The 120,370-nt window shown below is 55.8% G+C and overlaps 7 protein-coding genes and 4 long non-coding RNA genes across 29 annotated transcripts; 5 read left to right on the top strand and 6 right to left on the bottom strand.

Moving 5' to 3' along the window:
* Window positions 1-270: 270 nt before the first annotated feature.
* On the bottom strand, window positions 271-5,457 carry LOC106985919 (uncharacterized). The gene is made up of 3 exons (XR_008297231.1): window positions 4,432-5,457; window positions 1,335-1,423; window positions 271-374 (listed from the first exon to the last, which is right to left on the bottom strand). It is a non-coding gene; the product is annotated as an uncharacterized LOC106985919 (long non-coding RNA).
* PKN1 (protein kinase N1) lies at window positions 5,248-28,759 on the top strand. Of its 3 annotated transcripts, none has more exons than XM_027050378.2 (22): window positions 5,248-5,459; window positions 9,787-10,090; window positions 12,015-12,166; window positions 13,293-13,419; window positions 16,698-16,843; window positions 17,106-17,319; window positions 18,106-18,300; window positions 20,119-20,228; window positions 20,324-20,467; window positions 22,281-22,356; window positions 22,441-22,582; window positions 22,673-22,766; window positions 24,637-24,716; window positions 24,793-24,868; window positions 24,951-25,042; window positions 26,441-26,617; window positions 26,828-26,890; window positions 27,011-27,087; window positions 27,310-27,452; window positions 27,805-27,912; window positions 27,991-28,071; window positions 28,473-28,759. In XM_027050378.2, exons 1-22 carry the CDS (start codon window positions 5,439-5,441, stop codon window positions 28,674-28,676), a joined length of 2,826 nt encoding a protein of 941 aa, XP_026906179.1. In that variant the 5' UTR covers window positions 5,248-5,438; the 3' UTR covers window positions 28,677-28,759. The 3 variants fall into 3 exon arrangements, with proteins under 3 accessions (XP_026906179.1, XP_053075721.1, XP_026906178.1); XM_053219746.1 differs by lacking the exon at window positions 5,248-5,459 and adding an exon at window positions 5,509-5,639; XM_027050377.2 differs by lacking the exon at window positions 5,248-5,459 and adding an exon at window positions 8,044-8,800.
* Window positions 28,760-29,375: 616 nt separating this feature from the next.
* PTGER1 (prostaglandin E receptor 1) lies at window positions 29,376-33,797 on the bottom strand. 3 transcript variants are annotated; one of them, XM_027050380.2, is made up of 3 exons: window positions 32,175-33,797; window positions 30,306-31,267; window positions 29,376-29,743 (listed from the first exon to the last, which is right to left on the bottom strand). In XM_027050380.2, the coding sequence occupies exons 2-3, from the start codon at window positions 31,245-31,247 to the stop codon at window positions 29,477-29,479; spliced, it is 1,209 nt and encodes a 402-aa protein (XP_026906181.2). In that variant the 5' UTR covers window positions 31,248-31,267; window positions 32,175-33,797; the 3' UTR covers window positions 29,376-29,476. The 3 variants fall into 3 exon arrangements, with proteins under 3 accessions (XP_026906181.2, XP_053075726.1, XP_026906180.2); XM_053219751.1 differs by having other exon boundaries at window positions 32,431-32,564; XM_027050379.2 differs by lacking the exon at window positions 32,175-33,797 and having other exon boundaries at window positions 30,306-32,087.
* A 751-nt stretch (window positions 33,798-34,548) lies between these two features.
* GIPC1 (GIPC PDZ domain containing family member 1) lies at window positions 34,549-45,971 on the bottom strand. 5 transcript variants are annotated; one of them, XM_027050381.2, is made up of 9 exons: window positions 44,549-44,705; window positions 42,298-42,421; window positions 40,473-40,560; window positions 37,979-38,300; window positions 37,034-37,219; window positions 36,754-36,934; window positions 35,871-35,983; window positions 35,477-35,558; window positions 34,549-35,346 (listed from the first exon to the last, which is right to left on the bottom strand). In XM_027050381.2, exons 4-9 carry the CDS (start codon window positions 38,264-38,266, stop codon window positions 35,195-35,197), a joined length of 1,002 nt encoding a protein of 333 aa, XP_026906182.1. In that variant the 5' UTR covers window positions 38,267-38,300; window positions 40,473-40,560; window positions 42,298-42,421; window positions 44,549-44,705; the 3' UTR covers window positions 34,549-35,194. The 5 variants fall into 5 exon arrangements, with proteins under 5 accessions (XP_026906182.1, XP_026906183.1, XP_026906184.1 ...); XM_027050382.2 differs by having other exon boundaries at window positions 42,298-42,388; window positions 44,549-44,680; XM_027050383.2 differs by lacking the exons at window positions 42,298-42,421; window positions 44,549-44,705 and adding an exon at window positions 45,703-45,971.
* LOC106985911 (uncharacterized) lies at window positions 44,904-50,457 on the top strand. Its single transcript, XR_001432012.3, has 3 exons — window positions 44,904-45,041; window positions 45,632-45,810; window positions 48,973-50,457. It is a non-coding gene; the product is annotated as an uncharacterized LOC106985911 (long non-coding RNA).
* A 6,428-nt stretch (window positions 50,458-56,885) lies between these two features.
* Window positions 56,886-60,611, bottom strand: DNAJB1 (DnaJ heat shock protein family (Hsp40) member B1). Of its 3 annotated transcripts, none has more exons than XM_027050354.2 (3): window positions 60,298-60,611; window positions 58,534-59,114; window positions 56,886-58,298 (listed from the first exon to the last, which is right to left on the bottom strand). In XM_027050354.2, the coding sequence occupies exons 1-3, from the start codon at window positions 60,506-60,508 to the stop codon at window positions 58,068-58,070; spliced, it is 1,023 nt and encodes a 340-aa protein (XP_026906155.1). In that variant the 5' UTR covers window positions 60,509-60,611; the 3' UTR covers window positions 56,886-58,067. The 3 variants fall into 3 exon arrangements, with proteins under 3 accessions (XP_026906155.1, XP_026906157.1, XP_026906156.1); XM_027050356.2 differs by lacking the exon at window positions 60,298-60,611 and adding an exon at window positions 60,097-60,281; XM_027050355.2 differs by lacking the exon at window positions 60,298-60,611 and adding an exon at window positions 59,814-59,967.
* Window positions 60,441-66,731, top strand: LOC113596583 (uncharacterized). The gene is made up of 2 exons (XR_003417374.2): window positions 60,441-61,410; window positions 64,927-66,731. It is a non-coding gene; the product is annotated as an uncharacterized LOC113596583 (long non-coding RNA).
* A 682-nt stretch (window positions 66,732-67,413) lies between these two features.
* On the top strand, window positions 67,414-91,785 carry TECR (trans-2,3-enoyl-CoA reductase). Of its 2 annotated transcripts, none has more exons than XM_027050353.2 (13): window positions 67,414-67,563; window positions 88,744-88,794; window positions 89,422-89,473; window positions 89,808-89,852; window positions 89,948-90,051; window positions 90,129-90,244; window positions 90,334-90,439; window positions 90,551-90,623; window positions 90,703-90,746; window positions 90,820-90,877; window positions 90,968-91,056; window positions 91,399-91,444; window positions 91,535-91,785. In XM_027050353.2, exons 1-13 carry the CDS (start codon window positions 67,549-67,551, stop codon window positions 91,660-91,662), a joined length of 927 nt encoding a protein of 308 aa, XP_026906154.1. In that variant the 5' UTR covers window positions 67,414-67,548; the 3' UTR covers window positions 91,663-91,785. The 2 variants fall into 2 exon arrangements, with proteins under 2 accessions (XP_026906154.1, XP_026906149.1); XM_027050348.1 differs by lacking the exon at window positions 67,414-67,563 and adding an exon at window positions 88,069-88,347.
* On the bottom strand, window positions 71,628-87,991 carry LOC106985897 (uncharacterized). Of its 5 annotated transcripts, none has more exons than XR_008297230.1 (3): window positions 84,938-87,991; window positions 79,504-79,645; window positions 71,628-72,459 (listed from the first exon to the last, which is right to left on the bottom strand). It is a non-coding gene; the product is annotated as an uncharacterized LOC106985897 (long non-coding RNA). The 5 variants fall into 5 exon arrangements; XR_008297228.1 differs by lacking the exon at window positions 71,628-72,459 and adding an exon at window positions 77,832-78,159 and having other exon boundaries at window positions 78,571-79,645; XR_003417372.2 differs by lacking the exon at window positions 71,628-72,459 and having other exon boundaries at window positions 77,832-79,645; window positions 84,938-85,371; window positions 86,272-87,991.
* Window positions 91,786-91,869: 84 nt separating the features above from the next.
* NDUFB7 (NADH:ubiquinone oxidoreductase subunit B7) lies at window positions 91,870-96,247 on the bottom strand. The gene is made up of 3 exons (XM_027050359.2): window positions 96,057-96,247; window positions 92,494-92,662; window positions 91,870-92,065 (listed from the first exon to the last, which is right to left on the bottom strand). Exons 1-3 carry the CDS (start codon window positions 96,166-96,168, stop codon window positions 91,933-91,935), a joined length of 414 nt encoding a protein of 137 aa, XP_026906160.1. The 5' UTR covers window positions 96,169-96,247; the 3' UTR covers window positions 91,870-91,932.
* A 10,078-nt stretch (window positions 96,248-106,325) lies between these two features.
* On the top strand, window positions 106,326-117,156 carry CLEC17A (C-type lectin domain containing 17A). Of its 4 annotated transcripts, none has more exons than XM_027050302.2 (12): window positions 106,326-106,463; window positions 106,610-106,687; window positions 108,019-108,051; window positions 108,153-108,203; window positions 108,287-108,328; window positions 108,488-108,529; window positions 109,323-109,463; window positions 109,549-109,611; window positions 111,429-111,524; window positions 111,736-111,887; window positions 113,299-113,408; window positions 116,124-117,156. In XM_027050302.2, the coding sequence occupies exons 1-12, from the start codon at window positions 106,418-106,420 to the stop codon at window positions 116,254-116,256; spliced, it is 987 nt and encodes a 328-aa protein (XP_026906103.1). In that variant the 5' UTR covers window positions 106,326-106,417; the 3' UTR covers window positions 116,257-117,156. The 4 variants fall into 4 exon arrangements, with proteins under 4 accessions (XP_026906103.1, XP_026906102.1, XP_053075729.1 ...); XM_027050301.2 differs by having other exon boundaries at window positions 108,488-108,550; XM_053219754.1 differs by having other exon boundaries at window positions 108,488-108,550; window positions 113,299-113,412; window positions 115,239-117,156.
* The last annotated feature ends 3,214 nt before the right edge of the window (window positions 117,157-120,370 follow it).

The following is a 120,370-nucleotide window of genomic DNA, read 5'->3' as shown; positions in this document are numbered from 1 at the left end:
AGGATCTGTGTACTTCACCATATGTAAGTTGTGCCTCCATCAAAATAATTAACAATGAAAAATGAAAAGACATAGGGGCACCTGGGTGGCTCAGTTGGTTAAGCATCTGACTCTTGATTTCAGCTCAGGTCATGATCCCACGGGTTTGTGGGTTCCAGCCCCACATGGGGTTCCTCACGCTGATAGTGCGGAGCCTGCTTGGAATTCTCTCTCTCCCTCTCTCTGCCTCTCCTGCGCATGTGCTCTCTCTCAAAATAAATAAACTTAATTAAAAAATTTTTTTAAATAAAAAGACATACCTCATAGTTAAAATGGAGGTCACGTGTGTTCACCTTCCCACGTTCACTCCCCTCCCCCGCTACAGAAACAACAACCTAAAAAAAAAAAAAAAAAAAAAAAAGATACTGAACAATTACCGACCCCTTGCTCTGTGCTTTACAAGAATTAACTTGGGGCACCAGGGTGGCTCTGTCAGTTAAGCGCCTGACTTCCTTCCGCTCAGGTCACGGATCTCGCCGTTCAGTTTGTGAGTTTCAGCCCCATGTTGGGCTCTGCGCTGACAGCTGCAGAGCCTGCTTGGGATTCTCTGTCTCCCTCTCTCTCTGCCCCTCCCCTAATCGCTGTCTCTGGAAAATAAGCGAACACTAAAAAAACAAAAGAATGGACTCATTTAAGCTTCCCAGTAACCCTATGAGGCTGCGTGGATTATCATCCCCTTTTACAGACGAAGAAACTGAAGCACAGGGCAGTGAAGTCACTTGCTCAGAATTTTACTGTTGGTCTGGGGCACTGCCAGGATTTGAGCCCAGGTAGCCTCACTCACTTGAGCCAGGATGCCTGGCACACCACAGGACACTAGCCCCTATGTTTGTTATAAACTTGATACATAGTTTCACTTTCTGTTCTTCAGTAATGGATATAAGCAATATCAAATTGTATCATTTTTTTTCTGCTTGTTTTTTTTTTTTTTTAATTCCCCCTCCAACCCAATGGTTTTTTGAGTTTAGCCTTGTTGATACGTTTCTTCTTTCTGGTGCCAGATGAATCTACTCCCCTCTCTTTTTCTGGCCCCTGCTGGAGGAGACTTGGTTTGCAAAGAGCCTTATCTTTTGAGAAACGATCCTTAGTCCCTCCCCTGCTAAGAATCCGTCAGTGGCTCCCACAATCCTCAGGGTCAAGCTTGAACTCCAGAGACGTGCTGGAACCCCTCCATCCCCACCATCTGCAGCATCTGGAGACTGCCCCCCACTTCAGGTTCGTCAGCACGAAAAACTCCAGCCATACCCCATCATGCTCTGTTTGTTCAACCATCTGTTCACCCAGCAGCTACTTACTGAGCCCTTTCCACACGCTAGACACTGTTGTAGGAGCCAGGGACTCAGCAGAGGACAAGACAGACAATGATCCTTGGGGAGCTGACATCCTGGTTGAGACAGACAAGTAAAAAAAAAATAGAATTGTATTTACTAAAATTTGCAAGGAAGAAAAATTGAGCTGTTTGAGGATAAGAATTTGGTAGAGATGGGGTGGGGCCTGTTTTAGGCAGAGATGCAATCAGGGAGGATTTCTCTAAGAAGGCAACATTTGAGGGGCGCGTGGGTGGCTCGGTCGGTTGAGCATCCGACTTCGGCTCAGGTCATGATCTCACGGTCCGTGAGTTCGAGCCCCGCGTTGGGCTCTGTGCTGACCGCTCAGAGTCTGGAGCCTGTTTCGGATTCTGTGTCTCCCTCTCTCTCTGCTCCTCCCCTGTTCATGCTCTGTCTCTCTCTGTCTCAAAAATAAATAAATGTTAAAAAAATTAAAAAAAAAAAAGAAGGCAACATTTGAGCGAAAATGGAAATGAAGTGAAGAAGAGAGAATGCGGAGAAGGGAAAGCATTGCAGGCAGAGAAGACAACAAGTACAAAGGCCCTGAGGTTGGAATAGGCAGGTTTTTTTTTTTTTGAGGAGCGGTGAGGAGGCCATATGGCCAGAGGGGCAAGAGCGAGGGGAGCAGAGTGGGAGATCGGGGGAGAAGTCAGGACATGCCAGGTTCTCCCTCGCCCACCTCTAGGGCTTTGTCCCTGCTGTTCCTTCAATCAGACACCCTTTTCCTCTTTATCTACTTTGCAGTTTCCTAATTGGTCCCTCAATGTCAGCCCTTCTGCCTCTTCCACAGTAGTCCTGGGATACCTTTCTCCTGACACCCGACACCCTGTCCACTCACTCATTCGGCAAAGACTCACTGAGAATAGGCCAACTGCTGGGCAATTTCAGAGGAGTGACAGTTAAATAAAATAGGGCTGTATTTTATAATAAATACAACAGGGCTTGGAAAGGTCTCTCAAGGAGGTGGCATTTCAACAGAGACCTAAATGATCAGAAGAGGCCCGTCTTGGGGAGATATGATGAAAGGGCACTCCAGACACTGGCTAGTGCAAAGGCCCTGCAGTTGGAAGTAAAGTGAGAATATCTGAGGAACAGAGGGAAAGCCAGCGTTGTTGGATGGGGATGAGGGGAGCGGAGGAGGTACCTCTGGACAAGTGAGCAGAGGCCATACAAGACTGCCTTGTAGACCAGGTGAGGGGCGGATGTGTTTCCTAAGGCCTCCAAAGAACCAGGAACAGGTTGTCCAGCAGGCAGAGGTGGGGAATGGGGTGTGATTTAGGGTTCCTGAGGCCCCAGAGAAGACTGGAGAGGGGCCAAGAGCAGCTGCGGGGACGTGCCAGTATAGTTATCATATTCGATTGAGATTGCACAGTAAGTCCCTCGGTCTCCTTGTTTCAAGCCTGCATGTGACTCTGTTTACAGTGCCACCAAAGTCCCCAGCGGGCATCGATAAATACTCACTGAATAAATGAATGCTGGGAGTTTGGAGTGAGAATTTGGCAGGGTTCCCCAGCTCTATCCAGGGAGGGAGTCTGGGACCTGGCAGGCAGCAGAAAGCCCATCCCTGGACACAGTAGCCCAGTCCCTGGGCCAGCCTGGAGCCTAGCTTTGCCACATCCTCTCCATGTGTGAAATAGTTGGGCTGAAGAATTAGAAGAAGACAGGGCAAAGTCTACAGACATCCCAGCTCCAGAGCTGGGGACTTTCCTGACACCCCACACTGTGTCCACTCACTCTTTCCACAAAGATGGAGTGCACCTAGGCCAAATGCTGGGCAATTTCAGAGAGGAGTGACAGTTTAAATAAAGAAAACAGGGCCATGTTTATATATGGCAGGGCATGGAAAGGTCTCTCAGAGGAGGTGACATTTAAATGGACACCTAAATGATCAGAAAAGCCTTGGGGAGATGTGTGCCTCAGTTTCCTCATCTGTAAATTGGGAACAAAAGAACTACCTCAAAGCATTCTTTTTTTTTTTTTTAATTTTTTTTTCAACGTTTATTTATTTTTGGGACAGAGAGAGACAGAGCATGAACAGGCGAGGGGCAGAAAGAGAGGGAGACACAGAATCGGAAACCGGCTCCAGGCTCTGAGCCATCAGCCCAGAGCCCTACGCGGGGCTCGAACTCACGGACCGCTAGATCGTGACCTGGCTGAAGTCGGATGCTTAACCGACTGCGCCACCCAGGCGCCCCCAAAGCATTCTTTTAAAAAAAATTTTTTTTAAACAATATTTATTTGGGAGAGAGAGAAAGAAAGAGAGAGAGTGGGGGAGGGGCAGAGAGAGAGGGAGACACAGAATCCAAAGCAGGCTCCAGGATCCGAGCTGTCAGCACAGAGCCTGACATGGGGCTCAAATTCACAAACAGGGAGATCGTGACCTGAGCCGAATTGGGATGCTTAACCAAATGAGCCACCCAGGCGCCCCTCAAAACGCTCTTTAATTCAATTGACAAATGAACGAGGGACAGCCAGGAGGCTGGTATGGATGAACTAGTGCGCAAGGGGAAGAGATACAGGGAGAGAGAAAAGGGAAGGTGAAGGAGGTGAATCGTGTAGGGCCTGTGGTCTTTGGGTAGGACTTAGGCTTCTACTATAAAGACAGTGGGAGCCATGGAGGGATCTAGGCAGAGGAGGGAGGTGACCACACTCAGGTGTTCACAGGCGTTCTTAGACTGTTGTTTAGGCTGTGATGGGGAAAATAGACTAGGAGGTAAAGGGTGAAACTGGGAGACCTGAGAGGAGGCTACCGCACTGGTCCAGATGAGCAATGAGACCGGACCAGGTAGGTGGGGGCTGAGGAAGGGGTGAGAAGTGGGCGGATTCTGGATCGGTGTCATTCTCCTCCTCTTCCTTCTTTTTCTTTCTCCGTTAAAACACCCCAAATTAAAAAAAAAAAAAAAAAAAGAGGAAAGAAAACATCTCTCCCTGGTCTCTAGGTAACCAAAGTATCCTCAGCCCTCGGAGTTTTGGCTGATCCCCGGAGGGCGCTAATGTTCAGGCTCAGTCGCCAGGGAGCGCTCCCCGCCCTGAGCCCCAAGGGACCAAGGTTTGGCTCACTCACCGGGTTTCCAAGGGAGTGCGGGGTCGGCCTCGAGCCAAGCTGCACGCTCTAGAGACTCCAGAGACCCTGGAGAAGCTCCGAAGAGACCTCCACTCTCCTCCGCTTGGGCACGGGCCTGCTGCATTTATGGAACGCCACCTGCATGCAACAGCTCTGAAGAAGAGTACGGTCTACATTTTACAGCGGGGAAGACTGAGGCTCAGCAGCCACAGAATCCTTCGGGCCCACAGCGAGTCAGTTGTAACAACGGCAATAACATTAAGCATGACAGCCGCTAACGTTTATTAAGCGCTTACTGTGTTCTCAACACTTGGCACGCACGGTCTCAATTTCATCAACACCGAGGGGTGGGTAGGGTAAATCCCACTTCACAGATGAGGCGCTCTTTGGACGTGGGGCTCCCCCAAGGCATGAGATGCTGGGATTTGAACCCAAATCTGTCCAGAGATTGTCTCCAGGCAAAGGATGGTCCTTCCCAGGAGCCCCGAGCTTGCGAACGAGGGGGGAGATGGATTGTTTTTGTGTTTAGAGGGGTCCCGGGAGGCTCAAAGGCCTCTGCCAACCCCCGCCTTAACGTGGCTCAGTCTTTTCTTCGGGTTCCCGCGCGCTCAGATGGGGGACACCTGGGCAGGGTGAGGATGCAGAAAGAGGCAAGGGCGGGGGGAGCAGACGGGGTGAATTCGGCCGGGAACGGGGACCGCCCTGCAGCCGAGACCCCGCAGCCCCGGGGGCCGCCGGGAGCCGCGCCCCCTCGGCCCCGCCCCCTCCCCGGGCGCCGACCTCGGCCGTCACGTGACCCGGCCCGGCGGCCGCTGGGGCCGGAGGGCGCGGCGCGCGGACGCGGCGGCCTGGCCAGGCAGGGCCCGAGCGGAGCAGGCCGGAGCGGGCCGCGCGCTGGCGGGGGCTCGCGCCGCGCCCGCCCCTTCCCCGCCCCGCGCGGGGCGCACGCGCGCTCCTCCTGTTGCCCCTCCCTCCGCGCGGGGACCCCTGGCGGGCGGCGCGAGGACATGGCCAGCGACGCCGTGCAGGTAGGCGCACCTGCGTCCGCAGCCGCCGGGCGGCCGGCCAGCGCCGGGGACCCCCCGCCCGCGCGTTGCCGGGGCTCCCCGGGGCCCGGGAGGCCAAGGTGGGGGCCTCCCGAGGGCCCGGCGCCCCCTCCCTGGGACGACACCGTGGAACCAGCACGGTCCCCCTTTCGGCAGGTGAAGGTACGCACCGAGGGGAGCGGGGAGGTCCGGAAGGCCCCCGCCGCACCCCTAAGCTCCTCCCCTCCCTGAGCATTAGAAGGGGCGCGGCGGAGGCTCTCGTTCGAACGTCTGTGGCTGGCTGTGCGTCCCGGTGCCTGTCGCCCCCGTCACTCAACTAGGCACTCCCTTCCCCCCCCCCCCCCCCCCCAGCATTCAGTTCCCGGCAGGTGCGGCTCCACCTGGGGCAGGTGCCTGGCGCAGTGGCCCGGAGGGGAGGAGGCCGTTCGGTCGGTGCCCCTCCCCCAGCACAACAAAGCTCTGGCGGCCCCCCGCCTCCAGACGGAGCTTTATGATGGTCCCGACGCCACCCAGATTGGCACCTGTTGGCGGAAGTGCCCGAGTCACCTCATTAGATTGAGGAATGGGGGATCCACATGGCCACCCTCAAGACTGCCGGGTGGAACCTTATTCCCGGCTGGGGATTCTCTTGTACCTAGAACCCAACCCGGGCATGGGTGGCAGGGCTGGGTCACCCTTCCCGCACATGCAAACACACACAGATTGGCACCGACCTGCCACCCAGCCAGGTTCTCCATGTGCCACCTTGTGAATATCACAGCCTTGGACTCACCTTCCACATCTGTGACAGGCAAGGCCAGGGTGACTTCTGACTTTGGTTCAGAATCTGAGGCACATCCTCTGCCTCTGGCACCCTCATTAGCCTCAAAATCCCTCTTTTGTCCTGTGGTTGCTGTGTAACTGGGTTTTCGTCTCCTTCTGCACCTGCCCCCATCCCCTCTGTGTCTCCCCCATGATCCCCTGTCCCCCACCCCAGTCCTGCTGATGGCCTGTCAGCCTTGCCGCGGAGCTGGGCGTATCTGGTGTTGCCGATCACATAAGGTCAGACCTTGGGGCCGGGGTGGGCCGGGGTTTCTGCCTCTACCCGCAGCCCTGGGAGGGCTGTGTAGGAACCCCCTGGCGCATGCATGCACTTGGCATGTAGCAAACACGACCTGAGAGGAGGCTGTGAGTCCTGGAATGAGGCTGGGCCTGTGCTGTGGTCCCCCCTGCCATCTCTTGCCCAGTTTCTTACCCCCTCCTGGTCATCCCTTTCTTGTGCCTGCTTGGGCCTGCCACCCTGTCACTCTGTCTGTCCCGACGTGTGCCTGTCTGTCCTGTGTCCGGCAAACGGATGTCCTGTCCAGATTCCGGAAACGCCCAAAGCATTGAAATCTCCGGATGTGAGGGTCTAGGTCCCTGGCTGCTCTGGGAAGGCGGGGCAGGGAGGGAGGATTCTGGGAAGTGGACCCTCTGGACCTGGGTGTCCTGTGCCTTGGTGGGAGGCGGGGGAGCAGGGCTTCTCCAAGGCTGGGCCAGGCTTCTGATTCATGGGTTTGCCTTGCTGGCCCACAGGTGACCTCTGCCCTCTGGGTAGGAGTGAGTCACTCAAGGGAAGAGAACCCAGGAGGCTGGACCTCCCTCCTTCCCTCCCTGCTCTGCGTACTCTCAGGCCTCAGCTTCTGTTCCTCTGTGCCTGGGCTTTCCCCATTTGAGCTGGCCTGGATCTTCGCAGTACCCTGCTCTGCCTGCTAGGGATGGGATGGGGCTGGGTGGTGGGCAGGGACTGGTAGCCAGCCGGTAGTATTAGGTGAACTTGGGTTTAAATTCCAGCGCTGTCACTTTCTCACTGTATGTCCTGGATCCACTGCCTTTGCCTCTCTGAGCTGTGGTTTTGCCACCAGAAACAATGGGCCTAAAAGGGCATTCATTGTCCAAAGGGAGAGGTGTAGATGAGCCTGTGCTCTGCAGGTGGGGCTGCTGGGAAAGCCTTACTGGGGAACATGGTCAGCAGCCCAGGGTGTGAGTCTGTGTCCTTTAACACAGGGTTTCTCAGTCTCAGCACTATTGACGTTTGGCGCTGAATCATTCTTTGAGGTGGGGGCTGCCCTGTGCAGGGAAGGATGTGGAGCAGGCTCCCTGGTCTCAACCCAGTAGATGCCAGGAGCACACCCTCCCCACCCCCAGCTGGGACAACCCAGAATGTTTCTGGATGTCGCCGAACGCCCCTGGAGATGTGTGTGGGGATAACCCCCCGCCCCCCCATCTGCTGCTGTCATCTCTCTGAGCCTCAGTTTCCTCAGGATTAATGTGAGGGATGGGTAGGCTGGCGAGAGTGATACTCTTGGCATGCATAAACCCTCCCTGGGGGCAGCTGCCCTCCAGGTTGGCTGGGATCCAAGGAAGACTTTGCTCATCTGTGAAATGGGTTCTCCCAGTGGGGGTTCTCACGTATTGCGAGGCCTGCCACTTAGCTGGTGATCAGATTCTGGGCACTCCTGTTTTAAATCCCAGCCCTTACTCCTGCTGGCTGTGGGACCTTGGGGACAAGTTATGTCACCACTCCAGGCCTCAGTTTCCTTGTCTTGAAAATGGGGTGATAATAGCACCCCACTCGTGGACTCACATTAGTTGACCTAGGTGGAGCTTGTAATAACTGCTCTTATTATTAAGTCATACTTGGCCTTCAGTGGGCTGCCGGTTTGTGGGTACCATCACCCCAGAGCTCCAGCACTGGCTTCTCATGATGTGGGTTTCAAGGAGGTGGCATGGCCGGGCCCTAGCTGTGGTCACAGCAATTGGTGACCAAATTGACGGGAAGCCGGAAGTCGGGACAGCCTGCATCTGCAGGAAGGGGGCTGGCCCGTAGAAGCACTCGTATATCGGGCATGTGCACATCAGCGTCTGTGGGGTAGGCACAGGGGTGTGCACACACTTGCCTGCCTGTGTTCCGTGTACACTCCTGTAGGTACATGAGAGGGTGTATACACCCCAGTCGGCCCCTGGAGCCTGTATACACCCAAGGGAGCCTGGTCTCCATGTCTACACTAATGGGCATGTGAGGTGCATGCACACCTTTGCAAGTCCTAGGACAAAGAGCGAGGGCCCTCCCTGGTTGTCTCCTGAGAAGCAGGCTTAGTCCTAGGGGAGGCGATGAGGAAAAGGTCCTCTACATGCCCCAGAGCCCCGGAGCTGGCCCCACGCAGGGGATGCTGGGAGCTGGCAGGAAAGAGGAAGTGGCGGTCAGGAGGCCCTAGCAGGGCTGAGGTTCAGGAAGAGGGCGGGGCCCTCAGCCCGGACCCAGGATGGCGCAGGCCAGTCCCCCTTTGGACCAGGAGCTGGAGGTGGGGGCTGGGGTTGGGGTGGGGGGCAAAGAGGACCCCAGTGACACCGGCCAGAGGCCCTGCCCTTGGGACCTCTTGATTTTGGACCAAGAGGAGGAGACGGGTCCCTGGCCTGGGAGTTTTGTTTTGAAGATGAAAATATGTGGGGCTTTTTGAGGCTCCTAGGCCAGAATAGAGGAGGAAGGAGCCGGGGCGCTGCTCTTTGGGGTCCAGGTGTAGAGGACGAGAGGAAGGGAGACAGGGCTTGTCCCAGGACCTCCCAGTTTGAGGACACAGCAGGGGAAAGATGGGGTTTGTCCCCAGGATGTCGTTTGGAAGGAGGGAAGAGGAGGCTTGCCCTTGGCACTTCCCAGTTTGAGGGCATCGCAGAGAGGAAAAGGGGCCTGCTCTCCAGATCTCAAGGCCATTGTTTTGGGGGGGGGGGGAGCAGCAGCAGAGGCCTGCCCTTGATACTTGTTTGAGGAGCAGCAGAGGGAAGATGGGGCCTGCCCTGGGGACCTAGTTTTAGGGACAGCAGAGGGGAGTTGGGGTCTACCCTTGGAACCTCCTAGTTTAGGGGGGCAGCAGAAGGGAGAAGGGGTCTGCCCTCCGGACCTTGTTTTGTGGGGGGGCAGTGGGAGGTAGGGCCTGAACCTGGGGACCTTCGAATTTGGGGGGGAACACACTGGTGGGGTAATGGGGCCTGTGCTCCCGAATCCCGGTGCATAAGGAATAGATGAAAGGAGGTAAGACTGTACTTACTTATGGGGTCCCCTAGTCGGAGGGGACAGAGAAGGAAGAAGGCCCTGCCCTTGGGACCTCACAGTTTGGGGAAATCGGGAAGCGGGGACAGGGCCTTGTCTCACCTCCCAGTTTGGGGGCTCAGAGTATGCGGAGCAGGCCGGGTCTCGGAAGTCCCAGGCCCAGCTGGCCAAGTGCGGCGTGCACAGTGGGGTGGGGTCCCCCCCTCCCCCCTCCCCCCACTGACCACACTCCGTCTCCTGCAGAGCGAGCCGCGCAGCTGGTCCCTGCTGGAGCAGCTGGGCCTGGCAGGTGCGGACCTGGCGGCCCCGGGGGTGCAGCAGCAGCTGGAGCTGGAGCGGGAGCGGCTGCGGAAAGAGATCCGCAAGGAGCTCAAGCTGAAGGAGGGCGCCGAGAACCTGCGGCGGGCCACCACCGACCTGGGCCGCAGCCTGGGCCCCGTGGAGCTGCTGCTGCGCGGCTCCTCGCGCCGCCTGGACCTGCTGCACCAGCAGCTGCAGGAGCTGCACGCCCACGTGGTGCTGCCCGACCCTGCGGCCGCCGCGCGAGGTGAGCTGGGGGCTTCTCCGGAGGGGGCGGGCTTGCAGGGGGTGGGGGGGGGGCTCCGCTGCCAGGGGCCCGCCCCGGGTCTCCCAGAGCCAGGCTGGCCCGGTGTGCACGGAGTCCCCGGGAGACGCACCGGCGCGTGACAGCCTCCGGCCTTGGCCTCGGATCCCAACGAACACCCAAACCGGCCCCCAGGGCAGGGTCCTGCGCAGGCACACCGCCACCCGACCTACACGGGGTCACGTGAATATCTGAAGACTCACACAGTTGTACCAACATCCGGACAACACCCAGAGATGCTTTAAAAATTTTCTTTAGTTTTTGTTTCTTTAAAAAATTCTCGGGGCTCCTGGGTGGCTCAGTCAGTTAGGCTTCTGACTTGGGCTCAGGTCACGATCTCACAGTTTGTGAGTCGGAGCCCCGCGGTCGCATGGGGCTCTGTGCGGACAGCTGGGAGCCTGGAGCCGCTTGGATCCTGTGTCTCCCTCTGTCTTTCTGTCCCTCCCCTGCTCGCACTCTCTCTCTCTCTCTCAAAAATAAACATAAAAAAAATAACAAAATAAAAATTTTTTATTTGTGGTCAAAAAACACAACATAAAATGTATCGTTTTTTAAAAAAGCGTTATTTGTTTTGAGAGAGAAACAGAGCATGCAAGTGGGGGAGGGGCTGAGAGAGAGAGGCAGGGAGAGGATCCCAAGCAGGTTCAGCACAGACAGTGCAGATCCCAACACGGGGCTCGAACCCATGAGCCGTGAGAGCATGACCTGAGCTGAAATCTGGAGTCAGACGCTTCACCGATTGAGCCACCCAGATGCCCCTAAAAGTTATCATTTTTAAGCATACAGTAGATTCACATTGTCGTGCAAGGCATTACAGAACTTTTTATCTTGCAGCCAAAGACTCCTTCCACATCACATCAGTAGCCAGAGAGTCTCACACACAGTCAACACCAGCACCCAGATGACACTCAAGGACCCAGGCACTATCGTGTGAACACCCAGAAACTTCCATACCTCCACCCAAAGAAGCACACACACAGTCACAGCCACACACAGACAGTATCTAGAGCCTCTTGCACGTGGTTACACCAACCCCCAGAGATTGACACACACAGCTGTCCAACCCTTACAGACGTACATTGTCCCATCCACAGCTGGAGACATACACGCACAGTCAGACCAGGCCCGCAGACTCCCCCCACACCCGTACCCCGCCTCGGCCTGTCAGCAGCTGGGGACCGACGTTGTCATGGCAGTGCTTGGAGATAGCTCATCTAACACCCGGCGTCTCCTACGGTCGCATCTGCACCGAAATTCCCCCACCCCCACTCCCAAGTTACACCACCCTCCGGGACTCACACAGAGCCATGCCGGCATCTAGGGACACACCGGTCTGACTGTACCCACAGGCAGAGAGAGCCAGTGCAGGCACACCGGCTGGAGATCTGAACGCACCGTTGGGCCAACAGTTAGAAACGTGTGCATTGGGTCACCCCTGCACCCAGACCTCACGCCTGGCGTTTCGCCTAGGTATGGGAGCACGTGAGGAGACGCATACTCAGTCATGCCAACACCCTGTGGGCACAGACATAACCACACCTGAGCCCACAGGCTCTCACACAGCTGCGTGAGGAGTGGGGGGCTTCTGTATATAGTTACACCAACACCAAGGACTTATGTACACGTGGACATTTGCCCACGCTCGTTCACACCGGTCTCGTCCCAGTGCCGAGGGGGTTTCCCTGGGCGGGCTGGAGTGGAGGGGCCTTCTGGGCCCTGGCCCCCTTTTCCTCTTTCCCCTGGCCTTGGGGGCAGAACCCAGGCTGGGCAAAGGGTGGATCCTCTCAGCTGGGCAAAGCCTCTTAGGCAGATGGAGGTGAGGGCCGTTGTGACTTTGTCCTCCCCCCCCCCCCCCCCAACCTCTTAGATGCCCCTCAGTCTCCTGGTGCAGGTAGCCAGGCCTGCTCGGCCACCAACCTGAGCCGAGTGGCCGGCCTGGAGAAGCAGCTGGCCATCGAGCTGAAGGTGAAGCAGGGGGCAGAAAACATGATCCAGACATACAGCAACGGCAGCACCAAGGTAGGGGCAGCATGCATGCTCACACCCCACGTGCGTGTGCACAACCCCCATGTGCGTGCACACCGGTGAGCAGATCCCAGGCTGGGGGGTGGGAACCGCCATGCCACCTACGTCTATCTGCCCCATGGGAGGCTGGGACCCTCTGGGTTGGGGACAGAGGGACTGATGGGGGACTTGGAGGCTGGACTGCGGTGTGAGCAGCTTGTAGGGGGCATCTGAGAAACAGGATGACCGTCTCAGATGTCAGACACATGGCAGAGGCTGTGCCCCACGCTCAGTCACGCCAGAGACTCGAGGGATGTCCACATCTGGTGGTGTCACTGCTGGTGGCATCTCTGAAACGTACACACATGGTCGGGTCAATACTAACACCTGAAGACACACAGAGTCATGTCGACACTTGGGCACACGTTGGCACTGCCATAACATCTAGAGACGCAGCCGTAATGACACTTGGAGACCCGTGGAGGATGCCCACCACAGCCACCTCTAGACGTAGAGACCTACGCCATCACATAATCCCCAAGGACACACGCACAGGCCAACAGGGCGCCTTGGACACACGGACCCACAGACCATTACATTCACACCCAGAGACTGGAGGTGTCACACAGATTGGAGGTGTCACACCCAGTCCTGGTGTCCCTGGAGTCCCCTTACTGCAGCCTGTCAAACACACCCACCCAGCGACCCTTGGACTCACCCATGTGGCTGCAGTCAGGGCTACGCCCGCCTCAGGGAACACTCACCCACGTGTCTGCCGTGGTGACAGCTGACTCTAATACGGTGCCTCCTGACGCCAGGTGCGGCCCTGAGCCCCGCACACAGATGGGCTCCTTCAGTCCTCAGCCCCGTGGTGGTCGCTACTCCCCTCCCTGCAGGGGAGGAAACAGGCCCGGGGAGGCTGAGTGGCTTGCCAGCAGTTACGTGTGTTAGGGGGGCAGAGCCAGGATTCAGACGCCACGGGCCACATCTCCCCTCTCCTCCTGGGAATGCGTGGATGCGTGTGCTGTCCACACATCACCTCTGTGACACAGTCACCACGGCCCGCACGGGGTGCGCTGAGGGCCCGTGGGCAGACCCCCGCTTGCCCAGCCTTCCCCTTACAGCCCATCCCCACCTCCAGGACCGGAAGCTGCTGCTGACGGCCCAGCAGATGCTGCAGGACAGCAAGACCAAGATCGACATCATCCGAATGCAGCTTCGACGGGCGGGCCAGCTGGAGAGCCAGGCAGCCCCCGACGATGCCCAAGGTGAGCCCCTCGCCCCGAGGCACACTAGCCCGCGTCCCACCTTGCAAGAGCTCAGCTCCCGGCCCCGTCAGGGGACCCTTTCTGAGGCAGGGAGGTGGCTGTGGTCACTCACGGTATGACCGGAACCCATTCCTGACCGTCTCTGGGCCGGTTTCCCATTGTGTCCTATGTAGGGTCTGCCCTAGACCAGGTATTAGCAGACTACAGCCCGAGGACTAAATCTGCCACTGCCGTCTTATTTTTGTAAATAAAGTTTTACTGACACACAGCCATGTGCATTCGTTTACTATCTCGTGAGGCTGCTTTCGCTCCGCAGGAGCAGAGCTGAGCGGTGGCAACAGAGGCTGTGTGCTCCGCAGAGCTGAAAAGACGGACTCTCTGGCCCTTCGTGAAAAGAAATGGCGGACCCCCGGACTAGGTGGCCGCCTCGTCACGTTGGCCCCCACTGTGTAGCACTGGGGGTGTCCACAGCGTGTGTCTGTGTCCGCGAATGGGTCTGTGTGTGGATGCCCGGGGGTGACTTGAGCTGACTGCCAACCTGAATTTGTGGCAGGGTCTTGATGTGTGCAGGGTGGTAGCTGGGTCTGCGCCACTGATGTGTGTCAGTATTAATGTGACATTGTGGGGACCGGGGGCCGTGTGTGTGTCCTGGGAGCCATGACAGTTTGTGTGTCCCCCGTGTAACAGTGTTAGCTGTTAGTGGGGATTATTGTGTTCGGGCCACTGGGACAGAATGCCGTAGACTAGGTGCCTCACAAACAACAGAGATCTGTTGCTCACAGTCCTGGAGGCCCAGAAGTCCAGGATCAAGGTGTCTCGTGAGAGCCCTCTTCTGGGTTCACAGACAGCTCCCTTCCTGCTGTGTGTGTCCTTCCGTGGTGGAGGGGTGGAGGAGCTCTCTGAGGACCTCTCTTAAGAGGCCACTGCTCCCATTCACGAGGGCTCCGTCCTCATGACCTAATCACTTGCCAAAGGCGCCACCTCCTAACACATAATACCATCACATTACGGGTTAGGTTTCTTTCTTTTCTTTTCTTTTCTCTTTTCTTTTCTTTTCTTTTCTTTTCTTTTCTTTTCTTTTCTTTTCTTTTCTTTCTTTTTTCTTTCTTTCTTTCTTTCTTTCTTTCTTTCTTTCTTTCTTTCTTTTCTTTCTTTCTTTTCTTTCCTTCCTTCCTTCCTTCCTTCCTTGTTTCTTTCTTTCTTTCTTTTCTTTCTTTTTCCTTTCTTTCTTTCTTTCTTTCTTTCTTTCTTTCTTTCTTTCTTTCTCTCTCTCTCTCTCTCTCTTTCTCTCTTTCTTTCTTTCTCTCTTTCTTTCTCCTCTCTCTCCCTTTCCCTTTTTATTCCTTCCTTCCTTCCTTTCATTTTTATGAAAGACAGAGGCAGCTTGAGTGGGGAAGGAACAGAGAGAGAGGGAGAAAGAGAATCCCAAGCAGGCTCCGCACCGCCAGCACAGAGCCTGATGTGAGGCTTGAACCCTCACATGAAACCTTACATGAAACTGTAAGATGACGACCTGAGTCAAAACCAGGAGTTGGTTGCTCAATCAACTGAGCCGCCCAGGCACCCGGGGTAGGGTTTCAATATATGAATTTCAGGGGAACAGAAACATCCAGTCCATAGCAATGGGAATAGATAACTCAGATGACAGAGTGTGGGTGTCGTGTGTGTGTCTTTGAGGTAGGGGAGGTGTTAGTGTGATTGCTCATCTGTACTGGGAATACCTACATGGGCTCTTGGTGACAGTGAATGATGGTATGGTCATGTCCCTGTGCCTCTGGGTGGTATCGTAGCCTCGGGTAATGGTACGATCTTGTCCCTGTAAGTGTAAAAGCCCTGGCGACTATCTGGACATTGTGTGACAGCAGGCCTGGGGGCAAGAGTGCGGCTGTGTTTGTCAGACAGTGTGCCTGTGACTGCTATGTCTGTGTGGTTGGTGTCTAAGTGAGTGCCTGTGAGTGATAGCATGACTCTCTCTGAGTGCCAGGGTCTGAGTCTGGGTCAATATACAAGATAGTGGGACTGTCCTTGGAACCTACACCCATGGAGAGTTTGGTCTTGTGCCTCTGGTGACAGCGTGTCCTTATTGTGCCTGTCCCTTTGCCATTGGGTAACTGTGACCGTCCTTTATTGGGCCATGGCTGTGTCCCTACGACTTCATACTGGGTGTGATACCCAATCTGTTTCCCTGCAACATTTGTGCCTGTGGGTATTGGTGATGCTGTCCTGCCTGTGTGACAGTGTGATGGCATTTCTTTGCCGTCCCTGTGCCTTACCCATGTGGCAGTGTGATTATGGTTCTCCCTGGGCTGGAGTTAGGGGGCCCCAGGGGTTTTGCCACAGTGTAAATGTGTCCCATGAGGATGTTTGTGTCTTGTGATCATGTCTCTCTGCCCTGTGACAATATCCCTGTGTGGTGGTGTGGCTGAATCTTTGTGAGAGTGTGTTCTCTGCCTGTGGGTGACCGTGTGCCTACGCTGGTGACAAAGCAATAATGCCACTGTTCCCCTGTGAGTGACAGTGTGGCGATGTCTGTGTGACAGTGCCCTTGCTCTCCCAACTGCATTGTATTTCACCATGTGGATGGTCACATTCATTTACCCAGACTCCTACTGGAAGAAACGGGGTTATTTCCAATCTTTTGCTCTTAGAAAGAAGGCTTCAGTGAGTAACGATGTACGTATGTCAAGTGCAGAGGTGTTTCTATGGGATAAAGTTCCTGAACTGGGTTTGCTGGATCAAAGGGCCATTACATTTGCAATTTTGATAGGTGTGGGCAAACTGGCGCCCTTGGAAGGCAGTTAGTAAAAGTTACTTTTTTTTTTTTTTTTTAAGTGTCCCTGGGCCTGTGTGATTATCTCCTTCTGGCTATCTTTTTTTTTTTTTTCCTTCTGGCTATCTAAATGGCCACAGTGTCCCTGTGACCGTCCCTGGGATGCAAGGGGACCCTGCCAACACGTCTGTCCTTTAAGCCTTTGTTGATCGTGTCCCTGTGTACATGACTGTTCCTGTATGACAGCCTAACTCTGTCCCTGGGATGGTGCCTGTGGGTGACCATGTTTGGATGAAAGAGTGATTGCATTTGGGTGGAAGTCTGACTGCCTGCAGGTGACAGTGCGACTGTGGCACTGTCACCCCTTGCTTGGGAAAAACCTGACGCATCTTGGTGGTGGTGTGTCTGTGGCCAGTGCCCGTTCCTGCGGACACCTGCGCATCCAGGGCTGGGGTAGTCAGACCTGGGTCCTAGGCTGGCCTCACCACCCGGCGTCCCATGCCCACAGGGAGTGCAGACCTGGGGTCCGTGGAGCTGCGCATTGAGGAGCTGAGGCACCACTTCCGAGTGGAGCACGCGGTGGCCGAGGGTGCCAAGAACGTGCTGCGCCTGCTCAGCGCCGCCAAGGCCCCGGACCGCAAGGCGGTCTGCGAGGTGAGGGGCGGGACTTTGGCGGGGGCGGGGCCCCAGCGAAGGGGCGGGAATTGACCCGTAGGGCCTCCTGAGGTGAGGCTTCAGCGAGGGGCGGGACCTTGGCCAGGGGTGGGGCCTCAGCCGGGGGTGGGGCCTCGTTTTCCCGGAGCCCAGGGATAGGACCCAGGTGGTTTGAAGGCTAGGGCCAGGTAAGACTTAGCCAGGCTTGGGGAGGCGCATGCCAGGCCCCACCCCTAGCCCCACTCTGTCCCTCCCATTACAGGCCCAGGAGAAGCTGACCGAGTCCAACCAGAAGCTGGGGCTGCTGCGGGAGGCTCTCGAGCGGCGCCTCGGGGAGTTGCCCGCGGACCATCCGAAGGGGCGTCTGCTGCGCGAGGAGCTTGCTGTGGCCTCGTCGGCAGCCTTCAGTGCCCGCCTGGCGGGGCCCTTCCCTCCCACGCACTACAACACCCTGTGCAAGCCCGCGCCACTCACAGGTGGGTCCAGACCTCCCCCACCCAGACCCCGCCACCGCGGCTCTGTATCCTCGACTTCTCCCCAAGCCCTGAGAACCTCAACCTAGATCTCCGCTTTCCCCACGCCTGTACCCCATCCTACTTCATTCTCCATGCATCCCAGCTCTGTAGTCCGGGTCCCCACTTCCCTAGGCCCCACAGCTCTATGCAGTCGACTTCCGGGCCCAGCTTGTCCTCTGATTCTGGACTCTTGCCCCCATGCCCACCATGTCCCCATCAGTACCCCTTCTTACCCGGCCCTGTTTTTCCCTCCAGCCATAGCCCCCCAGTCCAAGTCCCGCAACCCCTCATTCTCAGAACCCTCAGCCCTGAGTCTGCCCCCACCCTGCAAGGCCAGCTAGCTCCTTCCTCCCTAGACCCCTCAGCGGTTACTTCCCCCTTAGATCAGCCCTACCCTAGACCCCTGACCCCTTCTGGGACCTCTGGTCAGCTCCCTGAGTCCTACCCTCAACGCCCTAGTCCAATCTGGCTCCCATTGCCTCATCGGCCCGTGCCCTAAACCCGTCTTCTGTCGATAACCCCCAGCATCCAGAGCCCCTCCCCAGCCTGGCCTACCCCAGCCTCAGCCCTGCCCCTTCTCCCATATTTCTCACTTGTGGGCATCCCTGCATCAGACCCCCTGCCCCACCCCCCCACCCCGGTTGTCCCTCACCGACTTCCACCTGTGTGCTGGCCACTTCTGGATATGCCCACTTCGCCTTTGGCCTGTGCCAGATATGGGCACCTCCTGAGCCTACCCTCCCTCAGGGACCCTGGAGGTGCGTGTGGTAGGCTGCAGGGACCTTCCAGAGACCGTACCCTGGAGCTCCTCACCCTCGGTGGGGGTGCCTGGCACCCCCGACAGCCGCACCACCTTCCTGAGCCGCCCAGCCCGGGGCCTTTACAGCCGAAGCGGAAGCCTCAGTGGCCGGGGCAGCCTCAAAGTGGAAGCCGAGAACACCAGTGAGTGGGCACTGAGCCTTGGAGGGATGAGATGGGGCGGGGATCCTGGGATGTCACATGCTTGTAACACTTTATTTATTTATTTTGAGAAAGAGACAGAGCATGAGCAGGGGAGGGGCAGAGAGAGAGGGAGACACAGAATCCGAAGCAGGCTCCAGGCTCTGAGCTGTCAGCACAGAGCCCGACGCGGGGCTCGACCCCATGAGCTGTGAGATCATGACCTGAGCCAAAGTCAGACTCTCAACCGACTGAGCCACCCAGGCGCCCCTAGAACTAGTACGTTACCTTCATTAGGGTAGATATTGTTTTAAGAAAAAAAAAGAAAATACAAGTGCTGGGGAGGATGTGGAGAAACTGGAACCCTCGCTCACTACCGTTGGGACTGTAGAGTGCTGCAGGCTCCGTGGAAAGCAGGATAGCAGGTCCTCAAAAAATTAAACATGGCATTACCAGCAACCCCTCTTCTGAGTACACACCTCAAGGAGTTGATCTGTGGACGCTCATGTCCACGGCGGCATTATTCCCGACAGCCAAGTTGTAGAAGCGACACAGGTGTCCGCTGACGGATGATCGGATTAGCAGAATGCGCTGTGTATGTGCCGCGGGGTGGTATTCCACCCCCAAAAGGCAGCCTCAATACTGACACGGGCTACAGCATCGGCGAACCTGAGGGCGTTAAGCTAAGTGAAACAAGCCCGTCACAAAAAGACACGTTCTGTACGATTCCACTTCTCTGAGGTGTCGAGACTAGTCCAGGTCACGGAAATGAAAGAAGGGTGGTTGCCAGTGGCTGGGCGGGAGGGGAGAGCAGAGAATTATTGTTTCACGGGGACAGAGTTTCAGTGGAGGGAGACGAAAAACGTTCTGGAGATGGATGGGGGTGGTAGTCGCACAACAGTGTGAACGGAACACTTCAAAGTGATTACAGCAGTAAATTTTATGTTACGTGAATTTTACCCCAGTTAAAAAAAAAAAGGCATCCAAGAAAGTAGGTACAAAAGAAGAAGAATAATGGAGCAAACACCCATGATACCACCACCCAGGTCAAGTCAAGCAATAGAACTCTCTGGAAACCCCCCTTCCCTCTCCCCTCCCATTCTAGCCCCTTCCTCTGTCCAGAGGTAGCTACTCTCCTGACGTGTGGTTATCATTTCCCTGCTTTTCTTTGTAGTTTTAGCACCTATATACACATCTCAAAACAACATAGTTTAACCTTGCCTGGTGTTTGAACTTTACATACACAGAATCATACAGAACGTATTCCATGGTAATGGCTTCTTCCACTTAACATTGTTTGGGAGACTTAGCCATATCATAGCATGAAGCTATAGTTTATTCATTCATTTTAACTCCTGTTTAATAGCCTGTTGTCTTAGACTGAGCCGTAACAAACTGCTGGGGCTTTTTAAAGTAAAAAATAGTAAGAGTTGAATATCAGCTAATAAGACTATACTATAGTTTATATGTTAATTCTCCTCTTGATAGATATTTCTAGTCTGGGGCCAATGTAAGCGTTACATATGTGCATTTCCCAATGTAAACTGCATGCATTTTTTTAGGATGAATTCTCAGGAGTATATTGCTGGAAGTTGCATATAGAGTAAAAGCGAATTTGGGTCCCTACCTCACACCATACACAGACATCAACTGGAAGTATATTAAACACCTTAACGTGAAAGGCAGAACCATAAAGCTTTGTCACGATAGCACGGTGAACATGATGGGGGGAGGAGAGATTTCTTTACTAGGATAGGAGATATGATCCCCCCTACACACACCCCAAACATTTTCTGATACCCTCCCCACCCCTCATTCCAGGCGAGGTTAGCACTGTGCTCAAGCTGGATAACACAGTGGTGGGGCAGACCTCCTGGAAGCCGTGTGGCCCCAACGCCTGGGACCAGAGCTTCACCCTGGAGCTGGAAAGGGTGAGCTAGGTGGGGGGGATGGCAGGGCCTGGAGGAGGAGGGTTCTGGACCTCAGGCACCCCAAGTGATGGCTCAATTCCTCTCCCTCAATTGAGGCCCGGGAACTGGAGTTGGCTGTGTTCTGGCGGGACCAACGGGGCCTGTGTGCCCTCAAATTCCTGAAGTTGGAGGATTTCTTGGACAACGAGAGGCATGAAGTGCAGCTGGACATGGAACCCCAGGGCTGCCTGGTGGCCGAGGTACAGCCCGACCCCTGAGCACGAGAAACTACTTTCCCACATGCTCCCATTGTCCAGAAGGGAAGAGATGTTTGGGATTCATCTCTGAACCTTGATAGAAAAATGTATGTAATTAGTGACATCAGTGACACAACGTAAGCTGGGGTTGGTTTTGTTCTGAGGGGAAAGGATTGACCAAAAAAAAAAAAAAAATTGCAAAATTTTGCCAAGCCCGAAAAGAAAAGAAAAACCTGGTGATGTGTCAAGGAGATTGCTATCAGAGCCACAGCAGACTAGAGAGAAAGCCCTTCTGCAGTGCTGTTAGGGTTAGGGTCTCAGTCGGGGTACCCCACCCTTGGTGCTGTGGCCAAGTGCGCCCCAGTGGGCCGGATCCTTCTCGGTTTGCGCGGTCGGGTGTTGAGCAGCACCCCTGGTTTGCACCCACAGGAAGCCAGCACCCACCCCCACCCCCAGTTGTGACAATCAAAGATGTCTCCAGACATTGCCAGTGTCCCCTGGGTGAGGGCCCGCGGTCTAATAAATGACATTCCTAGCTGACCCCTTGTGGTGTGAGCCACACCCTGTCCTAAGTGCTTTGCCGGTTTTAACTTGTTAATCCTCACGAAGACCCACTTCAACCCAGTTCAGAAGCTATCCTCCTTAGTCACATCTGAGCGGGGAGAAAACAGAGGCACCGAGTAGGAAAGCCCCTGGCCCTCTCATCAGCCAAAAACTTCCTCAAAAGTGCTTTAAGTTTGCCCCTGACACATATACATGTGCCCTGTGTGTGTGGGAATCCGTGCCTCGGTGTGGGAATTCTGACATGATCTCATAATCGAGGACCGCTGGCGGAAAAGAGCAGGGACCAGGGCTGACTCGAGCGGCAGGGCAGTGAAATTGTTCTTCCGTTAGGGAGACCGGCCAAAACCCAGCGGGTGGCTGGGTGGGTAGCGGGGGTGCGAATTCTGAAGCAGTCCTGCTCGCCCTCGAGGTCTACTTATAGCGTTCTGTTTTGTTTCTCTGCCTCCCCAAAAGCACCAGCCGATAGAACTTTCTACAGTTCTGTGGTCTATGAGCCTACAATAGTCGCATTGTGTGGTAGATGGAAATGCTGTATCCAAGCCCCGTCCAACACAGCAGCCGCCAGCCACGTGAAGCGTGGCTAGCCGGACCAGGGAACCCAAGTTTTAATGTTCCTTTAAATTTTTCCTGAATTTAAATAGCCCTTCATGGCTAGTGGTGACCATATCGGACACGCATAAGGTCACACGGTTCTGTGACTTTTAGCGCCTTACTAGAAGATGCAACCAGAGTTGGGAGAATGGTGCCAGACCGGCGGCTCCCCCACATGGGTGGCACCGGCATCCCCTGGAGAGCTTGTTGACACACGGACTGCTGGGCCCCTCCCCCGTATTTCTGATTCAGTGGGTCCAGGTGGGGGGCCCAAGAATCTGCATTTCCGGCAGATTCCCCAGGTGATGCTGCTGGTCCGGGACCACACTTGGGGAATCAGGACACTCGAGGACGTAGGACCTTGCTGGAGCTGAGTGTGCATCTTGTTGGGTCAGACCCCCCCTCTGCACCCCTGGAGGAGGGTTTGGTTGCCTGCTTCTTGGCTTTCCAAGATGGGGTTTCAGGAGGTAGCCCTGCCAGGCCATGCATTGTTTTTTTAGCCCCTTAGTACCTTATAACTTCTTAATACTCTGTGTTTGGATGTGGGGCCGCAGTGATCAGAACCCCCAAAACATATGGGTGTGCACACCTCCTCTCCTAAGGGCTTCCCCCTGTGCCTAGAGGTGGGGGCAGGTTCTCACCCACTGGCCCCTCTCCCCAGGTTACCTTCCACAACCCTGTCATTGAGAGGATACCCCGGCTCCGAAGGCAGAAGAAAATTTTCTCCAAGCAACAAGGTGAGGAGGGGGTGAGCAAGGCAGAGGAGAGGCCAGGGGTCCCGGGAGTATCATGAAGGGTGATGCCTGCCCCCATCCCTCCAGGGAAAACATTTCAGCGCGCTAGGCAGATGAACATCGATGTTGCCACCTGGGTGCGGCTGCTTCGAAGGCTCATTCCCAATGCCACGGCCACGGGTACCTTCAGCCCTGGGGCCTCTCCGGGACCTGAGGCCCGGTCCACAGGGTAAGGAGGGAGGTCCCTAGGGTCTAGGCTGTCCCTGGTTGCTTGGCAGGGTGCTGGGTCCCAGACAAACCCTCCTCCTGTGTTCTACAGCGATATATCTGTGGAGAAGCTGAACCTTGGGGCTGACTTGGATAGTTTGCCCCAGAAGAGTCCTCTGGGCCCTCCTTCCAGCCCGTCGAGCCTGGTGAGTGTCCCACTCATTTCCCCCTGGGCCTGGCTTAGGCAGCTTCAAAGATTCCTCCTCCGGGCCTCTTTCCCAGCTCAAGGCCCAGAGACCACCGGGAACTTCCCTGGGTCGCACATCTCTTCTAGAAGCAGGGTCCCACTCTCTATTCCTGAATAAAAACATGAGCTCAGGAGCCAGGCCACCTGGGTCCTTGTCCCTGCTCTGCTATTTATCAGCTGTGTGACCCACAGCAAGTTGCTTCGCCTTGCTGTGCTCTGTGCACTGGCCTGTAAACCAAGCACGTTTAAGACTCAAGTCAAGGACAGAAGTCAAGATAGTGGTTTTCTCTGGTTGCGGGGGGGAGGCGGTTATTGATAGGAGGGAGATACAAGGGAGCCCGTCAGGGTCATGGCGATGTTGTGGGTCTTAATCTCGGGCAGAGATCAGCACAGTTTTTCCATAAAGGGCCATTGCAGAAAGCAGCCACACATGATACATCCATACGCCAGCGGGCGTGGCTGGATCCTGGCACAACCTCGCTGATGGACACTGAAGCTTGAATGTCATATCACTTCCACAGATCACAAAATGTCACTGTCCTTTTGATTCTCCACCCCCCCCCCCACTTTAAAAACGTCAAAGCTATTCTTAGCTCACAGATGGTGCAAAACATGATTTACCCACCCCCGGTCTGGGTGCCACGCACCCAGGTGGACACGTGTGTGTAAGAGCTGGCTCCCTTGAGTGCATTTTACACGTTGCCTAAAAAAAAAGAAGAATAACATATGCTTCTGGATTATATTTATAATAATAATATAATGACAGGCACCATGAGATGAGTTTGGCAAAACAAAATCCAAAAGTTTCATACCACCAAATGCTGGGCAGGAGGCGGGGGAACAGGCAGTCCGTGGGAGGCTCGCAAATTGTTGCACCTCAGAAGGGCATAGCCGGCTGAGCTAAAAATGGGACATCGTCTCGACCCAGGAGTTCCAATCCTGGACGTGCACACATGTGCGCATCCCGGAAGTTCACTGCGGCAGCTTTGTGTGGGCAGAAGTGAAAACGTCAGAGTCCGTTTGTAGGAGCCAGTGCTAAATAAATGACAGGTTGGAATAGTACGTGGCTGTGACATATGCGCAGTGGCGTAGGATAGCTTCTAAGACAGGTTGTCCGGTAGGAACGTCCGGATTAGGATATTGTCAGTCGTGGGAGCCAGGAAAATGGAGCCTCTACCATCAACGTTTGCTTGTAGAAAATCTATCTAGAAAGGCACTCAGGAAATCCTTCATGGTGGCTGGTTCCGGGGAGGGGGGCTGGGGCACGAGAGGCCGGTGTTTCCCACCACACACCTATCCGTGCTGATTGGATTTTTACAGCCGTGTCTGCAGTGGAGGATGATGAACCGGTAGTAACATGTTCCCATTTGCAGTATTGATCTTGACTCTTTCCAAAGTTCCATGCACACGTGGGGTAAAGAATTAAGTGGCTCCCAGGGCACATACCCATCAAGGCAACAAGTAGGCAAAATGATAAAATGTATTTACGGCATGAAAAAAAGCAGCGAAAGGGGACGGGGAGTATGTGTGTCTCGGGGAGGGAGGTTCTGTGAGTTGTCTGATAGGCTGACCAGCTGACCATCTGCGAAGGTGACATCCCGATAAATGCCCGGAGGCAAGGGAGGAGCTGTGCAGATGCTGGTGGGGAAGAGAGGACTCCCCACCCTGGTTGGAAGGAATAGTCTGGGCAAAGGACTTGAGCTGGTGTGTGCACAGGACAGTGTGGCAGGAGGGGAGTGAGCATGGGGGCGAGCGGGAGGAGAGGCGACATCAGGCGACTAGAGTGCAGTTATATTATGGGGTGCCTCTGACCCCCGTCTCTGCTGCAGAGCTCCCCGACCCAGGAAACTGCCACCGCTCCCGAGCTGCCTTCGGAGACCCAGGAGACCCCAGGCCCCGCCCTGTGCAGGTGACACCCCTCCCCCGCTCCCCACCTGCCACCCCTGCCTGCCGTCCTTGTCCCCACCGTTGTCTTCTCTCCACAGCCCTCTGAGGAAGTCACCCCTGACCCTCGAGGATTTCAAATTCCTGGCAGTGCTGGGCCGGGGTCACTTTGGGAAGGTGAGGCAGGGGGCAAGGAGTTGAGGGAACTGGGGGTTCCCGGGCTGGCCACGAAGGTCCTCGCTGTCCACCGTGGTTCCAGGTGCTGCTCTCTGAGTTCCGGCCCAGCGGGGAGCTGTTCGCCATCAAGGCTTTGAAGAAAGGCGACATTGTGGCCCGAGATGAGGTGGAAAGGTGGGGAACCAGCTGGGGCCCTCCGAGAACCTTGGTCTCTTCTTCTGGGAAGTGGGAGACAGAGCAGTCCCCTCTTTGGAGCTGCTGTGACAGTGATTTATAACAGCCACTTATTACTAAGCCAGCACTTAAGATGTTAACAACTCTTAGAAAGTGCCCACTGTGCGCTTTATGTCCAGTAACTCATGACAGTCCTATGCGGTAAATATTACTGTTCCCCTTCTGCCGATAACAGAGAGGTCGAGCAAGTTGCCCAAGGTCACAAAGCCAGTAAGCAGCAGGTCAGGGATTCAAATCTAGGGACTCGGACTTTTAAGCCCGCACTCCTTTTTTTTTTTTTTTTTTTTAAATGTTTGTTTCTTTATTTTGAGAGAGATTGGGAGAGAAAGAGGGGAATTCCAAGCAGGCTCCACACTCAGTGTGAAGGCCCAATGCGAGGCTCGATCTCACGACCATGAGATCATGACCTGAGCAGAAATCAAGAGTCAGATGCTTAACTGACTGAGTCACCCAAGCACCCTTGAAGGCTGTACTCTTCATGGCACCATTACACTGCGCCTGCTTTGGGGTTAGGGCCCTGGGTCCAAATCCCACCTCTGCCACCAATTTGCTTAGAGGCCTGGGAGAAGTCACTTTGCTCTTCTGATCCCCAGCCTCCCCATGTATAAAAGGGGGGTAATGATGCCTTTCTTGCAGGGTTGTCAGGTAGATTAAGTGAGGGGATGCATCTAGAGCATTCTACACAGTATCTGCTCCCCCTGTAAAAATGCCCAAGAGAGACCCTGATTGTCCCTAATCTTCCTGACATTTTTTTTTTTGTTAATCAGGAACCCAACTCAGACAGCCTTAAGCAAAAGAGGAATTTATTGCTCTGGATCAGAAAAGTGTAGGGGTGCGTTGCCTTCAGGCATGGCTGTATCCAGTTGCTCAGATGACGTCTCGCTGTCCTCTTTCCTCTTTGTGGGCTTTGCTTGCAGTCATTTCACTGGGGGCAGAGAGAGCCCCCTACCACAGCAATTTAAGGTTCATCTACCAGTTTTAGCCCTTCTTCCTTAATAATTCCAGCAGAAATCCTGAGGTTGAGCCCCACTAGCTTGGCTCGACCATTCCTGAACCAATTCCTGGCCAGGAAAATGGGGTGCTCCAATTAGCCCACCCTGGCTGTTCCCTAAAGGGATGTCTGGCAGGGTGGGGGGGGGGCGCTGTTACTAGGATGATAGATGGATTCTGGGTGCTTGTTTGGCCGCTGAGGTTCAGAAATATTAAGCAACTTGCCTCAGGTTGCACAGCCATTCGAGGCCCCCAGCAAATAGGTGATGGCTGAGGACTCCGGGGAGTGTGGGGCTTGGGGGTGGGGGACTGCTGTGGTCTCTGACCCCTGCCTGCAACCCTGCCTAGCCTGATGTGCGAGAAGCGGATCTTGGCGGCGGTGACCAGAGCAGCACATCCCTTCCTGGTGAACCTGTTCGGCTGTTTCCAGACGCCAGAGCACGTGTGCTTCGTGATGGAGTACTCAGCCGGCGGGGATCTGATGCTGCACATCCACAGTGACGTGTTCTCTGAGCCCCGCGCTGTGTGAGCCCCCCGCCCCCACCCCACGCCCCGCCCCCGGAGAGGCTGTGGCGGCCCTCTTCCTACCCTCCACCCTTTGGCCCCTGCCTTCTTCCCCCAACCTCCTGGAGTTCTGGGAAGCTGGGGGGCTTTGGGGGACGTGAGAGCCGGGTTTCTGTGGCCTGCCTTCCTTGCCGGGAGGCCTGGCCCCGTCACAGGATCTTCTCTCTGCAGCTTTTATTCGGCCTGTGTGGTGCTGGGGCTGCAGTTCCTGCATGAACACAAGATCGTCTACAGGTGTGTGCCCGTGTGTGCGTGTGCTCCTGTACACACGCTCTGCCCACGGGGGGCCCTCAGGCTTCAGGCAGGGCCCAGACCCCCACTCATCCCTCTTTACGTCCCCCCAACCCATCACAGGGACCTGAAGTTGGACAATTTGCTCCTGGACACCGAGGGCTATGTCAAGATCGCAGACTTTGGCCTCTGCAAGGAGGGTGAGGGGCGGGGCTGGGATTTGAAGGGCTGGCCTTTGGGGATTAGACAGAGTGGGGAGGGAGTGGAGTCCCCAACCCCACCTGGGCCACCCCCAACCCTAACGCTGGGGTGGGGCTGACTGGCTAGGCCACCCCATGCTGGGCCGGGCTGGGCTACCGCTGGGATCCCCACCTGTAGCTGGGACCCCCACCTGAAACCTCATGTGGCCCTACTGCCCCCAGGGATGGGCTATGGGGACCGGACCAGCACATTTTGTGGGACCCCGGAGTTCCTGGCACCTGAGGTGCTGACAGACACATCTTACACGAGGGCTGTGGACTGGTGGGGGCTGGGTGTGCTGCTCTACGAGATGCTGGTTGGAGAGGTGAGGCCCCAGGCTGCTCCCACCCTGCCTGACTCTGGGATCACACTGGGAACTGCTTATGCCTGGGGGAGGGGGGGGAGGAGGGGGGATGGGGAAGAGGGAGGAGCGGGGGGGGGGGGAGGGGGGAGCGGGGGAGGGCCGGTGGGGAATCATACTGTGCCTCCATGTGCTGTGTGATGGGGGCAGGTGGCTTTGCCTCCCTAGCCTCAATTTCTGCGTCTCTAAAATGGGGTACTTACCTTCCCACATCAGTCAGCCCCCAGAAGTAGCTGGGAGTAGACGGCTCAGGTGGGGCTGGGAGGGGAGTGGCCAGAGGAGGGGCCTAATTCACCCTGGCTCTCCCTGTCCCCAGTCCCCGTTCCCAGGGGACGACGAGGAAGAGGTATTTGACAGCATAGTCAATGATGAGGTTCGCTACCCACGCTTCCTGTCGGCCGAAGCCATTGGCATCATGCGCAGGGTGAGGAGCCCCCGACTTGGGCCTGGGGAGGGGCTCTGGGGCCGGGACGGGGAGGACTGACACCTCTCCTCTCCCCAGCTGCTGCGGAGGAATCCAGAGCGGAGGTTGGGGTCCAGCGAGAGGGACGCAGAGGATGTGAAAAAGCAGCCCTTCTTTCGGGTAAGGTCCCCCCAAGTGCCTGGCCAACCCTCCCCCCACCAGAGACCTGGTCAACCTGGTCACCCCGTCCCCCAGGGCCTGGTCATTTCTCCCGTACCAAGACCTAGTCACTTCACCTCCAACATTGTCACCTCCGTCCCCCCCCCCCCCCACTCCCACTGACCCTCCTACACGCACATCTGCGTGAACCCAGGCTTCCTCTCCCCCACCCTTGGGCTCCCCATGCTCACACTGTGACCCTTATTGGGCTGCCAGTAAGGATCACATTTTATCCCTCTATCTTATGACTCCTTATGTCAATCCCCCAGATGCAGGGCTGGTCAGGGCACAGGGGCTGGTCGCTCGGGCAGTCTGCTCGCCAGCCTCTCCTGCTGACTTCTGTCTCTCCTCCGCCCCTGCAGACACTGGGCTGGGACACTCTGCTGGCCCGGCGCTTGCCACCTCCCTTCGTGCCCACGCTGTCAGGCCGCACGGATGTCAGCAACTTCGATGAGGAATTCACAGGGGAGGCCCCCACGCTGAGCCCGCCCCGCGACGCGCGGCCCCTCACGGCCACTGAGCAGGCAGCCTTCCGGGACTTCGACTTCGTGGCCGGGGGCTGCTAGCCCTCTCCCCTGCCCCTGCCCCTGCCCTGACCAAGCTCTTAGTAGTTTTTAAAAAGGCCTTTGGGGTTTGCCCCACCCACGCATCCTCTGGCTCCTAATGTGTGCAGTAATGTTGGCATGGGGCGGGGGTGGGGGAGAGGGGTGTGCTTGGAAGCGGGGAGAGTTGTGGGGGGCAGATCCGATGGGTGGCCAGTGGCATAAAGAGTGACGGGGAGATGCCCTGAGTTTGCATGGGGCTCGCTTGATGAGGGTTAAGGGAAGGTGGGGACTCTGGGCTATTATAGTGGAGATCGCGCGTTGGCCGGGATGGGACAGACATGGCTCGGAGCTGTGTTTAGGGACTTTGGAGGCCCTGATGGGGCGTGGATTGGGGGTAGGGCCTTGAGGATGTGTTGGGGGAGCTCAGGGTCACAATGAGAGAATTGTTGCTGGGGTCAGTCCAGGCGGTGGCAGGACCAAAAGCGCCCCTGGCGGCTCTGGGTCGGCCAGCCGCTCTGCTCCAGACGGGAGCCCGGGCCCTCGGGCTGCGGCCGTGGCTTTCTGCGCATGCTCCGGCAGCTCTAACACCGCGTCTGGCGTGTCTGCGCCTCTGCCTGGCAAGTCCCAGAACTGCACACCCCGAAGGTTCATGCGGCGCCTCTGTCACCCCCGCGCGGTCACAGGGGCGCTGCAGCCCCGACCGGACACATGCCCTGCGCATGTCCGCAACATGGCTTTATTCCCCCGAGGGCTCAGCGCTGCGGACCCACCTGGGCCCGGCCCGGGATGGTCTGACTCAGCCGCTGGGGCTGTTGGCGCGCCTAGAGGTGGCTGAGGCTACTGTGCCTGGAGCTGCGCAGCGAGCTGGCCTCCCAGGCGCTCTTGGTTAGGCCCAGCCTCGCAGGGCTGCCCTTGGCGCCGGCCCTCGGGGGCAGGAGGCGAAGCAGTTGGCGCAGCACGGCCTGGCGCAGCAGGATGTACACCCAGGGGTCCAGGATCTGGTTCCACGAAGCGAGGCGCACAGCCAAAAACAGCGGCCGCTGCAGGGAGCCGGAGCCCCAGCCCCCGACAGCCAGCACCACTAACACCTGCGGGAGAAGCCGGTGTGAGCAGTGGGGTAGGTGTGAGAGAAGGGGGCTGGCCAAGGGTGGGGCTGGGATGGATGAAGCGTGGCTGGAAAGTAAGGGGGCTGTGAAGAGGAGCAGAGGCTCACCGGGAGGGTAAATGGGAGTCCTGGTGGGAAGGAGCTCCGGAAGGAGGGAGAAGGTGTGGCAGAAGCAAAGGCCTTCAGCGAGTGGCGGCTCGAGCAAAAAAAGGAGAGAAGTCCCAGGTATCCCGAAAGACAGGGGACCGAAGGGGGAGAGACACGGGGCGGCGTGGTGACGGAAGGGGGCTGGGGAGGAGGCTCGAGTGGGTAGGGTGAACTGCAAAGACCCCAGGCAGGAGAAAGACCAGGGGACTGGGTGGAGGGGTGGGAGATGAGAGGGAGGGACCGGAGGGCGGGCTGCGTGACACGTGGAGCCTCGAGGGGGTGGGACCGCGGTTGGAGGACGCAGAGAGAACCCAGGGATCCTAGGATGGAAAAGGGTGGGAGGCATGGGGGGGGGGGGCAGGAAGGAGCCCGGCCGGAGGGGCGTGTGCGCCCCTCACCAGCAGCGGGCTCCAGCAGATGCACGACACCGCCATGATGCCCACGAGCTGGCCCACCATCTCCACATCGTGAGCGCGGGCTCTGCGCGCTGAGCCGCGGCCCGGGGAGCCGCCGGCGGCCGAAGCTACGGACGAGGCGGACGAGGCGGAGGCCGAGCGGGGCGCGCGCGCCCCCCAGCGACGGCGGCTGTCGGGGCCACTCGCCGGAGGACGCCGTCGAGAGCGGCGGCGCCAGCGGGCGCGCAGCAAGGCCAGGCCGCTGAGCGTGTTGCACACGAGCGCCGCGAGCAGAGCGGCCAGACCGAGGCCGGCGAAGAGGCCGGGGAGCAGCGCCTGGCGCCAGCCGCCCGCCGGGCCCAGGCCGATGAAGCACCACGTGCCCGGGTACTGCAGCTCGTAGCGGCCCACTCGCGCCAGCGGCAGCAGCGCCACCGCCAAAGCCACGGCGGCCAGCGCGGCCAGCGCCAGGCGCGCGCGGGCCGCCGAGACGCGCGCCGCGTGCAGTAGCGGCCGCGTGACGCCCACGCAGCGCTCCACGGCCATGCCGCAGCCCAGCAGCAGCGGGCACAGGCCGAAGAACACCATGCAGCCGCCCAGGAAGTGGCAGGCGCCGCCGGCCGGCGAGCGGCCCGCCGCGTACAGGCGCAGCACCAGGGCTCCGGGGATGACGTGGCCCGCCAGGTCGGTGGCCAGAAGGCTGGCGACGAACAGCAGGAAGGTGGCAGCCGAGCGGCGGCGCCGCAGGCGGCCCGCGGCCTGCGCCAGCAGCGCCAGCGCCAGCACGTTGGACACGGCGCCCAGCGTCATGGAGAAGATGGGCAGCGCCGGCGAGGCGCCCGCCCGCCCGGCCGGCGGCCCGGCCGACGCGTTGGGGGCCCCGGGCTCCGCACACATGGTCGCCTCGCCTGCCAGGCTCAGGTTGAGGGGCCCGCAGAGACTCATGTCAGGTGCCGGGGGTGGGGCTGGGGAGAGGAGAGGAGGGCACGGTGAGGCCGGCCAGGAGCGCGCAACGGCCATCGTCAAGCTGAGCCTAGCGGGTGGCTCCACCTCAGATCGTCGGGACCCATTTGAGGCCACTGGCATTTTCCCGTCCACCCGCTGCCCGTGGCAACTCCAGGTGACCACGACTGCCCCATTCCCGACCCTTTCTCCTCCTCTGCCCCATCAGCCCGTCTCTTGCTCCCCGCCTGCTCTGTCCACCCCGGTTCCTCCGGCTCCAGCCTTCCTCCGGGTCCGAGTCCCCACCTCCGGGCCTCACAGATCCACCGCTGGCACCCACCTCCCGTTTTTACACCACAGCCAATTCCCGGCCTCTGGCTCGGTCCGATGCCCACTGACCCATTTCTGACCCCAGGGCCCACCTGCCCTCACTGCCCTTTCCTGACGATCACCAGGTCACCTTTGGTCCAGTCCCACGTTTGATGCTCACAGCCCCACCTCTGCCGCCAGGTGCACATCTCTCCCCACCGCGTTGTCCTTTTCCCCAAGGCCACATCTCTGTCCCTACAGTCCCTGTCCCCCACACTGCAACCTCAGAGACCTGTTACTGGGTCACCCTGGCCCTACCCCTGACCACAGCCACCCAGATGCCCCACGGTGCCATTCCTGCCAGCTCCACGTCCCTGCCCCAAAGGCCTCAAGGCGGACCCAGCACCAGCCATCTCTGGATGCCCTGGTGGTGAGGGCTGAGAGGGCAGAACTGCCTGCTGGCCAGGTGGGAAGGGTGGATGGACAGATGGTAAGACGGACAGGGACAGACCGACGGGGCTGAGAGTCAAGAACATGGGACAGAGAGACTGAGGTAGCCACGGCCCCATCCTTCCAAGCCCCCCTCCCCCACCAGGGACACTCTTGCCCCCCTTTTCTTACCCACTCAGCTTGGGGCTCCAGGCCCCCATAGCCTGCTGCCGGCCGCACGCGCCGCCCCAGAGGTCTGCGCACCAGAGCTCTCCAGCAAGCAGGCAGGAAGGCAGGCCGCTCCCTCTCCCTCCCTCCTAGGGCGGCTCCTCAGCTCCTGGCCTCCTCCCGCTGCCCTCTCCGGCCTCCAGGGGCCTCTCCGACCACCCCATCTCCCCAGCTCAGCCGTTCCATCTCGTGCCCGCAGGGAGCCTGGGGTGACAGTGACCTCTCTCTCTGCTCCTGGCAACGGGCAGCGGCCACTCAGAACCCCAGCTGCCCCACCAGGAAGGGGGCTCCCGGGGAGCTGGCCTGGTCCCCCATGACTCCCTCCCCCTGGCAGGGCGGGAATAGCCCTCTCCACCCTCCCCCACCCCCCGCCCCCAGGCGCGGGCCTTTTGCCTGCCTCATTAATAAAGTGGATAAAATCTAAACACTGGAAAATGTGAGCATCGCCCAGGGCGGGCTGGGGCGGCTGCAGGGGGTGCCACTGCCTCCGTGGAGACGGCCAGGTTGTGGGGGCTAGCACTGTTGGGAGGCAGCAACACCCTCCTGTCCTGCCAAAGCCTTCATGGATGCTGGGGCGGTGGGGGTGGGGGTGGGGGTGGGGGTGGGGGTGGCGGGCAATGCCTCGGGCAGACCAGCTTGGATCAGGCCCAGCCTGGCCTGGAGACCCGCCCACTATTTACACAGGGGCTTAAAGCCCAAGCCAGGGCCAGCGGGCGAGTCATGGGAGGGGGAGTGGGGGAGGCTGAAGGCGGGCTGGGGAACCAAGACGCCTGGTGACCAGGGGACCATCTCCTGGGACTCACAAGTCCCAAGCCACCTGTGGACACATGACGGCGACCTCCCCTCCTGCCCTGAGAAGCAGGGGACACACACACACACACACACACACACACACACACAGTCTCCCATCCTAAAACAACACAATCATACCCCTTAACACCCTGAGATCAGATACTGTCAACTCTGTCCCCAGCACAGCAGCAGCCACGTTCCTCAAAGCCTTGGGGTCACCTGTCGTCCTACCCGTGAACTCACTGAGACAGTGTCACCCCCAGAGATGCCCCGACAGTCACTGGCTCAGACTTCTCCCAACGCGCTGAAACGCAGGCCCCTTAGCGCTGCGGGACCCAGTCTCAGCACTGAGACAGCCACAGTCTGTATCACCCGGAGACACCCCCTCACAGTCTGAGACGGGCCCACAGGTACACTGCACGCACCCAAGACACAATGGGTTGCACCTCCTGGACATCCTGGGATCTAGCTGGTCAACACCTACCCCGCAAACAGAAAAGCGCAGGGACACCCTCGCTCGCGGCCTCGGCCACGTCGAGACGCGCCTCCTCGGCCGCCCTCCACACAGAGGTGCCGCCAGTTACACCCACAGACACCCGGGAACACGGAGACAGTCACGTTCTTCCCTCAGCAGAGTCACAGACGGCCAACTCCCCGAGAAACACAGTCGTACTCTCGAAACACGGAGGCGCGACCCGAGCTGTTTACCAGCACGGACACAGGGGGCACCCGTGGGTGTTGGGACCCCAACATCAGCCGTCTCCGTCCTACCCCAAGAACACAACTGCGGGCCGCGTGCACACCCCAGGCCCCTCACCCTCTTGTTGGAAATAGGGATGGAAGAGGGGAGCGGGCTGAGCTCACACATTCCTGTCGGGACCTCTGGCCTGGCCCCCCTTGCTTCAATTCCTGCCCTTCCCTCCAGGTCTGGCCAGGGTCCCACCCCCCTTCCTTGATCCCCACTCAAATCCTTGAGGATGAAGTGGGTTGTCAAAACAAGCACGCGGGGTTTATGTCCAGTGCAAAACATGGTGCACCGTGGATGCCAGCGGACCCCACACGTCCAGAGCGGGCAGGAGTGGGGGCTCCGTCATGACTGCTCCCCTCGGTCTTGGGGGGCAGGGCTCCTGCCCACAGCATTTGCCCTGGCAGGCCTCCATCTTGGGCCCGCCATCTTTCTTTTCCCAAGCCAGGCTTCCACACCCCTCTGGGCCCTGGTGCTCCCCACGGCCCCGGGCTGGGACGGGCTGTAGCCCACAGTCTTGCGCCCACGGCTCGCCTCAGGCTTGAGGTGGCGGGAGCTTCGTTCAAGAGGGAGCAAGACTTGAACCCCAGTAGGCCGAGAAGCTCCGGCCTTTGACAGGAAGCCTGGTGGCCCACGGCCAGAAACCTCGTCAGGCAGAACGGGTGTGGGGGGCGGGGGGAGGGTGGCCCAGGCAGGCTCCTAATTCAATTTGGAACCTGAAGGGGATGGATTTCAGCTGCTACATTCTTTCCCAGCCTTGGCTCTCCCCCTTCTCCCACCCCGAAGCCGCCACACAGGTCCAACGGCAGATAGATTCTTTATGTTCAAGACAGCAAATTCAGATACAAAAGCCCACCGCCATCCTCCCTCCTGTCCCTTCCGTCCGGGGCTGGGCTGAGGGAGACACAGGGGGCAGGGGAGGGAGGGAGGGTGGGGGGTTCACAGCAGACTAGTATTTCAAATGCAGAGGTAACAGACTCCACAGCGAGGGGGTTCCTCTGGGGGGGGGGGCGCGGAGGGGGAGGGCATTGTTGCATTTGCTGAGGGGGGATGCCCCCCTTCTGCATTCCCTGCAGCAGGAAACTAGGGAGGTCACGACCCCCAAAACAGGCCCCAGGGAGACAGAGGGACCAGTTTGGCAGCTGATGCGGAAAGTGTTGCGGGCGGGGGTGGACGCCCAATCTGGCTGGTCCCTCCCCGCGCCCGGCCCGGCTGAGGTAGGTGGGGAACAGGGCAAGGGGGGACCGGGGACCCCACCCAGGGCGGGAGCTGGGGAGGGGTGGTACCGATTGGAGTGGGGCAGGGGCCTGGCCCCACCTCCACTCTGCATCATCCTCGGGCTGCTGAGCCAGGTCCAAGCCGGATGCTGGGGTCCAGGCCACGGTGTCCCTCCCATAGGGGGCTCCCACCAAGCGGAGCCAGGTCACTGAGAGGTCTGGAGGGAGGCCTAGAAGCGGCCGACCTTGGCATCCCCAATGGCACCCCAGACGTCAAAGACAAACTCATCAGGGAAGGCAAAGTCACCAAGCCGTTCGTCCAGGGCCTCCGCCAGCTCATCCGGGTTCCTCTTGTCCTTTCCGAGCTCCACCATGGTGGCCGCTGGACAAGGGTAGGGGGCGGAATGGAAGCACAGATGGCAGAGGTACCCAGGAGACACCCAGCCCCGCAGGACCTAGAAGCCCCTCCCCCAAACTCGCACCCATCCCCAGATCCAGGTGTCCCCACTCACCCAACTCCGTGTCCCGGATGCCCATGTAACTCTCCAGAAGGTCATCTACCTTCTCAATGGCCTTCTCCTCAAAGGCTGAGGGCTGGGGGGTGGGTAGGACAGTGACACCACAGGGATGTGAATACGTTTGCCATCGCACTTACTGAGTGCCGCGCGATCTTTTCACCACTTCCCGTGTATTAAGCCACAGCTCATCCTCACCACAACCCTGGGTGTTATCGTCCCATTTTACACACAAGGAAACTGAGGCCCACTTGCCCAGCAAAAGTCCCAGAGCTGGGATGTGGCAGAGGTAGATGATACATCTAGTGCTCCGAGGTCCTCAGCTAACAAAGGATGCGGCCACCTATGGGTGCGCGGGGAAGGAGGGAGCGGGCTGGGCTAGAGCACTCACCACATCCTCTACTGTGGCGGGGCCGCGGGATCTGAGCCGGAGGGTCCCTCGGCCAGTGCCCAGCTGGGGGCCAGAGCCAGGGCGGCCACCCCCTGAGCGTACGCTGATCATGTCTGTGGGAGGCAGCCGAGGGGTGAGTGAGGGTTGGGGAAGCCCAATTCCAGCATGCCCTGGGCAGGACCCCAGGCATCCTGGCCTCAGTTACCCTCTTCTACCTTCTTGAAGCTTCTGCAGGCTCTGGGGAGATGGGGCCTGAGGTGACCCCAGGAGGGCAGGACTCCCGACTCAGGCTTGGCATGGACTGGGGAGGGACAGCCAGGGGCTGAGAATGGAAAAGGCTGGAGGGGAGATACAAGGGGGCCCTGTTCCCAGGGCAAGAGGGACAGGAAGGGGGTGGGGCCTGGGTCTTGAGCTGCTCTCCCCAAGGCCAAGGAGATATAGCTGCTGGGCCAAGGACCAGCCCTGTCTGCCGGGGGGGGGGGGGGGGGGGGAAGCATTTGAGAGTCCCCCACCCCCAACCTCGGGGGCCTCAGGCCCATTCCAGAGAGTTAGTGAAGCCAGACGGAAAAGAGGGGGTACTGGCACAGGGCAGCCAACCCTGGCCTCTCCAGGCTGGGGGGGCTCGCCAGGGTTGGGGGCGCTTGGCTGGGCTAATGGTTCCGGGAAGCTGGGTGCGGGGGCAACTTCCTCCTTGCTCTGGCCCTCCGGGGCTGGGCAGAGAGCCAGCACCCCTCCCCAGGGCAGGGCGGGTCTACCCCTCCATTCCGCCGCAGCGCAGCAGCTGGCTGGGTTTGGGCGCCACCTGCTGGTGGCTCCCTGCCACTGTAGCCTGAACCCAAGAGAATAGGGCGACGACAGGGGTTCCGGGGGGCAGCCCCCTCACCAAAAGCTTTGCGGGGTTCTGTGAGCTTCAGCGTGAAGGTGCGGCCTCGGGGTAACTCCTTGAGCAGACGGGCCACCTCGTAGTGGCGGCAGCCCAGCAGGCTCTGCCCGTTGATGGCCTCAATCATGTCCCCCACGCTGATGAGCTGGATGTGGTCGATCACGCTTCCCTCCTTAATGCGCTGTGGGGAAAGGAGCCGTGAGTCCCCTTGGCTCGGCCCTTGGGTCCTACGGCCAATCTTTACCCTTAGGACCCGGGTCTCCCCATCCACCCCAGGCACCTTGATGAAGGCATAGCCGGCCCCGTTGTCGGTAATGGTGAGTCCCAGCGCCTCCTCGGACTTGAACACCTCTACCTCCTTGCGCTGCCCCTTGATGTGGGCGAAGATGAAGTCCTCCAGCCCGATCTGGCCCCCCAAGAGTTTGTCCATGTCCACTTTGTGGGTGTTGAGGGTACAGAACATCACCTGCATGGGGGGGAGACACTCAACCCTCACCTTCATCCCTCGCCCTTTGCTAACCATAACCCGGGGGGGATAAAGGGAGCTGGGAAAGGGCTGGGGGTCCCCACCCCGGGGCCTGACCACCCCCAGACTGGCCTCCACTGGGATGCAGCTCTTCTAGAGCCGGGATTTCTGTCCTAGCAAAAACGCTCTGCTGGTTCCAGGGCACAGAGCCTGGCACACAGTGGGTGCTCAGTAAAGGGCGTGTGGAATGAATGAAGGGGCACAGAATACCCGCCACCTCTACTGAGACCCCTGCATCTACTTCCTGCTCAGTCCCACTGCGGGCCTTCTTGTCCCCCTGCCTTCAGCCCCCCAAGTCCTTGGGGTCAGGCCTCCCAATGCATCCCAGAGAAACGAACCTCACATCTGACCGCCAGACCCCATAATCAACCGGGGCACAAGCCTCCCGATGCATCATGGGAAGGTAGCATCCAGCCCTGGCCATCCATCTCCGCAGTCCACTGGGGCACAGGCCTCCCAATGCTTAATGGGAACTCAGCACCCAGCCCTACTCTCCAGTTCCCCACAGTTTGCTGGGGTGCAGGCACCCTAATGACTGATGGGAACTCAGCACCCAGTGTGACCCCACCAGTTCCTCCGGTAGGGAGCTGGTGTCGGCGTATGCACCTTCAGCAACTGAGCCGCAGCTCATGGACAGGACGCACGCCCAGGCCTCAGCCCGCCGTCAGGGACCCTGGTGCCCGGCTCCCCGGTGGGTACCTCGGCAGCCGGCAGCCGGAAGGCCTCGGCGATCTTGCCATACAGCTCCTTGACGTTGGTGAAACCCTCGATGCGGCCAGTGGGACTGCCGTGGGCCAGCTGGGTGTGGAACACGAGGCGGGGCCGCAGGGCCGGGGGAGGGGGGGGCAACCCCATTTGGGGCCCCCCCGCCCCACCCCCACCCAGGGGCCCCGGCTCCCCCACGCCCAGCCCCCCACGGCCTGGCTCGGCCTCCTCATTCTCCACCAGAGGCGGCGCCTTTTTCCGCCGCCCCAGTCCCAGCGGCATGAGCGGTGAGAAGCAGGGGGCACACTCACGAGATCTGCAGGGCGGGAAAGCAGGCTCAGGGCCTGGGCGGTGGCCTCGGGTCGCCTCTCCCCCACTAGGAGCACACTGCTGACCCGATGAACAGACTGGCCTCGGTTCAAAACCCACTCCCAGCGTTTATGTACTGGTATAGAAGTAACCACAGCAGCTAACACCTACTACGACCCCGTGCAAAGTGCTCTGTGACCTTACTTAATCCTCACACGACGTCGTGATATGGGGACAATATTTTGCTACGAATACGCCCACTTAACGAGAAAGTGGAGGCTCAAAGTGGTTACGTTTCTCTTCATTCTTCTAGGTATTTATTCATTACTATTTTTTTAAAGTAGGTTTCACGCCGAGTGCGGAGCCCAACATGGGGCTTGAGCCCACGACCCTGAGATCAAGACCTGAGCTGAAATCAAGAGGCAGATGCTTCACTGACTGAGCCGCCCAGGTGCCTCCAGTTTCTCCTTCTTTTTCTACTGGTTGCAGTCACTGGTGCTGTGCACAAAAAGTTTCTGACTCTCCCTTCAAAGCACACAGCCAGGTGACATTTACTGACCTCCCTGTGACTGGGCAGGCATATGACTAGTTCTGGCCAATGAGCTGTGACAGGAGGGGACACATGGCATTTCGGGGCTGAAGCATTTCAGTACTAGATCAAGAGCCTCCGGGGGGTCTGCATCTCCCAGGCAGGGTGACCTGACACATTTGTCCAGGTGGCAGCGCCATCAGCCTGGCCCCGAGTGACAACGGACTACGACTAGTGGAACCCCCTACTGAGCTGCAATGGAGACGTAGCAGGACTAAAAAAATAAACCTTTGTGGAATTCAGCCACTAAGATTTTGGAGGTTGTCGGTTACTGTAGCAAAACTTGTCCTGATACACTTTCTTTCTTTCTCCTACTGCTATTCTCTCAGTTTCTCTCTCCCACCCTCCTTTCAAATAAGTATCTTTCGCATACTTACTATATGCCACGCACCATTTTAGATACTGCCTTCAATAAGATGACCAAGGTCCCTGACTAAGGGCACTGTATGCAGTTCCACAGGTTGTTCACTGTGCAAAAGCACCCGACCAAGGTGGCGAGTGGGACTGAAACTCAGCCTCTGCTCTGGCTCGTCGAGCTACATGCCAAGCTGATGTGTTTGCTGGGAGGAAGGCCTGCCTCTTTCTAACTCTCTCCTGGGTGCCATATACGCCAGCTGGGGTTCTGTTCACGCTTTTCCGAAGCATACAGTCCAGAGGAAATGCGCAGCGAGCAAGCCAATGTGTAAAAGCCTAGTATAATTTCTAAGGGTGCAATGAAGACAATAAAACAAGACAAGTGCTTCTACTGACAAAATCAAGGAGGGCCTCTCTGAGCAGGTGAAGCTGAACTTGAGACTTGAATGACAGGAAGAAGCCTCCATATAATGACGTGAGGCAAGACAGCTCCAGGCAGAGGGAACCACCAGTGCAAAGGCCCTGAGATGGGGACACGCTTGGCATGTGTTTGAGGGACAGCAAGTGGACCTGCACGGTTGGAGCAGAGTGGTGAGGGGGACAGCAGGAGGAGGTGAGGGCAGGGAGGGATAGGGCAGAGCGGGCAGGGCCCTGAGGGCCCAGGCAGGACTTAGGCTTTCGCTCTGAGCGAGGGGGCAGCCGCGGGAGGGCTCTGAGCAGACTCGCGGACTCTGCGCACAGAGCAGCAAGGGGCCAGTGTAACTGGAACAGAGAGAGCGATGCGTGAAGGGGGGGGCGTCAAAGAAGTGCTGGGCGTAGGAGGGGTCGACCGTGCCGGCTTCCCAGAATGGGAAGGAGGTCAGGTTTCATTTTCAAGCCACGCACCCTAAGCCACAGAAGCCGGCAGCACTCTCGGGTCTGTCTGCCCCCCACGTGCAAAGTGGTTCCCTAGGCCACTCGCTCTCCCTGGGCCTCGGATGCCTGTTCTGCAGACGGGGACACTCACCTGGCCAGGCTGTGCTGAGGATCACATCATGCCAAACGATATTCTTCTGTGTAAAGGGGACTTCCCGCTCCCTCCCTTCAACTCTCCTCTTCCAGGGAGCCCTCCCGGATTCCGCCAAGCCCAGTGCGCTGCACTCACACTCACGCATCCGTTCATTCGCTCCCGCATTCATTCGTCTGCTCTCCACCACCTCCTCTAGGGGCACCTGGTCCAGCCCCATCATCTCTCACCTACACTAGTGCGGTTGCCTCCTCCGAGTCTCCCGGCTTCTGCCCTCACCCTCCACGGTCTCCGGTCAACACGGCAGCCAGAATGATCCTGTAAAACACAAGTCCCGTCTCACCTCTGTCCTCTGCTTCGACCCCTCCCGGGGCTCCCACCTCATTCACAGTAAAAGTCACCGTCCTCCCCTCCACCCACACGCCCCAAAAGACCTGCCCCCATCGCCTCCCTGCCCCCACCTTCTCCCGCTCTCCCCCTTGCTCGGTCCTCCCAGGCACACGGGCCCGGTCCCTGCCCCTCTAACACACCAGGTACAATCGAGTGTCCGAGCTTTTGCACTTGACTGTGCCCTGTGGCATCCACACAGAGACTGTCACACCTCTTTCAGGTGGGATGTAGATTTCATCCACTGTTCTCGTTCACTGTTTTGGGAAAGGGCAAGGCATTCTGTCTGCCTTGCTCATCCCTATATTCTTAGCACAGAAAACAGTGCCCGGGGGTGTAGCAGGTGCTCAGTACGCATTTGTCGAATGAATGAAGGGATGGATGAAGGAATGATCCTAATAGTCATTAGCCCACCAGTCCCCCGTGCCTGGCTCTGTAGTCCCTGCCCTCGAGGGGGTACTGTCTCCCCAGCAAACACGCAAGCCCCACCTCTGTGATCCTCAGCCCTCACTTCCCAGCATGGTGCTGGGTGCAGGGGAGGTGCTCCATCCGGCCACACAGACACGGAGCGTGTCTCCCTCACCTTTCATCGCAGTTTCGTTTTTACTCCCTTCATCATCAGTGATGCCGAACAACTGTTAACACGTTCATGAACTGGTTGGATTTGTCCTCTTGCAAACTGCCTGTTTAAGTCTTTGCCCGCTTTTAAAAATTGCATTCAGTTTGTTTTTTATCATAATGCCTATCTTTTTTCTTCTTGATTTGCGGGCACTCCTTAGACATTTCAAGTGACCGGTCTTTTTTTTTTTTCTTTAATGTTTTTTTTAATGTTTTTATTTATTTTTGAGAGACAGAGAGTGACAGAGCACAAGCGGGGCAGGGGCAGAGAGAGAGGGAGACACGGAATCTGAAGCAGGCTCCAGGCTCCGAGCTGTCAGCGCCGAGCCCGATGTGGGGCTCGAACTCATGAACCGTGAGATCACGACCTGAGCCGAAGTCGGACGCTTAACTGACCGAGCCACCCAGGAGCCCAAGAGACCAGCCTTTCATCGGTTATCCGTCTCTCTATCTCCAGCACCCATCGCAGAAGGCGCTCACAGAACATTTGACAAAAAAGAAAATTCTGAATGAACCAAAACTTTTGCCTCGGGGTATGAAGGTATTTCATCACACTCAATGATGCTTAAACAAACAAAACCACCACGAATCCTCATCATCCCCTCCCCTGGTTCTCCTTCTGCTGCTTCTCATACATTTTAGCAGGAGGCTGAGAACATGCGTCTGGAACCTGGCTTTTCCACTTACTAGCTGTGTGACCCTGGGCAAGTGTCTTAACTTCTCTGAGCTCCAAGGAAATCGCGCATGTGGGCGCACAATAAGGGTTCCATAAAGGGTGATTTTTCCTACTGGTTCCATCTGTCCCACCATCTTTCAGTCAGTTGCTAAGATTCAAACTTCCCCCTTTTCCCAGGGCCCCCACATCCAGATCACCAGTTCCCAGCCTCCTCACTCTGCCTACGTTTGCTGCCCTACGTTCAGGCTAGTTTCCATGGCCTTACCTGTGAGGAGGGAATAGTGGTGGTGAAGAAAGTGAGTGATTAATGAAGTTGCCTTCCAGGCTACAAGAGGCAGGATGGCCTGGGTTCAGATCCCACCCCTGCCACTTACCAGCTGTGTGGCCGTGGGCAAGTCACTTCATGTGATGGGGCCTCAGTTTTCTCATCCGAAAAAATGGGCAGAATTCCTGTTTCTCAAGGTGCTTATGGGAGTCCAAAGAGATCACGCATACAACCTGATTAGCATTAACAAGCATTTTGCCTCACATTCAATTTAAGGAAACTGTTACTATGATTGTCATTATGATTACTGCCTCCTCCCCTGCCCTGCCCGGGAACATCCCAGTCCTCTCTGCCTGCCTGCCGAGGCCTATGCTAAGCCACCTCCTCCAGGCAGCCTCCCTGGCTTGCCCCAGCCTGTAGGAACCGCCCCTGTGGTCCAGACAGCTCAGGCCCATGAACTTAATTACACGTTGCCCTGGCAGAACTCTTGTCTTCCAATCTTAGGCTGCTATTTAACTTCGTGTCTCTATTTTAAAATGTAAACCAGATCGCGTCACTACCCGGCTTCCAATTTTACAACAGGTTCCCACCTCACAGGGGAAAAGCTCTGAGCTCCTTAATATGAGCCACAGACCCCTGCGGAACTGCCACTGTGGCCTTATCCCGTGCCCCGGCCACACTATTCCAAGCTCGGTCTAGCCTCAGAGCCTTTGCCCTGGCCGTGCCCCCTGCCCGATCTTCCCATGGCTGCCTACTTTTTGTCATTCAGACCCTGTCTCTGAAGTCACCTCCTCCAAGAGCCCCCCCCCCACCCCCGCCTTGCCCAACAGATTCTACCAAGCCACCCCCTCATATTTTATTCATAGCACGGAGCACTTCTCTTGTCCGCAGGGATCTTTATTTCCTTGTTAACTTGGTTGTGTCCACGAGAATGACAGCTCCCACAGAGCTGGGAGTTTTGTTCCCTATTGTGTTCTCTGTCCCAACAACAGTGCCTGGCACATGGTAGGTGCTCAGTAAGTGTAGAATGAATGGCTGTGCCTTATGCCCTCATCCCGCCTACTCTGAGCCCTCCTATCCTCGGACCATGCCTGCCATGCAGTTGCTAACGGCCACCCCCTCCCTACGTTCCCGGTCTCCCCTCAAACCTGAACATAGGGATGGAGGAAAAGAGCGTCAGCTTGGGCGCCAAGCACATTGGCTGGAATCCCAGCATTCCCACCCTCTCTTCCCTGGGAAGGGCCTGAAACTTAGCAACACCACAACCACGCAGGAGTGCAGTGGGGGCAGCAGGAAGCAGGGGAGGGGGTTCCTGGGGGCTGACATAAAGTGGGGGAGGGGGGACACCCCACCCAGCCTCCCCTTGCCAGCAGGATATTGCTTCGGAGAGGAGGAGGGAGGGGGAGGCCTCTGATTCAGTCTTGAAAAACCGGCTCCCGGGTGTTTCCGGGAGAACGCCTACTGCCCAGGGCCTCAGCCCAGGCTTCCCAGAGGGGCCCAGGGGGCAAAGGACCCCAACATCCAGGTCCCCTATGTCCCCCACAGACGTCACTCTCTTCTTTGGACCTTGGTATTCGGACCTTGCCTTTCCAGCTCAGCGGGGGCAAAGTAGGGCTGATGTCTGGTGACCTCTTCGGGGGAACGCAAAACCCGGCAGGTGTGGCCAGATGTGTATGCTTGGGGGCTGGGGATAGCAGCAAGCAGAGAGGCCACGGAGCCATGTGGTCTAGTGGCTGAGACTCCAGATCTGGACTCTGCAGCACGGGTTCGAGTTCCAGATCTGCCACTTACTAGCTAGCTGTGTCACCCTGGGCAAGTCACTCTACCTCCTGGGTCTGTTGCTTCACCTCTAAAAGAAGTAAGCGTACCTTCCATGAGGTGTTTAGACCCAGTGATACGCATGGTAAATGCCTGACATGGAAGCGTTCAGCAAGTGCCAGCCGGGGTGATTTTCTTCATTATGATTGTCGGGACCTCGGTCCTCCCCAGGTTCCTCTAGGCCCTGGAGGATGGGGACGAGGCCACCTCCAGGGAGATGCCCAGGCAGGGCTCAGAAATACCGACCCCGCGGCTGTCCCTGCCGGGAGGGGGGTTGTCCAGAGGAGCGCAGGGGGCAGGGTGGCCTGTTGGCCCCGTTTGAGCGGCGGGAAGCGTCTGACCCTGCCCCCAGCGGAAAGACAGGCGCCCCTCTGGGAAGGGGCCTCGGGCATCCTGGCGCCCAACCTAGACTTCCAGCCATGTCCCTGAGGCCGGCCCCGCCCCGCTCGATCCGCCGGATCCCCGCGCCTCTGCGGCCCCGCAGGCCCGCGCTGGGGTCCCCGGAGCGGCCGCGCCGCGCCCCTCCCGCGGGGGGCACTCACCTGCGCCGCCGCCGCCACCCTGCGCGCGCCCCGCTCGGCCCTCCGCAAACTCCGGGCCGGGCCTCTCCCGCAGCCGCGGCCAGGGGGGCGGGGCCGGCGCCCGCGCCCCGCCAATCAGAAGCGGCCGTCCGACGCTCGTGGCCAATCCGCGCCGTGCCGCCCCGCCCCGGGTGGTTTCGACGGAAACATTCCAAAGGGATCCCTCCGCCTCGCCCGGCTCTTCCCGACCCACTCCCCCCGCGCCGCGGCGCAGTGGACCTTCCCACCCCGCCTAAGCCACGGCAGGCCGTACCACCGTAGGGCGCGGAGGGGGGACCTGAGGCTGGGCCCCTGCCAGTCGCGGGGAAGGAAGGAGACGAGCAGCCAATGGGAAGCTGGGGCCCCTGGACCACGTGCTGGTGGCTGAGAGTCGGTCTGGGGTGTCCTGGGTGGTAAGGGGCGGGAGGGACTGGGGGCTGGTCATCAGGTGGCCGAGGCTGAGTTTCGCCAAGAGGTAAACTCCCCACGTCCGGAAAAGCTGACCCTTTAGGAGACCCGGGAGGGGGCCCAGGGCAGCCCCCGATCCCCTCCTCCTCCCGGTCTGCCCCCGACCCGGCCCGGCCATCCTCGGAGCGGATAAAAGGGAGGCATTCATTCCAGGCCGGCGAGCGGGCGGAGGATCGAGATGAATAGGGAGGGTCCCGAGTGTCCCTGCTTCCTGGGATGGACAATGGACAAGGGCATTCATTCATTCATTCATTCACTCGTCAGATATTTAATGTGCTGCTGCTCCGTGCCAGGCTCTGGCCTACAGACACACCAACGGGGAAGCTGAGTGTGCTTCTGGTAGACGTAACAGCGCGTGCAGAAGGCCTGGAGGCCGGACAGAGAGATACAGCACATTTCAGGACAGTGCCGTATCCTAGGAGCTGGCAAAACCGGGGGAAATGGTGTAATGGAAGGGAAGACAAGGGAGAGATAGACTGTCTGCTTGCTGGTTAGGCTAGCGGATGTTTACTGAGCACGTAATAGGTGCTAGACTATAAGGGGTACCCAACCAGCCCAAGCCATTTCTCTTTCATGAGGCTGTCTCCTCCATCTCAGTGCTCCCCACCCACGCCCGGGTCCTGAGACTGGCACAGAGCAGGGTGACAGCACACATGTGTGAATCTCACCGTGGCCAGGTTTGGCTTGTAACCGAGAGTTCTCAGGCAGGAGGAGGTCCAAGAAACACAGACACGAACGCACCTCATGCAGACCAGGACGCTGAGTTCCCAGGACAGGTGAGATTTCCTTGTTCTACTTCAAAGCCGGGGCCGCTGGGGCAGTTGGGGCTGGGCCAGGGGCTTGCTGTGTGTTCTGGGAATTGTAGTTCTTGGAGGCCCCTAACGGCTGCGACTCTGCTCAAGCTTCATTAAATAACTGGGTCTCTGCAGTCCCCAGGGTGAGTTGTTGCACATCCCAGCCCCGCCAGGGCCTACCAAGGGGAGAAGTGGAAGAGGAGAGTGGGGCCTGGGCTTAGCCGCTGACGGCTTCGAGCGAGACCGGCCCCACCCAGCTGGCAAACACTGCCACTGCCGTGGCAACAGGCACAGCTATTGTCCTTCCCTTCCTGTTCTGCTGACCTCTGCCATCCCCACTGAGTGATCGGTTGCTGTGGCTGGGCCAGTGTCCTCTGTGGGACTGCACCCACTGCCCTGCTTGTGCCTGGCATCTGAGCTGCCTCCCACACACCTGAAGAGGACAGTATGTGGGGCCACGGGGACAGCAGAGTCCTGAGCAGAATCCACCTGGATCCACCTGTTGACTGATGAGGCGCCCAGGGAGGGGTGTGGGGGTTGTCCAAGGGCGCAGAGGTGGCCACCTCTTTACCCAGTGTTACAGCTCAAGAGGCTGGGGGGCCCAGCTGCTGAGGAGCTTAGACCTGAGCGCTACCTCTGCCCCTTTGGGGGGAGGAAAAAGTCTGGAGTGCCAGCTAAAATGTGCCGAAGGAAAGATTGAGTGAGAAAATCCCCATTTTGCAGCCAGTAGAGGAATAATTAATTCAGGCTAGGCTCCTCAGTGGGGGAGTAGATATTCACACAGTCTCAAAGGACCAGCCCACAAATTACTTGTTAATTACAGTGGGAAAAAGATACCTCAGAAAATTCACCATGGAGAAAGTTGGCAGTCACCACTTTAACCAAATGATCAAAATTAACATCATCAGGGATGGGACAGGCTGACCTCACATGCATCTTGCTGTGATGTACTGAGAAGGACACCTGCAAAGTACTTGGTCCTGTCCAAAGTCCTTAACCTGAGTCTAATCGTAAGGACACAACCAGATACTTTCCGATTAAGGGGCATTCTGCCGACAAACAAACAAACAAACAAACAAAAAAACCCCAAACCAAAAAACAAAAACCAAAAGTGCCTGGACTCTTCAAACAGATCTATGTCATGAAAGGGAAAATCAATCTATTCATCCAATGAATGAAGGAGTGAATGAATGAAATGCCGGGAAACTGTTCTAGACTGAAGGAAACAAAGAGATGACAGCCAAAATCAATGTATAATCCTTGATTGGATCCTTGATAAAAATTTCAAAAAGAAAAGGATGAAACAGCTACGAAAGATATTCTGGGGATAATCGAGCATATTTGAATGTGGGTGGATCTTAGATAATATCATATCCAGGTTAAGTTTCCTCAGTGTGGGCATTGCACCGTGGTTGGATAAGAGAATGTTCTTATTTGTGGGAGAAACACACTGAATTCTTTAGTGGTATATTTGTGATGGTTGCGACTGCCAAATAGCTCAGAAGAAAACCATATGTGTATATATATTATATACAACATCATAATATGGTATACATTAGTATTAACATAGAGGAGGGGAGGAGAGAGAGCGTGAGCAAATGTGGCAAAATAGTAACAATTGTCGCTGAAGCCAGGAGAGTAAGTAAGCATATAGGTATTATTTTACTGTTCTTGTGAGTTTTCTTTTTTTTTTTCCATACATTTTTTTATTCTCTATTTTTTTTTTAATTTTTTTTTTTAACATTTATTTATTTTTGAGACAGAGAGAGACAGAGCATGAACAGGGGAAGGGCAGAGAGAGAGGGAGACACAGAATCTGAAACAGGCTCCAGGCTCTGAGCTGTCAGCACAGAGCCTGACGCGGGGCTCGAACTCACAGCCCTCACGGACCGCGAGATCGTGACCTGAGCCGAAGTCGGACACTTAATCGACCAAGCCACCCAGGCGCCCCTATTCTCTATTTTTGAGAGAGAGAGACGGTGAGACAGAGCGCAAGTGGGGAAGGAACAGAGAGAGAGGGAGGCACAGAATTCGAAGCAAGATCCAGGCTCTGAGCTGTCAGCACAGAACTTGATGTAGGGCTCAAAGTCATGAACCGCGAGATCATGACCTGAGCCGAAGTCGGACGCTTAACCAAATGAGCCACCCAGGCGCCTAAGTTTTCTGTTTTTTTTTTAATGTTTGTTTTTGAGAGACAGAGAGAGAGAGAGAGAGAGAGAGAGAGAGAGCGCAAGTGGAGAGGGGCGGAGAGAGAGGGAGACACAGAATCTGAAGCAGGCTCCAGGCTCTCAGCTGTCAGCATAGAGCCCCACGTGGGGCTCAAACTCACGGACCATGAGATCATGACCTGAGCAAAGTCGGGCGTTTAACCTACTGAGCCACCCAGGCGCCCCAAGTTTTCTTTTTTTTAATGTTTATTTATTTTTGAGAGAGAGAGTGAGTGGGGGAGGGGCAGAGAGAGAGAAAGAGAGAGAGGATCCGAAGCAGACTCCAGGCTCTGAGCTGTCAGCACAGAGCCTGATGCAGGGCTTGAACTCGAGAGCCACGAGATCATGACCCAAGCCAAAATCGGTCCCTCAACCGACTGAGCCATCCAGGGGCCCCTCTTTTATTTTTTTTAAGTTTATTTATTTATTTTGAGAGAGAGCAAAAGAGCGAGCAGGAGCAGGGGAGGGGCAGAAAGAAAGAAAGGGAGAGAGAGAGAGGATCCCAAGCAGGCTCCGCACTGTCAGCGCAGAACCTGACTCGGGGCTTGAACTCACGAACCTCGAGATCGTGACCTGAGCTGAAACCAAACATCAGATGCTAACCAACTGAGTCACCCAGGTGCCCCTTCTTGTGAGTTTTCTATACCTTTGGAAATTTCAAAATAAACATTAGGGAAAAATACCCCCCAATTCCCTCCCATCTCTGGTGCAACACTGCCATGGGCTTATGTGTACCTTTCTGTTTGTATGTTTCCTTGAAAATGTGCCTTGTTTTATGTGAGTATTCTATTACATTTGGCTTCTTACTTTCCTTTTCCAGTTAGCACTGTATTGCTTGCTTGCTTGTTTGCTTGTCTTGCAGTAGGACTTCAGTATCCATCTGTGTTGTCCATCTCTTGCGTCTGTTTTCTTCTGATTTCTACTTGATGTTCCACAGATGCATCCCTCACGTCTTACGACTCTGTCCCCTGGGGATGGACATCAGGCAGCCTCCAGCTCCCAGCCACTGCAGCCTTGGACATGTCCCTTCAGAGACCTGTGTGGAAATCTCCCTAGGAGAGAGACCTGGTTGCAGAGATGCTGGATCACAGGGCACAGTCCGTTGCTGTGTGGCGTCCTGGACTAGCTGCCCCCAGCCACACCTTCTGTCAGTGCAGAGGGTCCCATGTACCCACATCTCCACCAGCTGTTAGCTTTATCCAGCTTCTGATTTTTACCACTCTGACTCGATGTCAAGTGACGTCACCATTGCTATCTTTCACATTTCTCTGATTTCAGGTCACTTTGAGCATCTCCTCATTTGCTTGATCGCCTTCAGTTTCTCCTCTTTTGTAAATTGCCTGTTCATATTCTTTGCCCTGTTTGCACTTGGGTTGCTGTCTTTTACTCGTTGATTTGCATGTGCTCCTCATAGAATCGAGCTGTGCCCTGTCCCATCCGATCTGTCCTACACGAAATCTCTGCTCTCCACATGTAGGTATGAGCACTTGAAATACGGCAAATACAAATTGCGATGTGCCATAAGTGTAAAATACACACCAGATTTCGGAAACTTAGTACAAAGAAAAGATGTAAAAAGATGTAAAAAATGTAAAATATCTCATTAACTCATTTTTATTCTGTCTACGTTATAATAATAATAATAATGTGGATGTATTGGGCTGCATAAAATGTACTACTCAAATTACTTTCACCTATTTGTTTCTTACTATTTAAAATTTTTTTAATGTTTATTTATTTTTGAGAGAGAGAGAGAGACAGCAGGAGCCTGGGAGGGGCATAGATAGGGAGACACAGAATCCGAAGCAGGCTCCAGGCTTGGAGCTGTCAGCACGGAGCCCGACACGGGGCTTGAGCTCACAAACTGTGAGATTGTGACTGGAGCCGAAGTCGCATGCTTCACCTACTGAGCCACCCAGGTGCTCCTGAGCCGTGTAACTCTCTTAACAGCCCTGTGAGGTAGGTGCAGTATGAGGCATTGCGAGCATATTCTCCCATTCTGCCATGTGATGATTCGTGTCACCATTATATCTTTCTTGGAAGAAAATTCTCAGCTGCAATACAACAGGACTTACCCGCTTGTGGTTTCCACCCATGATGTTTCATTAAAGGGGCTCTTCTCTTAAGTCACAAAGTCATTCTTCTGTATTTTCTTCTATTCGTTCTATGGTTTTGCTTTGCTTTTGCTTCTATTCGTTCTGTCTTTTATTCCATCTCTCGTCCACCTCAGGTTGTGGGGTAGGATACAGTCTTTTTTCTCCATCACCTCTACTGGTCGCCGGCTGTGTGGCTCCGGGCAAGCCCCTTCGCCCTGTGTGCCTCAGTCTCCTCCTCTCTAAAATGGGAATAATAATAGGACCCACCTCCTAAAGCTGTTATGATTACGTCAGAATAAAATGAGCTCTTCTGTGTCAAGTGCCTACAGTCGTGTTGGGCAGATAGTAAATGCTCAATGAACACCAGCTGCTATTACTAAACGGTGTTGTGGTCACAGAGATGACCTCAGTATGTCATGATAGAAACATGATAGAAATAGACACCTTTATTAAGCTCTTACTATGTGCCAGGGTCTGTGCTGCCTGCTTTTCATGAATAATCCCACTGGATATCACCCCTATTCTACAGAGGAGGAGGCTGAGGCTCAGAGAGGGGCAGCCACTAGCTCAAAGTTGAACAGTGACTCATAGGTGTGGTGTTTTCAACCCCAAGATACCCCTCTGGGTGGGTGGGGCCTGCTCTGAGCCATGGGGGACAGGGAGGACCAAGGAGGGACAATGCCCTGGCCACAGTGATCTTGGGAGTTTGATGGCCTGTGCTTGGGGTCCCCCTATCAGCCTGGCAGGAGTGGTCTCAGCGGGACGGGCCTGGAGGGGAAGCAAAGGAGGTGGCCCTTCCCAGGCTGGGTCCTCTGGCCCCAGGTCTCTCAGACTCTGCTCCAGCAGCTGCCTTTTGCTGCTGGATTCTAGGATGTCATGATAAAACCCTGAAGCAGCACTGTTTTCTGGAGGGCCAATGGGCAGCTCTCTTTTTGAAATGCATCGCTGGTGATTTCCCACCACCGCCTTGGCCCCTTGCCTCGTCCAGCCCCCCAAGCAGCTGACTTGTGGCATCTCTCCCAGCTCCGTCCTCTCTCCATTCCCGGACCTACAACCCCAACAGCGGCCAGAGGGCGCCTGAGAGCTCGTAAGTCAGGTCCTGTCCCCTCCTCTGCTGAAGGCCCCCCCCCCCCGCAAAAGGCCATCTGCCCACAAAACACCCTTTGCTGAAGTAGCCCATCTGGAGTCAGGCCCAGTCATACTGATGTCCACCAATACCTTCCCAAGGAAAGCTGGGCCCCCACTGAGACAAAACACCCAGGGCCTCAGCCGGGACTTCCAGCAAAGGCAAACCAGGCCCTGTCCCTCCTGACTCAGACTCTTTCAACAGGCTTCTCTTCTGCCTCAGGCTTGTAGGCCTGCCTCAGCAGGGCTCTGGCACCTGGCCTGTCTCACCCAGGCCAGGCCCCGCCCTACCCTGTCCTACCCTCTCTGTTCCAGGCACCTGAGGGCCTCACTCCTCAGCCCAGCCTTTGTCAGCTCACACCCCTTGCGTGCCTAAGAGACTCAAGGGGTGGGGGCTTCGGCTCCCATGGCCCATCCTCGAGCTCTGACAGACTCCTGTCCCCTGGCCTGTTCCCCCAGGGCCAGGCCTCTTCCCTCCAAGCCCTACGGTCATGGGCAGTGCCTTGCCCAGTGTAGTGGGCTGAATGGTGGCCTCCCATTCCGTGTCTCTGAAACTGTCAAATGTGACCCAATTTGGAATAAGGAAGGGTCTTTGCAGAGGTAATTAAGTTAAGGATCTTGAGATGAGATCACCCTGGATTAGGGCGGGCCCCTGAATCCAACAAGCGTCCTTATAAGAGACAGAAGAGAGGACCCAGAGACAGGCAGGGGGAGGAGGGCCCTGGGAGGGGGAGGCAGGGACTGGGACAGAGAGGCACAGGACGGATTCTTCCTCACAGCCTCCAGAAGGAACCAACCTTGCTCACACCTTGGTTTCGGACTTTTGGCCTCCTGTCCTGTGGAAGAATGAATTACCGTTGTTTCAAGCCACATAGCCTGTGGCACCTTGTTACGGCAGCCCCAGGAACCTAAAACTTCTGACTTGGTAAGGGTTCGGGAACGAACCCTCCCCCCCCACCTCCCGCCGCTGGGTCTCTGAGTCTCCTAGGGCTTAGTGTTGACCTGCCACTTAGGAACTGTGCCTAATGACTAAGCCATGAATCACGAAGTGGGAAAAGGACCCCAGGAAAGAGGGGCTTTTCCTGGAGCCCAAGAGAACAGCCATTTCTACCAGGTGGGAGCTGGGGCAAGTGGGGCACGGGGGGGACCCTTCCCAGGGCCGGGTTGTCTTTCCTCTGCACACGCCCTAACATCAGTGGTCACAGGATAGATGTGGCCAGTCCTCTTGTCTGAATCAGTTTGTCACTCAATTACTCATTTGACAAACGCTCAGAGGGCAGTTTCTGGGCCAGGCACTGTTGTGAGCACCGGCGATGGAAAGATTGTTAGGGCATGGTTTGTGACCTCCAGGAAACTAGGGTTGGCGGGGGGCGGGGGTGGGTGGTGGCAGGGGCTTGAGGCTCTTTCCTGAGGTTGTCTCTCCTCCCTTCATGAGGGAAGATGTCTGACCGAATAATCGTAGTTTGAGAACTCAGAAATCAGACGCCCCACCTCCACCCCTCCTCGGGCAAGTGTGGGATCAGCAGACCAGGGGAGCATGCTCAGGTCGGTGCGAGAGAGCATGATGAGCACATGTACTTTAAGAACTAGATTGTCATAGAAAACACAGATACTTATTGTTTGCGCTGTGCTCTTTTCAGACAAAAGGTTGGTGCGTTGAAGTTTCAAGAGTCTGATGATCTGTCTCAGGGACTCGAAGTTATACAATCAAATGACACGCCCCACCCTCCACCCAAACAGAGGAAAATTAAGACAAAGCAAAAACCAAAATGCTTGCAAGTTCCTACCTCACTCAGGAAACGCTGAAGTCCTCCCAGTGGCCCCAGGTCCTGCACCACTGCCTTGTCACCCCCTGCCCTCGCTTCCTCCCACTCACCCCTCACTTACTCTGCTTCAGCCTCACTGGGCTCCTGGCTGCCCCTTAAATATCTCAGACACACCCCTGCCTCAGGGCCTTTGCACAGGCTGCTCCCTCTGCCTGGAACACCTTTCCCTCCATATCCACCTGAAGAAGTGACCTCCTTCAAGTCTTTGCTCAAATATCACCTTCTCGAGGAGGCGTTCGCTGTTTTAAAATAAAATACCCCAAGGGGCACCTGGGTGGCTCAGTCGGTTGAGCGTCCGACTTCGGCTCAGGTCACGATCTCACAGCTCGTGAGTTCAAGCCCCACGTCTGGCTCTGTACTGACCGCTTGGAGCCTGGAGCCTGCTTCGGATTCTGTGCCTCCCTCTCTCTGCCCCTAACCCACTTGCACTCTGTCTGTGTCTCTCTCAAAAATAAACATTAAAAAAAAGTTTTAAAAATACCCCAAACTCTCTACCCCATGTTTCATATTTTCATCACTCTCCCCATTATCTAGTACATTAGTTGTTTTATTTATTTATCCTTATTCCCCCCACCCCCACGCCTCCCACTCAACTGTTAGCTCTGCCAAAGGCAGGAAGTTTTGCCGGGTTTGTTCACTGCTGTGTCCCCAGCAGTAAGCACAGGGGCTGGGTCCACAGTAGGTGGTCAATAAATGTTGATGGAATGAACAATACTTACGACGTGTCAGGTGCTATGCTGTGTACCTCAATAATTAATAACTAATAAGAATAATATTTAAGGCGTGGGACATGGGGCGCCTGGCTGGTTCAGTCAGTAGAACATGGGACTCGATCTCTGGGTCGTGAGTTCAAGCCCAATGTTGGGTGTAGAGCCTCCATAAAAAAAAGAAAAGAAGGAAAGAAAGAAAGAAAGAAAGAAGCCAAGTTCATAATTTCATGTGCTCTTCTTCCCTGCTGCATTAACTTACCCACTTTTCACTTGGAACGCTATGAAGTCTGTGCCTCGTTTGTGTCGTTTTTTTTAAAGGAGGCCACTGAGACTCCGAGCAGTAAAGTCATGTGCCCAGGGATACACAACAGCAGAGTGACAGAGTTGGGACTCAAGGGGCGAGGGGGCTGCTCCGCTCTGGAGCCTGGTGCTCTGCATCTTTCGAGTGAGCTGGTTGTCACATTGAGATTGCAATGGGAGTGATCCTGCTTCAGGTACAGCTTCCTCAGGGTGCGCTGAATGTCTCAGGGGATCCCCTGGCAAGTGGGTTCCTGGAGCTCAGCTGAGAGCACTCACCCCCAAAGGCTTTTGGGGTTTCCAGCTGTGGAATAAGAAACCTTCACATAATAACTGGCACACACTGCTTATTCTTTTTATTTTTAATATTTATTTTTTGAGAGAGCAGGGGAGGGGCAGAGAGAGGAGGATGGAGGATCCGAAGCAAGCTCCTCACTGACAGCAGCGAGCAAGCCCGATGTGGGGCTTGAACTCACGAATCGCGAGAGCATGACCTAAGCCAAAGTCTGACGCTCAAACGACTGAGCCACCCAGGCGTCCCTCATATGGTGCTTCTTCTATGCTGGGTCCTGGTGTGTGTGTGTGTGTGTGTGTGTGTGTGTGGGTGGGTGTATTATCTCCATATCCAGAAAACCCTTACGATCCTAGAAGAGATACTGTTATTATGCCTGTTTTACAGTTGAAGAAATGGAGGCACAGAGAGGCTGAGTCACCTGACCAAGGTCACACAGCTAGCAAGTGGTTGTCCTGGACTCGAATCTGGAAGCAAGAACAATGGCTAGGGGAGAGGTAGGGGCCACCGAACACCGGGCTGGATCTTCACATCCAGCTAGGTAGTCCTGGCAGGATAAAGGCACACTCTAACAGGAATGAGGAAGCTCGCTATTTCCACCACACGTGAGGGGGAAAGTGCAGAGTGCACAGTATATACCCTTTGTGTAAAAGGAAAAATTGATTTGTGCAGCGACTCAGGGAAGGTACCTGAGAAACTGGGGACATTCGTTGGGGGTGGACTCGAATAGCAGGGTGGAGGGGAGGATTTTCATTCTGTCCCCTCCAGAGTCTAGTACTGTGATTGATTACCTGGGCAAAAACAGACTGACATCTTAGAAATTATGCTTAAACAGCCTCTGGAGAGAATGCGCACACAAAAATCGTTTTTCTTTTTCTAAAGGGAAAGCTCTCGTGATGCCGTGGCCAGTCCGTACAGGGACAGCAGCTGAGGGAACTGCAGGCCTGGAGGAGGGAGGGGACTCCGCTTCTGTCCACAGGCCAAACGTGCATCTTGGGTTTTGCACCGTTTAAGTGATGTTAAAACATGACTGCTGGGCCGGTGTCTTAAGTTAAGACGCAGCGCCACACGGACTGACACGGAAGTTCTGGAATGTGCTCAGAGTCCGCGTGGGAAAGAAGAAATCCCCTAAAGGGAAGCCGAGGAAGCGAGGGAGGAGTCTCTTGGGAGATACACCAAACCTCGGGACACACACACACACACACACACACACACACACACAGAGGCATGCGCCAGGCCCCCCATGGCAAAACAACGCAGTGTCAGAGGGGCTGGTTTTCTGTCCACCTGGGTCCTTTTTGTCCTTTTCACCACGAACACGTTCCTAAAGAATCCCACTGCCCCACCCACTGTGCTGGGTAGGTGATTTCTAGAAGTTCCCAGAACTGTGTGCACTTTGTTTTGTGTGCTTTTGTGTCGGTAACTTTGACAGGAAGGTTGCAGGGACCTACCACCTAATGGTGACAGGGGCACAGGGATGGCACTCTGGGGGAGGGGTGGCCTACGACCCAAGGCCAGGGCCAATTCCGCAGGAAGGGTCATCTTGGTGCCTGAGGTAGCTCAGTAAACATCTGTGACAAGCTCCCTTATGGCTCTGACACTCAGGGTCGCCTCCCAACTGGGACGGCGTCCTCTGGGCTCACTGAGAGCTCCGTGTTAGGTTTGGGGGGCAAGCCCTCTGATCTGTGCTGTCCAGCACTTGCCACTAGCTGTGTGTGGCTGCTGCCGAGCCCTGGAAATGTGACTGGAACAACGGAGAGGCTGAATGTATTTTGTTGAATCTTAAAGCAGTCCCATTTAAAGACGACCTAAAACATTCCCATTGCTTGCAGAAACCTCTCTTGGACAGCCCGGCCCCCATTCGCTCCCAGTGGTCACCTTTCAGTCGGAAGGGAAAGCCACTCCTTGATTGATTTTAAACGCTGTTTTTAAGACCTCTCATAGCGAAGTAGCAATACCACTGTTTTAAGCCTCTGTAATTACTTACTGTGTAATAAAACCAGTTTTCTTAAAAAAAAAAAAAGTTACAAAGCAAAAGCAACTTCAGCGGCCTGCGAATGAAGCCAGGGTAGGAAATGTGTCTTCTCCAGGAGGAGCTCAGCCCTGGGCTGGAATTCGGGTCTGGTTTGGCCAGGGCCTGCCTGCCACTCTGCCTGTTCCAGCAAGAAAGGAGTGCACGGGGATCACAGGGCAGGCCCTACAGTACACCACCCCTTGGCCCCAGCAACCAGGCCCTGCCTGGAACATGGGAACGTGAACTGCTTAACTCCAGCCCCAACCTTCACAAAACAGAGCTTCAAATCCATTGGGCTCTCTGGATGCCTGGATCGTGTCCATGTAGGTGGTGTGGACGGACGTTCTCTGCTCCCCACGTAGCCCTGGGAGACTTCTCTCCCTCTCGCAGGGGACTCCTGCCTCCCACCTGACTGCATCTGAGGGACGCCCAGCCACCGCCCCAGCCCCAGCCAGCAAAGCCCTCAAACAGAGTCGCAGGACTGCCCCCCTGAGGTTTAGCATAGGTCTTTAATGCTGTCGTGCTGCACATTGACAAGTCACACGCTTTGGTCTCGTGCTGGCAGTGGCAGCTTACAATGAGTCCCAATGTCTGAGCACCAGACTGGCCTGCAGGGAACAGACACTTTGTTCCCTCCCTGCCCCCCTCCCCGACTCCCAAGGTTCCTTTGGAGTTCCATCATGGCCCGATACAGAAAGCAGCAGTTGCCGGGGGCCGGTTTCCTGTGAGTGCACACCAACGTTACACGGAATTATAAAAACATATTTACAAACGTTCCACAGTGCTCCTGTAATCAGAAGCAAAGACCCTTTTATCAAAAGGGATTATAGCCAGGGCTGTGCAAAATCAAAAGGATCAGATCCTTTTGAAAGAGTCCAGAGTCCGTTAAACACAAAATTACCCGGGTCGCCGGTAAGTCCCAGGTGTGCCTAAAGATTGCCTTACAGAAGAAAGAGTATGACCCCTAAGTGAGTGCACTTGGCCTCGGAGTCAGGGGTCGAGAAGGCCCCCAGCTCTGTCCAGGGCCCTAGGCCCTCCAGGGAGAAGCGTCTGTGCAGCTCATTCACACGAGGCCGGCGCCCTTGGTCCTGCTGGAACGAGAGGTATTGCTTGTGGGTGCCGGCCAGGCAGTTTTGCAAAAACAGTCTAGGTCAGTTCTCAATTTGAGATGGCAAAAGAGAAAATAGGATTCTTCAGAGGAACACACAAGACGTGGGAGACAAATACAGAATAAAACACGAACTGATCACACAACAAAAACTGAGGAGCGAACAGGGCCTGGGAACCGAGACGGCAGGCTGATACCAACTAATGGCCACACAAGCAAAGGGCTACAGACGGATCAAGCCCAGCTGTGGGGTCTGCCTCTCACCCACAGGCAGGGCCTGGAGGAGGGCGTGGGCCCATCCGAGGAGGGCTGCAGGACCCAGTGGGACAGACTGGAAGGCCTTTTCCTGCGGTCCCCACCACCTGCCGCCCTATCGCTCGAAAAACCACTTAAGTCTAGTGCACGACTTTGAAAGATTGTAATATATTCTCTGGAAAACATTCAGCAGTACGAAAGCCCTCCCTGGGCCCTCCCGCCCTCTCATGGGTCCACAACTGGTGGAACAGTCTGGAAATCCTTGAGCTCTGGAAAGGTCCCCGGTCAGTCCTTGGGAAACCCTGGTGACTATATCGGAAGAACCTGCTCCAGTACGGTTCTTGATGTCTGGGGGATCCTTTCAGGGAAGATCACTTCAAACTCAATAATGAGGTCCCCGCGTTTCTCGGGCGTTTTGGGGAGGGGGAGGCCTTCTCCAGGAACTTTTCGCCTCATGCCAGGCCTGATGACATCTTTGAACACGACGGGTATGGTCCTGCCGTCCAGAGTGGGTACGTTCACCGTGCAGCCACACAGAGCCTTGGGAGAGCAAAGAGAGAACGTTAGATGGAAGGCAGCTTAGGGCGCTCGACTCCTGCCCGGACGCTGTTTGATGTAGGATAAGCGCCACCAGGTCCCTATTGCCAAAACCAGGTCCCTGGATCGGTCTTGCCCTGTCCCCTGAGTGCTCAGAAGTATCTGTCATGAAGGCGAACGCTTCAAAAACCAACCACCTCCCCCCCCGCCCCCCATACCACCCTACTTAGCATCCTACCTCCCGAAGGCTGATCCTGGCTGGATAAATGACGTCAGAGCCATCTCTCTTAAAGATATTGTGTGGCTTGTCCTTTAAAACAAAGACAATGTCAGCTGGAATGTTGTTGGAGGTCTGGTCGCCTTCCTTGGGGAAGGTGATTTTGGTCCCTTCTTTCCAGCCCCGCTTTACTTCGATGGTCAAGATCTTGTCCTCGTTGCGAATGCTCTTTCCATCGGGGTTCAGCCGCTTATGGGAGATTTTCATCTTCTTGGTACAGCCGCTATAGATCTCTTCAAGCGAGACCCTGAGGTCGTGTGTGACGGGGGGATCTTGCTTCTTTCGGGTGGGCTCTTGGGCAGGACGGGAGCGGACAAAGTTCAGGTTGGTGAAGCCACCCATGCCCATGGGTAAGCCAGAGAACGGGTCGTCAATGTCCATGCCTTCCTCCCCATTCCGCTGCCCAAAAAAGTTGTCAAAGGGATTGCGGCCACCGAAGAACTCAGCGAACATGGCATGAGGGTCTCCGTGGAACGTGTAGCTGAAAGAGGTACCGTTAGCACCACCGCTGCTCCCGCCACTGGGGCCACCACCCTTTAGGCCTGAAAGGCAAAGTCAGAAGAAATCAGATGGTTGGCGGGGAGCCTCTCCCCCTCTAAGACCTTTCGCTAAGGGAAAAAAGCTTGGGAGCCATGGGGGGGGGGGCGCGGAAAAGTCTTTTAGCCTCCCTTCTCTGTCACAGAAGATCAAGGAAGAACCCTAAGCTTTCACCGCCCCTCCTCCAGGTACTTCAGGGTTCCAGGACAGTGGCAAGGGGCCCAAGCGCCCTCTCTGAGGGCCACCCAACTCCTGCCACTTCTTGACTGCCTATGCTCCCTGCGTGGAGGTGAAAACTTACAAAGAACCCACTAAGAGATCAGACGAAAAAGACATGATCCAGGGTCCACCTTCAGTAAGCGCTTCCTCTTAAAAATACTTTAGAGCTGGTCAAGTGTGAAGTGCAGAAGTGAAAGCAAAACAATAAACACAGCTTTTCAAAATCTCACACCCTGACACCAATTGTCACCATCCTTACATAAGAAGCCACTTCATTTCTTAAGACCCAGCGCAGAAACTAGTCTGAGTCATCAACGGGCAACTGGACAACAAGAAAGCTTCCTCCTCCTGCCCGAAGAGGCCTACGCCGAGGAAGGAGGCCGGGCAGAGGCGGGCCCCGCCGCTCCCCGCACCTGGACTGCTCCGGCGCCCGCTGCCATCTACGTGCCTGGCACCAGGTTAGGTAAGCACTTTACAGGGATTACCTCACTCCGCCCTCACAGGGGCCCCGGAGCGAGGTCGGCGCTAATCGGCGCGCTCGTCGCAGGCTCGCGGCTCGCAGGTCGCGCCCGGCGCGCAGCCAGAGGCCCCGCCCTGCGCCCCTGGACGCCAGCGCCTGCCACCTCGGCCCAGGTGAGCCCCGGACCCCCGGGGCCCTAGCGCCACCGGCCCGGCTAAGGCTGTCCTCCTTGCCGCCCGCACCCGCACCCCCGGGGCCGCTCGGGGACGTGGGCGGAGGCGCCTAGGGAGGGGCAGCCCCAGACTTGCTAGAAGCTTCTGGGCAAGCACAGCGGCCAGGACTCCTCCTCCCATCGGGCGGCCGCCAATCCGAGGGCGGAGGCCCGCGTGGCCGGAGGGCGGGGGCTGCTCGCCCACCAGGACCCAGGCGTCCCCCGGGGACGCCGCAGCCTGGCCACCGAGCCTCGGTTTCCCCTTCAGTCAAACGGCGGGGGGCGCGCACGCACGCACCTTCTTCCCCGTAGCGGTCGAAGATCTCGCGCTTGCGCGGGTCGCTGAGCACGTCGTAGGCCTCGGCGATCTCCTTGAACTTCTCCTCCGCGCCGGGCTCCTTGTTCTTGTCTGGGTGGTAGCGCAGCGCCTGGCGGCGGTAAGCCCGCTTGATTTCCTCGTCCGAAGCGCCGCGGGCCAGGCCCAGCGTCTGATAATAGTCCTTGCCCATAGCCCTCGCCTGCGGCCCGCCGCCCAGCTATCGCCGTACCCCGGCTTCGCCGCAGCCCCGTCCCGGACTCTATATACCCGTCCGGCGGAAGCTTCCAGAGCCCGCCAGCCCCCTCCAGAACCTTCCGCCCCGCCCCCTGCGCCGCTCCGACCAATCGCCGCCGCCCAGTCCGCGACGCGCGACATCCGGGGCGGGGCCACGCTGCCAACGGCCGCCCGCCCACGGCCACGCCCCTTCCCGCTACACCCCCGGCAACGCATCCCGGCGGCGGCGCGCGCACCGAGCGAAGGAGGCCCCGCCCACTCTCTGCGGGGAGCCAATCGCGACCTTCTTTGACTGCCTTTGCTGACCCGGCCTGCGGCGAGTCCCGTCCGAAGCCTGGGTCAATAGGTTACGACACTGCCCTCCGGCAAGGGGCAGGGCTGGAGGCGGCCACGCCCATCAGAGCTGCCCCGCCCTGCCCCAGGTGACAGTAGAGCTGGTCGCGCACATCTCACCGGGCTCCGGGGGTGGGTTCCCCTCCGGGTGATTCTGAGCAAGCTGACTAATCTTTCCTTGCCGCAGGTTTCCCCCGCTACGCCGACTTATCTGACAGGGGAATAAAAACACCCACCGTTCTCTTGGCTGTGGGGAGAATGCAATTAGGAGCCCCAGGACTGTCCCTGTCCTCACTATAAAGCAGGGTGAGGCTCCAGGACCAAAGCTCACTTCTCCGGAGTAATCTTCCCTCCGGGGGAAAAAGGCTCCTCCTCGTGCCTTTCGCTTTACCTGCCATTGAAATCTGAAGTTATCTCGTTCTTTGACTTTTCGTGTTCAATTCACCTCCCTCCCGGCCTGCAGTTGTCAGTGCTGGGTCTCCAGTGCCTGGAACAGTATCTGGTGCCCGGTCACAGTGGACGCTCGTAAGTATTCCTGCCTGTTTCTAATGCATCTGCTTCATTTTTCTCCCCACTACATTTATGATTTGGGGGGACATGGACGTGTCGTACACCCCACAGGGCCTCTGTTTCCTCCTCTGTGGGCAACATGATCCCCTTTGGCTCTGACAGTCTGGGGTGCCTGTGGTCAAAGACAGGGCTGATGGCGAAAGGAGGCTCAGAAAGGGGTACCACCTGAGAAGGCCGTAGGGAAAAAGCGGTCGGCAGTGATGGTGGCTGAGGCGGAATGTTCCTGGAAGAACTGCTTGGGAGGTCAGGGTGGTGTGCAGCTGGCTCTGGAGCCAGACAGCAGGTTTCATTTCCAGTTCTAGTATTTCCTGGCTGCACCATCTTGGGCTGGTTACTGAGCCATGTGGGGCCTCAGTTTCCTCATCTGCACAATGGGGGCAGCAGTTAGTTGTACCTGCCTCACAGGGCTTTGAAACTGACATGAGTTGGGGCACCTGGGTGGCTCAGTGGGCTGAGTATCTGACTTCAGCTCAGGTCACGATCTCACAGTTCGTGAGTTCGAGTCCTGCGTTGGGCTCTGTGCTGACAGCTCAGAGCCTGGAGCCTGCTTCGGATTCTGTGTCTCCCTCTCTCTCTGCCCCTCCCCTGCTTGCTCTCTGTCTCTCTGTCTCTCTCTCAAAAAGAAATAAACATGAAAAAAAAAAAAAGAAATTGACATGAGTCAACATTTGTAAAGTGCCCAGGACAGACCCGGCACAGAGGAAGCACTATCAAAGGGGTGACTAACTGTCTTGTTGAATGATGGGCTGCTGAGCCATCCCCTTCCTGGAAGCGTCACAGCAAAAAGCTTCTAGAGACTGCCACCCCTGTGCAAGCTGAAACTCCTGAGAAGGAAGACCATGGCTTTCCGCTGCTTTCCAGCTGGGGGATTCCAGCCATCCTTGGCCACTCACTGACCCCACCAAGGGTAACTGTGTTAGTAAGGACTGGATTAGTACACACACTGGTCAACCCAGGAGGATGGATCTGGGCTGGGCACCCGTGAGTATACACAGCAGGGTCCTGAACCATCATAGGGGGGAAATAATTCAATTTTTCAAAAAGTTACATAAATAGCTGGAGAGTCATCATCAGGAAGGAAAATCCAGCGCTTGTGGGTTTCATGCTTACATGCTAGTATTTTATAGTATGAATTTAATTTATTAAAACAAAAATTTTTAACATTTATTTATTTTCGAGAGAGACAGAGACAGAATGCGAGTGGGTTAGGGGCAGAGGGGGAGGGAGACACAGAATCGAAAGCAGGCTCCAGGCTCTGAGTTGTCAACACAGAGCCCAACGCGGGGCTTAAACTCACCAGCTGTGAGATCATGACCTGAGCCGAAGTCGGACGCTGAACCCACTGAGCCACCCAGGCGCCCCTAGTATGAATTTAGAGTTACAAATATGGCAGCCTCCAAAGGTCTTTACATGACTTTGGGTGTCTTTGTATTTGGGGGCAAACTTAGGGCTGGAGACTCCCTCTTCCTTGTGTGAGTCTGGGTCATGTTCAGGAATTTTTGTTTAACGCCAATATATGCAAAATAACCCCAACACCTCTCCTTAGGATTTTTTGACCTGGACACTCATTGGACACTTCAAAATGTTACCGGGACAGTAGCCTCTGCAGAAACCTCAGCCGATCTTGAGCTCTCAACTCTGAGAAGATGGGGTGGTTAATTTTATGCATCAGTTTAGTTGGGCTATAGTACCCAGATGCTCAATTAAACAGTAATGTAAGTGTTGATGTGGTTAACATTTATAGTCAGTTGATTTAAGTATAGGAGATGACCCTGGATAATGTGGGTGGGCCTTGTCCCATCAGTTGAAAGGCTTTAAAAGCAAATAATACTTAGGTTTCCCTGAGGAAGAAGCATCAGCTCCTGGCCAAGAGTTTCTAGCCTGCTGGTCAGCCCTACAGATTTCAGACTTGCCTAGGTAGTGCCCACAATCGTGTAAACCAATGCCTTGAAATACATGTCTTATATATATATTTCTTTTTTTTTGAAAAATTTCTTTAAATGTTTATTTTTGAGAGAGAGAGAGAGAGAGCGAGCACAAAGAGGGGAGGGGCAGAGAGCAAGGGAGACACAGAATCTGAAGCAGGCTCCAGGCTCTGAGCTGTCAGCCCAGAGCCTGATGTGGGGCTGGAACTTGACCTGAGCCAATATGATGTCAGATGCTTAACTGACTGAGCCCCCCAGGCATCCCGAAATACATCTCTTAACACACACACACACACACATATATATATATCCTGGTTCTGTTTCTTTGGGAGAACCCTTGCTGATATAGGAACAAAGCAGGTGAGCCTGGAGTCAGTCAGCCTCAGCTGAAATCTTGGACCCACCATTTACTTATTTACTGACTGTGTGATCTTGTACAACTTGCTTGATCATTATAGGTGTGTTTCCTATAAAATGGAGGTAAGAGTGAGATCTTACCTCCCAGGGTTGCTATAAGGATGAAATTGAGAGGGGCCAGGCAATAAACATTATAACGGCTATACTATTGACATGGCTTTACTATGTGCCAAGCCAGCTCCAAATGCTCCATAACTCATTTAATCCTCGTAATAATCCAATGGGGTTGGCCTAATATTACCTGCACGTTGCAGTGGAAAAACTGAGGCTCTTAGAGGTCATGTCACTTGCCTGCGGTCACCCAGTGACTGAAATGCTGAAGTATAAAGTGTTCAGCACACTCAATGTTTATAGGTAAGCCCTCAGCTTGTGTAAAATGTGATTCAGATGATGACAAAGCCTTAATTTTTAAGGAATGCATCACCACTTTTTCAACATTGCTTCTCTTCGTTAAAAAGACCTTCAAAAGCACTACCACCGTATGAGCCAACAGTCTCACCCCTAGTGGAATACCCATGTGAAATAAAAACCCAAGTTCCCATAAAATCCCATGAGCGAATGTTTATCAAAGCTTGATGTGTAATTATCAACAGCCATCAAAACCTAAATTTCCTTCAGTGGGAGAATGGATACATAAACTGTGGTCGAGCCACATGTTGGAATGCTATTCAGCCATTAAAAAGGACTGAGCTATTGGTACAGACAACACGGCAGATGAATCTCAAATGCCTTATGTTAGTCAAAGGAGCCAGATTCAAAAGACTGTTTGAACCCTACTGCTGTGATGCCATTTTATAAGGCATTCTGGGAAAGGTACATGTATTGGGGCAGAAAGCAGATCAGTGGCTTCCAGGGGCTGGGATTTGCTACAAAGGGATACGGGGGAATTTGGGGGGGGGTGATGGAAAATTTTCTACATCTTGAGTGTGATGATGGTGACACAGCTGCATATATTCTGAGCTGTACCCTCTAAAAGGTAAATTCTACTGTATGTAAATGATAGCTGAATAAAAAGACAAAAAATTCTACGGACTTAAAGAAGGCAAGACGGGTAGGACTTTGGAAGCCTCTCTCTGGGATTCCTGACACAATGGCAAGTTGCTAACCAGCCCTGGCTTGTCTGCTCTAGGATTCACCTCTCCCACAACTCTGAACCAGCTCCATCGCATACGCCAGAACAAGCCAAGCCAGGTTCCCAGAGAAATCAAGATCCTACCTACTTGCATGTGGGAAATACAAAAGGAGCCTGTGAGATAGACAGACACACCAGAGTTTCATCATCCAAATGACCCTGGGTTCCACCAGATCCGAGATCCAAGGAGCCCTCGCTCATCCTTCGGTGCTGCCACTGCGCCAGGCTTTTCTGCAATTTCCCCTTTGGAAATCGCCTGAAGGGGCTTGTCACAGTTGGCTCAGCAAACGTGAACTGTGACTGTTGTGAATTAGCCACTGTGCTGGGGATGCTGGGGACAGAAGGAGGGTCTAGCTGTCCCTAACTGACAGGCACAGTGAGAGCCTCAGTAGAGTATCGTGAATGGTTCGAACAAAGTGGCCAGTCTTCATTCTGAAGGTGGATATTATTTCTGACAGCCTGGTTAGTGGAAGCCAGATGAGGCCAATAAGGGGTCCTTGCATCTGCAATATCCATTTAAAAAAAAAAAAAAAAAGGAGGAATTCTTCTTTCTGGGCTAGATCCTGCCTTTTTATGAGCTTCTTGTGGATGAAAAGAGGGTGGAAATTATTTGTGTGCCCTTGCTGGCACACGATATCGTAGGATCACAGAATGATTTTGTGCCTTTTGAGTGACTATAAGGCTCAGGAAAGCAGTCTCAAAAGGTACATTCCAGGATGTTCTGAGTCCGTAGGAATGTACATGGACTCTCTCCAAAATGACATCTGTTTGGACCCCACACACCTTATTGGCTGCAATGCAGCATGACAGAAGACACACGGACCCAGCCCACATTAGAGAAGCTGAAAATTGACGGGCAACGTAGCAAAATGTGGCTAGATTTTAGCAGTTCAAATGTGCCCCTCAGCGCTGCACCATTAAGATGTTTCAAGTAACTCAACTTGGTGGGGTTTTAACTTTTGGTTTCTAGGTGATTACTCCTCTTGTCCCCCCCTCAGTGAGGGGAGGGAGTGAAGGCTGTCAGGACACAAAGGATCTCAAGATACTGTGAGCCCTCAATTGCCAATCGAGAAAGATCTGTGTTTTTGAAAGCACAATTATAAAACATATTTAGGTTTTCACCTCTTTTGCCCAGATAGACCTGGGCAAAAAACATCGTGTGTTTCTGAAGACCACAGCGTTGGCTTCCTTCACTGGGAGTCACTGGTCCCCAAAAGCTGTAGCTTCAGAAGTTTCCAGAACCGAACCTGGATGACTAAGTGCTAAGCACTGACTCACCTTGCCCCACCCTGCTCCCCGGTGAATCAGTGATCTACCTTTGAGGACTTCTCACCACTGTCTCTGATGTCAGGCTTGTAAATTCCAAAGGGTTCAACGGTTGATGAAGGCTCAGGGGCAGGGTCCGGAACCAGGAGAAAGGAGAGAAGGTAGGTGAGGGTGTGTGCCAGGTGCTACTCACTCCTTACCCTGCCCTGTAATCTTGTGTGTGTGGTGTGTGTGTGTGTGTGTGTGCGTGCACGCGCTTGTGTGTGCGTGTATGAGGTGGTGCCCAACTTTCCCAGCCTGCTCATGACAAAGGAGCAAAAGCATGGCATAACCCCAGACCAGCATTGTCCAGTAAAGGCACAACTACCAGCCACAAATGCAAGCCAGGTCTGTGATTCTAAATGTTCCAACAGGCATGTTGAAAAAGGTAAAGAGGAACAGGGGAACTTAATTTTAATAATCTATTTTAATCCAATATATCCAAAATACTATCATTTCAACTTGTAATTAACATTAAAGGTTATTAGTGAGATTTTTATTTTACATTCTCTTCAATACTAAGTCTTTGAAGTCAGTGTGTGTTTTACATTTACAACACATCTCAATTTGCACCAACCAGCCACATTTCAAGGGCTCACTAGCTACATGTGACCAGTGGTGACCATGCTGCACAGCACAGGTGGACAAGTGTGGGCCCTCCGCCTATGGGGCCGGACAAGGTGGGGCGGTGGGGCTTGCATTGAAAAGGGCAGTGAAGGCATTCCCCCCTCCGATTCATGACAGATGGGGGGGTCCCCTCGCTGGAGAGGCTTCTCCATCCAGGAGCCCAAGCACACGCCCCCAGCTCCTATCCCTTTCAGGTTGCTCCCCTTTACCCAGGGGGCTGCCCACCTGGGAGTTCACAGCCGCACCTCCAGCCAGGCGGATGATGCTCCCCCTGTCACTCAACTTTTTGCTCCCGCCCCCAGCTTTACGGTAACCGTTGCTTCCCTCGGTTTCCACAGCGACGCCACCGAGAGGCGGGCAAGGGGCGCGCGGCGCCGAGGCCTTATTTTGATTGGTGGGTGGCCAAGCACCTTTTAGCGCTTCCCTGTGTCCCGCAAGCTGATTGGCCAGGCTCGTGGCGAGAGCTGCAAGTCCTCGCTCAAGACCTGCCCCGCGGGGCGGGGTCGAAGGTGAGCGCCCCGCGCGCTGATTGGCTGTAGGGGCGCTCGTGGCAGGGAGGGGCGGGGCGGACGCGGAACCGATGTTAGTCTCGCGCGGCGGTCGCGAGCGCGTGAGGGAGCCTGTTCCTTGTCGCGCGCAGGTAGGCAGCAGCGGCAGCAGGATTAGTAGGGGTCGTGTGAAGAAGCCATGAAACACTATGAGGTAAGGAACGAGGAAACCGGGACCTAGCGGCCGCCGCAGACTCATTCGTTTTTCTTCTTCGTGGGACCCTGGGACCCCCCCCCTTTCTGGTCCTGTGCCCCAAAGGGCGAGCGGGACGGCGCAGGCGCAGTGGGCGCGCGTCGTGTCCCGGGGCCACTCGTAAATCGCACCGCGCATGTGCAGGGGGGTATTTCTAATTCTGCAACCTAGGCTGTTGTGGGGTTGCCTTTTCTTGGGGTCTCTGCAGGATGTGGGAAGCTTGCAGGTTCCTTGCAGCTCCCCCACCGGGCCGGGGCAGACTTGGCAAGGGGAGGAACAAAGGTGCGGGACCCTGGCTCCCGATCCGAGGGTGTCTTGCGTAAGTGTTGCACTATGGTACCTCCTTCGGTTTAGGAAATGGCTTTGCAATCAGCCTCTGGCAAGATCTTTGGACCCCTTCCCTCGTCCGGGACGTCCGCGGGGAGATTAGGCGGTGAGGGAGGTGCAGTTCCAGGTCTGGCTCCCGCCGAGTAGCAAAGCTGATCTTGCTTTTTGGTAATCTAAGAGATCGTCTCAGTCAATCCCTGCGTGTCACCTGAGAGAAATCTCACGCCCACAGCCATTCTTGAAGCCTAGGTCCCCTGACTCCTAACTTGGGCTGCTGCTTCCCTTAAAACGAAGTCTGATGCGCTTATCGATCTAGCTGATAATAGAATATTAATAGTTTAATTATTTGATCAGTACTGACTTTCAAATACAATTAAATAATAAACGAATTTATTCTAAAAACGCATAATAACTTAGCGTGTGATTAGTCTTGTGCTATGAGATTATGTTCTCTTATTTTTTATCCTCATAGGCCTATGAGGTTGGGGACTATTATTATTATTCCCATTTTTACAGATGAAGAAATAGTCTCAGAGATGTCAAATGACTTACCAAAAGCCCCCCCCCCCCCCCCCCCCCCCCCCGGGTAAATGCAGAACAGAGAGAGAAACTCAGGACTCGGGTCTTAGTAGCCAGCCCCTAGGCCATGCTGGTCCCCAAATGAAAACTAGCAGGTAGAGATGTCTTTTTTTTTTCTTTTTCTTTCTCCTCAGTTTAAAAAATTGTGGCAAAATACACATAACATAAAATTTATCATGTAACCATTTGTAAGTGGCATTAAGTACATTTACATTATTGTGCACCCATCACCACCATCCATCTCCAGAACTCTTTTCTTTTGAATTTATAAAACTGAAACTCTGTCCGCATTGAACACTAACTCCCTGTTCCCCATTCTGTCCAGCCCCTAGCAACCGCCATTCTATTTTGTCTCTATGAATTTGACTACATTAGGTACTTCACATATAAGTGAAAGGAGAGATTTCTTGTTTTTTTTTAATTAAAAAAAAAAACCCTTTTTTTTAACGTTTATTTATTATTGAGAGGCAGAGACACAGCATGAGAGGGGCAGAGACAGGGGGAGATACAGAATCTGAAGCAGGCTCCAGGATCCAGCGGTCAGCACAGAGCCCAACGCGGGGCTGGAAATCACGAACCGAGAGATCATGATCTGAGCCGAAGTCAAGACACTGAACTAACTGAGCCACCCAGGCGCCCCCGAGATTTCTTGTTTTTATTCTCGGGTTGCATACATACCATTACCTGTGTCTGCCCCCTTTATTGTTATTATTATTTTGCTAATTATTTTTTTAATTTGAAACCTGGAAGTCCTCGCTCATTTTTGACACAGTACGAGGAATGAGGAGGTAGGATTCAACGATCTCTCATGCCCCATTCAACTTTATGATTATAGAATAAAGTTCTAATACGGTTTTCCCTCTCAAACCCTCTTACACTCCCAGAGAAAAAGCCACAGTTTGAAAGATGCGGGAAGGAAGATCCAAATGGCATTTTGCAAAATGGAGTTTTAGTTTCCTTAGTTAGCAGTCAGATAAAGTAGGCCTCTGAGGACCCTTGGGGTGAGCACATTTGTTCCAGAAACGGTGCAGGCTGAGGCCTGTGGCTTGCACTGGAGAACGTGCTCTACCTTATGGAAATAAATCTTTTTCCTGCCAGAAGGAAGGGGGGAGCTTCAAACCCACTGTTCAAAGTGACCTTGGAGGGAAAAAAATTATTTTGCTGTGTTCTCTATTCTCATTTTCTGCTAACATTTGCCAAGTACCCTCCAAGGTGATAGCTACACTTTCCGTGTGGGAGGATCCCTTGTCTCCCAGCAAGCAGAATAGTTTTACTCCAAGTGTCTGTTGCAGAACAGTAAAAATAGCACGGATACTACTTCCACTCCCATTTAACAAACTTTGAGTAAAGGTTTCGGTTATCTTCATCAAAGAATATATTTCTATTTGAAACTAAGCCCATCCTTCACCCCCAGGTGAGCCCCTGTCCACCGAGGGGTTCACCTCCCTCAAAAGACCTTTGTGGCTCCGAGAGAGACCTCGAGATAATGAAGTGGAGTTTACAAAGGATAGAAGTGATGTTCAGAAAAATGTGATCTGCATGGAGTGTCACACAGGGCGCTGATGGAGGGTGAGGTCTGATGTCATGGCGGTTGGGATTCCAGCTGGAGGGGAGATTTGTTGTGGTTTCAGTAACAGTTTACCATCACTGCCAGTGTCCCCTCTGTGATCTGGGAGGAAGAAGTATCCCTTCAGTGGACTAGTTGAGATGAAGCAGATAGAACGGGTCACCTTTGGGTCCTGGCTGAAGCTGGTTTCTTGGAAGGCAAAGGAGGCCTTGGGATTGTCTTGGGGTCGGATCAGGGTTGATAAGAGAGCTGCTTATCTTACGCTACAGGATTCTTTCCTTTTCTTTTCTTTTCTTCTTTCCTTTTCTTTTCTTTTCTTTTCTTTTCTTTTCTTTTCTTTTCTTTTCTTTTCTTTTCTCTTCTCTTCTCTTTCTTTTCTTTTCTTTTCTTTTCTTTTCTTTTCTCTTTTCTTTTCTTTTCTTCTTTTCTTTTCTTTTCTTTTCTTTTCTTTTCTCTTTTCTTTTCTTTTCTTTTCTTTTCTTTTCTTTTCTTTTCTTTTCTTTTCTTTTCTCTTTTCCTTCCTTCCTTCCATATTTTTTTTATTGCTGTTTTTGCCATTGCAGGTGAGAGCTCAAAGTAATGATCCCAGGCGTAACTGGAAAAACAGCTGTTGTGTCTTGTAAATGAGTCTGTTAATTCCCAGGAAGATCAGCGCCTCTCAGTCTTCTGAGCCCTTCACTGCCCATCACTGCCCGTCACTGCCCGTCACTGCCTGTTTCCTCTAGATGGGTACCTGGAGACAAGGAAGCCTCATCCTCTTGGGGTCCCCATTGCCCTTATGTAGGATCTTCCACCCCCCCCCCCCCAAAAAGGGTAGCTCTGTTGGTGCTAATTTTGTGAATAATCCTAGACCAACACAGTACCTTGCCTCAGGCAAGTTTTGCTTCCACTAACGCCACAGGAATAAGCATGTGAAAGTTCTGGAAGGTAGAGTTCTGGTCAAATGGCAGTTGTTTAGAGCCAGAAAACTGGGCTGGAAGGCAAAAATTAAGGAGAAAGTAGACCCATGGTTAATGGTGTCTTAAGTGTGTGGGCTTTGGGCAGGGGTGGGGCTGAATCCTGGTTCTGCCACTCAGTACATAACTGTGTCACTGACCAGAGCAGCTTGATTAACTACTTTGAGCCTTTCTGTGACTGCTCATTGGGGGCAAATGCAACCTGTGAAGGCAAAGGTCAGTATGAAAGAACATTAGGAAGTTGATGGAAATATATCATCAGAGGGTGCTACAGGTAGCCCTGGCTCATTCATTTTAACTGTTGCGCACAGTTCCATTTTATGAAAAAAGAATCTACTTTGGTTTCCCAGTCCTTTCGTGAATCTCCAGATATCCTGTTGAGTGGAAAAAAGCAAGCTGCAAAAGATTCTATGTATTTCAAAAAGTACCAAATGAGAGAGATTTATTTGTACTGCTTATGGATATGTACATAATAAGTGGATATGTTGTGATTAGAGGTTAGAAGTATGAGGAATCACACAGAGGAACTGTTGCTTGGGGAGAGGGAGTGGGGAGAAAAGGGGTGTGGAAGGCTTTCAGCTATGTCTGTTTTATTAAAAAAAAAAAGGAATCTGATGTAAATAATTCTTAAATCTGGGAGGTGGGATCTTGGGTGTCTGCTGGGTTTTTTTTATACTTTTTTCTTCTGAATTCTTGTGGCCTTTTGGAATAGGTGAGGGATATTTTGGGTTTCTCTGACTGTTGAGCCCGTTTTATGTGTGGGTCTCCGACTTTCGTACCTTAAATGTGGCGCCTGTTTGCAGAAAGGTGTTGGTGTTCTGAAATGGGGACTGCTTGACCTCTTCACTCTCACACCCTTCTGCATGCTGCATCGAAAGAAAAGGCCTTCCAAAAATGTCTTTGGGACTGGTTTTGCATTTGCAGACAGGCTGGGATGCTGGTTGTGATCCCCTCTTCTTGGGCCAGATAATCAATCCTGCTGGATTAATAGCAGGGACAGGTCACATTTATTGTATCTGTCCGAAAACCTGAGAGGTGGGTACTCTTTGCTCACATTTGTGGATAAGGAACACGAGGCTCAGGTGAAGGAACTTGCCCAACTTACCCAAGGTCATGTTGTGGCAGAGAGGGGATCCGGACTCAGGTCTGTCTGATTGCCCATCCGTAGAAGAGGAATGGGGGGGGGCACCAACAAGCACAGGTGATCGGGTGGGCACGAGTATTACTTCTACTTTGCACATAAGGAAACTGAGGCTCAGAGAAGCAAATTAAGTTGCGGAAGGTCACAGAGTCAGGAAGCCGTGTAGCTGGGCTTGAGCCCTGGGTTTGCGCCTTTCCAGTTTCTGTCCCTGCTGATGCTTCCAAAGGCTGCTGGTGGCCAGGCTGTGCTGTGCAACGCCGCGCCATTGTTCTGAGGACAAAGCGTCCCTGGAGGGAGAGTGGGAGAGGCTCTGTGGGTCGGTGTGGAGTGCTGGCCCAGGGTCTCTCTTGGCCCTAAAATCGGATGGGCTGTCCCTCGGAGTTCTAGAGGGGGGAGCCGGATTGGGATTGGCAGGCCGGGAAAGCCGCCGTGAGGTTTAAAGACCTTCCTTGTGTTGGTGTGCCTTGGCCCAAGAGCCTCGGGTCGGGTTGCGTGGGAAGGGCGGGGCTTAAGTCTGGGAGGTGGGGCCGAGGCGGGGAGGGCGGGGCCGAGGCAGCGGAGGTGGGGCCGAGGCGGGGAGGGCGGGGCCTAGGCAGGGGAGGCGGGGCGGGGCTGAGGCTGGGAGGTGAGTGGGAGGATCGGAGTGGTGGGCGGGGTGGGCCTAGGTGAGCCTGGGTGGGACCCGGGAGCTCCCTCGGAGCGGCGCAGAGCCTCTTGAATAACCGGTTCCTGAGGAGAGGTAAGTGGCGAGTGGACAGACAGCCCTGAGTGGGGACTGTGCTAGGAAGGGACTCAGCCCTTGAGTTTGGTTGGCAGTCCGTGCGCTTTCACCGACAGATTTGGCCAGACCTTGGGCTGGGTGGCGGTGGCAGCAGAGGATGTTTTAATACCTGGGGACAGCCAGGGAATCCTCCTCCTCAGAACGCCTCTACCAGCTTGGTACTCACTCTGAGCGCTTTTAGCTGATAACTCATTTAATCCTGGTAATGAACCCATGGGGTAGGGACCGTTCTTCTCTCTGTTTGACAGATGGGGAAACTGGGGCACAGAGGAGTGAAGCGACGGGCCCTTAGTCCCTCAGCAAGTGGCAGAGCCAGGATTCTGGTGGGCCACGGGGGGCTTCATTGTGGGTGGGCCCGGGCGGTTGTGCGTTGAGGGGGGGGATGTCTTTGGAGGCCACCGGCTCTGCCCTTGGGACAGACAGTTCTCCCTGCTTGAGCTTCGGTTTTCTCTCCCATGAATCCAGGGTAAGGACACCTGTCTCGGAGGGCCGCTGGGGAGTGTGACGTGTCCAGCACACTTCCTGGCCCGCAGTCGGGGTACAGAGCGTTAGGTGGTTCATGACAAATCATTGGACACATCGGGAGAGCCGCATCGGTCAGGTCTCGGAAATGCTTTCTTCACGTGGCCTCTCTTGAAAGCCTTACGACTTGCCAGTGAACCGGGCCACGGAGGCCTCCTTCACGGAAGCTGCTGGAGATGGGTTCATGCTAAATGGTATGCCCAGAAGAGGGAGGAAGCGGCCGGTGGTCAGTCTTGATACACTGTCACACACGGTGGAGGTCACATTTGGGGACGACCTCTTTCCCTGGGCCAAGTGGAAGCACAGTCAGAACCCACTTTTCGGACTTAGTGGGACAGAGAGCCGTCCCAGGAAGTGGGTGCTTCGGGTGGGTCTGCCCATCTGATGGCCGTCGAACCTGCTCCCTCGGAAGCCGGGCAGCTTCTGGCATGTTCCGCACCCTGCAGCGGCTGCAGGGGCTTCTCCCGTGTAAATGGGAGGATCTTAGCACCCGGGCCTCAGAACCGTTTCTCGGGCTCCTCGTCGTCCTCTGTCCCCTGCCTTCCTCACCCTCTACACTTCTGTCTTTCGTCTCCTCAAACGCCCGCAGCCCCATTCCAGCCCTGAGCATCTGCCTGTTTCCTCAGCCAGAAGGCTCTTCCTCTGTGTTTCCCTGGCCGCTACTTACTGAGAGCTCAGCTTCCACGTCCTGCAGAGAGAGGCCTTCCTGGACCATCTTACCTGGAGGATGACCCCCGCCCCACCCCCTGGCACCCTGCTCCCGTCCATCGGGCCCACCTTGGGCCGTGGTTGCATTTTCACTTGGGTTCTACAAGGTCAGACTGTGAGCTTGGTGATGGTAGGGAGGGACTCTGTGTCTTGTCCCTGCAGCTTCCCTGGCGCCTGGCCGGCGCCTCCTTACTGACTGACGAGATGCACGAATGCGTCTTCTCCTGGTGGTCAGGCTCCCGGGGCGCAGAGGGGCGAGTGTGGGGCTGCTGCAGGGACCTGGCTGAGAACTGCATCTCCCGCGTTGGGCCGAGTCAGTCCTTACTGATCGTGACCCAGGGAAGCTGGCTTCTTACGGCCCGTTGTCCGCGAGCCCTGGGTCCAGCGCCGCCGCGGCCAGCCAGCCTGTTCCGCATCATCCTCTCCTCCCCATGCTTGGGCCTCACCACGAGCTGCCAGCTCCGCGCCTGGGCCTGTCCCCGGCCACACGGGATGCTTGCGGGTCGTCCTGGTCTGAGCGGTCTCCTGTCGTGGGCCTCCACTTATCTGTTTCCTTCTGCCATTTATTCATTCGTTCATTCGCTCCAATGCATTTCTCTGTGCCTGTCACTCTCCAGGAAGACGGACTAACCGCAGCCTCTGCCCTCCAGGTCTTTTCATCGAGCCGAGGCCCTAAAGGGAAGGTTTTCAGGGAAGGGGAGGGGACAGCATGTGCAGAGGCCGGGAAGCCTGACTTTGTGGATGGCCCATGTCGAGTGATGAGGCCGACTGGCCAGAGACCTGTGGACTTTATCCTGAGGGTGATGAAGTCCCTTCTCTGTTGATTTTGCCTAAAAGGTCAACTTTAAGAGGGCGGTTTATTTTTTAAGTCCCGGGGTGGGGGGGGGGGAGGGGTCCTCGCGTTCTGCTGTGTGTTGCATAAATGGGCAGAGTAGTTGTTCCTTATTACTGACTGGCGGGTGTGGATGGTGTTTGGGGCTCCCCCCGCTCCCCCGACCACCACCACCCCGCCAGTCTCGTGGTTAGTTAGAGATGGGCCACGAGCCTTTCCCAGCTCTCTGAGGGATAAAGAGCCTCTCAGTAGGTCACGGTGACTGGCAGGCTGGCACAGCCCTGGCCCTGTCCCTGCTCGAACCAGGCTCTTATGTAAGCAGAGTCCCCAGGCCATTCAGTTGGCCCCACAGACTGCAGGGTTTGTGCCATTGTCCGGGTCCTTCTGAACTCTGTTTTTCCTTTTTAAAGGGACCAGGGAGCACTGGCTGGGGCCAGGCCAATTTTGTGGTGGGGCCCGTGGGAACAGTGCCTGTCCTCAGGGTGAGGGCGGGCCGGCCAAGTTTGGGGGAGGGCGGTTTCGCACTGGCACTGGGGCATCCTGGAACATCAGGAGGCAGGTCACAGACCCGGAGCCTCCACTCTTGGGGGAAGCTGTTCCCCAGGACCCCTCAAGAGTCTGACTCAGGAGGAGGGTGGGTCAGTGGGAGGAGGGAAGGTTGGGGAAACATACTCTTTGTGGGGAGTGAGGGGAGTATCAGAATTCTTGGGGAGATACGTGTAGTCTGAAACAGTATGTTGTGGAATGTTATTTCCACCAGAGAATAAAGTCTAACAGAATCTCCTGGCTGGGGATGGGGATCCCCAGGGCTGGGTTGAGTCGTGCAACCCCTGTGCTAAATACCAGTGTTTCAGGAGAGATGGCTTTGCCCTTCCTGTCTGGGAATCCCGTCATTCAGGGCTCAGCATGAATGTCACCTCCTCTTGAGAGGTTCCCCCCACCCTGATCCACTCAGGCCACACTCGCCACCTGTCACCTCTCCTGCTTTAGTTCTCTGCACAGCACTTAGCACCTTCTGATAGTTTGTGTCTTTGAGCTCCTCACTCGCTGTAAGCCCTGGCCCCTGGCGGAACAGGCGATCGTGTGCACATCTGTTAGAGACACTGGCTTGCAGAGCAAGGCACCGGGCACGCTCAGGCAGTTAGCCGCATCGCTGATGCCCCCCCCCCCCAAAGACACTGCAATCGGATGAGGAGGAAGGACCCTCACATGGTTGTGGGGTACACGGCTGCCCCTCGGGGCTGGCAGTCCTGACCCTGAGCTCCTGCCTTTCCGTCATGAAGCTGGTCACGGCTCATCTTTTGGCACTTTGGAGTTTGGCCCTCCCCCTCCCCCCCACTTTTTGACCCAAAAGTTACCTGAACTCTGAGTTTTCATGTGCGGATGAGGTGGGGATCCCGTGGGTAGTGCTAAGCCACGATCACCAGACCCTAAGAATGTTTCCTGCCAGGCCCCTCCAGGCGCGGTCTGAGGAGTGGGCCTGGGAACTGCATCTTCTGCCACATTACGGCTCACCTGGGGTGTCGTGGACGCCACATGGAAGTGAACTCATTGCCAGCCTCCCCGGCTGGGCCTGGGAACGTGCATCATGGGGAGAGAAGGCACGGGGAAGCACGTGCATATAAAACTCTCGGTTCCTTTTCCCTCGCTTCATTTTGCTGTCGACCAGAGGGGCTGAGCGGAGCCAGAGAGGCCTGCGGGGCTCAGGGTGCTGCTCACAGGTAATGCTGCAGGTGGGAAGACAGCCAAGGGCATCTTCCTGGACCCCTCTGTCAACGGCGAGAGCCACCTCTTAATTCACCTCTCCCTTTAAAGATGCAGGGAGGCCTGTTAAACCTTCCAGAAGCCCTGCCCTCCTCTGCTGAAATCCTCTTAACTTGTTAGTGTTCTCCTTCTATCCCAGAATGCAGTTTTCACCTTAAGTTGGGCTATGTCTTATGATTGATATATATATACATGTCATGTTTATATAGAAAGTTCTCCCCCCCCCACACAAATTGGCAGCTTGGTCTCAATCAGTGGTGTCTCAGGATCCAGGAACTAGAGTGTCTTTTTTACCACTTGTCACCTCTGCCCTAGTCCAAGCCCTACTGAGGTCTCTGGCCTGGGTTGTTTCTGAGACTCACTGCTGTGTCTGCTTCCATGCTTGCTCCCAACAGTGGCAGCGGGAGGGCTCTTTCTCAAAACCAAAGCAGGTGGTGGCACTCCAGCGACTTCCCAAAGTGCTGGTCTGGGCCTCCGTGCACTCCAGCCTCCTCAGCCGCTCAAGTCCATTCTGTTCCCGCTGGATGTTCCAGAGCACTGCCAAACTCACTGCTGCCTCAGGGCCTTTGCACTTCCCACAGGGAGCCTCAGGCCGGTCCTCCCTTCGGCTTCTTTCTGGCTATGGCTCAGATAATACTTCCTTAGAGTGGCTTTCCCTGACCACTTCCTCTGGTGCTCTGGGTCCCCTGCCAGGCTCTCTTCACAGCACCTGGTATGTCCCAACCTCATGTTACGTGATAGGTGCTTTGCCCACGTTCCCCTTGAACGTGAACAGGACCAGTCGAGGAGCATGGCCTCTCTCAGCTGTGCTCACCATTCTGTCCCAGCACTGGGAACACTGCCCAGCACACTACTGTTACACATAGGTCTCTCTATTCATCAAGCCCAGCCCCTAGCAAGGGCCCAGCACGTCGAGGGGCTCGGTAAGCACTTCCCGAGAGAATGAACGGGAACTTCTCAGTCAGCAGAACCGGCTTGTGAAGGTTCCACGTCGCCCCCGGCCCCCCCACCTGATGTGGTCTCTCAGTGAGCTGGAGCTCTCCGTGGGGCCGTTTAATGGGCATTTCAGACTTAGTAATGTCCCGACCTGAGCTCCAGACTGCCCACAAACTGCGTGTCCCCCCTCCAGTTAACGGCACTTCCAGCCTTCTCATCACCCAGCCCCGAGGCTCTGGCTCTGCTTGTTCTCCCACGTCTCGTGTCCAAGTCAGCGAACCCTGCAGCTCAGCCTTCACTGTACAGCTGGAATGCGGCCACTTGTCATCAGCCCCCCACCATCACCAGGCCCAGGCCAGGGGTTGGCAGGCTTTATCCGTGAAGGGCCAGACGGGAAATACTGTGGGCTTTGTGGGCCATACAGCTCCTGTGACATCTTCTCAACTCGATAGTTGTAAAAAAAAAAAAAACAACAACAAAGCAGCCGTAGATGATACATTAACAATCAGTGAGCCATGACCTTGTTCCTGTGATACAGCTTTGTGGATCCTGAAGTTTGAATTTCACGTCATGTCCTTGTGCTGCGCAATAGTCTTCTGATTTTTTTTCCCAACCATTTAAAAGTATAAGGACGATTTTAGTTTGTACAGAAACAGGCGGTGGACCAGAATTGGCCTCTGGGCCATAGTTGGCCGACCCTTGGGTCTAAGACATCTTTTATCCTGACAGAATTATTCCCGTAGCTTCTTACTCGGCTCCCTGCTTCCACCCTTTCTCCCCTGTAGTCCAGATGGATCCTTTAGGAACTTGTCAGGTCATATCCCTGCTCTGCCCAGAATCCTCCAGGGTTCTCACCTCACTTGGAATAGAAGCCAGGGGCGCCTGGGTGGCTCCGTCAGTTGAGCGTCTGACTTCAGCTCAGGTCACGATGTCACGGTCAGTGTTTGAGCCCCGCGTCGGGCTCTGTGCTGAAAGCTCGGAGCCTGGAGCCTGCTTCGGATTCTGTGTCTCCCTCTCTCCCTGCCCCTCCCCTGCTCACACTCTGTCTTTCTCTCTCTCAAAAATAAACATTAAAAAAAAAGGGGGGGGGATAGAAGCCATAGTCTTCATCTGGAGGGTGAGACCCTGCACAACCTGTTACCTCCCCCCAGCCCCCTTCTTGCTCACTCTCTCCAGCCACACAGTCCTCTGCACTGTTGCTTGAACACACCAAGAATGCTGAACCTCAGGGCCTTTGCACAGGCCATTTCTCTGCCTGGATGCTTTCCTCAGATTTCTCAACAGCTCTTTCCTCCACTGCATTCAGGGCTTGTCCCAAGGTCTCCTCCGGAGGCCTTTCTTGACCAGTTTGTATAAAACTGCACACCCTCTCTTCACCTTCCACTTCCTGTCCCCTTTCCCTGCTCTGCTTTTCCTATGGCACATGATATCTTCTAATGTTATGTGCAACTTTATTTGATGGTCTTTGTCCCCCCCCTGCTAAAATGTCAGCTGCACATGGGCAAAGATTTCTGTCTCTCTTTCCACAGCTGAATTCCCAGAGCCTTTAACAGTGCCTGGCATGTAGCAGTTAGTAGATGTTCAATCAGTATTTATGTGGTGAACGAATGAGCCTCAGTTTCCTCATCTGTAAAAGGGGATTAATAGTAAAAGGTAATTTGTGTTGAGAATGTGCCTCTGTGTCTGGCACCTTGTGAGCATGTGGGAGGTGTTAGCTGTTGCTGTGTATGAAGCTGGCCATGGGGGTCCCAGAGCGGACGATTCCGGAAGTTTCTGGGGTGAACTAACCTGCCTGCCGCACTGGGCCAGATGTGCTGGACGCAGGTGGGGGGTCATCCTGGATGGGCTCCTCCTGCTGCTCCCATCAGCCTGTGTTTGCAGGGCTCAGTGTCTCCTGCCTCTTCCAGCTTCTTGGCCTGATGGCACCTTCCTGCTCAGAGATGCAGAGACCAGACACGGTCACTACCCTTGATCTGGCCAGGGGGTGCCGGGGTGCAGATCTGGGCCGTCCCCCAAGGGTCTGGGGCCGGGGACAGCCCTGGAGGAAGAGCATTCAGTTCTAAGGAGCAAATATAGACGGGGTCTTGCCACTGGAGCTCATAGCTGGGTGCTGTTGGGCTGGTGACTTGTGTTCCTCAGTCTCAGCCTCCTTGTCTGTAAAATGGGGTAACAGTGCCAATCTGGTAGGATCAGTGTGAGCTGGTGGTGGCTGGGTACTCAGGACTCACACCCTGCAGGGGGCGGGGCAAGGAAGGGGTGGGTTGCACCTGCAGGGAATGGTTGAGGCCCCACTGGGAGGGGTTTTGGGCTTCCAGAGGCAGCCTGGGTCGAGGTGGCTGTTCCCATCTGTCACCTGGGAGCTTTTGAAGCTGTGGGCGCCGGCTCCCCCTTCAGAGACCCCGGTCCCCCGCCTAGACTGCCCAGTCCAGGGCTCTTCAGCGGAGTCACATGAGCAGACAGGGTTCGGGACCACGGGTGGGACTTCTGCCACGTGTGCCACGAGAACCCTGTCTGTTAGGTCTTCTTTCAAACGTTCCCATCGACCAGAGGGAGACGCTGAGGCTCAGGCTGGGAGGCTGGGCTGACTCTGGCCTCTGCTGAGGCACTGCCGTGGGGACTCCCTCCACCCCTCCCCCTGGGGCCTGACAGGAAACCGTGCAGGAAGCGTTAAGACAGCCGCTGAGCCTGCCTGGACACCTCTGTGTGGTGTCAGGAGGTGACGGGTCTTTCTCCCTTGGGACCCTGAGTGTGCTGGGGCCACGGGAGCCTGAGGCCTGCGAGGAGCGGGCTCAGTCCCTGGGCTCCCTGGTAGTGACATGTTCTGCAGAGTCTGGACCTTCCAAGACGAGTGTGCTGGAGTTGGAACATCGGGAGGGAAGGGGGTGCCTTCCAGATGATCAGATCCCGGGGCCCCTCCCACCTTTTTTCCCCCATTGGCATCTAACCCCACTCTTCGGAGTGGTGGTGGTGGTGTGGCGGGGGCTGTGGGCCCAAGTGGGTGCATCTGCGCTGGCCGCGGCACTTCCTGGCTGTGTGCCCTGGGCGAGGGCCCCCTCGTTTCTGAGCTGCATAACTGGGGTCACAGTCCTTAGCTTACAGGCCCCGGTGAGGCTAGGTGAGTTAGGCAGGCGAAGGTCTCAGCACAGCCCTTGGCACGAGGTAAGCATCCGACAGATGTTTCTTGGGGAGGTGCTTCCCAGTGGCACAGGCCCCAGGGGCAGCCCTGCTCTGGGTGGGACAGCGCCCTCTGGAGTCCCGGAAGGTGCAGCCTGTGCCAGCCCAGGGAGGTGCGGGGGCTGCGGGTGCCAGTGGGCAGCTGTGTTCAACGGGCCTGAGACCCAGAGTCCCTGCTGTGTTGGTTCGGTGTCCCCTTCAGGTTGTGCTCTGTGTGGTTGCTGCCACCAACCTGGGGTCACCTGAGCACCTGAAGAATGTTCTCCAGGACGCTGCTGGGGTGTATGGGGCTCCTCCAGCGTCTCCTGGCCCCCATCCCAGAGCCCAGGGACATTGGCACTCAGACCCTGGCTCTTGTTGTCTGGCCAGCGGGGGCAGGAGGTGGGAACTGGCTGGTTGAGGGCCTGGGAGTGGGTGGTCAGCGTCTCCGCGCCCTTGCCAGCCTTGGTGACGTTCTGCCCCCGTGGTGGCACGTCGGGGAGGCTGGTGCAAGTGCACTGGGCACCTCAGAGAAATGGGGTCACGAGCTGAGGCCACTGGGGAAGGAGGTATTTCTGGCGGAGCAGGTGCGGCCTGTGCTGGCCCTCCTGGCAGCTGAGCCCAAGGTCTTTTCAGCCACCCTGGCGCGAGCGGTGTGACTTCGATATTTCTGGAAAGTGGAAGGGAAAGGGAGCTGCAAGTGCTGAGTCCCCGAGTCCAGGCGAACGTCCCCGAGCCTTTGCATCTGTGAAGCGGGTGAGCCGGCTGGGTGCTGTGCCGCTCGCGGCCAGGCCTCCCTCCTCTGGGTGCGGCAGCTCTTATGCCCCGAGCGGGGGCCCATGGGGGCCGCGAGGGCCTGGGCCAGCCGGCGGAAGGACCTGTCAAGGTCTTTGCATCTTTGTCTGGAGTCCCAGGTTGCCCTGAGCAGGGCTTGCACCCACAGCGGGCCTCTCGTGCCACAGGCCCAGGAGAAGACGTCACCACCAGGGCGCACACGTCCCTCACAAGGTGGCCTAGTTGCAGGGCCCTTTCCTGGCCGGCAGACCCCCTGGGGTCTCAGAGAGCCCGCCGGAGGCTGGGTGTGCTGCTTGTGCGGTCTCTGTGCGGGGCCTCCGCAGAGCCTGCGCCGGCTGGGGGTGCGGCCCCTGAGGCCTGTGTGGGCGGGGCTGGGTGCTGGCCTTTCTCAGCACACACGAGCGCGCGTCTGGGCTCAGGTGTTTGCTGTGTGACCCGGGAGCGTCCCTCACCCTTTGGAACACGGCTTCCTTATGTGAGAAGTGGAGCCAAGAGCTCCTGCCCTCTCGGCTGCTGGGCAGGTGAAAGGGGAGGACGAGGAGAGGGGCCTGGGAAGCCGCCGCAGCTCCAGGCCTGCTGTTTTCCACGCGTGCCCATTGGGCGGGTCCGCCTGAGGATGCACAGAGGTTCCAGGGGCATCATCGGGAGCTGGTGAGGGTGACCTGGAATCCGGGCCGACCCTCGGGCCTGTGCCTACCCCTTGTCCCAAGGGGCCCTGGGATGTGAACTCCGCCGCGAGGCCACGGAGGCTTGTTGGCGGATGGGAGGGGCCTGGAGAGCACTGGGCCCGGCGGTGTTTATGAGGATGCGGGGACACTGAGGCTCGAGAGGGGCCCGGGTCCCCGGCTTGCAGGCCTCGTGGGCGCTGGTGCCCGGGCCCCTGTGTGCCGCGCCTGCCTGGCAGCTCCTGTAGGTGCAGCAGATGCAAGTGTGGCTCTTCACACCTGGGCTCAGGTGGCACCTACTCCTCCTGCCGCCTTTTTTCTGGCGCTCTTTCCTCCTGGGGCTCAGGTCGGACCCCCCGGGCCCCCCAGACCATCATCAGCAGATCCCGTGGTCCTGCCCTTAGTCTGTCCAGAATGCCACCACTTTCCACTCCTCCGTGGCCACCTCCCTGTTCCGTCCGCATCGTTGCCCTGGTCTCCCAGTTCCCAGGGGAACCTGCCCACTTCCCTCGGGGTAAGAGCCAGAGCCCTCATCTGTGCCGTCTGCCCGCTCTGTGCTGGCCACCTGGGCCTTCTGCTCCTCAGAGCCGCTGAGCGCATCCAGCCACAGGGCCCTTGTACTTGGCCTTCCCTCTGCCTCGTGTGCACGCTTGTTGCCTGGCGTCTCACTGGCCTTTGCCCGGATGCCCCCCCCCCGCTCAGGGAGGCTTTCCCTGACCACTGTCCCGAAAATGGCCTTCCTCCTCCCCACCCCGGACTCCCCCGCCCAGTTCTGTTTTCTCCACGACGCTTGGTGACAGACGGGTCGCTGTTGTCCCCCGCCTCGCCCCCGCCCCCCTCCCCCACAGCACGCACAGGGTGGGGTGCGGTCCTGTGAAGGCTGGGATGGGTCTTGTTCACTGCAGTGTCTGAGATGGGGGAGGAGGGGAGGCGGGAGCGGGCGAGGGGCCGAAAGAGGGAACGTGGGGCAGTGGCTCCTGAGGCCTCTTGGCTGGTAAGTGGCGGAGCCCGAGCCAGTACTCACTCTTGGTCCTGCACTGGCGTTTTCTGCCTGACAGGGGTCTTCGTCCTCCCGCAGTTGGGAGTGGAGTCCACGGCCACAAGGGGGCAGTGGAGCGCAGGGCAGCCGCCGCAGCCTGGCAGCGAACCGTAGTAGGGACTTCGCTGCAGCCCCGCCCCTCCCACCCACACGTGTCTTGCTATTGTTAGGGTTCGGGCGCATTGTCACCGGCTGGATGGACCGTCACCACATCACCTCCCTGACCTTGGTGTCTTCATGGCCAGGATTTGGGGAGAAAGGGCCTGGCTGTACTGCCAGTACTGTTTTGCCAGTGTTGGTCTGATGATAGTTAACTCCATGCAGGATCTCTTCTAGGCTGGGTGTGTTTATCTCCTGTTTTTGGGTGTCATTATCTCTGTAAATCTTACGGTAATTCTGCGAGATGGCAGGTGGGGGCAGCCCACATTATAGATGAGAAAATGGAGGCTCAGAGAGGTTGAGTAACTTGTCCAGGGCCACACAGCCAGGAAGTAGGTGAGTCTTCTTGACCTTAGAGCCTAGGTAATGTGCACACAGCCGAGGAGGCCCTTGAGCCCTCCTTGTGTGGGGACCACGGGGCCTGTGGTAGTGCCTCTGAGGGCCCAGGCTCCATAGAGCCGGTCAGCATGGAGCCCCTCTTCTGTGTTGGGCTTTTGCTGGTGCAGAAAGTCAACAAGCTTTCCCTGGAGTTGGGAGCTGGCTTGGTCACTGGCCCTTTCCCTCAGTGAGTGGTGCTCCAGAGCCTGGGAGGAGGGTCTGGCTGCCAGAATGCTGGGCCCCACAGGGTCACAGGAGCCTGGCGGGCATGTGTGGGGGCCTCACAGAGGCTTCCCTGGCACTAGGTCCCTGGCCCAGGGTACGGAGAACTCCAGGCAGCAGCTTCCACCCTGCCGCCACCCTGGAGTTGGGCGAGGTGGGCAGGGCCCCCTGGGGTGTGGTGAAGGGAAAGGCCTGGGCTCAGAGGCCGGTGGTGGGGCCTTAGGCAAGCCCAGGTGCCTCATGCACGTGCTTAAGGAGCATAGCTCCTTGTTGGGGAGGTCTGTGTGCTGGGAAATGGTCAAGAACGGGGCAGTCCTTGTCCTTGGGAGCTGGTATCTGGGAGTTGCTACTTTAAGTCAGGAAGGACCTCACCGAGCATTTGTCTGAAGACCCAAGGAGGTGAAGGGAGGAGCCCTGAGGGGTCTGGGGGAGAGTGGTCCAGGCAGCGGGAACAGCATGTGCAAAGGCCCTGAGCCTCTCCTACAGATGCATAACTGCTCTGCTTTCCCACTGCTCTGGTGTTTCTCATCTACTAGGTGGGGTTCACCCCTGGAGCCTTGCTCTGGGTGCCGACACTAGCTCAGAACGGTGCTCAGAAAACAGCACCCCTGTTTCCACTGTGACTACCTTGATCAGCAGCTTCTTTGTTTCCATGAAGACCATGAAGGCCGTGGGCCCTGCTGCTCAGCAGTGGCTCTGGGTGTTCCCCTCCAAGCTGGGGAAGGCTGCAGCCTGACCCCCGCCCCTCTTTCAGGGTGGCCTGTGGCCCCATCCTTGGTCCCGCCCCCTCCCCCAACCCCCATGCCCTGACCTCGTGGTGCCACGAGTTGCTGTTGGCCAGATCCTGGAATCTCAGGCGCCTGGGTGAGAATTCCTCCCGGGCTAGTGGAACTGTCATCGCAGAGCCGTGCTCCCGTGTCCCAGGCCAGGGTGTCCGCCCCGTCCTTGTCCTCTGTATCCATTGTGCCGGAGCCTGCTGTGCCACACCCCCCTAGCTATGGTCAGCGGCTGGGACCTCCGGCCAGTGACCCCCCTCCCAGCCCTTCACCTGCCTCCAGCTCCCTTAGGAGGGCTGACCTCTCCTCCCTTCCCCAGGCCTGTCTTCTCCCCAGGGATGGGGCCTGGGCCTGCTGCCTACCCTGCTGTGCTCAGGAACCCTGCCTAAGGGCTGTGCTTGGCAGCTGCCTGCACCGTCTGACCTGGCGTAGGCCTACCCTGGGTCCCCACCCTAGGCTGGCATCAGGCCTGGGCAGGCGACACAGAGACAGAGAGAGAGAGAGAAAGACAGGGCATGGGAGGTATGCTCAGCACAGAGCAGGGGCTGGGGTCACAGCGGGGTGGGAAGGGGTGCAGTGGGTGGGTAAGCTGAGGGACTGAAGAATGGGAAGCATATGACCATGTCCCCTCTGTTTAGGCCCCCAGTGTTGGGAGGTGGATGGGGGTGGGGTACCCTTGCTGCTCCCTGCCCTGGGGCATTTTCTTTTGATGGGTAATTGGGGCCTGCTTCTTAGCGCATCCCCCCCCCCCTTAAAAATAATTTATTGAAGTGCAGTTCGCATAAAATGAACCATTAAAAATGAATAGTGCAGTGGCATTTGGTAGTCACAGTGTTGTCTGTCCCACTGCAGCCACCACCTCGTTTTAGTTTTAGAATGTTTCCGTCACCCCTAAAAGATACCAGGTTCCCATCAGGCAACATTCCCCATCCCCCTTCCGCAGCCCCCTGGCAACCCAGTCTTTCTGGCTCTTTGGGTTTGCCGATTCTGAACACTTTACATAATATGGTGAGTCTTTGTGTCTGGCCTCTTTTACTTAGCATAACTTTCTTTTCTTTCTTTCTTTCTTTCTTTCTTTCTTTCTTTCTTTCTTTCTTTCTTTCTGCCACCTAGCATAAACTTTTATTTCACTTTTCAGTTTGCAGTAATTATAAAATCGTACAGAGAGGTCCTGGGTCCTACATTCCCCTCACTCCTCAGGGCCTCTGAGACCTCTCTCAGCATGAAAGCTGCTGGGTCCTGGGATGAGGGGGTGAGAAGTGGGAAATGACCGACCCAGCCCCAGATCCAGCCGCAGCAGCCCTGAGCTGAGGCAACCCCCACCCCAGTGGGCTGGGCCCCAGGGTGCTGCCCGGAGGGCCAGGCTTACCTCTGTGAGGGCGCGGGCTCCCGTCCTCCAGCTTGGGACTGACCCCGGCGCGGCCGCTGGGAGTGTGCCCCTCGCCCGGCCATCCCTCCTGCCACCCAGCTTCCTCTCCGGCAGCCAGTCGGGGCCCCCGACTCTCCCCGGACCCTGGTCTGGTGCCCAGGCTGGGGGAGAGGGGTAGGATTTCAGCCCTCCCCCAGCAGCTGGCCGGCAGGGAGAGGGGCTGCTTATATTTTAAGCTATTGAGTGGCTCAGCAGGAACTTGGAGGCCTCCTCTCCCAGTGGGCCTGGTGCTGCCTTCCTGCCCCACATGGGCTCTGAAGGCATGTGGGCACCGCCCTGCTGGGACCCAGGAACTATTAATATACCTGCAGCCACAGGGCAGGCCCTATGCCTGCCCACGGCCCTGCTATTCTAGCCCTTTCTGGCACGTTCCAAGTGTGCCCCTTCCCTCTCCCACAAGTCCCCCTGGGTGGGACCAGACACCCTGGGTGGTATGACCAGCTTCTTTTCTGGCCCCATCTGTTTGGCCCGTGGCTCAGAGGGGCTCGGTAGGCTGTCCCCCAAGGCCACACGGCTGGCAGTCCCCAGCAGGCTCACTCCAGTGCAGCACCAACAGGCAGCATGGGCCAGGGCTTCTGGGTGTTGGGCCCTCTCGTGTCCCTGATGTGGGGCGGGCGTAGCATACGTGGGCAAACAGGCCTGCAGGCCACCAGGATCTGCACCCAGGCCTGTGCCCTTCCCACCGGGCCTCCTCACGCCCAGCCTCGTGGCCCCAGGTTTTGGGGCACTTCCTGTCAGGCCCCATGCTGGTGCTCCACTCACATTGTCTCATGACCCCTTATAACCCCTTGAGGCCCACGCCTTCCTACCTGCCTCCTGGACGAGGCTCAGAGACAAGTGAGGGGCTGGTCATGGGCGACCTCGTGGCATGGCCAGACTCAGTCCCCACATCTTCCGTGTTGTTGGGGGATGTGTGAGGGGATCCCTTTCCCTCTAGGGGGTGCTGGTTGTGGTGGACCATCTGCCGGGCTGTGGGTGGCCGGCCTTGCCCTCAGAGAGCCCTGGCTGGGGCCCTGCCCTGGGGTTTCTTGACCGGCTCCTTTCTCCACACTGCCTCTGACTGAGGTCTGCCAGGGGTGGGAAGGATTCTCAGCGCCTGCTTTGCTAGCGGCTGACCTGAGGTCAGACCTAGGCCTTCTTGCCACGACCCATGTCAATAGCATCTGTGCCAAGCCCCCCATGGGAGCACCTGGGCCTTTGGGGATCCACTGGCCACTGCTGGGCCTCCCTCCAGCTTCAGCAGTTCACATGCTCACGGCCCCTCCCGGCGCCTTCTCTGACCTGCTTGGGATGGGTGGGCCAGACCCCCACCCGCACCCCGCGGGGGGCTCTCTCCCTCCCAACTCTGCCCACTGCTCTGCCACTGTCTGGGGGCGGCTCTGGGAGAAGGGAGGGGTTGGCCTCCCTTCGAGGTGGCCAGGCTTTGGGCTTTGTGGGCTCAGGGCCTAGGCAAGGGCACTGTGTTGGGCTGACGTGGTGGGAAGACTGCCCCAGAGGTGGCCTTGGACAGGCCCGGGTGGACCTAGTGAGAAAGGAGTGGAGAAGGGAGGTCAGGGAGGCAGGGGCCGGGGCCAGGGCCTCATCCATCCAGGCTGGGGATGCTAGCTGGAAACTTCTCCGTTTCCTGACCCTTTCCACACTTAGAGAGAGGCTCTCTGCACCAATAACTTCGGAATCTGTCACCTCCCTGGGAACACAAATGCACAAGGAAAATAATCCGCAGTGTCTCTTACAGCTCAGAAGGGGAAGTGGATGATCTGTCTCTGGGATTCTCAAAATAGCTGGGATTTCTCCAAGCCCCGTGAGCCCTGCGGGCCTGAGCCGGCCGAGGCTTGGGCCGCCCTCGGCCTCTCTCGCCCTCCTCCCGAGGCCCGCCCCGCCCTGCACTGGGCCAGGCGGGAGGTGCCTCCCTGCCTGCCTCCGAGGGTCTTCCTGCCCCCAGTGCTGTCCAGGCACTGTGTCCACTCAAAAGCCTCAGTTTTGGGGGACCCAGCCCCCAGGGGTCGCCCCCAGGAGGTCTGTGGCATGGCTCCTGGGGGGCTCGGTCTGGGGCAGTTTTATATTTAGCTGGGCCGTGGCTGTGGGGCACTCGGGTTACATCTGCACAGAAGGTGGCGGTGCCAGGGCAGGCGCGGGCTCCTCTCCAGCACCGCGGCAGAATTTGATCGCGCCCGCCCGGCCCAGAGCCGCTCCGCCTGGGGAGGTCCGAGGTGGGGGCTGACGGCCGGCAGCCGGGGCCGCTGGCCGCAGTGGGCAGAGCAGGGCAGCATGGACCTGAACATGGGCATGGTGGCCCGGGAGGCCGGTCCGGGCCCGGGCCCCGGCCTCGGCCTTGGCCTTGGCCTCAACGGCCTCCCCCGAATCGCCCCCGCCAAGACCAAAAAACCTAAAAAGGCCGTCCTCTTTTTCGAGGTGGAGATTCTGGACGCGAAGACGCGAGAGAAGCTGTGCTTCCTGGACAAGGTACGACCGTGGCGTCAGCGGCCCTGGGCCAAGGACACGGAGTCTGGGCCCGTTACTTCCTGGGGCTCCTGGTTCTGAGGAGGCGGACTCCTTGCGTCCCCCTAACCTGTGTCCTGACACCCCACCTACTCCTCGGGCGGATGAGGGGTACCGTCCCCGGGTCTGCCCCTGCCGGCATGGGGTGGGGTGGGCAGCGCTGGCCCTTGGGTGTGGCCAGGAGCCGGCCCCCTAGTGGGAGGAGGTGAGGCAACCTCTGTGGACCCTGCAGGGCTTTGGGGCCTGGGAAGAAGGTGGGGGTTCTGAGAGCTGCCCCCTGCAGACGCCAGGCAGGGGGGAAGGGGCTCCCGCCCCAGTGAGTTCTGGCCCTGACCGAGGGCCGTCACTGTGGGCAGCTGTGTGGGGGTGAGCACAGGCAGGGAAGCAGGCCCAGCTTCGCAGGCTCATACCATCTCCACTCTGGGGGGGCCGTTGCTGTGCTGTTCAGCCATGTAGGTAGGGGGGCCTGAACTCCGGCCTTCCCCCTCCCATAGCAGCGGCCCAGGCCCCCTGTCTGACCCCCCTCACCAGGAGGGGGCCCTGACCAGGCTCCCCTACCCCCGACTTCTTTGCGGCCTCTGCTTCCCCCAGGTGGAGCCCCATGCCACCATTGCCGAGATCAAGAACCTCTTCACCAAGACCCGTAAGTCCAGGGCCCAGCTGTGCCACCCCTGTGACCTCTGGGCAGGGGCCTCTGGGTGGGACCCTGTCCTGTACACCTGTCCTCCCAGGTCCTGCAGAGATGCCCCCAGTGCGGCCCAGGCTTCTCTTGGCTTGCCTGGGGCAGATGTCCCTGCGTGGCCTTCAGCAGGAATGTCGTTGCCGGGCCTTCGGAAGGGTAACATCCCTCTCCTGCCTGGGTTGTTCCCGGCTGGGTCCTAGCACGGGCCTCAGAGGCCTCGACCTGGGGCTGGAGGAGGCGTGGGGTCCCTGGGCTCCACCGTGCTGTGCGCTGTGATGCCCTGCTCTCCCCGCAGATCCACAGTGGTACCCTGCCCGCCAGTCCCTCCGCCTGGACCCCAGTGAGTACAGCTGTCTGCTCGGCCGCCCCTAGGCTCCTGGGTGGCAGTGGGCGAAGTCCTGGGCAGCTCTGAGCCCCGGCCTGGTCTCTCTGCAGAGGGCAAGTCCCTGAAGGATGAGGACGTCCTGCAGAAGCTGCCTGTGGGCACCACGGCCACACTCTACTTCCGGGACCTGGGGGCCCAGATCAGCTGGGTGACGGTGAGCTGCAGCCCTGTCCGTGGCCTCCTTTCCCAGCAGCCACACCGCGGTGACTCACCTGCTCCCCGTACCCCCAGGTCTTCCTGACCGAGTATGCAGGGCCCCTTTTCATCTACCTGCTCTTCTACTTCCGGGTGCCCTTCATCTACGGCCACAAGTATGACTTCACGTCCAGCCGGCACACGGTGGTGCAGTGAGTGGGGCCACGGGGCCGGGGGGGGGGGGGGGGGGGAGGCCTGCTGGACCTGCCCCAGCTGAGCCGGCCCCCGCCCCTCCCCCCAGCCTTGCCTGCATCTGCCACTCATTCCACTACATCAAGCGTCTGCTGGAGACGCTCTTCGTGCACCGCTTCTCCCACGGCACCATGCCCCTGCGCAACATCTTCAAGGTGAGCGCCCTGGGGTGTGTCCAGCCAGACCCTGGCCGCCTCCCGGCCCCACCCACCTGGACCCCCGTGCCCAGACCCCGCCCGACTCACCGCAGCCCCGCTCCCTTTCAGAACTGCACCTACTACTGGGGCTTCGCCGCTTGGATGGCCTATTACATTAACCACCCTCTCTACACCCCCCCCAGTAAGTGGCCTTGGACCCTGCCCCTCCCCACCCCCCCTGGGTTCTCCCCTCACAGGCCACCCCTCTGCTTCCTCTTCAGCCTATGGAGCTCAGCAGGTGAAACTGGCCCTCGCCATCTTCGTGGTAAGCAGGCTGGGGAGGAGGGGTCTGGGATGGGGAGTCTGGGGGCTCCCGGCTGACCCTGCTGCTCTGACAGATCTGCCAGCTTGGCAACTTTTCCATCCACATGGCCCTGCGGGACCTGCGGCCAGCTGGTGAGTGGCCTGCCCCAGGCAAGGGGGTGGGGGTCGGGCCGGGTGGGCCGGGTGGGGGGTCTCACTTGCCCCTCCTGTCCTGCCCTGCAGGGTCCAAGACCAGGAAGATCCCATACCCCACCAAGAACCCCTTCACCTGGCTCTTCCTGCTGGTGTCCTGCCCCAACTATACGTACGAGGTGCGGCTCTGCCCCGCTCTCCTCCCCTCTCCCTCCTGGGGCTGGGGTCCCACACGGAGGGACCGGCCCCTGATAGGGGTCCCTGGCTCACCAGCTGCCTTGCAGTTTGTAGCATCTGGAGACGGAAAAGCTGGCCTTTCTGGGAGTTGGGAGGTGTGCAAGGCCAGGCTCGCAGCCACAAGGAAGCGGGGGGCGCCTTCATCAGGTCATCCTGTCTCCTCGAGGCCTCTCTGGCATCGGCATTTGGATAGTAAGGGTTGGGGGGAGGTGGGCGAGGCCTCCGTGGAGCGGCAGGCACTGCCCTGTCCTGCCCACCCTGACCCCTGACCCCTCTCCCCACAGGTGGGATCCTGGATTGGCTTTGCCATCATGACACAGTGTCTCCCAGGTGAACCCGCTGCTTCTCCCTCCATGCCCTCCCCACCCCCCCCCAGCCCGAGCTCTGCAGCCCCCCTGACGCCCCCGCTCTGCCCCACAGTGGCCCTCTTCTCCCTGGTGGGCTTCACTCAGATGACCATCTGGGCCAAGGGCAAGCACCGCAGCTACCTGAAGGAGTTCCGGGACTACCCGCCTCTGCGCATGCCCATCATCCCCTTCCTGCTCTAAGCCGCCGCCGGCTCCCAGGCTCCACCAAGCCAGGCTCTTCCTCTGTCCCAGCCGCATTCCAGGGGAGGAGGGGTGGCCACCACTGTCCGGCGCTTGGAATAAAACCTGCCTGCCCCTGCCAGACAGGCTCAGGCTCCGCGTGTTTCTTTCGGGGGAGGGGGGTGAGGGCAGGGTTGGGGAGTCAGCACATCACAGGAGGAGGCAGGGTTCCGGCTGAGGGGCCCAGAGGCTTTTATTTATCGACTGGTCCTCAGGGTGGGGGCGGGTCCGCTACAGGGCTACCTCGGGGGCCACCTCGCCAGGCCCCTGGCCTTGGGCCACGTCTGCCGCCCGCTGCTCCCGCCGCTTCTTTCGCTGGAGCAGCCTCCGTTCCCGCTCAAACTCCTTCATGCGCATCACGTAGCTGCGAGCAGAGCACGTGAACGGGGGTGTCAGGGCCCCTGGCCAGGTCCTCCCAAGCCCCAGGAAGTGGAAGGGCCCGGAATGGGCGTCCCACGGCTTTCTGGGAGGCCTCTGAGTAGGAAAGACCTACCGGCGTGTGGCTGCTTTAAGTCTGGGGTCTGCCGAGCAGGTGCTGGCTGGTTGACAGCGAGCCCTGGGGCGGAAGCTGGGCCTCCCACCAGGAAGCCTGGCCTGGCCATTCCTCCAGGTGGCCTCGAGACCACCCGTCCACCCAGCAGGCCCCTTGAGAGTCCCCCTTCCACCAAGGTGGGGCCGGGCCAGGCTGGGGCGTGGGCCGGGGTTGAGGCCAGGGCCGGGGCGTGGGCCGGGCCGGGGTGCAGGGTTGAGGTCAGGGCTGGGGCTGAGGCCAGGGTTGGGGCCGGGGCTCACTCGAGGTGCTCGCAGTGGTCCCAGTCGTGCTGCTCGTGCTTGCAGGCCAGGAAGTTGGGGAAGCTGTCACGCTTGCACTTGAGCAGCCGGATGAGGTAGTGGGCGCAGTAGTCTCGCTGCTGGAGCACCAGCTGCGCGTCATTCATCTGCTGCTGTGTGGCCACCATCTCTGCAAGGAGCGGGCGGGCTCGTCGGGGTCTCACTGCTAGACACCCGTCCCCACCATCACACCTGATTCCAGGCGGACCCAGCGGGCAACGTGCAGCTGGCGGCCACAGATCAGGGTCCGTCTCTTCCCTTCACCCCGGGGCACCTCGACGTCTGTGCTGGATCCTCACCTTCCTTCCCTGGGTCTCCTTCCCCGCCCCCCCCCCCCCCCCAACCCTGGGCTCACTCTCTGGACAGGCCCACCCTGCAGGGCCCACGCTCAGAAACACTTTCTCCCAGCGCGTCCCTCTGTGGGGCGCACCCCGGCGTGGGGCGTGTTGCCTGGCGGACCCGGACCCCAGCTTTGCCCTCTGGGCCGGCCTCCGCTTTCTCCACTAAGAAATGGAGTAACGGTCCCCCGCCCCAGAGTCCACAGTGATTGCTGCCTGAGCGAACACACGGGAAGTGCCCAGGCTCGTGACTCAGAGCTGAACACTAGCTCCAGGGTCCTGGTGGGGGAATCCCCTTTCGGGGGGCCCAGTGGGGCTGTTAGGAACTGGCCACATACCCCAGCCTGTGCCCACCGTGCCTGGTGACCTGCGTTCCTTTCTCGGCCTCCGAGAGGGCTCAGGGCAGCACGGGCGCCCAGGACCCAGCCTGCCGGCACCCTCAGGCGCCACCTCCGCTCCCCTCGACATCTTTCTCGGTCCGGCTCCTTCCCATCAGCACCAAAAGGCGTCCCCGGCAATCTCGCGCTCTTCCCCTGGCTGGCTTCCCTCCCCTCTGCCTGTCTCTCCGGCCCAGGCCCTCACCTTCTGCCCCTGCACCCCACTCTCCTCCAGCTTCCACACCCCACCCCAGCACTGCTCACACGGGGCTCTCACCAGGGCCTCCCAAGATGCCAGGACCCCGTGCGTGCGTGCTTCCTCTCGAACCTCATCCCCACAGCTCCCTGGGGACCACCCCCTCTTCACGTCCCCTCCCGCTCCGTGGCTGCCCAAACATTAAATGTTGGCTTCCAGTGGTTCTCGCTAGGAGCCCTCTGCGCATTCCAGTCGGCGGCTTCGATCGCTACTCCCCGGGGATGAGCCCCAGGCGGGGGTATCCACCTGCTGGCTTCCAAGGCAACGCAGTGCACCCGGGGCTCCGGCATCATCCCTCAGCAGCCAGGATTTACAGAGCGCCTACCATGTGCCGGGTGTTGGGGGTACAGTAGGAACCATGCCAGACAGGGACGCAGGCCCTTGAGGGCAGACGCAGACCACACAGATAGAACTACAGCATTGCAGAATGTCCGGCAACGGTCTGGAGTACGGAGAACAGTAAAGCAAGGGAGGGAGGGGTGGGGTTGGGGGCTGCGTCACAGCTGTATGTGGAGGGGTCCCTCAGGACTGGCATCCGAAGGCGGGGGAGTGAGTCACACGCACACCTGGGGGAAGAGCACTGCCAGCCGTGGAACAGCAGGTGCAAAGGCCCTGAGGTTCAGGATGCCCCAGGGATCAGCCTGAGCATGCCGTTGGAGCTGGAGGCAGGGGCCCGCTTAGTGGGGGCGGGGAGGGTGTCACAAACTCTGTTTCGGACCTGCTGAGTGGGAGCTGCCATACAGGTAGTGCACCTGTGAGCCCGGAGTTCAGGGTCCAGGCCCGGCCGGAGATGAAAACTTGGGAGCATCACAAGGCGTGTGAAACGGGGGGTCTAGCAGACACACCCCCAGGGATGGGCGGGAGTGAGTGGAGACAGAAGGCCCAAGCAGCGAGGCACCTCAACAGTCACAAGACAGGGACGTGGGCAAGAATCCTGAGGGAGCATCAGCGAGGTGGGTGGGTGTGTGGGGGCCCGGGTGACGAGGGGTTTCCAGGAAGCGGTAGTGATCAACTTGGAGGCGACCGCGGCGGGTCGGTGAGAAGTGACAACTGACAACGGGGTCCAGTGGTACGCGCGGCGTGGGGGTGGGAGGGAAGCGGGACAGCAGCCCCTTCAGTGAGGTGGCGGGGAGACCGCTGGAGGGGATTTTGAAACGGCAGGAGCAACAGCGTGTTTGCACGTTGACGGGGAAACCAATGCTGCGAGAGGGGAGAATGAATGGCCGGGGCAGCCCTCTGATAGGTGAGGGGGCACAAAAGGGTTCCTCTGGAGCGGGGGGGGGGGGGGGTGCTTAGCTAGAGCAGGGGCAGATCGTGCACAGTAACAGGAGAGAAGGCCAAGGCCCAGGGACGCAGGGAGGCCAGGTGAGCTCTTCTGGTTGCTTCTGGCTCCTTGACGGGTGGATGTAAAGTGACCAGCCGACGCAAGTGGGAGGGAGGTGCGAGAAGGTGCCAGAGTCACAGAGAAGGTGGGGGACAGTGGTCTAGGAAGGCACAAGGGCGACCCGAGTGCCAGGGAATGTGGCGGGAAAACCAGTAACATGAAGGGTCCGCTGAGGGGAGCAAAGGGGAGACCAGTCAGCGAGGTTGGGGGTTTCTCTCCCGTGATACTCAGCTGCACCTCCTGCCAGGAGGGAGAGCCGAGTTTCAGCAGGTCAGTGGAGCACAGGCCCGTGGGATTATGGGCAACGCGAGGGGCGATGGGCAGTGGATCAGGAGGCGGGGGGACTGATGGACTGCAGGTACAGGCGGGGCTGCAGGACTCTCAGGATTTGGGGCACCGGAGGCGTCCGCCTCCTGGTTCTCTCGAACCCAGACCTCTCTGCACACCACCGGCTTCGGTCGCCCTGCCTGTGGCCCGGCCAGCAGCCAGCACAACCTTTGACAAAGCAAATCTGGTCAGAAGCACTGACCCTCCCCTCTCCTTGTATGTCATCTGGCCGATTCCTACGTATCCCTCTCAGATCTCGCCTCCAGCCACCGACTCCTGGGAGCCTGCCTTGATATCCCCCAGGGGCGGCGCCCGAGATAATGCCTGGCTCCGCTGTCTCTCCCACGGGGCTGGGGCTCTCTTTAGTCACTGCCTGATGTATGCGCGGTGACCTGGCCAGGTGGGCCCTCGATGTGCTTGACATTACTCATTAAAAAAAAAGAAGCAACGAGCGGGACAGCATGTGCGGCGCGAGCCCCCCTTTAGCTTTGTGTACACCCCCAAACAGCAGTGATATCCGGATAGAGGTACGGTGGGCACGCCTCTTCCGTGATAAGCCCTCCCCTGGCTCCCCAGGGATTCCGGGACTGAGCTCAGCTCCGCCCGCCTCATTCGGCTCCCGACTGTCACTCTCGCCCCCGGGCTTTTCGCTCACACCGTGACTTCTGCCTGGGACGCCTCCACACTCAGGCAGGCTCACGCGTGTCCTCCGGACTCTTCCGGGCCGAGACCAGGGCTGAGCCCAGACACAGCACGAGAAGCCCGAACCCAACCCCGGGGACCCCGGGATTCGGGGGTTCGCGCCCCGAGCCCGCCGGCCGCGCCTGCGCACTGGGCCTCACCGCGCTCCTTGCGACCCGGGAAGCCGTAGTCGGGGGGGAAGGTGGGCATCCGCTGGGGGTCGGGTTCCCCCGACGGATCGGTCACATAGCGCCGGGCGAGATGCGCCCCCATGGCTGCAGTAGCCGCAGGTTCCGGCAGCCGCCGGGGTCACCTCGCTCCTACCCGGAAGCACTGCCCCTTCGCCGGCCACGGCTTCCGGGTTGTGCAGGCCGCAGCCGGGATCAGGGAGATGAACGACTCCGGAGGACTTCCGTTTTCTCTGGCTCCACCTGGCGGTCAGGCGGAGACAGCACAGGCGCAGCGCGTCCTTTCTAGGGATCGGGTGGATTCCAGAAGGGGGGCTTCCTGCTTCTGGAAACCAGCGGGGCAGGCGATGAGGGACAGGGGGGCCAGGGGCCAGGGGCCTTTCCCTCCCCTCCCCGGGCGCCTCTGGTCTCCCGGGGCTAGAGCATAAATGAAAGTTATTTCTCATAGTATACAGTATTTCCCCCCAAAAACGTTTTTCCTCTAGAACTTTTGACTTTGTCTTAAAAACAAAACGAAAGAAAAACAAAACCCTGCACAGTACTGGTAATATAATTAGCAAACATCAAAAGTTTAAATACAGTTACTCACAATCCATATTTTAATTGATTAAACTGAATTCAAATAATCAAATAAAGTTATTTATAAATAAAAGTATTTAAAGCTGACATTTTAAATAAATCCCATTGGATACTTTTGTAAAAATAAAATAAGATGCAATTGTAGATGCATTTCTACATGCATAAAATCAGATGCATTTCTACCCTGGTTATGATCCCAGGGCTGTGGGATAGAGCCCTGAGACTGGCTCCGCGCGGAGCGTGGAGGCTGCCCAAGATTCTGTTTTTCCCTCCCTCCTTCTCCCCCCACACTTTCTCTCTCTCTCTCTCTCTCTCAAATAATAATAATAAAAAAAATCTAGGGGCGTCTGGGTGACTCAGTTGGTTAAGCGTCTAACTCTTGATTTCCGGTCAGGTCATGATCTCACAGTTTGTGGGTTGGAGCCCCACCTCGGCCTCTGTGCTGTGCCCAAGGGCCTGCCTGGGATTCTCTCTCTCCTTCCCTCTCTCTCTGCCCCTCCCTTGCTTGTTTGCTTTCTCTCTCAGAATACGTAAATATTTTATTAAGTATTTCTCTCTCGGAATAAATAAATACTTTACGCTTTAAATAAAGTAATAGCTTTATAAAGAAAAAAGATGCAATTCTACTAGTCCTCTAATGGCCACTCTAAAGAATTGGTATTACACTTCACGCTTGTTACATCAGGGCTTGCATGTATGAAAATTTAAGAGTACATAACACAGTTTGATGCCGCCGGATACGCTTCTTGGCCTCAGCGTTCAACTGTACCAAATGCTGTGCAAATTTGTTACTGTCCGGAAACCCGCACAGGCTCACCAAGAGGAGTCGTTCAATGGGTGCTTGGCAGCGTCTCGTGTACCTGGCAGAAAGGAAGTTAGATCGTGTCGTTCCTCGGCTGCAACCCTCTCCTGGTCCCTCATTTCATATGGAGTGAAAGCTGGACCCAGCCCCAAAGGGTCGGACTCAGGAGGTACGGGGTGGGTTCCCAGAATCTGCATTTCTAACAAGTTTCCGGGTGTTGGCGATGTTGCTGGTCTGAAAACCACCCTTGGGGGAATTGCTGAGCTGACTTTCACGTGCTGACACGGAGAAGTGGCCGCAATACGTTATTAGGTGGAGAAAACAGGCTCTCGGGGATGGACCCACGGTGTCTGAGACTTCCTTTCCAGGGCTACTTGGGACCTGACCCAGGAGCATGACATAGAGTTGTGATTCTTGTGCTCTTTCGGACTCCAGGGGGCAGCATTCACATTGCAGTCTTTCTGAACGGCGCTCCTGGAATTGTGCAGTGCACCATCTGCACAGCTGTACCAGGCAGCCCAACCTTGTTCTGGATGTCTCTCCTCCCCCTCCCTTTCTCTGGGCTTCAGCTGCTTACCCACAGGTGACGGGCTGCGTAAGCGTCTATGCGGTCAACAGATGAATAACCGGAGAGCGTGGTTTGGAGGAGTCAGTTAGGTGGTCGCAGGAAAAGCGCTCACTGCCTGGTATACAGTAGGCGCCCAGTACTTGCTTGCCACGATTACTCGTGTCCGGGCTGCACCCTAACTGGAAGGCAGGAGGCGGGGAAAAGGAAGCCGCGTTGCAAGTGGAGCGGGGCGGCCAGGAGGGGGCGCTCTCGCGCCCTACCGCCCTCCTCCATAGCAGAACCTGCAGAAGAGGTACCTTGCTGAGCTTTGCTCCCTCCACAGGGAGGGTGAAAGAGTTCCTCCTTGGAGGCGACGGCCCAGCGGGTGAGACAAGGTCACGACTCAGCCAGTGAGAAGCCAGCACACTTGCAACTCCAGATTTGTTCCAGCGGACTTTTTGTATATAAGAGGCCCTCCGACCCCCTCTTTCCTTTATAGAAGAGCGGGCCTCCCCTTGGTTCTCTGGACTCGCCTGTGGTTTGGCCGCACCTTGCTCATCCCGGGGTGCGATCCTCTGCTTTTCCCAAACACACTCATTTTGCTGGTCAAATAATTGGCTGTTTCATTTATTTATTTATTTTTCCGGGTTAACAAAGGGCAACCAGAGAGAAAGCTCCTGGACCAGTCATTTCACTAGAGGCTGAAGGGTGGGGGGAAGGGGCCCATTTTTGTCCCGGGGACCGTGGACTCGAATGCCTCAGTGTGGCCTGTGCATCCTCAGAGTTGGGACCTGGGGGAGATGGTGTCAGGGGGACGGTGGTATGACGCAGCCTGTGGCGGGGTGAGGAAGGGGCCGGGCCTTGGCCAACGGTGCCACGCAATCTTCCTGTTTTTCTCTACCAGCCATTTGACAAAGAGACTTTCCGGTGTCCCCTGCTCCCCCCCTCCCTCTCCCCCCCTCCCCTCCCCCCCCCCATACGCTGGTTCACTGCTTACAGCCCCCCACCCCTCCTTCCTGCTTCCCTTGCCACCCTCTTCTGCCTCCTGGGGCCTGCCCCAGGCAGGTGCTGTCTTAACATTTCTGAGCAGAACAGTCTCAGAGGCCCAAGTGGGCCCCCGGGGTGGAGAAGGAAATTCTGGGCGGTGTCTACGCCTTGCTACGGTCCGCTGGATGGGAGATAGGAAGCTTTGGGTAATTCGGTTCAGGGGGAGGAGGAAAAACAAGGTCGGCGAGGCCTAGAAAGCCCCTGGGGCAGGCCTTAATCTGCCCACGGGGCAGAAAAGATGGCATCTGTAATCTGGCCCTGGAGCCGCCCTGGGATTGCGGCTGCCTGCGGGGAGGTTGGCTGGTTGGTGTTGGAGGGATAAGTGAGGGGCTTGGCCTCCTGGGTGGCCTTCGTCAGGGCTGGGCAGGTAGGCCAGTCACTCATTCATTCAACAAACACCCATTGGACACCTACTGTGTGCCGTGTAGCGGAGCTGAGCTGTTAATGGGGGGCAGACAGGCAATGGACAAGAGAAAGAACTGAGGGATATGGAATGTCAGATGGTGATGACTATCACGGAGAATTATAAAGAATGGAGGGTTGGGAGGAGGGCCGGTTGTTAAAGAAACGCTCACGGAGAAGGGGGACATTTCCTGTTTTTTTGAACACACCTCAGGGCCTTTGCACAGCCTAGATTCCTCTTCCACCAGATAGCCAGCCATTATCTGTGGCCTTCCTCCACGTCCTCCAGTCTATTCCAGTTGTCAGGCTTTTCCCCGATCACCTTTTTATTTTATTTATTCTATTTTATTTATTTTTAACATTTTTTTTAAAGTTTATTTCTGATAGAGAGAGCAAGCGAGCATGAGCAGGGGAAGAGCAGAGAGAGGGAGACACAGAATCCAAAGCAGGTTCCAGGCTCTGAGCTGTCAGCACAGAGCCCGACATGGGGCTCGAACCCACGAGCTATGAGATCATGACCTGAGCCGAAGTCGGATGCTCAGGCGCCCCACCTTTTTCTTCTTTTTAAAAATTGAGATATAAATGACACACGACATCATATTAGTGTCAGATGCACAACAAAATGCTTCTACATATGTGTATATGGCAAAGTGATTGCCACAATAAGTCTAGTTCGCATCCACTCAGAGTTACAATTTTTTTCTTGTGATGAGAACTTTATTTATGTATTCATTTGAGAGCGAGCGAGCGAGAGAATTCCAAGCAGGCTCCACGTTCTGTGCAGAGCCCAACATGGGGCTCAGTCTCGTGAACCCCGAGGCCATGCCCTGAGCCAGTATCAAGAGTTGGATGCTTAACCGATGAGTCACCCAGTCACCCCCAGAAAGACGGATCTTTATGAGTGTTCCCTATTTGGCTTCTTGTGAACAGTGTTAGTGAATGGATGGGTAGGCAACCCTGTAAAGAATGTAGAGAATTGCCTAGAAAGATGTTTCCAAGAGTGTTACTCGGGGAAAAAAAAAAAAGACTCTCAGCAACTTTCAAATATACCCCATCCCCTGCTTCAACATAAGCATCCGTGCCCTGTGTCGCCCCCTTAGCCCTGCTTTCGCTGCACCCCCCGCAGTTTGATATGGCATCCTTTCACTTTTCGTCAGTTAAAAATATTTTTAATTTTCAACTTCCTCTTTGACCTGTGGGCGTGATTTAATTTCCAAACACTTGCGGGTTTTCCAGATACCGTTCTGTGAGTTCTAGTTTAATTCGCGTCCGGTCTGAGAACATGCTTTGTGAGATTTCCATTCTGTGATCTTCCTTTGTGTTGTGTTGTTGTTGAACAAGGTATCCCAGTACCCTGGAATATAGCGTAACACATAGGGAGTTGTGGGATGAAATGAACAACTGAATCCCCGATCCCCGTTGGGCCTATCAGAAGACCTTTGCTCAGAGATGTTGTTCTACTCCCCTGGGGTCACGCAGCAAGACTGGGGCAGAGCTGGGGTCAGCCTGGGCCCGTGGCCTTATGTATGCCCGGTTGATGGGACTGGATTCCTCTACCAGGTCCTGAGCACCCACTGTGTGGCCGGCCCTGAAGGATGGCCTTGGCCGTGTGGCCATTACCAGCTCCCAGCGAGACCATCCGGCCTTCGCCGCCCTGATCTTGCCCCAGATCCGCTCACCTCAAGGGGCGCCCTTGGTGGGGCAGAGATGCTATCAGTCGTCTTGGCTGGTGCAACCCCACCTTTGTCCCCTCCCTTCCCTCTGACCTCACACATCCTTCTGGAGCCTTGTGGCCCAGGGTGTGCTCAGCAGACAGGCTCCTTTTCTCAGAGTCTCTGTTTTCCCATCTGTAGAATGGGAACGGCTGTACCTACGCCTCAGGCAGGTTGGGGAAGTTTTGCACGTTACTTCTTGCAGTGTAATGGGGAAAGCCCAGCCCTTGGGGTGAGCTTTCCCTGGAGAGGGAGGCTGGTCTGCTGCAGCACCCCCCCCCCCCCGCCCCAACTTCAGCCAGGGCTGGGCACACACTTTCCCCATGTGCTGGCGAAGATTTTCCGCTCGTGGAGACTGTGGGTTGCTTATATTGATCTGTGAGGCAAGCAATTCTATTTTAAGTTGATGTTGTTCTGAATGTCTGTTACAGCAACCCAACCTAATATCCTACCCTGTGCACACGCCGGGTAGGATTTCCTTGTTGCTTAAGCCTTAAGCCAGTTTGTGTTTCAATGCCTTTTCCTTTCAGCAGAAAGCCCTTATGAGGGGGGGTCTTGCCCCTTGCGGTACAGAGTGGTTTCCTATGGTTACCATGGCAAATCCCCCCAAATTTAGTGGCTTCGCACAACAGGAACGGGCTCTTTTACAGTTCTTGAGGTCTGAAGTTCAAATTGTTTGATGGGGGCTGAACCCAGGTGTCAGCAGAGGATCCCGTGGGAGAATCTGTTTGTTTGGTTTTTAAAAATATTTTTATTTTATTTATTTTTTTAAATGTTTATTTATTTTTGAGACAGACAGAGCATGAGCAGGGGAGGGGCAGAGAGAGAGGGAGACGCAGAATCCGAAGCACGCTCCAGGCTCTGAGCTGTCAGCCCAGAGCGTGACGCGGGGCTTGAACTCACGGACCGTGAGATCATGACCTGAGCTGAAGTCAGATGCTTAAGCGACTGGGCCACCCAGGCGCCCCCCCCCCTTTTTTTTTTTGCCTTTTCAAGCTTCTAGACCTGCATTCCTTGGCTCATGGCCCCTTCCTGCGTCTTCAAAGCCACCAGCATGGTGTAAAGCTTCAGAGGAAGGAGAGAGACACTTGAGGCACAGACACACAGGGAGAGGCCGGGTGACCACGGAGGCAGACACTGGGGGGATGCGGCCGCAGCCAGGGAGCACCAGGAGCCCCAGATGCTGGAAGAGGCAAGAGAGGGTCCCCCCCTAGAGCTTCTGGAAAGAGCATGGCTGTGCCAAAACCTTGCGTTCAGACTTCTTTCCCGCCAACGCCGAGATAAAATAGATGTTTCGTGTATATTCAGGGTGTGCAAACTGATGATCTGATGTACGTGTACATTGTGAAATAGTTACCATAACATATCCATCACCTGCCAGACCCATTCTATGAAGCCAGCGTTACCTTGGTTCCCAAACCAGACAAAGACCCCACTCAAAAGGAGAATTACGGGCCAATATCCCCGATGAACCTGGATGCAAAAGTTCTCGACAAGATACTAGCAAACTGAATTCAACAGCACATTGACAGAATTTTCCAACCTGATCAAGTGGGAGTCATTCCTGGGCTTCAGGGCTGCTTCGAGATCTGTGAATCAATCAGTGTGATACACCACATTGATAAAAGAAAGGACAAGAACCAGATGATCCTCTCACTAGATGCAGAAAAAGCATCTGACAAACCACAGCATCCTTTCTTGAGAAAAATCCCCAAGAAAGTAGGGATAGAGGGATCTCACCCCTCTCACCACCGTTGTTCAACACAGCGTTGGAGGTCCCAGCCTCAGCAATCAGACAACACAAAGAAATAAAAGGCATCCAGATTGCCAAGGAAGGAGTCGAACTTTCACTCTTTGCAGATAACACGATACTCTAGGTGGAAAACCTGACAGGCTCCACCAAAAACTGCTAGAGCTGTTACCTTACAGTTACTAGTTCCCTTTCTTTCCCTTCCTTCCTTTCTTCCTTCCTTTCTTTCTTTCTTTCTTTCTTTCTTTCTTTCTTTCTTTCTCTTTCCTTTTTTTCTTTCCTCCTTCCTTCCTTCCTTTCTTTTTTTTCTTTTTTCTCTTTCTTTCTTTCCTTCTTTCTTTCCTCCTTCCTTTCTTTTTTTCTTTTTCTTTCTTTCTTTCTCCTTTTCTTTCTTTCTTTCTTTCTTTCTTTCTTTCTTTTTCTTTATTTTCTTTCTTTCTTTCTCTTTCTTTCTTTCTTTCTTTCCTCCTTCCTTCCTTTATTTTTTCTTTTTCTTTCTTTCTTTCTTTCTTCCTTCCTTCCTTCCTTTCTTTTTTCTTTTTCTTTCTTTCTTTCTTCCTTTTTTCTTTTTCTTTCTTTCTTCCTTCCTTCTTTTCTTTTTCTCTTTCTTTCTTTCTTTCCTCCTTCCTTTCTTTCTTTTTTTCTTTTTCTTTCTCTTTCTTTCTTTCTTTCTTTCTTTCTTTCCTTCTTTCTTTCTCTTTTTCCTTTCCTTCCTTCCTTCCTTCCTTCCTTCCTTCCTTCCGAGAAGATCCAAGATCTACCCTTATAGCAAATTTCAACTACACAGTACAACATCATCAATTATAGTCACATCATTGTACACTGATTCCCCAGAACGCATTTATCTTACATAACTGAAACTCTGCTCCCCTTAACCAACACCTACCCAATTTTTGCCTCCTCCAGCCCCTGGCAACCACCTGTCTGCTTCTGTGAGTTCTACTCTATGGAGGGCAAGGGCAGAAGGCAGGCAGACCAGAAGGAGGCAGTTACTGTAATCCGAGCAGACGGCTTAGACTGGGAGGTCAGACCGGCTCAGAAGCTGGTTATATTGTGAAGGTACAGCCACCCAGGATTACTAACAGATTTGCCAGATTTCCAATATCTAGGGTATCTAACAAACCAGCCCAAACTTAGTGGCTAAGAGTCACTTCAGTGACAGTCACAGATTCTAGGGGACAGGGCATGGTAGGGACAGCTGGTTTCTGCTCCACAACGTCCGGGGCCTCAGATAGGAAGATTCAATGGGCTGGAGGTTGAATCTACTCTACAGTGACTCTACTGTCCCGGGGGGCTGGAAACATCAGGAGGTGTCTTCACTTGCATGTCTGGCACCTGGGCTGGGACAGCTTGAAGTCTGGCCTCAGCTGGGAGTGTTGAGCGAACACCTCCATACGGCTTGGGTTTCCTCGCAACATGGCGGCAGGGAGCACGTGTTCTGACACAGCCAGGTGGAGGCTGCATGGCAGCTGTCAGTCACACCACATTCTGTGGTCAGAAGAGAGTCACTGCCACTGTCCCAGATTCAAGGGGAGTGTTGGATTCCTTCGCGGACTGGCGAGGTCACGTTGCATGAGCACATGTAGGACAGACAGATACTGTTGCAGCCATCTTTTGAAAATTCAACTTGCCAGAGCCATGAAATGAGAGAAGAGAGGGGTCATGGGTGATTCTCAGGCCGTTGGCCCCAAAGGCTGATGGCAGGCCTTTGGAGAAACACAAGGCAGGCTGCCCACTTGGGCAGAGCGCTCCAAATAGCTCCAGCCTGGTTGCCCCACTGTCTTCACTTGGTTCTCAGGGAACTCCCACGTCTGTGCTGAACCCAGAGATGTGGCCACCCCTCCTGCAGCCCCTTCCCACAGGTCCCTGGTTTGGGATCGGAGTCAAAACCTCATCCCTTGCTTTACCAATGAGGTGGACAGACTTCTCTCTTCAACTCTCACTTTTTAAATAACTTCCAGTCCATGTCAAGCTCAGGGTGAAAAACCTTCCTTTGCAAGTTCTGTGCATGTGATGGTGGTGACCAGCCTTCAGGATGACCCCCGATGATCCTCACGTCTCGGTGTTCATGCTCTCATGGCGTCTCCTCCCGCAACGACTCGGAACCGGTTGGGGTGAAAAAAGATAGCAGCGGTCACAGCTTGTGACTTGTGCGGCCAAAGCATCCAAGGTGGCATGGCTTCCACCCTGGCCCGTGCCACATTGGGAGGACGCTCCATCGGCCCTTTGGAGAGAGCGCCCCATCTTGGAAGCAGATATCCCAGCTTCAGCACAGAGACCTTGGCCCCAGGGAGCCTCTTGACGGGATATGCGAGATCCCGGGGAAGAACCAGTCACCCAGCCAAGCTGCTCTTGAACTCAGCGCCACGGAAACTGCGAGCTAATAAATGCTTGTTGTCGTTTACGAAGCTTTGGGGTAATTTGTGATGCAGCCAGAGATAACTGAGCCAGGAACGTGGAACATGGAACGTTCGCTGTGGAACATGGGAGTACTTAGCACCTATCACTTTAGCATTTTGTCACAATTGTCACTTCCAGGAGGCCTTCCCTCTTTATCTCTCTACACTAGCCTCTATCCTATGCCTCACTCCATTTTATTGTATTTTATTGTCATTAAAAAAAAAAAAGTTTATTTAAGTGATCTCTGCTCCCCACGTGGGGCTCGAACTCATGACCCTGAGATCAAAAGCTTCATGCTCTTCTGACTGAGCCAGCCAGGTGCTGGCTTCTTTGTCACTTTTTAAATGTTTGTACATTTTTGAGAAAGAGAGCATGAGCAGGGGGCGGGGGCAGAGAGAGAGGGAGACACAGAATCCGAAGCAGGCTCCAGGCTCTGAGCTGTCAGCACAGAGCCCGATGTGGGGTTTGAACTCACGAACCGTGAGATCATGACCTGAGCTGAAGTCGGATGTTTAACCAACTGAGCCACCCGGGCGCCCCAGGAGAGAGAGAGAGTCCTAAGTAGGCTCCACGCTCAGCACAGAGCCCGACGCGGGGCTCGAACCCACAAACCGTGAGATCATGACCTGAGCCGAAGCCGGACGCTCGACCGACGGAGCCACCCAGGCGCCCCTACATGATTTTATTTTAATAATACTTGGTGACTGTTGGAAATAAAATAAAAAACCGAACCACTTATTTCTATATTTATTTCCTAGTTCAGTGTCTGTTGTGTCTTGATGGGAAGTTCCACGAAGGAAGGAGCTTATCCGTTTTTTCCACCCAGGGCTTGCTGCTCAGATGCAGGCATTGCCACTTCTGTGCGTGAATCCAAACTGGGGTGAAGGATGTGTGCGTCTGTGTGTGTGTGTGTGTGCGCGTGTGTGTGCGCGCACGTGTGTGTGTGGGGGGGTTTGGGTGGTTCCCCCGAAGGTGGATTTGCATGTGCTTGAATTTTAATGAAAAAGGGAACTGAGAGAAACCTCAGGCACCTGAGCAGGAGGCGTCAGAGGCAGATACCATCCGGGCCTCTCTTCTCAGGCTCTCGTGTTAGCCATGGCCGTGCACATGTATACCAACTCTGGATGCCAGGACCTGCCAGGTATGACCCTGGCCGGGCTGGAGCTGGGGGCCAGCCAGGGATGGTCGGGACCCAGATTACGGCATCCCCACCCTGCGGCTAGAAACCGGGGCCCGAGGGACAGAAGAGGGGATGGGCTGGGCTCTCACTTGCCTCTCGTCTGGAAGGGACCAGAGAGGAGGAGGAGGATGGCGATGATTACGAGAACATGGCACCCCCCTACAAGGATCTCCCTCCCAAGCCAGGTAAGAGGACTCCTCAGAGGCCGGGTGCAGAAAAATGTGTGGCCTGTGCCCCGAGGGAAGCAGCGGCCAGGGGGCATTAGCTGGGCGTTGTAGACGCATGGTCAGCCTCCTGTGTGCCCAGCCAGACGCCGTGATGACAGGTGTCTCTGTGCCTCTGCCCTGCCCCGGAAGGTCTCCCTGTCCACTGGGAGGGGCGGTTCTGGGCACAGCCCCCGGTGAGCAGGTCCACGAAGGGATGGCCCGAGAGAACGGGGGAAATCTCCAGGGGGAATTGAGGGCTCCGCTTGTAGTGGTGGGGAGACTGGGGTCAGAGGGGGGATATTGGGATGGGGCTTAACGGATGAGCCGGAGTTCGTTAGGCAGAGGAGCCTGGTAGAGAACTGATGGGTGCATAGGTCCTGAGACACGAAGGCTGGTGCTTCATCAGCAGTGCGTGGACCCTCGACTCCCAGCCTCCTCACATCCACACTCTGGGGACCGGATTTGCCTTTAGGCTCCATGCCTGGCCCGGGTCTCGAGAAGAGTCTGCTAAGTGGGTGTAAAAGGGAAGGCTTCGAGGCTCCCCTGAGGGTCGACTGCGCTGTGCTGGTGTCCTTGGACCGCGGCCGGTCCCTGTAGGGCGGGGCGCTGCGCCCACCGCTTCTTAGTCCAGTGAGAGGCCCACCCGGGAGGTGCCCGGGGCTCCGACTGAGGCAGGAGGGGCCCTGGGCTCTGCGGCGGGTCGGCTCCCAGCTCCCACTTGGTCTCGACACAATCCTCAAGCCCACCTCCAACATGGACCCCACCCATTCCATCTTCGGTGCTGCCCCTTCCCCGAAGTCAGCCCCTTCCCCATTTCCGATTGCAGTCCGATTTCCAGCTTTATTCCCAAAGCCGCAGTCGTCCCCCTTTCTTCCACAGAACCACGACCTAAGCGGGGTTTCCTCCCGATCCCCTGGTGCAGTGATAGTCCCACCCTTCATCCGGACCGCATCCCGCACCGGAACCCTGCTCCCGTGTCCCTCACCGTCCCCCCACCCCATCCTCAACCCAGCCACACCCGTGACTCCAGCCTTAGCCCAGACTCAGCTGTGTCTTTCACTGAGGGCGAACAACTGCCCCAGTTTTTCCCAGGGCTGAGTGATTTCCTGGAACGTGGGACTTTGAGGTTTAAAACTGGGCAAGTCCCGGGCGATCCAGGACGGCTGGTCGCTGTAGCTCAACCCCGGTTCCATTCTCTTGCTCAACCCTGTCCCTCACCCTCCACGTGAGCCTCGGCCCTGGCTCCATCACTGCTTCTGATCTTTTTCCGGGCCTCACACCGGCTCTAACTCTGAACTTCTCTTCTACAGACTCGATGGCCCCACCTAGGCCTCCGAGGGCAGGTGAGTTGGGGTTGGGGGTACAGGAAACTCAGTGCTGCCTTTGTGTTGCTCTGGGCCTAACCATTCCTTTCCCTCCCTCCCCTCCCACCCCCCGCCCCCAGGAAAGAAAACAGAGAACTCCCCACTGCCTTGCAAGTCCCCAAAGATCAAAGGTGAGAATCTGGGGCTGGGACCATTCAGTTTACCTGGCTGAAGTCCTTGTCTGCATAACCACTGTCTTTCTGGCCCCTTCCAGGCCCGGACCTCACCCCTGTCATCTGCACATCTCCTCCACTGGGTGAGCGGTGGGGAGAGCCTGTCAGAAGCCTGCGAGGGGACACCGGGAAGCCCTCCAGTTCCCTAGAGAACAAATCGGATGGGATGGGGGAGGTGTTGATCTTGGGATGTAGAGTCTTGCAGCAACTTGCGAATAAATGCTTCTCTCCCTTTCTCCCAGGTGTCAATCCAGAATGCCCTCCGTTCCAGCCGTCCCTAGCTGGTAAGTCCACATGCCCCCCAGGTGTGCCCCTCTCTTCCCTCTTATGGTAGCAAGTATCCTTGAGTCAGACCTATAGCTCCAGAGGGAGACCCTGGGGCAGAGAAGTGTCTCCTTTCAGAAGGTCCTCCTCCCTGAGTCTAAACCAGACTCGAGGGACCCAGGGTCTCTGCCTGATTCTCCTCAGGCCCCACCTCCTACTTGCATAAAGCACGGGAAACATTCTCTGCCCCTGATGCAAAGGTCCATAAGCTTCCTAGAAGGGGGGAGCAGCTTGGGCAGGGGCTGCTGGAGAGTATAGGGTAATGCATCGCAAACGTTAGGAGCTGCGCTGGGTCCAACTCATGCACCACCTTGCCAAGCCTTCCGTTTACTTCTTTGCAAACCGAGAATAATAGTGACATCTACATGATAAGGGTGAGGATCCAGTAACAAGGGTGTGACAGGATGCTTTGGCACACGGCACGTTCTCTCCCGTGTTCTGGGTTACGTTGTAGTCGTGTTAGGTTGCGGTGATGGTGTTGGATTTGAAAATGGAGATGGGATGGGGGTGGGGCTTCATTTGGAGATGGGGAGGGGGCTCGTTTGGGGAAGCGGTGGCCCTGAAGCACAGCATGTGCTCTTCTGGGCTCCTTCAGGGTTCTCTTCCCCTGACCCTCTCTCGCCGACGCCCTCTGGTGAGCCAGTCATGACCACGGATCTCTGTCTCCCCGCTCTGGGAGAGAGGCTCGAGTGTCTCTTCCTCACTCTATGAAGCACCAGCACTGGTCTCTGTGTCCCCACTCTCTTCCCGCAGCCACCCCGGGGTCCCAGCTCAGTCAGAAGTCCAGATGTCCTGGGTGCTACCAGGAGGAGAGACTGGTGGTGTTCCTGTGCCTGCTGGTGGTGGTGTCACTGCTCCTGGGCTGCACTGGTCTGGCTGTGACCCTTATCAAGTGTGAGTAGGAAGGGGATGGGGCCTGGGGAGACGCTGAGCATGGGGCGTGGGAGGGCCTGGGCTCAAGATGGACTCTTCCTCATAGACCAGGAGGTGGTGGGAGAGCTGAGAATGTTGACCTTTCAGCAGACGGCATGGCAAGCAAGTGGTGAGTGCTTTGTTCCCTTCATGTTACGCATACCGAACGCCCAACATGACCCCTCAAATGCGACCCCAAGGCCACTTCTGATCCTGCCTTTGCCGGGAATTGTGTAGGTATCAGGGGACGGGTGGGGTAGGGAGCACATCAGGCACCGTTCCTGTCCTTGCACAGCGTGTGCGTGAGCGTGTGTTTACGTGCATGTGTGCGTCTAGATCGCCACTGTCCAATATGGCGGCCATGAGCCACTGTGGCTATGGGACAAGTAGGCTATTGGACACTGCGGCTATGGGACACTTGCAGTGTGGTCATTCTGAACGGAGATGGCCTGTGAGTGTAAAACACACACCAATGTCAAAGACTTGCTCCAAAAAAAAAAAAAAAAAAAAAAAGAATGTAAAATAGCTCAACAATATCAAGAATAATAATCTTTAATACTGGTTACCCATTAAAATATTTTGGATACATTATAAGTATCCAAAGTAAAAAGTAAAGTATAAGTAAAAAAAATAACACTCAACTTACTTTTGCCTGCTTTCTTCTGACTTTTAAAAAATGGGGCCATTAGGGACGCCTGGGTGGCTCAGTCGGTTAAGTGCCTGACCTCGGCTCAGGCCATGATCTCGCGGTTCGTGGGTGCAAGCCCTGCGTCCCCCTGAAGCTTGCTTTGGATTCTGTGTCTCCCTCTCTCTCTGCCTCTCCTCAGCTAGTGCTCTGTCTCTTTCTCTCTCAAGAATGAATAAACATTAAAAAAATTTTTTTTTAAATGGGGCCATTCGAAAATTCAAAATTATGTATGTGGTTTATATTCTACTTCTGTTGGACAGCACAGGTATTAAGAAGCGTGTACCAAATTATCACCCAAATGAGTATAAAATCCCAAATTTCAGCGAATTGTCCAAAGGATGCTGATTCTCTGGAAAAAAATATAATAAGGGATCTTTGACCTTATCTTTGGGAAGGTCATATAGGGCTTTCCTAGGGAAAGAGTGCTGTAGCTGAGTGAGGGAAGGGAAACAACCACGTGAGGGGTGGAGGGCTTCAGGTGTGTGCAAAGGCCCTGTGGCAGGAGGCAATGTCGTAAGTACAAGGGAGGAGTACGGGGCAGTTGGACGGGTGAGAGGTGATGGTGGCTTGGATGAGGGTGGAGAGAGGTGGGTGGAATAGAAAAGCTTTAGTGGGTAGAGAGACGGAGGGTGTCCAGCTGGAAGTGGGCAAGTCTGGCGTGGGAGCAGTGGGAATACTTAGTTGTAGAAGAATCTCCTGGGCTAGCACGGCCTTCGCCATGTTTGCTGAAGCCCAACAATTGTCGCATGTTGTACTCAAGCCACTCTTCTGCTCGAAACCCACTGGTGGCGTCTCACTGCCCAGAGTCCAAGGTGAAACTCCAGGCTTAACACTCGAGGACCTGGACATTGGCCCTCACCCTACTTTGAGCTCTGGCTCCTGTGAGGTTCACCTTGACCTCTACCGCTGCGGCCTGCCCCAACATGTCTGCTTCTGTAAAGGTGGCCCCGGCCTGCTGAGCCTCCCTCCCTCTCTCTCGCGGATACTGAGTCACTATCTTCCTGCAAGACCCACCTCCTCCAGGAAGTCCACCATCCCCACTCTTCCCCAAGCCCCAGGGCTCAGTCCCTCCTCTGAGCCACTCTAGGACTCTCTCTGGCCACTGAGCACGTCAGTTTTGAGTTCTAGCACCACCCGCTAGAAAGAGGGTGCAGTGAGGAGCGTGGGTCTCGCTTCTTTCTGGCGTTTGCAGTCAGCGGTGGGTGGATGGGTAGATGGGGGTTTGCGTTACTAACCTTCCAGCCCATCCTTGCTGACAGTGACTGGCACGGCAGGGCTGGCTGGCCTGAAGAAGGATATTGACCACATAAGAACTAACACCAACCAGTCCCTGGTAGAACTTCGGGGCTTATTAGGTGAGTGGGACTTGGGGAACTGCCCTGAGATGGGGGACATGACTGTGCTGGCATGTCGCACAAATCCCCAGGGGGGTGATTCTCAGTGCAGTTAACCCAAACGATGCCCCCTGGAGATGAGCAGTGCGCAACCCGCACAACTGTGTATGGCACACCGTGTACATGACCCCGGCTCTGGGGCCATGCTGAGAGCATACTATTCTGTCCCTAGACTGTACCAGGACCACCTGCCCTGAGGGCTGGCTCCCCTTTGAGGGCAAGTGTTACTACTTCTCCCCAAGGACCAAGTCATGGGACGAAGCCCGGAAGTTCTGTCAGGAGAATTACTCTCACTTGGTCATCATCAGTAGCTTCGCCGAACAGGTGAGCTATCCCCTCCAAGCCCTCAAGAGCCAGCAGGTTTCACATATCCTTCCTGGATGGAGAGAAATTGGAAGTGCTTTTGAGCCACTAAGACGTTTTCTTTTTTTTAAATGTTTAATTTATTTATTTTGAGAGACAGAGAGAGAGAGAGAGAGAGAGAGAGAGCAGGGGAGGGGCAGAGAGAATCTCAAGCAATGTCAGAACAGAGCCTGACGTGGGGCTTGATCCCACGAACCATGAGACCATGACCTGAGCCAAATTCAAGAGTTAGATGCTTAGTCGACTGAGTCGCCTAGATGCTCTTAGCCACTAAAACTTTTTAAAAATTGTTTATTACTTTTGAGGGAGAGAGAGAGACAGAGAGCAGGCAGGGAAGGGGCAGAGAGAGAGGGAGACACAGAACCTGAAGCAGGCTCCGGGCTGTCAGCACAGAGCCCCATGCAGGGCTTGAACCCTCGGCCCTCGAGATCGCGACCTGAGCTGTAGTCGGCAGCCCAGCCGACTGAGCCACCCAGGCGCCCCCGCTGAGAGGGCTTTAAACAACAAGGTTAAGAGGACAGGCTCTCCTTGGGTTCAAATCCCAAGTCTCTAACCTGGAGATATCGTCACGGCTATTCTATTCCTTCCGTTCTCCAGGCTGGGTTCCAAACACCTCGCGTCTTACATTAACGTCCTCACAACAATCTTGTGAATTAGCGTGCGAGTCAGGAGGGGTCACGTGATGCCCAAGTAACCGTCCCCGTAGCTCGATGAGGGACGCGTGGGTCCTGCTGCGCTTTGAGGTGGTAGGAAGGCAGTTTCACCGGCGAAGGAAAACCGGCTTTTCGTAAGCACCTGCGATGATTTGGTGCTACGACGGTTAGAGTGCAAAAACCATTTGCCCACGGTAGACATTGCTTGTACTTGGCAGATGGGGAAACCGAGGCACCGTACGTTTAAGAGACTTGCCCATGGCCATGGACAGCTAGCAAGTGTCAGAGCTGGGATTTGAGCCCGGGGGTCTGCATGGTCTTTTTCCGTCCTTTACCTGTGTCATTATTTTCAAGCAGATTTCGTGTAGACAACATACAGTTGGGTCTTTTTTTTTTTTTAACTGTTCTTTATTTTTGAGAGAGAGTGTGCGAGCGAGGGAAGGGCAGAGACAGAGAGAGAGAGAGAGAGAGAGAGAGAGACAGAGGATCTGAAGCAGGCTCTGGGCTGACAGCAGCGAGCCCAACGCGGGGCTCGAACTCACAAATTGTGAGATCATGTCCTGAGCTGAAGGTGGACGCTCAACCGACTGAGCCGCCCGGCCTCCCCGGATCTTGTTTTTTAAATTCAGTGTGACAATTTCTGGCTCTTAATGGGTGTTTTTAGACCACTTACATTTGATGTAATTAAGCTGATGGCTGAATGGAGTTTGTACTTGCAGAAGTTTGTGGCCAAGGCTCATGGCTCTCCACGGATCTACTGGCTGGGGCTGAGTGACAGGGACCATGAAGGGGATTGGAAGTGGCTGGATGGCTCACCTGTCACTCTGAGGCAAGTATTGAGGGCCCTTGGGGTCTCTGCCCGCCATGGTCTTTGTGCAGTCCAAGCCAGAAGATTGTTTAGAACCCCAGGCCAGGCTGGGTAAAGGAGGCCCAAGGGTGCTTTTTTGCTCACAGGGAATCTGGTCCCTGTACCTTTAAAATTTTTCTCCATTGCGGGGAGCCTGGGTGGCTCAGGGCGTGATCTCACACTCCGTGAGTTCGAGCCCCGTGTCGGGCTCTGTGCTGACGGCTCAGAGCCTGGAGCCTGCTTCCGATTCTGTGTCTCCCTCTCTCTCTGCCCCCTTTCCACTCACGGTTTGTCTCTCTCTGTCTCTGAAAAGTGAACAAACCTTTAAAAAGATGAAACATTTTTCTCCATTGCAACATCTTTGCTTTTTAGCACAACTATAAGGTCAGGTCCTCAGGCCAGTGGTGGGGGGGGGGGGGGCGGTGGAGGGAAGGAGGAGTGGTCATAGGGTGGGAGGGGGAGGCAGCTTCCAAAAGCTTCATCCTTTTGGATGAGCGGGATCTCTATCTCTAGCTCTCTGTCCCTCTGCACTCTACATATATTAACCCATTGATTTAATCTTTTTAATAATCCTATAAAGAAGGTATAATTGTTTCCATCTTTAAAATTTTTTTCTTATCATCTCCACTTTAAAGATGAGGAAACTGAGGCACAGAGAGGTTGAGCAACCACCTAAGGTTGGAAAGCTGGCAGGTGGCCCGTGCCAGCCAGTCTAGCTTTAAAGCCTATATTCTCAGCCTTTACACTTACTTTCTCAAGGAGTGTATGTATTTGTATTTTAAACAAATATTCACCGATTGTCCCTCATAGTGGTTATACCAGTTTATGCTTTCGCTGGCTCGACGATACTTTTCTTCATTAAGAGTTCATCAGACTTTTGTAATTTTGTTGGTTTAATTGTAGATGAAATGGAATCCCAATTTAGTATTAATTTGCATTCTCTTATAATGACTGGAGTTGGATATGTTATTTTTTTTATTATTTGTATGTTTTTTAAAGTTTATTTTGAGAGAGTGCGCGAGCAGGGGAGCAGAGGCGGGGCAGAGAGAGGGAGAGAGAGAGAATCCCAAGTAGGCTCGTGCTGCCAGTGCAGAGCTCGATGTGGGGCTCGGACCCACAAGCCATGAGATCATGACCTGAGCTGAAATCGAGTTGGACGCTTCACCGACTGGGCCCCCCAGGTGCTCCTGGGTATCTTCTCATATGCTTAATAGACACAGGTATTAACTTTTCTGTGAAGTGTTTATTATATCATTGGTATATTTTTACACTGGGATTTTAGTTTTTTTCTTCTTTCTTTCTTTCTTTCTTTCTTTCTTCTTTCCTTCTTCCTTCCTTTCTTTTTCTTTCTTTCTTTCTTTCTTTCTTTCTTTCTTTCTTTAAATGTTTATTTTTGGGAGAGCATGAGCAGGGGAGGGACAGAGAGAGAGGGAGACATAGAATTTAAAGCAGGCTCCAGGCTCCAGGCTGTCAGCAGAGAGCCCACAGAGTCCGATGCAGGGCTCAAACCCATGAACTGTGAGATCATGACCTGAGCCAAAGTCGGAAGCTTAACCGACTGAGCCACCCAGGTGCCCCTTCTTCTTTATTTCTAAGAGCTCTTTATATATTAGACATATTAGTGTCCTGACAGGGGTTCTCATTTTTTGTTAAAGATTCCTGGAGGAGGGCACCACTCTATAAATAGCAAAGACATGGCATAGTGGGGTGCTGTGAGGGCCCAGCTGAGACCCCCTCATGGGGCTGGTGCAGCCTTCCCCCGGCAGAGGGAACTGACTGCTAAAGGCTCACGGATGTGCTTTCCCTAGAGAGTTGTCCTCAGCTGAATGGAGGCCAGCTCCCCTAGGAGGTTACTTCAGCCCACAGCCAACGAGTGGCTAAGAGAAGCCGGGACCCTTTGTCACAAGTCGAGAGAACTCTGTGGTGCTGTTCACACTACAGAGCTCCCTCTTGGATCAGGCTGAGGCAAGATCAGGCTGAACCCACATCCGGGCTCAAGGTCTCCCCCTGCACCATTCTGCTTCTCGCACTCCTCTCCTGAGAGCGTCCCTTAGTAAATCCCATGCACCCGAATTGCCAAATCAGGCTCTGCCTTAATGGAAGAGACTTGAGATACTACAATACCTGGGAGGTTGGAAGGATTCCAAGAAACGTTCTTTGTAAGAGGCAGAAACTGACCAGATGTAGGAAACGGACTCAGGAGCAGGAGACCGTCCTGGTGAACGGGGAGGCGGGGCTGAATTAAGACGGACAAGGTGGGGGTGAAGGGGACAACGTGGTGGCTTCAGGTAATTCTGGAAAGCTGAAGAAATGGCTAGGATGCAAGAAAGAGCCTTGAACCGTGAGGGCCTTTCCTCCCCCCTCCCCCCGACTCCCTGATATTCTTTCTTTAATTAACAGACTTTCTTTTTTGCCAAACAATTGAGCAGAAGGTACACAGTTTCCTCTGTCATTACCATCTTGCATTTTTGGGGTGGCACGTTTGTTACAGACGATGAACCAATATGGATACATTATGATGAGTTGAAGTCCTCGGTTCCCATTAGGCTTCGCTCCAAGTGTTGTGCATTCTGTGGGTTTTGACGCGTGTATGTTGTCACGTATCCACCGTCGCAGTATCGCATAGAGTGCCCTGAAAAAAATCCCCTGTGCCCCACCTGTTCATCCCTCCCCAATGCCTGCTTTTCCTCTCTGCAGCTTTTGGGACCCAGAGGAGCCCAACAACATCAACGATGAGGACTGTGCCAGCATGAACAAAGGTGGCACCTGGAACGACCTCTCTTGTGACAAAACGACCTACTGGATTTGTGAGCGGAAATGTTCCTGTTGAACCCCACGGCTGAGGGTGGGGGGGGGTCCCTACTCGAGTGCCCCTCGGCTCTTGGGGATGAGAACCTCCCGCCCTTCCACGGAAGACTCTGCCAATCTGTGAGCCAACACGGATGGACCTACAACGGAACCAGCAGCTTGGATGGAGCCAGTCCCCTTGGGTGCAAGTGAGAGCAATTCTCTGGCGACTAGAGGGCTTGTGCAATTGGATGATGTCCTAGTCTATTCAGGCCGCTGTACCAGAATACTGGAAACTGGATGGCTTACAGGCAATAGAGATTTACTTGTTGAATTTCTGGAAGCCGGGAAGTCCAAGGTGAAAGTGCAGTGCTTGGTGAGGGCCCACTTTCTGATTCGCAGAGGGCCGTCTTGCTGTGTTCTGTTATGCTGCAAGGGGGGAGAACTCTCTGGGGTTCCTGTTATAAGGAACAAAGAGTTCCACCCTTATGACCTGATCGCCTCCCAAAGGCCCTATCGCCTTGAACCATCACATTGAGGGTTAGGGTTTAAGATACGAATTGGGCGGGGGACGCACAATTCAGTCTGTAGCAGGTGGCGAGCTGGCAGGAGACCAGGTCTTAGACATTGTCTCCCAGCTCTGGGGGCTGGAGGAAACTCACCAAGTCCTTGCTCCCGGCTCCGCGGAAGCAATCCTGGCCGCGGGGGGCTCCGGGTCTGATAATGACTGAGCTGGAGCGGAAAACTCCCTGGCTCTTCTGAACCCTGGGGTGCTGGCCCAGGGCTCCCTTACTGTCTACCTGATGTGGATCAGCTTCTGGGAAAGCAGGTGGGGAAAAATTGTTCTTGACAAAGCAACTTTCTCAATGTCCCAGGTGAGGTTTGCCTGACCTAGGGGGCAGAATCAGGCCTCTGCCAAGACTTGGCCTGTGAAGCTTCCAGAAAGGCAAGCCCGCCCCCTCCTCCAGATTCCTGGTCAGATTCCCAGGACAGCGGCGGTGGCTACCTATGCCTGCTCGTGCCTTTAGGCTGTTGGTGGTTTGTAAAAAGATCTTCGATGAATGATTCACTTTTAGTTGCCGTGGACCTTCCTGGACTATTAGCTCTTGCCGTGTGAGAGCTTCTCAAAATGTCAGTTCGATGTGTGGCCCTTGCCCAAGGTGACGGTCTGCTGTGGGGGAGGGCGTGTTCCACAATAAAGCACCGTAGACTGGCTTAAATGCGAGAAGTTTACTGTCTCCTCGTTCCGGAGGCTGAAGTCTAAGACTGGCGGGTCGAAGTGGTTGGTTTCTGGGGAGGTGTCTCTCCTTGCGTTGTAGCTGGCCCTCGGCTCCCCATGTCTCCACATGGACTTGTCCTGGTGCGTATCTGTGTCCTAATCTCTTCTTCTTATAGAGACATAGGTCATATTGGATCAGGGCCCCTTGCAATGACTTCGTTTTCATGAATTACCTCTTCAAATACAGTCACATTCCAACGTCCTGGGGGTTGGCACTTGAACACGTGAATTCTGGGGGAGAGCAGGACAGCCTGCAATACCCTCTAATGGACCGGTGCTCCGCCCAGTGGTTCTGACCATCAGAAACACCCTCGAGGGGAGGCTGGTACTACCCACAGCTGAACACAACGCAACAGGGCAGACCCTTTGGACAATCCCCCAGTTGTATCCAAAGGGACGTGGGCATTCTCCAAACTGATCAATTGCTTGATCAACAACTACCCTTGGTGAGTAGCTGAATCCTCGTGTTGACTGACAGCAGGGGATCGAGGCAAGGAGGCTCTGGGCAGAGGGGCAGTGGGGGAGGTTAGCGTTCACTTCCCTTCCAGCCCCCCTCTCTCCTTGTCTCCTCCCCCGTCTACACCTGTCCCCAACTCACCAGGACTGAAACCAGCCCCCCCTACAGCCCATAGACTATAGTGTGGGTGGGTATCCAACCCCAGGGGGCCGTTGGTCCAAGTGACTGTTTATGTGGGGTCAGGGGAAGTTCCTGCATCTCAGAAGAGGAAATGTGAGCCTCCTGCAATGTGTTGAAAAATGGAGAAGCAGGGGCTGTGGTCACATCTTTGGGTCATGCTGGGGTGTTCCACAGTGGGGCTGGCTCAAACCTATCTCCCTCCCACATCTTTCATGATTGTCTAGTTTTAGGTAGAGAGATAAGTGTGAAGGAGGTCCCCTTTACCACTTTGGGCGTAAGGGAGCAAAGGCTGGGCATTTTTGGTGCATAAAAATAACAAAAGTCACCGTTTATCAAGCATGTACTGTGTGCTAGACAGACACAACGACTCTGTGAAGTTGGAACAACTACCAGCCCCATTTTATAGCTGGGGAAACTGAGGCTTGTCCATTGTCATCTAGTGGCACAGCTCATATTTGGACTCAGTCTGTGCCTCCAATGGTTGATCTCTTTCTGCAGCACCTGCCACCTTTCAAGGGTCTGTAAACTCGAATTATCCCTGAGACCCCAACCTTGTAGCTCTTGTCTCAGCTGGCAGTCATGGGAAGGGGAACAGTGTGGTGTGATGGAACAGACATCCTGGGCTGAGGCAGGACACTAGGAATTGAGTTCTGGGTCTGTTGATAATAACCTGTGCGGCTCTCCTGGGGCTATGATGAAAATGCGGGTGAGAGGAAGGGTAGGAAGAAAACTAATCTATTCTGAAGAGAAAACTAATGGGATTTGCTGATGGAGTGAATGTGGGGTGTGAGAGAAAGAGAAGAGTAAAGAATTACTCCAAAATTTTCAACTAAAGGAGCAGGAAAGATAGAGTTATTATTACCTAGAGCTGAGGAAGAAAATAATGCTTATGGACACATTTATTTTTGTTTTAATTAAAAAAACTTTATTTATTTACAGAGACTCGATAACACATCTTTGAACACAGCTTGGACTGGCTGCCTTTCTTTCTCTGACTCCCGTCTTCACATTCCTGCTGGTGTTTCCTGGGATCACCTCCAAAATAAAGTACTTATGTTTGAATCCTTGTCTCAGAGTTTGCTCTTGGGGGAATCCAAATCGAGACACTCTGGGACAGGAGAAGACAAGCCTGTGGCGTGGTTCTGGCTTGCCTGGGCTGGAGGGGTTTCTGGGATGTGGGATGCTCAGTGCTAAAGCAGGGAAAGTACTGGGCAAACTGGGATGAGTTGACCACTCTTATAGGACGATCGTGCCAGAGAAGCCAAGAAGACAGAGCTTAAGAAGCAAAGGGGGCAATGCATATGTAGATCAAACCATCATCGACACTTTACGTAGATCAAACCATCATGGACAATTTTTATGTGTTAATTATACCTCAATAAAGCTGGACGAAATTGAGATACTTGATTATGAAAAAGAAAAAGAAAAGAAGACCCGTGCAATTAAGGGTGACCCAAAGGTCAAGTTAGAAAAGATTGGGAAGTCTCCATCCTTAGCACAGAGGAAGCATTTGGGACATTGAGCCGTTCTTGGGTGTGTTGGAGGCAGAAATCAGACTGCAGTGGTTGAGCAGTGAGGGGGCGGCAGGAAGTGGGGATAACAGAGCGTAAACAACTTTTCTAGAATGTTGGGTGGAGAGAGAGAAAGGGAGAGAGAGAGAAGTTAATGCAGCAGAGAGGATTTTTTTTTTTTAATTACATCGAATGGACCTGAATGCCTCCCCCCTACTCTTCCAAAACCCCCTATCATTCCCATGTCAGATCTCCTGGGCATCTCAGGCTAATTCTTCTCCTTCGCAATTTTCATCAATTGGCATTTTGATCTGTGCTTTGAGATATTTCTTCCACGTGTTCTTCTAAGCCACTAATTTGGCTCTTGACAGTGACCGTACTCTTCTCTCGTTGATCCAGAAAAGTCTCTTGTTCATTTATCCCATTTTTATTTAGTTCCAAAGGGCATTTTGGTTCTGTACTAGAATCTCCTTACATTCTTATTTGATTGTGTTCAGTTCTTATTGGAATTATTCTCGTGTTAAGTTGTCTGTCTACTCCAGCAGGTCTGTTGGGAGGGCATCAGTTACATCAGACCATCCTCTTTGCCGCTGCCAGGACCTGTCAGTGTTGTCATTTCTTCTTGGGGCTCAGACCTGGGGGCTGAGAACTCTAAGCAGGGGTTGGGGCAGTTTCCCAAGCGATGGGAGGAGGAGGATTCTTCGCCCCAAGAGGTGCATGTGCACACCAG

The sequence above is a fragment of the Acinonyx jubatus genome, chromosome A2 (assembly GCF_027475565.1).
Source record: "Acinonyx jubatus isolate Ajub_Pintada_27869175 chromosome A2, VMU_Ajub_asm_v1.0, whole genome shotgun sequence".
Lineage (NCBI taxonomy): Eukaryota > Metazoa > Chordata > Mammalia > Carnivora > Felidae > Acinonyx > Acinonyx jubatus.
Note: the sequence above shows the minus strand (reverse complement) of the source record. Positions and strands in the feature narration are given on the sequence as shown.

Bases quoted from the DNA above. Each gene is read 5' to 3' on its own strand.
- DNAJB1 (XM_027050354.2), bottom strand. From the start codon at position 60,508: ATGGGCAAGGACTATTATCAGACGCTGGGCCTGGCCCGCGGCGCTTCG. The intron at 59,115-60,297 runs GTGCGTGCGTGC...TTTGCCTTTCAG, and splicing joins CGACCGCTACGGGGAAGAAG to GCCTAAAGGGTGGTGGCCCC. The intron at 58,299-58,533 runs GTAGGATGCTAA...TGCTCTCCCAAG, and splicing joins CCAGGATCAGCCTTCGGGAG to GCTCTGTGTGGCTGCACGGT.
- TECR (XM_027050348.1), top strand. From the start codon at position 88,084: ATGATCTGTCTCTGGGATTCTCAAAATAGCTGGGATTTCTCCAAGCCC. The intron at 89,853-89,947 runs GTGAGTACAGCT...GTCTCTCTGCAG, and splicing joins GTCCCTCCGCCTGGACCCCA to AGGGCAAGTCCCTGAAGGAT. The intron at 90,878-90,967 runs GTGAGTGGCCTG...CCTGCCCTGCAG, and splicing joins GCGGGACCTGCGGCCAGCTG to GGTCCAAGACCAGGAAGATC.
- GIPC1 (XM_027050383.2), bottom strand. From the start codon at position 38,266: ATGCCGCTGGGACTGGGGCGGCGGAAAAAGGCGCCGCCTCTGGTGGAG. The intron at 36,935-37,033 runs GTGCCTGGGGTG...CTTTCCCCACAG, and splicing joins CCGGCTATGCCTTCATCAAG to CGCATTAAGGAGGGAAGCGT. The intron at 35,559-35,870 runs GTGAGTGCTCTA...CCCACCCCCCAG, and splicing joins CCGCCACAGTAGAGGATGTG to CCCTCAGCCTTTGAGGAGAA.
- PKN1 (XM_027050377.2), top strand. From the start codon at position 8,762: ATGGCGCAGGCCAGTCCCCCTTTGGACCAGGAGCTGGAG. The intron at 22,357-22,440 runs GTGAGGAGGGGG...CCATCCCTCCAG, and splicing joins AATTTTCTCCAAGCAACAAG to GGAAAACATTTCAGCGCGCT. The intron at 22,583-22,672 runs GTAAGGAGGGAG...TGTGTTCTACAG, and splicing joins CCTGAGGCCCGGTCCACAGG to CGATATATCTGTGGAGAAGC.
- PTGER1 (XM_027050379.2), bottom strand. From the start codon at position 31,388: ATGCCAGTGGCCTCAAATGGGTCCCGACGATCTGAGGTGGAGCCACCC. The intron at 29,744-30,305 runs GTGAGGGGCGCA...CTTCTCCCGCAG, and splicing joins TCTGCTGGAGCCCGCTGCTG to GTGTTAGTGGTGCTGGCTGT.
- CLEC17A (XM_027050301.2), top strand. From the start codon at position 106,418: ATGGCCGTGCACATGTATACCAACTCTGGATGCCAGGACCTGCCAG. The intron at 108,329-108,487 runs GTGAGCGGTGGG...CCTTTCTCCCAG, and splicing joins CTGCACATCTCCTCCACTGG to GTGTCAATCCAGAATGCCCT. The intron at 108,551-109,322 runs GTGTGCCCCTCT...CTCTTCCCGCAG, and splicing joins TAAGTCCACATGCCCCCCAG to CCACCCCGGGGTCCCAGCTC.
- NDUFB7 (XM_027050359.2), bottom strand. From the start codon at position 96,168: ATGGGGGCGCATCTCGCCCGGCGCTATGTGACCGATCCGTCGGGGGAA. The intron at 92,663-96,056 runs GTGAGGCCCAGT...CGCTCCTTGCAG, and splicing joins CCCGGGTCGCAAGGAGCGCG to AGATGGTGGCCACACAGCAG. The intron at 92,066-92,493 runs GTGAGCCCCGGC...CTCTGCTCGCAG, and splicing joins GACCACTGCGAGCACCTCGA to CTACGTGATGCGCATGAAGG.